This window comes from Chenopodium album, chromosome 5, assembly GCF_948465745.1.
Source record: "Chenopodium album chromosome 5, dcCheAlbu1.1, whole genome shotgun sequence".
NCBI classification, from domain to species: domain Eukaryota; kingdom Viridiplantae; phylum Streptophyta; class Magnoliopsida; order Caryophyllales; family Amaranthaceae; genus Chenopodium; species Chenopodium album.
The window spans coordinates 9,043,484-9,163,189 of NC_137838.1; the positions used below are offsets into that span (position 1 = coordinate 9,043,484).

A 119,706-nucleotide genomic window follows, 5' to 3' on the forward strand; every position below is an offset into this window, starting at 1 on the left:
TTCTCCCGTAGTTGATGCAACTACGTTAAGATTTCTGGTAAGCTTGACAGTCTCAGAAGGACTAAAGATGCGATTAATGGATGTAGTAACCGCATATTTATATGGGTCACTCGATACAGATATTTATATGAAAGTCCCAGATGGATTAAAATTACCAGAAAACCACAAGCCTAGACATTTACTTTCCATAAAATTAAAAAGGTCACTTTATGGATTGAAACAGTCTGGGAGGATGTGGTATAATCGTCTTAGTGAATACCTTATGAAAGAAGGGTTCAAGAATAATCAAATCAGTCCTTGTGTTTTCATTAAGAGATCACAATCCGGGTTTGCAATTGTTGCAGTTTATGTTGATGACTTGAATATCATTGGAACCCCAAATGAACTTGAAAGAACTGCAAAATACTTGATGAAAGAATTTGAGATGAAAGACCTTGGACAAACTAAATTTTGCCTTGGATTGCAAATTGAGCACTTAAATAATGGTATTTTCGTCCATCAGTCTAACTACACCGAAAGAGTGTTAAAACGTTTCTTCATGGACAAAGCGACCCCAACAAACACCCCGATGATTGTTCGGTCTTTGACTATGAAATATGATCCATTTAGACCTCGAGAGGAAAACGAGGATGTCCTTGGTCCTGAAGTACCATATCTAAGTGCAATTGGGGCTCTAATGTATCTAGCTAACAATACTAGACCAGACATAGCTTTTTCTGTGAATTTGTTAGCCAGGTTTAGCAACGCACCAACGAAGAGACACTGGAAAGGAGTAAGACACTTACTACGATATCTACGAGGAACAAAAGATCTTGGTTTGTTTTATCAATCAAGGCAAGATGCCACCCTCATCGGATATGCAGATGCTGGATATCTATCAGACCCACAAAACGCCAAGTCACAAACTGGATATCTGTTCACCTATGGTGGAACTGCAATTTCTTGGAAATCAACAAAGCAAACCTTAACTGCGACATCATCAAATCATGCTGAGTTGATTGCCCTTTATGAAGCAGGACGTGAGTGTGTATGGCTAAGGTCAATGATCGGCAATATCCAAGAAGAATGTGGGATGAAAGAAGTAACTAAAAGTCCAACCATCATTTACGAAGACAATACTGCATGTATCGCACAAGTAACTGAAGGATATATTAAAGGTGATAGGACTAAACATATATCCCCAAAACTGTTCTTTACACACGATTTGCAGAAGGAAGAGAAGATAAATGTCCAACAGATCCAATCATCTGATAATCTTGCAGACTTGTTTACTAAGTCCCTACCTTCGAAGAGTGTTGAGCGGTTGGTCCACAAGATTGGGATGCGTCGTCTTCATAAACTATGTTAAAATCAGGGGGAGCATTATATGCACTGCACTCTTTTTCCCTTCGATCAGGTTTTTATCCCAATGGGTTTTTCCGGACAAGGTTTTTAATGAGGCAGTATACTAAAGCATATAGTAATATATTGTTGTACTCTTTTCCCTTAGCTATGGCTTTTATCCTAAAGGGTTTTACCTAGCAAGGTTTTAACGAGGCAACATATACCCTATTCTGTATGGACATTCAAGGGGGAGTGTTAAGAGTTAATTAATTTAGTCAAGGTGTGAATGTCCACACTCCAATTTCTTCATTACATTTAATGTAGTAGCCAACCCTAATTGCCACCCTCTAAGGTTATAGCCCACAATGTAATAGTGGTTTTTACTACTATAAATAGCCATGTAATTTCACTTGTATGATACACAAAAATATTACCAAGAGTAATACATAAAAGTAGTAATACTTCTCTTATTACCTTCTTCTCTTAATCCTCTAATTTCTATATATTTCATAACAGTTAGATCTTTTTCGTCAAAAAAGAAAAAATTGTTGAACTTTTTAGATTGGCACAAAATGCTACTCTTTCGATTCATGCTCATATCTTATGCATGATGTATTGATATTGTCGGATTTTAATTTTAAACTATTCCTTTAATAACATGATTCTGCTCCGTGGTATAACAAATACTCAAAATTTAATTCGATATCAACAAATTGGAGAAAGGATAACATACAATCATCATACTCCTTTTCGCTCAATTATACCTTTTTTGGTAGGTTTATTATGTTATCAAACATCTAAATTTTGTTAAAAACGTGAATTATAGCCTTTAATTTTAGGAAATTTTTAACTTTTTAAAACTCAAAATGATGCTTTCCACGGATCCTACAAGAACATAGGATACTACTTTATAAACCGGATTCTATCAAAACTCTATAGTTAAGCGTATTTAGCCAAGAGTGGTACTAAGATGGTCGGGACTCGGTGACCTCTTGGAAAGTAGTCCTCGTGTTAACGTTGTACCCCTTTGTTTGCCAAATTTTGAAAATTTTTCCCTTTGTAATTTCTGCAGCCTAAAAGAAAACTTATTGGTATCGGACACAACTTTTGTCATTGACTCAAAATCATCTTAATTGAACTCCTAACCTCAAGGTTGGAAGGTGACAATCTTACCAATAGATCAAGTTTAGCTTGGTTATCTCACAACTTTATGTGACCTACTATTTGGCACATAGGACTATAGTAGGGGTGAGTATATATATTATATATCAAGGTACCTTGTAGTTAAAATTCGTGGAACCGGAACCAAAATTTGTTACAACAGATTCCTTAAAATGAGAATTGGAACCAAAACTTGTTGAACAGGTTTCGGAACCAATTTTGGTTCCTCGTCTTTTAATATATTTATTAATAGCGATTCCTTGTCTTTTAATATATTAAAGAAAATATATTTATTAATAGCTTTTTGCAAAAGTATTTTAAATAAATTTGAATGGTCACTAATTTATAACGTTTACAACTCGTAAACATAATAATAAATTAAGCCAAAAGTAGTTTACTTTTTTAGCAAATTCAATTAAATTTATACATATATTTATATTTGTTATATTTATATTTATTAATATTGGGCTTGAATTGGTGTTTAATTTTTACATAAGTGAATATTTTATCAAGTTAGGGAACTTTACAGTTTTCGGTTCAAAAAACTAAGAGTATGAGCTTAAATGGAAACTTATTGCAATAGGTCTTCAATTTTACAACCTATAACCAGAACCGAAATTAAACCCGTAGTTCCTAACAAGATCTAGTTCCAATTCATGGTACCTTGATTTTTTTATATGATTTTGCAGCCCCAGGCCATACACAGGGTCTCAAATATTAAAAAATGATATGATACTACTCCATCCCTCTGCTTTTGTAAGTGTCTTATTGGGAGTTTTGGCACTATATATAATTCACTAGGCCTACTTTGATCATTGTTTGTGAATTATAGTGTTGTGAGCACTCGTTGGAATCGTTCAATAAATAGATTTTTTTTATCATCCAATTGTTATGATATATAGTATTGATAATTTAAGATATTATAGGTCAAAGTTTTACATTGACATATATACCATGTTGCTATGGATACATAAAATATATAGGGGAAATTATCAATGGTACACCCAAGGTTCAGACTTTTATCAATGGTACACCTACTTAACTTTTGTTTATCAGCGGTACACCCTAGATTTCACACACTCATCTACAGTAACCCTAATGTTAATCAAACGTTAATAATTAAACGTTAATTTTGGTTTTTTCGATTTTTTTAACTTAAAAAACTCCCTTTTTTTTCCCTCTTCACTTTCCCTCTTTTATTTTAACTAACCCACCCACCCCCTCTAATTGTATATATTGTTTCCCTCCCTCATTTTTTTCCCTCTTCACTTTTTTCCTTCTTCAATCGAATTTCCCTCGTTACTTTCTTTTTTCTTTTTTTTTTTTTTTTTTTTTGAATCTGAATGGCTTCTTCTGGCATGGGGTCTTCTAGCAACAGGAATGGTAGGGGTTTGTGGTTCAAATCAGTTAATTGCAATTGTAACCATATTTCAACCATTTAGACAAAAATTCATATACTACCAAAAACCAAACAATTTTAAGTGAAATTCAAAAATTTAAAGGTTCAGATCAACACTTACCTTTAACAATCAAGAATGAAGTGCAAAGTTCCCATGAATTTTGTTCCAAACGCGAGTCAATTTAGGCACCTCACAGAAGCATAAACAGAGGAGAGACTGAGAAGGAAGAAGAAAACGAACGATCTTCTGAATTAGGGTGTTTTTAATTTAGGTAGTTGGAGTTTGGAGGGAGAGATTTCATGTATGTGGGCTAGGGGGCAATTTAGTAATTTATTCCATTTTCATAAAACTAACCTAAATTAATGTTTAATTAACGTTAGGGTTACTATAGATGAGTGTGGGAAACCTTGGGTGTACCAATGATAAACAAAAGTTAAGTAGATGTACCATTGATAAAAGTCCGAACTTTAGGAGTACCACTGATAATTTCCCTAAAAAATAATGGTCGGTGTAAAATCACTAGTTCTAAACAACCGATATCAACAAAAGTGTTATAATTTGATGAAGGATTTCAACACCTTAATTGAACCATGTAATGCCTAGCTAGTGTTGGTGATTGGGACCATCATTTACAAATCTTGACCATCATTTCAATAGATTTTACAAGTACCCATGTCGTAGGATTAACTTGTTTTTCAGACTTTATAACCCTTTTGGTACGCCTAATAATATATATGATTTTAAACCAACTTTTATTATCACAAAAGACATCTTTATAAAAAAATAATATTTGATTTGAAATCGTGGATTATAGCCTTTACTTTTAAATATTTTAGACTCATGTTCGAGACTTTATAAATCTTTTGTGCAGAATACTTTAATTGGGTTCCAAAGAAACTAATTTTATGATTCCAAGACACTCCACACTTCCAATTTAATTTTGATTTTTTTTTTTCCAAAATTAGTCCAAAAACGTGAATTATAGCTTTCAATCTTAAAGAATATTTGCCTTTTTCAAACCCAGAAAAGATAGAAGATGAGGTGCTTCTCATGGATCCCAAGAGACCATGGGAAGCCACCTAAGTGATTGGAATCATCTATTTTACTTTTTAACTATCTATTCAGTTTGTTTTGTACACAATTATCTGAAGAATAATTCAAAAGTTAAAGCATTCGTAAGTCGTAACCCATGAAAACATTTACATGCATACTTAATTAATGGAAATTCCAAAAGATTATTACAAACTAGTGACTGAATTACAAATCACATATGAATATGATACATTATTATAAAATCATGTAAGATGTAAACATGAAGAAGTGAGTCATCAAGAGGGCCACGACCTACGTTACATGCATGCCATGCATGAATACATGCCTATCTTCTCACGTGAAAACTGCATCTTTGTTTCCCTTCTTCCATATCCAGTTTTACTAAAATCTGTTACACCTACCTTTTTAAACGCTAAAAAACAACCAGCATAACAACCATCCTGTAATTCAAAAATTAAATTAATGTTAAAAGAAAATGTTATTAGTAACTAGCAAGGAGAAAATTTAGTATAAATAAGCTAGGATATTACAAACACAAATTGTAAAAACATAGATCTATAAAAAATCTCCTAAAATTATTTGTTGTTTACCTTACAATAAACCCGATCGATCATTCAATCTTTAGATCTACCTTCAACCAGCCAACAAATCCGACACCCAATCGAATCTCGGCCCGTCCGAATTCACGTTTTCTCGATCAACGTTGTGGTTTTGGACCACTTGATTGTTGTTGTAGACCTTGTAGTAGTCACTAATACTAAGCATCCTTAGAGTCTCCAAAAACTCTAATTTTAATTCTTGAGGCCTTCCCGTTGGTGGGGCCCTACTATTAGTACTACTACTAGGAAGTTGAAGTTCCCATAAAGTCGAGGTGGGCGTGGGAGTAGTATTGGACATCCTAGGGCGTCCAATCACGCCCACCTCACGTCCGCCACTAGTGCTGCTATTGTGAGTAGCAGCATTAGTGGCGGACAATGATGGCTCAGCAGGCGGGGCCTGTAAATCAAGTTGTTGAGTACGGAGGGCTAGTCGGACCCACTTAGGGACGTGGGCCATTGGCTCAGCTCGAAGTTGCTTCAACGAGTGGGCGAAAAAGCAGATTGGACGGGTGCAACGGTTACCTGCATTGCAAAATCGGGTTCGGTACTTGGTTGGGTGGAGCCAGTACTCGAACACGCCGTGGGCGTATTCGCAAAGCTCGCCCCTTGGGCAGTTTCCGCTTGAGGCCCGATAATCCGGGCAGGAAACTGCCACGTAGAGCACCTTCTTAAGGTCACGCCTTCTAGCCCGTTCGCCTTGGTGGGCGTACGGGCAGACGGTCCAGTCATGTGCCCTCATCAAAGGGCACCTCTTGACCTTGAAGTTGTACATTCTGAACTCATCCGACTCGAAATTATCGGGTTCAAAGTCTGTATCAGCAAACGGGTTTGGGTATCGGGTTCGGTTATTGTAGGCGTTGGAGTATTCTCTTAACATGTTCTCCACGTCTACTCTATACATGTTTCCCTCTTTAGCTCAAACAAATAATGCAGAATTGTTTTTTTTTTTTTTTTTTTTTTTTTGAAACTTTAGAAGATGATAGAAAAAATGTAGTATAGAATAAATGATGTTACTATGTTAGAAATGATTGAGAAATCGATCCATGACGATGAAGATGAACATACAAGGAATGGAATGAATGATGAAAATGAAATAATGTATACTTAGAATATACAAAAATGTGAACTAACAAGTTTATATGAAATGTGTTAAGTAATTGAGAAAGTAGGGCGAAGGAGTACGTTTATATAGACAAGTAAACATTAATGCTAGTGTAGCATCATCCTCCTAAAATATGTATGTTTTTACAAAAGTATAGAGAAAAAGTTGTCTTTTAATTTGCTTCACAATATCAACTACTTAATCTTTAAATTAAATATCATTATTTCAAATATTGTTTCCTTCTTTTGATTTTTTTGTTTAATAAAAATAAATGTATTAATTGGTGTGGTTATGAATTTTTAAGGTTTATTGATATATAATTAAATAAACATTATTTCATTAGATATTGTAAGGTAGAGTCTAATTAGCTATTTATTAGTTAATTATATCTTGAATAATGAACACCGGGAAACAAAAATTAGCGAATGAATAAGTTTTATACAATTCAGCGTAATTTGGAATCAGTTCATGTTATACAGTTCAGCGTAATTTGGAATCAGTTCATGTTTCGATAAATGCAACATATATGTCTCATATCGACAATCCAAGTTGAAATTTCCGGAACGAACTAAACGATGACTAAACGCAATCTATTACGTCTGTAGTATATATGTTTGTTGACTATTACCTAAACTTTTCCGGATATGAATCGGATATTATTCCAAAAGGAAATAATGAATTTTGAATCTTTTTGTGGTTGATTAAAACTAAAATTAACTACACTAACACGACAATCTTGCAACTATTATTGCACGTATGGAACATTTAGGAACGAAACCAGTGCAAGTTTAGGGTGTGTTCTATTCACCTAATTATATCTTATGTGTGGAAGGATATTCAATGAGATTCACAAAAGGAAATTTAACCCATCTCAAAAGAAACATTAAGAGTAAACTTATGCCATTTTTCATAATGCCTTATTGGCTTACCAATCTTTGTCATTGAAATTTAGTAGTTCTCATAATTATACCATAATGCAAGTTAAGGGAGTGTTCTATTAACCGTATTTTCACTTATCTTATACCTTATCTTATATGCACTAATTTAAACTTACTAAATATTATTAAAACTTATTGTAGTTGTAATTTGTACTTGATTAACCCTTAAACTTATTACACTTGAAAAAAAGTTAAAATAGGGTGAATAAAACAAACTTTAAGGGTGTGTTCTATTCACTTGATTTTCACTTAATTATCTGAACTTAACTGAACGTATCTGATCAAACTTATTTTAATTAGTTATAATTTGAACTTGGTAATCCTTATTAGAAATTATTTAACTTGGACTTATTAGACTTGAAATAAGTGAAAATAAGGACATTTCCTTCAAATTAGGATTTTTTTTTTATTTTTTTATTTTTTATTTGTGTAGATATGGATTACTCAATTTTTTTTTCCATATTTATATAAGAAATTCTATTATCAAAATCCTAAGGTGTTAAATTTTTTTTTTTTTTTATTGCCAATAAAAATAAATTAAAAAAAAAATTTCCTAAAGGTGTTCAACTTCTTAAAATACACTTGAAAATGGCTCAAATTTAGTGGTTAGCCACATAACCACATTCTAGTATTCTACTATTACAAAGCCTATTTTAAGTAGTTGAGTTTCTTTTATGAATCTTGATGTAAAATTAAATTGCATTAAAAGTTCAAATGTTACTCTTTTGTTTTTATTTATTTATTTTTTTTTTTAATTTTTCTGATATATAACTTGTAAGTAAAGGAATATATAAAGCATAGAGTAGCAAAAAGCCATAGAAAACTAAATAATATCGTGTGTGATGTGAATAGTTAAGCTGATCCATACTTTTCTTTTAAAAGATTGAATGTTACAATTAAACTTTAACTTAGGATACCAGTGATTTTTCCAGGTTTTCGAATTGGTTGTTATTTTTGTATTAAAATAAAATTAAAATCTACCAACTTTAATTTGAGGAAGACAAGTTTTTTAAGCTACTATATATGTATTGCATGCATGAACACGTATTTGAGAAGCCATAAAAAAATACAACAAAAACGTGAGTAACACGTGTTAAGGGTTGTTAATCAAGCTTCCAAAATTGCTGACTCGTTATTACCGGCCATGCATGCAATTTACGGAGTACCGGAGAGGAAGCGTAGTCAACTTATCTCAGCTCCCATAAATAGTGCATGCGTTTTTCTCAAAGCCTGGACGGGCCGGTTTTCTTTTAGCGAATACTGTCTTTGTGTCATATTAGTTGCACCATACTTTTTATAAAACAATCTCAAATCAGTTGTAACATTCTATGGAGTATAAAAAAGCAAAAGATTGACCTTTATTTTTTATTTTTTATTTTTACTTTTGCTTATTTTGAACCACTTTACTTAATCTTTGTGTTTGAAAACGGTAAATTTGAAGGATTTTTACTCATATTCCTTAAATGACTATGGTACACTTAACTCTAAACAACACGCAACGTCACAACAAGATTAAAAAATTGTGTTAGTGAAACTAATGTGACAAATCCAATAGGAGTACTTTATAATGAGGCATTTTTTTCCATGACATTAGTTGATGTAGAAATAAATCGTCTGCTTAGTAAAAAGCAACACTCTACATTTAGAAGATAAGAAGATGATATTCAGGTACAATATTTCAAAATTTACTTTCTCTATTCCCCAAAAATTGAGACGACAACTTTGTTTTATACAGACTTTGGGGAAAAAAATTATTTCAAATTACACTTAGACCTATTCTGAATGACTGAACTAAATTCAACTTTGAACTCAACTTATTGGAGTTGAGCTGAATTAAACTAAATTGAATATTTTATGAGAAAAGAAAATTAAGAACTGAACTGAATAGAACTGAAAATAATCTGAAGAGTTAAGGCCCTTAAACTCATCCTTGTTAATCCATTATACCAAACAACTTCTTAGTAGGATGAATGATCGTTAAATCCCATATTGTGACGATATATAATTTTATAAATTTCAAACGATAAAAATAGAGTATACAAATCAAACATCAAGGTTATACTTCAATCCACTTTCGAATTTACAATTCGACTTTCGTATTTGGGTACATACAAACTTGATCATCAATACCTCTATAATCTTTTCAAAAAACGGGAGCATAATACCTCTAGAGAGATACAGGAATAATGTATGAAGCACTGTTGCAGTGATATGTACTGCACTACTGCTAGTACCAAAAATACTGAGTATAAATGCTAGTACAAATGTACCATTATTTTAAAAGGCCATCACTACACAAGTAACTAACTTAGGAGGATTTTTTTCAAGGAGAGGCCAAAATGCCCACTAGTATATAGACAACAAATCTGTTCTCTTCAGCTTAATTTCAATTCAGTTCCTAATTTCCTTCTCTCATAAACAATTCAGTTTAGCCCAGCTCAATAAATCAGAAAATGCCCAACGAACTTCATATCTGTAATAGTCAATAATTTGTAGCAATGGTAAAGAATAAAGTAATTGACAGAGTATGTTGGTTTTACCCCTCCTAGCTTAACATATCCATGTAGTCATAAATTGTTGCAATATATTTCAATTACAATTTTGTAGTTATAACAAAGAGAAATTTGAAACAATAATTACATGGCTGATAGAAAAACAAATTTACAAGTTAATCGTTATCAAAACAGCGTCATGAATTATATTGTCAGCCGGCCAAAAGAGCAAGAGCACTTTCTTTCTGCTCTGTTGTGATTCTCAACCTTTTCAGTTACCACGGAAAGCCAAAATTGATGCACATAATGGTGATATCTTTGGCAGTTTATAAGATCCATGAAAAAGTTGGCAACAAAATTCAAAAAGAGTACACTGGCTCAAAAATGCCACTTCAAATTGCCCAAGCAAGAACCCAAGATACCAAATTTTGATCTAGAAACTTTAGAAGGGCGATCTCGGTGGAGCTTTTAACACAGGAGTTGTCTCCTGCTTTTGGCATTGCTCAAGGATTATGCTACAGTTATTCATGGTGCGCGCATCAAGAAGTCCAAGGTTCCACAATTTGATCATAAATAATCTCCAACACCTGTATATTAAATAAGAAAAACAAATTCTTAATACAAAGTAATAAACCTATGTATTCTACATAAACTCTCAAGGGCAGAAATATTGAAGATCAAAATATCCCCAACCCTGAAAGTAGACAAACAAAAGAGAGCAAGTTTTTGTTAACAGTAGAAGAGCACATCTTGCAACCCTAATGGCTATATCTATTCATAGTCTTGAGGAGAAACGTTATCATTTCATATATATTTAGCAAGAGTTCACACAGATATCAAATTGAAAAATTCTAATAGATTATCACACATCGCTCTATGTACATATTGAAAAAGTAATTTACTTCAACTTTATAGCAAGTCATGCTTGTTGGGAACTTCATGTGTCAATAATTTCTAGTAGTTTGATAGCGGTGCATGCAAGGCTTTTCATGTCACTTAAACATTGCATTTAAAAGCCTTAACCCAATTTAAGCTTTCTTCAGCGCTCAAATCAACGAGCGCATAGTTTCAATATCAGGATTTATAATGAATACAAACCCACACTCTTGTAATTATAATGCACTCCTCTCATTCTCATACTAGTGCCCAGACCTCAAGGAAGTGAATAGACACCACTCATAAACGTAAGCAGCTTAGCCAAATTGTATGATGAGTTGAAATGGGCAGGCATTACAAATTAAAAGTAGCTTAACCCAACACACAGCTCAAAAACTAATGTTCTACAGTAATATTCAGATGCAAACAATGTGATTCTACTCATTTATGGCAAACATACTTCAACACCCATACATGTTTTAGTTGTTAAATTACTAAATCATCATCCTAGGCAAAAGAAATAACAGCGATATTTTCCAATTTTTTAAGAAAAACTACTGATTGTCTAGCATAAACTCATCCCTTGAAAAGAAAAAAGGTTTAACTTGTAAATGGTCAACAAAGATTATAAAATACTAAGTCCCGATTCAAAATAGTAAATAAAAAAAAAAGTAGCATATAAAAAACAGGATTGGAAAAAAAAAATGCACAATGAAAATCTTGTAATATGTTCCAGACTATAAAAAACACCTGCAAGAGCAAAAACAAGAAAAGCTTACCAAATCAGAGCAGGAGCTTGCACAAGATTATTCCCATGCGCACGAGAAAACGCCTCACAAGCCCAAGGGATATGACCGTCGGCAAGTACCCTGTTATAATTCAGAAATAGAACACTTCAGTTATGAGACACCACATCTGATTATCAGAAACAAAGCTTGCAAAGATGGCCTTAAAAGGTGTTTTTATCCATTCCCTCTAAGGCCCATACCCTCAACCAAAAAAAAAGAACAAAAAAAAAATCTTGGACATGAAATACATGGGCCAAATTATACAAGTCTACAAATATCAGGGTAACATACCTTCCAAAATTAAACAGCAATTACAAGAAAGCTACCCTTATATAGGGCACAAAGGAACTCTTAAGTTAGTTCCAACAGAAAATGCCTATTTTAAGCTCATCACCAACTAAGAACAAAACTTTATAGCAATATGACATATTGACCAGATTATACTACCCGAAAAGGTTTTTAGAATGAAACAAAGAAACTTGAAGCGTATATGATAGCACATCTTCACAGTACATAGATCATTTATGAAAGGCAAGTAACTTAAAAATTGGCTCAATACATGAAGTAAATGAATCAAGGACTATCAAAAGGCACATTTTAATTTTTCCTTTCTCTTACCATTATTAGAAAGGAAGTAGGACAAATGAGTGAAGGATTATCAGCAATATTGATGGCTCAAACTGAGTGAGTGAGTGCATGTGCAAGTCTGTGTGTGTAAGAGAGATAGCAGAGCCATGAATAATTTATGCAAGGAAACAACCTAGTTATTCAAATCCATAAAAGGACAGTATTCTGCCTCAAGAAATGGCATAGCATATTCTAACATTGTTCTCACATGAACTCTAAACACTATCCTAAGTTCTGAATATTCTGATGGAGCTGAAAATTCAGAACTTGATTGATTGGGTCACTGTTTGTTCAAACAAAAAAACTTAATTGGGTCAGACAAATAAATAGATGATGAGCCACAAGAGAAGGCACATTGACCAGCATTTAATGGTACATCATAATTTCAACATACTTGAGTTGTGGCTACCAAGAGATGCTCAAGCTTAACATATACTTGAGAGAGTGAATGTGCAGCAGCAACAGAAATATGTCTTGTTATAAGCATACAGAGAATTTGGCATAAACATACCTTTGTTTCCTGGCAAAAGAGTTCCAAAGATGCATGATTTGTTTCTCATCTTTGCTGACATCCACAAAATCATCCAGCATCTGCAATTATTATTTCAAACCCCAACATCAATAATAAGGCATAGAATTACAATCCTTCACATGGCAACTTTGTGTGTGCACTCACACACTCACAAATCAATCAAAAGAAAAGGTATAATACAAAATCATCACCATACTGTATTTTCCACAACTCCCTTTTCCCCCCTCCCAAAAAATTAAAATAATGCACTTTGTAAAACTACAATGGCCACTGACAACTTATAAAATTCAGTATCCCAGCAAAGGCAACATAATATACTACCTCAGTTTCATATTTTTTGCAACTTTTGCCAAAAATGGATGCTACACATTATTTGGAACTAATGTTTTCTTTCCTTTTTAGATTGTCGTTTATCTCTCTCTCTCTCTCTCTCTCTCTCTCTCTCTCTCTCTCTCTCTCTCTCCTCATCACATGCATTCCTATTTTTCTCTCTCATCTTACACTCACAAACAAATTTTGCCTAGGAGTCCGTGCACCCTTCAAAGTTGCAAAAAAATGTGAAACAGAGGTAGTAATAGTGTTAACTGATTACAACATAGATTGCCACTTCTATCAAACATGGCTATGTTATGAAATTTTGCATGCATTTGGTGACTTGGGTCCAAGTGTATAAGCGTCATACTCGTGTGTTGAGTGTTGATTATCCGACAGGGGTACTTGACAGGAAACTTTAGGTTGGAGTGCCATAGCTTGTTAGTATCCTTAAAATCTCATCAAACCCAACAAATATACAACAGCTTGTTTGGATAGGTGGGTTTGTAGGGAAAGGGAGGAACAAGTAAGGAAGGGATACAATTTTCTTTGATTATCAAATTAGGGGGTTGAGAGAAATGAAGGGAAGGGAAATGGAAGGGCTTTATTACCTCATTGTTTAAGAAATACATCTCTACAAAATTGGATAGAAAAGGAATATAGAAACATAGTGTATAAAAATATTGAAAATGCTTTTCTACCCTTAATTTCCATGTTTCTCTACTGCTATTTCTCACTTTTTCATTCCTCCCTATTTTGTTCTTCATTCTATGTTCATCCACAAATGCATTGTTTCTTACTCACTCCTTGTATCTACAATTAATTATGTCAAACTATTTCCCCCAATTCAAAAATAAGATTCTAACAATCTAACTGCATCTAGGATCAAGCAATCATGCTTCTGACATCAACACATCGAAGGTAAATAGATATTCAATGTATTAATACCGATAGGTTTGAGGGAAATGGCCAAAGGGGATTTTGATCAGTACCCCAACATCTAAAACCATTGCCAACAGCAAGGAATTGGAGAGGTAAGAGAAGATTCAAAGGAAATGATAAATTTGGAGTGTTAAATCTGACTAGTTGGTTTTTTTCGAACTGCATATCAATGGATACTTTCTCCATTGATGGTGTACTTGAATTAGTAGGGGCAGACTGGAAAGATAATCTAAAGCAATGTTCCGTTTCCATCCCCTTCCCTCATGCTCTTGTTAGTTAATTAAAGGAATTTGTTATCTTCTTCCTTACCCACACTTTCCTTGCTAAAAAGATATCCAAATAAACTGTAAAAGAGAAATTCAATCTCTAGCAAAAGTGAGAACGAGGGGGTGGACTGTGGAACTCAGGGGAGGATGACTAATACACCGCAACCATAAAGAAAAAAGAGCTCAAGTTCTTCAGCATGCCTAGAAAGAGACAAGCAACAGTTCATGCGAGGTAAAAAGTAAGGTGAGGAAAGAGAAAATGGAGAGAAACTGAGAAAGAACTGAAAAAAATAAAATAAAATTGGGGCTAGGAAAGGAATAGCTCAGGTGTAGGTTAGGGACAATAAATATTAGTTAATTTGTGACAACTACCATACTACCAATACAATGTGTCTTTGCTACACAGAACGCAGCGCTACAATCTTCAGAGAATTTGGCCTACATCAAACTAGATTGCAGAATTAAATTAAATTCCAATTAGAGCTGGAAAAGGCTGAAAGACCAAATAACACAACACAAAATTAGAGCGTTTAACATAAGGCTTCCAGCACATGTAACTTGAGGGTTAGGTTCAAGAAAAAGCTTTGTAACTTGACAATGACCTATGAAACCGTTTATTCATTAGCTACACTGTTGCAAGTTTCCGTTTGTTTATGAAATTTGAAACCGTTTATAATTTACCGTATGCGCAACAATTAAAGTAAAGGGGAGAGAGAGTGTAAAAAGGTGGGTGAGTGTAAGAAAAAAGTGGATAAAGCAGAGTGTGAAAGGTGTAAGTACTAGGGGTAAGAGGGGTAAGGTAGAAAAAAAGGATTGCCAAAAATAAAATACAGTAAATTTGAGAAGGACATTACAAAACGGACAAACAACGGAAAATGTTAAAAACATTATGTAATGAAGGTAGTAGAATAAAGGCCCATATTAGAATCCCAGAACCTAGAACTTATTTACCTTAAACTCTTAGCCATCATCTGTCATTGGCGTCATATATATATATATATATATATATATATATATATATATATATATATATATATATATATATATATATATATATATATATATATATATATGTATATATATATATATATATATATATATATATATATATATATATATGCTCTCTCTCTCTCTCTAAAATCAAATTATACACACCAAAATCACCACCTAAATATCTTTCTCTATGAAGCTTGAAGATATATTCTTCCACTCATAGTACACAATATGATCCACCTATTTCTCCCAATACCTGCAGAGGAAGGGCATTATGGGTAGTCTTTATTCTGTCAGTAGTCATTAGTTTTTAGTATAAACCAGGGAGAGTAGGCATTGAGAAAAAGCATTCAGAATATTTGAGTTGTTATTTTGCTAGCTTTAGGAGAGGGTCAAGCCTTACAAATACTTGACAATTATCTTCAGTTTTCTGAAAACTCAGATTTAATAATCAGAATCACTATTTTCATCTATTTGGAATCACTTGTATTATGCTACAGTCACACCAAAACAAATATTCACCAGAAATAGAATACAAATAAGGCATACCCTTCGATCTTCTAGATCAGCTACATCATCATCAACTTCATCTTCACTATCATGCTCTGAAAATATCTGCTCCAATGCCATTGGCTACAGTCACAAAAAGAAGTCATCTTATCAGCTATTGCCGCTGCTAATAACTTTGTATATTTGATTACAAGACTTTTCAAAAGTTGACAGCAGTAGATCAAGTAAATGTGATGTGGAAAGTCTGGAAACTGCAGACAAACAACAGTAATAAACCAAATTTATTGGGATTCGGTGCCATTTCAAGTTTGAAAATAGGTCGTTAGAGATTACAAAGTCATATCTTTGCATTTTGGTGTGGTTTGCTTTAACATTCAAACCCAAAAATTCTACAATTAGAACTATAAATGTCATTTATGAGCCTGGGAATCAAATACATATAAAATACATTTGAATCTTTAGGCATGGACTGTGTTTGGCAAGCACTTGAACCATCAAGTCTTTCTATATAGACTTCAACTAACTACTTAACCTTGGATGGTAACTAATGATTAGATCCCAGACAATTATTTGCAGTATGTGCTGCTAAGGTTTGGATCAATAAATGGTCAGGAGCAACTTACAAATCATAAATCAGCATTTGCAGATGATTACTAATTGCCAAAAGCCAAAAACCAAAGTATGCTGTATGTGAGATTGTGAGGACCTCTTATAAACTAATCATTATAAGATATCCAAGTACAAATGACCAAATTTGATAAATTACAGAAGCTTTCAGCTCAGCCTATACGTTAAACAGTAAACACATAGACAGAAGAGGAATACTGAAATGTTATATTTGTTACTCAAAAGTCAGAACCCTTCAAAAACAAAGAAGTAGAGCCGTAAAGGTTAATACTAAACTACTACAGACAAGATCATTTAGTATGTGGTATATCAAGATAAGTGGTAATTACAGCAGCTGTAGATCAAGATGCAACAGAAAATGCGACATACAATTTTCAGCAATAAGCTGAAGTTTTCTAGATTAGTCATCGTTGGGATAGTTTATATTTTCTAAACTTTGAGCTATGTATACAAGTCTCTTTAATTTTTTTACACACAAATTTGTTAACCAATCTCTGCTATGGGTGATCAACAGCCTATTGAAAAGTTTTAAATTTGACACGCATCTTTGTCAGCCAATCTTTGGCTTGGATAAAAAAACAGCCTGTTGATATTTTAAAATGTTGTATCTCAATGAAACCGATCCTACACATGTAAATTGTTAAATCATTGGTGGCGATAGAATCGATATAATAATGGATGTCTAATCATGTCCATGTCTTGTAATTAACCCATATCTTCTCAGACTTATTCATTGATTGACCTTCAGTGCAAAATGTCAATAAATATGTAGCAGTAAACAAGTGTTGATGACACAAGGCTAGTCACTAGGCAATAGGAAGAAAAACAATGATGGTGCAATAAAAAGAAATTAAATTAGGCAACATTAAAATAAAAAAAAATTAAAAAAAAAATAAAAAACAAATTTAGATAGACATACTTGTGCTCTGTGAGAGTGAAAGAACTGTCTCTTCTCCATTACAGCACGACTAAAGACAGCCAGAAATAAAAAGTAAGCAAAATTAAGCAGACAGAACATCACATCTAAAATTACAGGATATAGATCTATAAAAACAATCAGGATTTACTATCCAAGAATCAATCTTTTTTTTTTTTTTTTTTTTTTTTTTTTTACCCATTACTCTATAATAAATACATCCAATTGCCCCGATCGAGTCAAGAACTTGCACAAGTGAATCCAGCCAAGGGTAGGGGCAAGGAAATCCTACCCCCAAAGAGCCCTCTAGGGGAATATGATCCTATAACCTCATGATTGTTGGATTTAAATCTTTAATCTTTCGACTAGGCCACGCCTTGCTTGGTAGGATAGCTCACTTGTTACAAAGTGAATTTCAAACTATAGCTAGAGTCATAGATAATATAAATTTTGTTATTGTAATGATAAAAATTATAATATGGTGTTGGATAATAGAGGAAACTATGGTGAGGGATAGGGCAGTGTGGAGGAGGAAAATTCATGTCAACGACGTGTCATGATTATATATATACTTTTGTTTATTTTAACAACCAACAACACTAGGGACAAAGAATAGTAAACAGGAAAGTGATGAACCTTCTAAAATCAGATCGTTCCATCGATAGCTTTCTCGTCTTTGCAAACTGGAGCAGCGCCGGGGGAGCAATACTGCTTCCTGATACAGACTGAATGCAATCTGGATCTGTAGAGTTGTAAGATATATAAATTATAGGATGAAGAAATAAATTAAAAATATTGTATGTTTAGACTTGGGGTAAAACCTGGGACAGCATTTAGGGAATCATTGACACTTGAACTCCGAGCTCTTTCAATTTTACTGGAAAAGGCATCTAAAAAGCATGTGAGCAATTAAATTCCAGAGCGTGCATAGCTAATACAAGAAAGCAGAAAAAACTAAAGAAGAAGATACAAAAAAAAAAAAAAAAAAAAAAAAAAAAAAAAAAAAAAAAAAAAGAAAAGAAAAGAAAGAAGAAAGAAGAAGAAGAAAGCAAGCTACAGCTAGCTACATATCAACTGACAAACATCAATGCTCATTCCTCCATCACCACAAAACAAAGAAGAAACACTCGGTCAAGTTACCGGACTTGTAAATCTGGTACATAATTTTACTCAAAAAAAGAATTTATTTTAATCAGCAAAAAAATGAGTACATAAGACTATAAGAGAGGACATGTTTATCAGAAAAATCTGTGACAAACAAGACAAAAGCATAACCAATAAATCACCAACAAGAAGCAATGATATATGGTCAATACAATTTAAGGTTCGATTGATGTTACCAACTTACCATGTCATATTACTCATCTATTTGCCCTTTGCCTTTAAAATAGACAGAACAGATAAGAGAGAGTATACTAGGAGTCTCGGAGGGACTAGTTTCTATGTCTTATTCTCCAAATTACCCTAAAACTTCTTACAGCTAACGCGTGATTGGTTTAATAAGTAGTGAACTCAGAGTCATTTCCTCAAAATTCCACCTCAAGTCATTTATGGTTACTACAGCATCATTCATAGGTCATAGATATACTGTCATCTATTTATTTAAAAAAGAAACAGTAGAAACAAGATATACATCCTCCAAAAGACAAGGACATTGTCACTGTTTAGTATAAGAGTGTAAAGTATTATGAAAACAATAAACTTAAGCCAAAAATTCCTGATAAAATTCAGGTGGTTTTGATGATTGGATCGAACAACAAATCCATCTTTACAACCTGCAAGCTCAGCTTTATATAATGTTACTATCTGTTCTAATTGACTTGTACTGTTTTAAATTAAATATAAACAGCAGAATTTTCCACCATAGCAGAAATCATTTTGATTGTGAGCTGAACTTGAGCTCACTTTAGGCCCTGTTGGTTCCTTTGATTTACTAGTATAACTTTAAGTCAAGCAACTACAACCACAACTCAATCAAAAAGCTCATGAGAAGGTCACTTTCTTTCACAGTATTTTTCCATGTCTAATATTAATATACTCCGTAACATACCTCTTTTTTTTTCACTTGCAACATTTCAATAGTGTAAAATATACACATATAGGTTCAAATACATTTCATAATTAAGATTTTAAGAAAATCATAATCATATGGGATATAGTTGGGTTCGTAACAATGTCTATTTATTTTAAATCTAATTTTTTAGAAATGCATAATTACAGACAAAAATGGTTATTGGAAAATGTGAGAGCAAGAAATTTCGCAAGTAAAAAAGATGAAGTACATTTTAAGTATTGTTAATGGTTTATTAAACCCGGTATTTGATTGTATTTTTCCAAAAAAAAATGTCATTTTAAAAGTTAAAAAATTCTTTCAACCTCTCCTCCCTCCATCCCCCCCCCCCCCCCCCCAATCTTTATCTCTCTCTTTTAACCTAACAAACCTCCAAATCTTATTTATGTTTCTCTCTCATTCAATAGCTTCACTCAATTCAAATTATAGCAGTAGGTCTGTACATCTCTTAACACTTATCAGATTCCTCTCCCTGCTAAACAAAGTATGATATTTCATTAATAATTTCTCTTCTTTAATAGAGGCATGTCGCCATTGAATCAGATAAGTCAGTGGCTCATACAGATATCCGCTCATGTTCTAGCATTCCCTCATTTTCTCAATCAACTTGCCGCTCGACTCTTATTCTATATTCACTTTACTGTCAGATGAGAAAGTTAAATCATAGAAGTAATATGAGAATTAACAGGTGTAAAGTTTCGCACCTTGATGCTGAGAACAGTTCATTTTTTGTTCCTAACTGCCAAGCTTGGTCCAGCAAGTCAGCAACTTGAGGCAATCCTAGAAAAAATGTATCGCAAGCCCATGTCAAGGTTAACTTTTCAGGCTCACGATCTCAGCAACTTGAGGCAATCCTAGAAAAAATGTATCGCAAGCCCATGTCAAGGTTAACTTTTCAGGCTCACGATCTCAGCAACTTGAGGCAATCCTAGAAAAAATGTATCACAAGCCCAGCATGCTCATTACCAATTGCTACCTCGGAAACCTCAATATGCTCATTAGCAACTCTACCTCGGTAACCTCCTCCCTAAAAGTTCTGTCAAAGTTCAAATCCTATTTCGAAATAAAATTCCTGACAGCACTACAATTGCTACAAATAATTGGGAATCCTATGTTTTTATGGCACTGATTTCTATGTTATTTCTAGCCAAGTCCCAGAGACCAAGCACAATAGCGAAAAAGAATATTCTAAGCAGCTTATACATTTCTGTTGGTTAGTTCTTAAAGAACAAAAAATATCTAACACGCAAAGACAATTCATCAAAACGACAAACAGGAAGTAATATTAAATATAACAATGATAGCAGCATATAGGCTATTCTAGTATATTAAATCCTTCATTATTTGTTAACGGATAATACTTCATACAGAAGATTTATTCATATAAACAAAAATTACAAAATAGAGCATACCATCAGCCTTATTCAGAAGATCACTTGCAGCAACACCCACATCCGATGTTAAAGTCAGCGGTTGTACATGCTTTGTCTTGTCAACTAGCAATTTGGTTGTTCTCCTATTTTGCCTTTTAAAGCTTCAAAGCACAAGTTTACAAGAAAACAATAAAGCTGGTACAATTACTAAAATCACTAGAGTCAACAATAAGTAAGATCACAGACAAAGTAAACTAACCAAAGAAAAAATATAAGCTGTTTAGGATCAACTCCATCTGCAACAATCTAAACAGAAAATATTCAGGATAAGGGCTAAAGGTTTCCCCAGACAATAGAAAATCATACAGAAACATTAATAAGTTTATTGGCTGTTTTCAAGATACATTCATCGAAAGCATCTGGCCATGACAGAATCTAAACAAACAAGGACCATAAACTTGCAAAATCCAGATACTTGGTTTGAGGGATGTAAGTCATGTAAAGTCTGAATCCTATAGATGGATCTAACATCAATGATTTTTTGACCCAAATATGAAAGACATCACTATTTCTTTTTTTTTTTTTTTTTTTGGACGAAAAAAGGACATCACTATTTCATCATAATGCAGATAATTAAAATAAATCCTCAAAATCCTACTATCCTAGCCTTTAATTGATGTGCTCATTGGATTACATACAGCAATGAATATTAACAGGCTAACAGCCATTGTTATCAGTGGAAAGGGAGATCATGATGTACAGAGATCAACTCTTGGTTCTTAAATAGTCACCTTACAAAATACTGAGTATTTATGCTATTAGGTGAGATAAAGCACATTGCTCAAAGACCTACAGTGATTTATGACAACGTATAATATCTGTACTTTTTGACTAACAATGTAGCGGAAATTTAAAGGTAATGTGCAAGCACAAAGGGCTCAACACCTTACTTAAGTGCTACCATAAGATACAAACAGTGTTGTTGAAAGATGCCAGACGTTGAAAAATGCTGACAGCAAAATTACCTGATAGACTCTCAAACAACTCCGAAACATACAACTAAAACAAGGTGCTGGAAACGGTAACTTACTATTTGGTATGATTTTAGGGTAGTTTTGAATCTTGATTTCGTGAAAAAATCGACATCTAAGTTCATTATTTACTCTAATTTTATGCAAATTTTGTGCATCGTATGCTTCACGGGTTTTGCTTTTCTTTTTGATGCATTTTAGTGCTTATTGGCACCCATGAAGTCTATGGAGTGATCGAGGACATAAGGACAAGGAATGAGGCAAGCACGGGTTAATGGAGAATGAAAGAAACATGAAAGAATGTCTTGGAGTGAAATAAGAGCATTTGGGAGTTAAGAAAGGATTTTTGCACACAAGGCTCAATTTCAATGACCAATTAATACTCAACACTTAGAGTGATTCAAATTGGAGATTGAAGTTCACCACAATAATCCCCTAAAAAAAAGGTTCACCTCAAGAGCTTTCCAATGAGTGGTCACATGCCTTTTTTTACGAGTAAAAAGTTATGACTGTTTGACGATTTCATTCAAGTACTGACGTGTCTTTTGGATAGGTCGCGCCTCCCGAACATTCTACCCATCACCTGTTTTAAGGAGGCGCAGCCTCAACTTTTCTACGATTTTTTTTTTTACGGAGATTTCTATGGAATTTAAGGGTGATATAAATAAACCCTTTAGCTTAGTTTTAAAGGGAGGAAATTTTTGTAGTTTTTAGCTTAGTTTAGTAATTTTAGAGAGACAAACTCATTTTCTAGAGAGAAAAAATGGGAGAAACTTGTTGAATTCTTGAATTTTTAAGAATGGAAGGAACTTGAAGATTTAAATACTCCTTGCAATATCAATGAAAATTGCTTACTCTTTCTCTTATTTTTTATACTATAATTACTTATCTGTATAACTCCGCCAGTAGGTCTTCCCGTTGCTAGTTCAAAGCCTTGATAAAGGAGGAGGAGGGTTTCAATAGGCCAATGTAAAACTTTGTCACATCCAATGACATAAGCCAAACTGATATTTTCATGCGGGTGTTCCCTACTCAGGATTAAGTCGGGGTGGCTTACATGGAGAGCGGCTACAGGAGTGTTATGTGACCAAAGCATTCCCTTACTGTTGAAGGGAAAATTCTACGGTACTACCATAAGACCAGTGTTGCTCTATGGTACAGAATGTTGGGCTTCTAAGGAGCACATAAAGAAAATGGAGGTTACGGAAATGCGCATGTTAAGGTGGATGTGCCGAAACACTCTAAGAAATTGAATAAAGAATGAGGTTATTCGCAAGAAAGTAGGTGTGGCAGACATTGCAAACAAAATAATGGCAAATCGCATGCGTTGGTTTACGCATGTAAGACGGAGACCCAAGGGTGCACTAGTTCGAAAAGTGAAAGAGTGGTACCGTGGAGGGGTTAAACGAGGGAGAGTAAGACCGAAAATGACTCGGTTGGAAGGAGTTAGGAAGGATATGAAGTATATGAATTTGCCGAGGATAAAGCATCGGATCGTAACGATGAAGGAGAAAGTTTTATGTGGATGACTACACAGAATAATCAGTTTTGGTTCATGTAGCCGACCCAACTTATGGGATTAAGGCTTTGATTGATTGAATTACTTATTTATATATCTTTTCTAGTTTTATTACTTGTTCATATTAGATTAGGATTTAATTTCATGTTCTTAGTTGCAAATACTTATAGTTTTGCAATCTATCATGATTTGTGACAAGTTGTTTTACTAGTGATGGTTGAAGCCATTGATGAATTCACTAATACTTGTTTACATGTGTTGATTAGCTAATGTGGGGAGCTAATTAGATGAGCCTAAGTTGTTTCATTGTTAGTTCTTGTAAGTGGCCCATGCTTTCTAAGTTTTCCCAACTAAAGACCTAGACATGAACTTAAGTTAGCTCTCTTCTGCTTAACTTAAAATGCCATGAGAATACGATTTCTAGTCAAAGGATGTTCATGTCATCGTGATTATGCTTTAACACTTATTTCTATGCTTTGTAACCACGAGAATAGGTTGTTTTCATGACTCAAAGTAATCCCTCCAGCATCCCTCTAGCTCTAGCTCGAGAAAGTAGGGTGCATTAGATGACTTCCCCTAATTTATCCCTAAAATGTTATATCTTGTATGTTTAATTGTACTTGATAGGTGGATACCTTCCCAAGATCCTTTCTAGTTTCTACAGGTTTTCCCAATAGCTTCAAAACCAAAAGTAAACTATGACTTATCACAAAACAATAATTGTTAGTGCTCCCATTAGTCCTAGTGGGATCAACCCTTACTTGCCTCTTTTACCCATGAGAGACCAAGTTAGGGTTTTTATCTTTGGTAAGCTCGACGAGACGACGACATCCTAACAAATACCTCCCCCGTTTTTAGGATGAAGAAATTTTCATTACAGAGAACACAAAGAATCAGTCTCAAAACATTAAAAAGAAATTTACAGAAAAATCCCTTCGGCATTATTGCATTGATCCAAAGGACTGCGAATGTACTAAAGGTCTACATCTTACATAATAATAATACTTCTACTTCCCGTACAAAGCATCCACAGTATTTCATAAAGGCGCAACACCACAACACTTATCACCACTGGTTTCTCCAAAATTTCCCTAAAATATTTGCAAGTTGGCAATGACTCCAAAAATTGACGGTGAACAGCCAAAAAATCCCTTTCACATCAAAGAGTTTATCCATAAAGAAGAAACCATGTGGCAACGTAAAAACATATCTTTGTTGGGACACCAAAAGTCCCTTAGTTTAAAGCTGAGCAGTACAAAAACATCCAAAAAAAAAAAAACCATAGTAGTAGTACAACAGGGAAGATACATGCAGCTATCACAGAGTAATCATGCAGTCCTAAAGCTCATTATTCTCCAATTACCAAACAGGACAAACAATCTTAATTAAAGTGAAAAACCTTAGTGAACGAGTCATTTGGAAAGTTTACCTCCAATCTCAGTGGATCAATTTTGACTGAAACATTCACAGCTTGATACTCCTGTGTCACCTAAACAAGTTAAGATTAATGAGATGAAGCAATGGAGAGAATGAACATCATAAGGGCATATTCCTGAAGCATACTGACCCAAAATTCAAAGTTGAATAGATCATGACATGAGAGCAAGTGTAACTTCAGGCCCTGCAAAGTTTTTAGTAATACAGATGTATATCAAGCTTGGTTCAACCCAAAAAAAAAAAAATAAGGTGTAGAAGTTACCAACCTGAAAACTTGCACATTTAACCAAGCAGAAAGGGCAGGAGAAATCTTCCGTAACTGCATGTTCAGGCAGGATTTTGGGTCCAAATTTCAACATGTGAAATATATACCTCAAGACTCGAACAAAAAAAACAGCGAGAGAAGATATTCCAAACTAAAATATATGTTCACAATCTTCACACATAGCATAATGAAAATGGCATTTTAAGATAAAAGACGCTAGAAAACTAGCTTCTGAAATCTCTTACAGCCTTTACCTAGCAAAAATAGACATAATAAGGGATGAAAGACCAATAAGGAGACAGATCATAATACTGAATCAGACATTGAGGCCAAGTATTGGATGTGAACCACTTGCAGCAGACTAAAACTAGTGGAAAATGAAAATGTAACATGGGTAGCAAGTCAATTGAAAGATGTGCACAGCACAGCCACATTTTGGAAATCAGAACACTACTTAGAAAAACTAAATGAAGTAAAAACTGATTGAACTCCTCACCAACAATATCAAAAGCTGATTTTTTAATTCCATTAAGTTCAAAAGGATTACCTTCAGTCCTCTGCAACTTGTTGTGGTAGTACCTGTAGTTGAAAACTACATTGCCAGTCCTCAACCTTACCCATAAAAAAATAAATAATTAAAATATCAACTTGGCTTTCGAACAACTATAAAAGACATTGAAATTTTAGCAATATTTATGCAATACTCTACAGCAATCATAAAAAGAAGTTTCCCCCATGGCCCCATAGGTTCTCAAGCTATGTAATCATTACAAAATTGGTTGCCAACACAGTTTCTCACTTGAGATTGAAAAATAGATACAAGAAATATCAGGCATTACCCCAGAGCATGAGAAGATAAATTGGGAACGCTGTTAGATGTACAGGGAGAATAGGGTGATTTTTCTTTTGCCCCTCGCTCTTCTGCAGATATGTTGACCTGTGCATGCTGCAAGGTGCTCTTTTCGAGCAGAAACAGAAAATAAATAAGATTAAATTGTAAATAGCTTAAACCATGTAGAAAAACGCAGAAAATCAGAGACAAATTTGGAAGATCTGGAAGTGGATCAGTGGATGAACAAACCATGTAAGTAGAACTCTTAGGCATCTGAAATGAGATACATTTCTCCTCGCCCAAGACAAAAGACTGCAAACACAGAAATCCCATTAATAGCTTTGAGAGAAAACAGAGCCCAAAGGGCAATAAAAGACAAGTTGAAACAAGGAAGCTTTTTTGGCTAAAATAAATCATAATAATAATAATAATATCACAGAGAAATCAGTGACACAGACCTTCAAGTGGCAAAATCATTCAAGTTTACCTAATATTTTGTTCCCATTTTTTCTATCCTTGGATTGGGAAAGAAATTTTAGCAAAACTAAATAAGTGATAAATAAATTAGAAAAATAAAGTGAATATAAATATATAATCACTGATATAATAAGATTTACCTTTAGTAATAGAGGATACAATGTATATAAGGTAATAGATATATAATTCTTCTCTTTTTTTTTCCTTTTTTTTTTTTTTTTTGTGTCAAGGAAGAAATTAAAGCTTAAGTTTGTTAGTTTGTTAATGACAATGATAAAATTAAATTGAGTTGTGAATGAATAAAATAAAATAAAATAAAAATTGTTACTTCAGATAAAATAAAATAAAAATTCTAGCCATAACTTAATAGGTAAGACAACTCTAATTAGAGTTAAATTCACAGAGATAATTCCTCAAATATATACTATTATGATAACATAATTACATAGTTTTTTTAATAAGAAAAAATGGGATATGACAACCACACACCCAACAAATTAACCAAAACAACCATGTCTCTAGCAGTGCTTTTGCTCCCTCCTAGATTATATATCTCCACTCTCATAAATAAAACAAACTAATTTCCAAAGTGATTCTTCTATACTATATAGCTTCTCTTGCCCAACAGAGGGATGAGATTCCCCTTGTTTTGAGTTGTCCAGCTTTTGTATGTTCATAAAATCACGTCCATACTTGAACTGGACAGCATAGGATTTAGGAGTAGGCCTGTCAAAAACTCATAATCCACAAATGTGGTAAAGATCCTCCTGTGCAGATTAAATTCTTCCACTTTAAACAAACAATCCGCTAATACAGCTTAAAACTAAGTTACTCCTCCAATTCACCTCAAGTGCCCGTTCCATTTCAGGCAAAAGTAGGAAAAATTTACATAAAGTGGCCACGTTTAGCAATATTGGACACATGTCTGACACTTTTGGTCAAGTTTTACATAGCATAGACTACTGCTATGACAGATGCCCTCCTCTAATTTTATTTAAGACATAGACTACTGCAATACAGCAAAATTTAGGGCAAATACTACTGCTATGACAGATGCCCTCCTCTAATTTTATTTAAGACACATACTTCTTATACGGCAAATGATATATTTACAAATTTTGATATAATAGCTAATTTTTTAATATGAATTTCATTTTAATTATTTAATATTAGATTCTTATATCCAATAAACTAACCATGTAAATCAATATTATTAATAAACAACATACCCAATGATAATAATAATAATAAAAAATAAAAAATAAAAAATAAAAAAAAAGTCATGTAAACTTTCATTATTCATCAAAATTACAGCAAAAATTTAATTATTTTCTTTTTCTAACACTACCCTTCAACTGATCACTACTCAGTCAGTTCACCCCTCATACAAAACACAAATCCATTATCTTCCATTCTTCATAATCTTTTGACAGGGTTTTCCAAAGATAGAGAGAATAACATAGACAAAAAAAAATGCCCATGATTACTGACTACTAATGCTAAAATACAAGTTATATACAGTCAAACAGTAATTCTCCCCACCAAAGTAAGATAGCATACCTTCAAAAGACAGGGACGCAAGTCAATTGTAGACAACATTTCAACTCTCTCCCCTCGGCTCAAATTTGGAAACTTTTCCCAAGATAAGAATAGTGACTCCATAGATATTTTCCCCCATAAACAGGACTTCTCAACACTCGCTGCAATAGAGAGAAAAGTTCAAAACCAACTAGCTTTTGCAGTCAACTCATAAGACATGTAAATGTGCAACAGAAACTCATATTCAAGATAAGTACATACAAGAATACGGTCAAAGAAACAAATCAAGATCCAGAGATATTACAACTATGACAGGTATTGTGAAAGAAAAGAAGTTTTTATGAAAACTTTCTTTTTAAAAGTTTAGTTCTCTAAGCATAAAATGAGTAATATATACACATAAACATACACAATCTGTAACTAGTACTACCTACTAGTTAAAAGTATCAATCATAGCTTTTGTACTAAAAAAGAATAATATGGAAAATAAGGTTTAAGAAGATACTTTAAGCCCGTAATTCCCCCGTAAAAATAAATTTTATCTAACTTTTCAAAACTGAAATTACTCGTCCAAAATTCAGACTCAGAAAGAAACTTTCACCAACAGAGTTAGACAGATAACAATGTCTGCTCGGTCTACCAGACTTCCTAAGACATAAGAGAATGGTCTTCTTTGCCTGGGTCAGTTTGGTTATATAAAGTACCATTTAACCAACATCAAATATAGCAATTTAGCAGGAGAATATGCTAACATACTCCACATCCACTAAATGGTGTCCAAATAACTGCCTGTTAAGCAAGTTTTGAATAATCAACAACAGGACAGAACTTCGCTCCTCCAGCCCTCTCCTTCATTCTGTTCCTCTCCAAAATTCTAAAATCTCAATCATATAGTTCATTATACCTCTTCTTTAATACTTTCACTGCATCAATACAATCAATCAAAAAATGTATCTACAACCTAAACAACTTTATTGGTTTACTTTGATCGTCTTAGTCTTCCCAGCCACCAAATTTCAAATTCCACTTACAAGTCCCAAGGAGAAACATCTTACTTGAAAGGGATATGTTATCCACTCTAGATGAATCAAATCCATATGAAGTATACACCCCAGCTGCAATTGGAACAAGAGAATAAGAGATCAAGATATCCATACAGCATGCATTAAGAATAAGAAGAGAAATATGATGCCATGTCAATACATCTGAATAGCATGGCTAAAATATTGAACTGAACAACATACCATAGCTAACAAATAAGATGAAAAGGGATCCAGATTTGGCTTCCCTCACAAGCTTATTCATCTCAGGTAGAATGAATTTGACTTGTGCTACATTGCCTCCTTCAGTCCTTGGAGATGTGAGCAGTCGAGCTTTAGTGTAGCGATAAACTGCAGAGTGCTATTGACAACAGCATTACAAAAACGAATTGCTAAAAGTTTAATCACACACTGATATTAGGTACTTAAATATCATGCAATGTACGAAATTCAACCACAGACTACGACAAGACAATGATTACGTAAAGCAGCTTAAGACCAGGAGTACTTATGGCTGTCACAAATACAGCATAAGAATTATGTATTCTAAAATTCTACCTCCACGTCAGATGTATCAGATAGAGCCTTAGCCAATATGATATGCATGGGACACAAACTGCGCATTTGTAATCCATCATCCAATGCCCCTGACAGAGAAACTGTCATTTGTATCCTACACATCATCAAAAATAATGTTTTGTTATACCAAGGAATGTTTCTGAACAAAAACAGGAATGTGAAATGCAGAATGATAGGCAAGTCCAGTAACAGCAACAGCAATGGCAGCAAGTTGATGATAATAACAGTATCAATCATCAAAACATCAACTATATACCTTCTGTGGTGCCTTGTCTGTACTTTGTAATGTAAGGACCGTTGAAGAAATAATGGCTGCAACAAATTGTAAATTGTCAGGAACAATCAGTAAAGAAAGGCTGCTTGTCAATACGGCTATAAGACATAAAAAGATCCAACAATGCACGTCCAAAATTGTCTTCCTTTTTAGATAAATTCATCATGTATTTTTTGTTATGGTAAGGGGTTAAGGCTTTGTTGTTGGTGGTGAAGTTGTTATTGTTGTTAAAAAAACAAAAAAACTTGAAAAAGTAAATAAGGATACTTCAAAGATAGCCAGCTTCATATTAAAATAAAGTCTCCCACAGTTTAACCTATTTCAAAATTTTTTGCACATATATAAAAAAAGATATATAATAAACTGGAAAGAGGGGGGGAAAAGAAAAAAAAAAAAAAAAAAAAAAAAAAAGGAAAGCTAATAGTGCAAGATCTATTTTAAAAACCTAATATGCAATACACCATTATACCATAATTGTCCCAGCACATCGAAGGAGAAATTTATCATTTTAGAGGTTTATATGAATAATTTAACCTAAAAAAAACAAAAAAAAACCAGTTTTTGAAAGATATGACCACTCCGGACCAGAGACTGGAAAATAATAATTTCTGTCTTAGAGACCAAACCAGTTCACTGCAATCCTGTTCAGTCCATATTTTTGCAATACACCTAACTATTACAAAAGTAAAGCACACAACTCAAGAAATGAGATACCTTTTTGAATTTATTATTCTGAAGTAAAAGGAGGGCATGCTAAAATTGTTATTTCAGCTTAGACTCAGAATTTAAGCTAACTATCTAGCAAAATGATAATGTTGCCTGGTTTTCTAAAAAGTTCTTACTGTGGCAATTTCATCAAACTCAAATTTCTCCCAAAAGATAAATAATGTTAATACTAGTATGCTACTGGTTCTTAGATTTGTTAATCTACAAACAAGTGCAGGAAATGGGAAGAAAGGATCAAAAGCATTTGATGGACTATAGGCTCCATTCCAGCCAGGCAATAACCTTCTCTTCAAACTGTTTTCTTCCCGTTTGTGTTTTTCTTGTCCATGTGCATATAATAATCCAACAACTATAACACCACGACATAAGAATGCCAAATTGAGAGAGTTCCAGACTTCCAACAAACAAGGGTACAGAAATTGCCAGTCCATGTCCATTTAATAATCCAACAACTATAACAAAATGAGATAAGGATGATTAAGAAAAAATGAGAAAGATATCCAACAAACAAGGGTACAGAAATTACATTTCTTCTAGCACGGCGTTGAAGAATGTTATAAAGCTCTACAGGTTTGCAGTATGCAGATAAACTCTCCTCAGCAGCAATTTCCTCCTCAGCAGATAAATGTACCCGAGAATCTTGACGGCACAACTGATCTCCATTTCTAGACTGGCTGCTATTAACAAAAAAATAAAAATACTACCTTAAAAACAAGATCAATTACCAATGATATAAAAATAATATACAAACCGACACTCTCCCCAACAATATTAGTCAGCTCCAACTGCCTAAACAACGAAAATGATCATATTATATGTGCTTTACATCACCAACAAATTGCTTGAATGAAGTAAAACCATAGCTGCTAAAATTTAAAGAGGCGACACAATAAATGCAAATGCTTTAAAGCCGTACATTGTTTCTCGAGCCACAAGAGGTATGCCAGGCATTTTCAAATAGCTGCTACCACAAGCTCACAAAACGTACAAAGTATGGAACAGCCTGCAACCAACACCATTTGACCAGTCACCAAAAAATGCAGAATCCATATGATAATATGAGATAAACTTACGCATAAATTAAAATAAAAGAATTAAATTTTAACAAATGGCACGCTTAATTTAGGCCACATTATGCCGCAATATGTGAGCTAAGAAACTTAGCAAACCTCGGTGTAAACCAAGGAGAGACACAGATGAGATAAATCACAAATGCGCTATTTGTAACATGCATTTCGGCCTTACAGGGCAGATTAACGATCAGAATTAGGTGTTACAAACGTACAATGAATCGTCTAATATCCGATCATTTTTGCTAATGGTTTGGTATGGGAGTAGGATTTAGGCAAGCTCGGTTCGGCTCCATTAGCCACAAAATTTATCGAATTGGTTCATCGGTTCGATTAAGCTCAAATATTCATCACATAAACAACCAAATGTGACTCAATTATGAAATTAGGCTCGAAAAATCACAAAACAAAACGAAAAAAAAAAAAAAAAAAATTAAAATTAAAACTCTTCTCGCTTGAAATTTTCAACGCAAATTGCACATAGCAAAATTAACAACAAATTCGCGCGTTATAATTTTTCAAAAGTTGAATATTTTGCCTTAAAAGAACCCTAAATTGAGTATACTGACAATCGAATTGACGATAACGTAAAATTAAACCCTAAATTGTGAAACTGAAATTCGATGATCCAAAAAAACATCTTACCTGAGAAGCTGCTTCAATGGAGGAGAGAAAGATCAGAAGCCGCTTGAAGGGAGAGTTCAGGAGAGAGACAGAGAGAGGGGGATTCCAGGATAAAAGTGAAAACTCCAAAGAGGACTAATACTAGTACAGTAGTACTGTATTAAAAGTTAGTAATAATCCTCTGATCCTCTCTGATTATTAATATTACCTTATACGGAGCATTTGACACGTTTTGACATTAATACTGTTCACACTTTTTTTTCCGTATTTTGTGATTATAGGTAATGAAAAATGTATTTCGGTAGAAACTTTTTAATTCATCGTCATACAGTAGTATATTTTCAAAATATCAACTTATTACGGATTATGATTTTTACGATTTTAATGGTTAAATTTGTGTATTGGCAATCGTTACAACTAAAATGAAACAGAAAAAGAAGTTAACATTATCTCTATTTCAAATCGACATTTAATATAATGAACTAGTGTATAGCCCGAGCGATGCACCGAATTTTACTAAGAATATCAATAAATATTAGGATTTTTTGTGAAAAACTACCTTTTATATACAACTTTTTGTGAAAAACTACCTTTTAAAAAAATTGTTGTAAATGACTACCTCTTTTTTAAAAAATGTTGTAAATAACTACCACTTGCCGGAATCTCGCCGTTGACTCACTTTTCCGGCGTTGACTAGACCACTTGGCGGCTTTTTCCCGTTTTCGACCACCCCCACCCCCTCCTCCTCCTCCCTTTTCCAGTTTTCGACCACCCCCACCCCCTCGTCGTCACCTCCCCCTCCCTTTGTCCAGTTTCAGACTACCCCTACCCATACGGGCCATACCCCTGCCGGAAAATTGCGCTTGTTGCCCCTCCGCCTCCCTTCCCGATTTCCGACCATCCCCACCCCCTGCAAGCCCTCCTTTTCCCTATCCATCCTTACCCCTTCTTGCAAACCTCCTTTAATCTAGTCGTCCCTACCCCTTCTTCCCCGCAACCACCATTAAAACCATACTTCACTGTCTTTGAAACCTAAAATAAAAAAAAATAAATAAAAAATAAATAAATAAAAAAACCCCAAAATCCAGAAATTGAAAAGGGTAAGGTTTTCGAGGGGGGCGAAGGAGGGTGGGCGGGAATTCGAGGGTGAGATATGTGTGGGTGAGATGAAATTTGGCCAGAAATTGATAATTTGTTTGAGGGCTTTTGAAGTATCGGGGCCGAAAATCAGAAATTGATAATTTGTTTGAGGGGGTGGCCGGAAATTGTTGCCGGAAATTGGGAGGGGAGTGGCCGGAAGTTGATAATATGTTTGAGGGCTGCAAGAAGGGGTAAGGGATGACTAAAAGGATGGGTGCAGGGGGTGGGGGTGGTCGGAAATTGGAAAAGGGAGGCGGAGGGGGTGGGGGTGGTCTAGTCAACGCCGGAATTAAAAGTCAACGGCGAGATTCCGGCAAGTGGTAGTTATTTACAACATTTTTAAAAAAAGAGGTAGTCATTTACAACAATTTTTTTAAAAGGTAGTTTTTCACAAAAAGTTGTTTATAAAAGGTAGTTTTTCACAAAAAATCCTAAATATTAATTGAGCTATAAAATATAAACTTTGTAATTAAAATAAAAGTGAATAATAATAATAATAATAATAACTATGAAATTAAATAAGTGATCTCAAATTGTTATGCAATACAAAGTATTTGGTACTATTATAATGGAAAATGATACAAAATAAAAGATAACAAATATGGTAAGGACATAAATTCATTTCTTAGTGGTATTGCGTTCAAACCTTGTAATAGTTATTTTTATTGCCATTTTACATGATTAAAACATGTTTAGAGTATAATGGATATGATGATAATGGCGTACAATACATGTGAAAAGGTGATGTGGCATTGATCTAATACATGTAAGGGATGCCATAGCACGCATTTTGTATAGAAACCCTTTTTTTATTATTCGAATGAGGTACAAGACCATAAGAGAAATAAACAAAAAAAAAAAAAAAAAAAAAAAAAAAAAAAAAAAACTAGCAGCTACTAAACAAACACCTAACTACGGAGGGACAAAGAGTAGCAACGACACTCCCCTTGTATCCTCCTCTAAAATACGATTAAGTTCTACTAGAATGTTATTAAGTTCTACTAGAATGACTCCGCGGTTGGCCGACCAATCCACCGCTCTATTCCCTTCGCGATACACATGTGCCACCTTTTAGAAAGGCTTTTGTAATACTCCGTACTATTTTTATTTGCAGAAATATTTTCTTCCCTTTTTTTTAACTTGTCATTTCCTTTGATCACTCTCCTCATCACATACAACTTTATTGTTCTCCCTCTATTTACCGGTCACAAAAAAAATTTACTTAAATATTTTGATGAATGTCACATCATTGCAAATAATTTGAAACGAGAGTAGTAACTTAAATTTATAAATAGTTTTGGTTGGAGGTAATCACGAAAGGGAATGGGAATCAACTGACCTGATTCCCTTTGTTGATGTTTGTTTAGCACTTTTATTCATTCCTTTTACCCTCCTCATTACCCCAAACCATTCCAACTCCATTCCCCACCCCCCTAGACTTTCCTATTCTCTTTCCCTACCCACCTTCACACCTACCAACACCACTAGAAAACCAGCCCAGACCACCGCCGCCCCTACCCTAACCACCGCTACACCTCCCCCGACCACCGCTGCACCTTTACCGCCTTCCCTCCCCTCGTAATTCTTCGCCCAGCCCCCCAAAAAACCCTAAAAACTCCCCTCCCTCTTCGTAAAACCACTAGACGAGCCTCCCACCACCCTCGAAACCCTAGGCACTAAGGTTTTAAGGGTGGTGGGAGGGTAGTCTAGCGGTTTTACGGGGAGGGAGGGGAGTTTTTAGGGTTTTTTCTTGCTTAATTAAGGTAGGTTTTTCGAGGGAGGATATGCTGTGGTGGGGCCAGCGAGGGGTGGGGGAGGGATGTCAAACGGCGGCGAGGGGCGGTGGAGGGCTGGCGAAGTGCGGTGATCGGTTTCTTAACTGGAAAATATACAAAATTGAAATATGTGGTGGTGGTGGTGTGGTGGTGGGAATGTGGGATTGATTCCCTTTGTTTTTAAAACAAACAACAAAGCAAAAATGAGGTATTTGGATTCCATTCTCTTTGTTCATTCCATTCCTATTACCCCGTGCGAACCAAACGGCCCCTTAATCTTTAAAGATATCACATGATCGTGTTTTATCATACTCCATTAGACCATCAAGGTAGTTTGTGAAAACTAAAAATATTTTCCGAAGTTGATATTGTCATATATAGTGTCTTCTTTTGTTTTTCAAAAATACTGTTCTATATTTCATTTACACTCCTCTCACATTGGAAAGAAGTAAAATTGTTTGGAGACCTGAGTTTTTTCAATTATCATAAAAGGGGTAAGACTTGTAGGGGTTACGACAATAAGTATTAGACAGTAGGGGTTAGGGCCGCCATGGGATGCAAGACACTAGTTCAGCTCCCATCGATGGCGCCAGGGCCACCATACAAGTAACAACATATATGTCACATAATTAGCTTAAGAAAGGGGATCAAACAGCTCATTATCCAGAAAGTGATGGTAAAAACATTTATCTCCAATCTTCGACGAGATTATCAGCAAGCTTTTGCTATTAATAATTACTGTACAAACTAAACAGAAAAGCAGAATATCATGTTCCAGAACTCTGAAATGAATAATGAACACCCGAAAGAAGTCATTCCAGTTTACTAGTAGCACATAAAATCTCTGATAGACTACATAAAACTGTACAAAAAGTAATACCCAACAATAGCAAACTTAGATTAAAGAGCATTATTATAGCACTGATGTAGTAATGTACAGAAGAGCAGGGGTTTCCCCAACCTCACCCCCGCTATATTTCTACGGATGGATGAGAACGGAATTTACTGGTGAAACACAGATTTCTTTGATCTTGTAACCTTCAGTAGCTTTTTTAATAAAAGTAAAAAATTAATGCTAGACTCCAGTAACCTGAAACAGAGGAGTAAACACATTTAGCAAAACCAGTCCAAAATAGCAAAGTTTTAGTAATATTGGCCAAAAACATAGACAGGCAATGACAAAGGCCATCTAAATAATGTATCATTTTCAGCATATTAAATCAGCTCTAATTGATTCAGCTCAACATAATGACCATGAATCAAAATATCTAGTACGTATTTATTGTGACCTCTAGCTAAGCAAAATGTGCCTTGTCAGCTTCAAAAGTGTATAATTCTAACAAAATACAGCAACATCAAATGACTCTGATTACAGTTCATTTGTTCTTGCTTATAGCTTCTAATTTATCTCAATGTACATAGAAGGTGCCTCCCTGACAAGATATATAAATTAAATTTTCTCTTGCATCTAGATAAAAGTCAAATTTTGAATGTTGAAAAGATTTCCATAACAGTGATAGATAATGCAGGTGAATCATTAGTTTATTCACCTGTGATCAACTGCTGCTTCCCATGTCGAAATCCATTGTGTAATCATATTCAATAGTAGGAATTACTGATGCCATAAATTTTAAGAATAAGAAGAGGTACCTACACAAATCAGAAGAGGCCATTAAAATTTTTAGATAACTCAAATACATTGCAGAAAACATGAACACATGACACCAAGTAAAACGCCTGGGAAGGGGAAAAGATGAGAGGAGCATGCAAAAACCATATTAGAAATATATAAATCAATTCAAATAATAGTGTATAAGAATTCTAGTAACCAGCAAGTTAGCATATCATTAAAAGCCCTTATTATTACATTGGGAGCATTTATGATAAGATAAACATTTAGCTGACTAATCATCAACAGTTTTTCAGAATCATATTGTGCTAAGATAAGAAAGAAAAAAATTAGCTGCAATTGCAAGATAAAAACAAATATAAAACAAGCACATAAATGGTCAAGCCTATCAATTCGTCAAACTCAGCCAGAAAGAAATCAGGTCAGAACATGTGTTGCTTTAAACAGCTAAAGAGCAAGAAATTTTATACAAGAAAAGGGAACTACTTGTCAACTTCTGGCTCAACCCCACGTGACATCAAAACATCAATAATTTTCTTCATCACTGCACCATGTTTGCATGGATGCACAGAAGCATGCTTTCCAGGTAAATGAGGATGATCTTCTATAGTCACCTGTAGTCAAAAATGAAACTGTAAGACCAGTGCAGAGTATAATCAAATGACCGTATCAGAATATTGGGTGCACCTCAACTCATTTGATACATATATCAACGGAAAAGTTAAAACCTTCAAAGAATATTCAGAATAATAAACAATAATCTCTAGCAAATAGCAATAGAGTTTAGGCGCCTCAAAAAGAAAAAAGAAAAAAAGGGGTTTCGACCTTTGTTTCTGCATTCCAAAGCTAGCACTAAAAAACGGTTATAAATAGCTAAAAAAAAAAAAAACTGCATTAATCCTACAACCCTCTGCCCTGCTCAAATCTATACATGAAGCATTATTCTTTGTTTTACTTCTTTGCTAGAATAAATTCAATAAATTCTACATTGAATGGAAAGAAGGGTCAGTGTCCCATGAACCACAATAAGATATTTTTGCATTGAAAGCATTCGAAGTCACTGAAGAACTTATTTTTAAAATAAGAGCTTTTTAATTCAAAAGGTAATTACCCCCCAAATTTTCTGTTGGCTCATAAATTCATAATTAGTATCAGGCTTCAAGTTGTACTGGTAGGCTAATTTAATCTTTGATCAATTGCTATTATATTACTTATTTTGAGCCTTTATCTGATTAATAGAACTAATCCCACATCATGTAAGCAACACTATGGTTAGTGTACTAATCTTACATGGAGCTACCGCGCTAGAGAGAGAGAGAGATGCTATCAGCCAAGCACAATCCAAGGAGCACAAATAATACATGGCATATAATGATTAAAAATTTCAGATGATTGTCATCAGAATGCAGAAACATAAGGCTTAAATATCAATTAAGCACTGAAAAGAAAGGCTAAAAGAGAAAGCTGATTGCCATCATTGAAAAAATCATTATCTAACCGTTTTGCGAGCATGGTCTTGACTAACATCTTCAAGCACAAGCTCTGGTTGCAAAAGCATCCTTGACTGTATCAAAATGCAAAAATGCATCTGAGTGAGTAAAGCATGCACTAGAAAGAGTGTAGACCATCTTTATCAGAATACAAAAATAACACGATGGAACTCAATCTCCTCCCGTGATACGCTTCAAAGATTAAATTCACTCAAAGTCATACGTTCTATTCACAGACATATAATTTGAACTCATTTGATATGTGGCTTGTCTTCCTACAAGTAATTAGGCAACAGGCAGGCATATTGTGAAGCCTTATATATGTGATAGCAGGATATTTACCAACAGTATACAAAAGATAACAAGACAGTTGACTGACCTCATCATATCCAGTTAGCCATACACGAGGAGTTTGATAATACTTGTCATACCTGAGGAATCATACAAAATCCTTGAGAATTGCGGGAGAAAAAAATGGCAAGAATTACAGCAAGAAATGAAACAAAAAAAGTTCATCTTTACATGAACTTACATCACATTGCAATTCTACATGTAAAATAAGCAATATCACATATGTACACAAAAAGAACACTGCCCACATTTTCTCATTAACAAACAACATGCATATGCAATATTGAGAGTTCCAAGGTCATACATAAGAAAGCAGGAAGCCTATAGATAAGCCTACATATGCCCAACAGTTACCTACGTTCCAATTCTTTATTTTAGGATCTTTTCTATATTGAAAACATTCAGACAGAAAGGTCCACTACCAACAAAAATTCACCATTTTCCCGGAATCCAGGCTAATGCATTGGAGAAAATCAATCTGCCATTGGTAAACCGTAAATGACCCCAAATCTAAAATATAAAGCTGATTATTTCCCATGAGTTTTAGAACGCATACTAACTCAAGACTGATAAATTTTTTGCACACAAAACTAAGCAATTTTCTAATGATCATACTTTATGCTGGTTTCATATGTATCAGTCACAGACTCACAAGCCCACATGCATCAAAGCAATTTCCCCAGAGTCAATTTTTTAACGGTGTGGACTATGAGTCACACGATTTACAAACCAAAAGATGACACAACCTTCAAATCATTAAAACTAGGATTTCTGCTTGCTTCTCTCACAAGAAACCAAAATCAGGCCGGTAGCACTGCAAAACCCTTCTACCCAACTTTCCCTTTCTTTGTGTAAAAGTTGGTGATCATTATTTAACAACATAAATGAATCATCAAGCAAACTTTACTTATGCTTTCAAAATGTTGCAGATAACTAATCATAAAATATAAATGAACAGCTACTAGTAAAGATTGCATCTTACGTAATGCTGACATCGTATGTACGAGTTCGTAGTATATTTTCTTCATCAGGTTCTTCAGCAACTAGATATGTGGTCTGAAGAGTAGCCTGAAATAAAAATTAAAAAAAATTAAGAAATTCTTCAACAACTTTGATTTCATTGGCCCAGAGAGTTGCAATCAGCAGTAATTATTGAAATCAAACCCAATCAAATATTGTTGTGTCAGAAAGGGAATTGGAGGAATCCATCAAAATATTAAAATAGCAAGAAGAAAGCTCTACTATGCTGAGCTAGAGGAGTCACTTATCTAGCTCCGTGATATTCAATTTGTGTGAAATCAAAGCATATCAAATTGCAGGTTTGAGTAAAACAGAACATCTAAACCACTGTGTGAGTGTGTTCTACACCAAATTTAGCTGATTACAGGTACATGGCATAGGCAGGACCCACATTCTCTTACTTGAAGCTCCCACACTCTCCTCACAAAGGTATTTTCCTTATAGAAATATGGAATTAAAAAATAACTACCTTGTGCCAAAGATCAGCCTGTAAAGTATACATCACTATAAACTATCCCAAACCAAACTTATAAATTACAATATCTTTATTACTATGCATTAGTGCAGTACAGTAGTATAAACTTACTGGATCTGCTTCAATGACATTATCTTGTCCTTCATACTCTGTCATCTCAGGAATATCATCGTCCTCTTCACCTCCAAAGTATGAAGATATAGACTGTATAGGTTTGTTTTCTGTGATTTCTAATGACTCCATTGAGGGCAAGTTTTCCTCCTCATCGGGCTTAGGTTCTGCAGAAGGTACAGCATACATTACATACATTGAGTTCAAAATAAACATTACAACAACTTAAATGTATCCAGATTGATAACAAACCTTTTGGTCTTCCATGAGTAGCTAACCAACCATCATTATCTTCATCATCAAGCAGAATTTCTCCCCCAGCAGCTTCATATTCTTCCTCCACAGATGCAGCCCGACGAAGACAAGGAACTGTTAAGAAATACATAAAATTTATGGTCCCATCTTAATTGAAGTAAACAAGATAATGTAACAAACTACAGATAAAGCTAGAATTCAATAGTCCCCAGCCATACTCTAGTTAAAAACAGGTGCCGTTTCAAAGAAAGTAACAAAAAGATATTCAAAGGCAGGCTCAGCAGAAAAGATTACAAAATGTCTATTAACAAAACTTTCAAAGCATATTGTATACATTGACAAATCTAAAGCATGCAGAGTAATGAGAAGGGATAAAAAGAGCAGGCCTCACCATTTCGCGTTATTAAAAATTGTTTTTCAGGTGGCAAGAAATGCTTCCTCTTGCTGGGTTCACCTGATTCCCTGTCCAAATCATTGCAGAAATTACAACAGTTTCTAAGTAAGTATTCAGATTGAAAGCTAGCAGTTATCCCAGGAAAAGGTTACAACAGTAATCACTCATAATTTGTTTAAATAGCAAGATAAAGACTATGTTTGGATAACAAAAAATGGAAGGAAAGGAAGGGAAGGGAAAGGGAGGGAGACAAACTTCCTTGTTTGGATAATATGTTGGGGGAGGGAAGGGGAGGGGGAGGAAGGGATCCATTTTCCCTTCAAAATTGGAGAGATTTGGAGGGAAAATGGAGCTCATCATTTCCTCCACTTTCCCTTCCTTCCCCTTCCTCCTATTTCCCTCCCTTCCATTTCCCTTCTAATTTGTTATCCAAACATAGCAAAAAGGGAATGGAAGTGGAGGGAAAAGAAAAGGAGAGGGGATGGAACTCTCCCCTCCCCTCCCTACCCCTTCCCTCGATTTCCTAACAGTGTGTTTGGGTTTAAGGAGTTGGGGATAAAAAAAAAGAAGGGAGAAATTTTCCATGGTTTAGATAGTACAATAAGAGGGTGAGGGAAAAAGAAGGGAAGGGGATGAAAGGAAATTGTGTTCTTTGATATTTAAGAAAGTAATCACTCCAATGTTGGAAAGATTTGGAAAGAAAATGATAACATCATAAAATTCTGCATCTACTCTTTCATTACTTTCTCTCACCTCCCTTCCCATGCTTCTTTATCCACCCCTTTACGGTTTCCCTCCCGTCTTCCCCACTAATCCTATCTCCTGTTACTCCAACACGTATGGTCTGTTCTTAGATTTCCCTCCCTCTTCTCCATCAGCCAAACAATGAAATTAAATTTCTTCCGCATTCCCTTCCCCTTCTCGCCCTTTCCTTTCTAATTCTAATCCAAACACACTGTTAGGAAATCGAGGGAGGGCCCTCTCTTTTCCCTCCCTAGACCCTTGCCTGAACAAGGGATCCCATCTCTCTCCCCATTCCCTCTTATCCAAACAAAGTGTCAATGCCAATTGTATCTCTAAACAAAAGTCATTTACCCATAATCAGCGCGCTACAAAAATCTTTATTTCCAACGTTTCCCCAAAAATATAAAACATCCTTACTCTTGAATTCCTCCAAATGAATAAATTTCAAAACACATACTTTGTAAAAGAGTTAAAACTATAAACATCATCCATCACCAATGGATCAATCTAAATATACTCAATCAACAAACATATCCTCCAATTTCCAAAAATTATATTCGTGCTTAGGAATTAAACCCAGAAATTATCGTAAATTAAAATATATTTGTAATACAAAATTGAAGTCAACAAAGTGAAATTAAAATGAAACAATTGAAATTTAATTAAAATAAAATAAAATACCAAGACCAAGTAGGGCATTTGGAGACGAGATTATCGCCGGCACGGATGAATTCGAAGACACTGAGAACGCCTTTCTCCTTGAAAGCGGAAACAGTGCGGGGCCCAGTAATACGCTCGACTGTACCTTTGAATGCTTCGTGAATCTTCTGTGATAATACCATCTTCTTCTTCTTCTTCTTCTTCTTCTTCTTATTCTTGATTGTAGCAGCTAATGGAAGGAGAGAGAAAAATTGAATTGATTGATTTGCAGAAACAGAAACTGTGTTTGAATCAAGCAACCTTTCCGTCTTCCTTTTTCATTTTTATTTTTCTTTTTTTTTTTTTTTTTTTTTATTTCAACGTATATCCCTTGTATGAGTTGTATCATGAATTTATGACTTGTACCTTAACCCAACCCAAAGTGCCAACCTTCCTATTAAATCGTGAGTTTGATTATGTACACAAACAAGCTCTATATCGCGAACCCTAAAAAAAAATTTCTAAAGAGTACATTCGAGGTTCAATCCCCACTAATGATAAGTTAAAGATGACATTCCATTACTTTCTACTCTTTTAGCCTACAAAATTGGGCTAGGTTGTAACCCGTGAGAGATTTTGGCCCAATAGACCCTTTCATCTTACTCATGTGCGCGCAAAAAAAAAACATATTTTAATGTATAATATTACTCATATAAAATAAAATACAATTATAATAGTATTATGATGTACAGTAATAATCTATACCTTTTGTCTATTCATAGTAAGGGTTGAGCAAAACTACCCAAAAATCCGATCTGTAGCCGTTCCAAAAATTAGGGTACCTGATCCTATAATCATAATGGTTCGGGTTACCCATTTCGATAATTTGTTATTGAGTATGGTTATTACTTATTAGGTATCATTTTAAAATTAACGGTTACCCGATCCGATAAACATTTTTTTGTTTTTTTTTTTCCTACTTTAATCTATTTGGTTTAAATCTATACTCTTACTTTACTTCCTAATCACTTTATAATATCAATGATTAGTAATATTATTAATAAGTTGGTCAAGATCATATAGTATTGTTGTTAATTAGTGGTTAATGATATCTTAATAACTACTATTAAGTTTAATTATGTATCATTATTGGATATATTATTGGTTAGTCGATAACTGATCCAAAAATCTAAGTACCTGAAGTCTTGGTACCCGAACTTATCGGTTCGGGATATGGATATCACTTTTAGTGATTTTGGTTATCGGGTACCCGAACCATTAGAACTAATGGTACGAGTACCCGTCCCATGCTCACCCCTAATTCATACTATAGTTATAGAGTTGCATGTTGATGTGCAAAGAGCAAGGACTTAGGGTCTGTTCTAATTTACAAAACTGAGCTGATTGGAGTTGAACTAAATTGGTTGGAGTTAAACTGAACTGAACATTACAATTTATGAGATAATGAAATTAGGAACTGAAGTGAAGTGAACTGAATTGATTGAAGCTGAGCTGAACTAAAATTGAGTTGAAGAGAAGAGACCCTTACAAGTTTAATTATGTACCAATATCAAATAGGGAAATATGGACCAAAAGCAATAAAATTATTCTGTATAAATATGCACATATTGAAGGATGGGTTACAAACATAGTTAATAAATTGTAATCTTCAAAAACAAGTTAAAATTTAAGTCTATCACTTGGTGTCATGTAAAACGTGACGGCATTTTTGTTGTGCACTATCTCGCTAAGCTAGTGCCTTTTGATTGTGAACAAATACGGGAAAACCATTGCCTAATGAAGTTTCCCCGTATGAACTATGGATACTTTGTTGATTATAATTAATACGGAGGCTAGGCTTCATCTCTAAAAAAAAAAAAAAAAAAAAAAAGGGTATTGGCATCATCCTTTGGTCATAGTTGCGTTATAAGCTAAAGTAAAAAGCAGAGAGCCCTTATAGCAATACTATTGGATTTGATCCACAACAGGAAAATGATCTGAAAATCGTGGGCCATACAAATGGGCTTTAATCGAATCAAAACGAACATAATAGGTGAAGATTGGTCATTGGATCTGGCCCACATTGAAAAAGTTTGGCCCACATGTTTTTTTTTCCTCTATAGAAGTCCGAGCCAAAGAAAGAGGCAAGTAGAAGAGGATTTATGTTATGAAAATGATGACGGTCAATGGTTAGGAGTTAAAAAGAGAAGAGAGGTGATCTTCTCCCAATCATGAAAAGTGGAAAGCTTATTAATGCTTTGAATATTCTTTGCTACTTCACACAAGCAAACCCCAATTGCAACTAATTCAACCTTACAAAGCAATTTAATAATTACCCCTTAATATATATATATATATATATATATATATATATATATATATATATATATATATATATATATATATATATATATATATATATATATATATATATATATTTATTTATTTATTTATAAAATAGAACACGAGTGATTATAGAATTAGCTTACCATAGTATATTAGTACTTAGTAGCCCTTCCTTGTGGCGGATCTTGAGCCAAAAGTTAGGGGTGGGGGTAGAGAGGAAGACAAGGTTTGATCCACTAAGCTTTTAATCAAAAAATAACAATATTTAACCAATATTGAATAACTTGTAATCAACAACTCAAAAATACTTAGGGAGGCCGAGCCCTTGCCCGTCCGAACAAAGATACCCCGCTATACCAAATAGCTCTTATTATGTTTGATTTTGGCAACTTTCATAGTGAGTTACAAGATATTGTAATTTACCTTGTCATATTATATTTCCACGGTAACACATTTTTACAACTATTTAAAATAATAAATAAATAATTAACCCACATAAAACGCTTTGTAGTTTGCATGAGTTATTTTGTTATTTTCCCCGTCCTTGCAGCTTTGTTGATTGAGCTACATATGCTTGCGAACAGATTGATTATATTTTTCCCTCTAATGGTAAGCTTGCAGTTATATCAAATTATCAGCTATTTTACCTCCGGATCGTATTATATGCAACTTTAGAATTTTTAAAATAATACTCCAAAGTTACATATGATACGATCTGGAGGTAGTACATGCAAGTTAATACATACTTTGACTCACTATATATATATATACAAATTACATTGCGAGTCTTGTGACATCCTGACATACTAGCTCTGAAGTTTAATACACTTCTCCTTCAATTGATCTTCATTTAATAAAAATAAAATAAATAATAATAATGATAAAATTGTACTGTAATATCAAAGTAATTAACCCCATTAAAACTCATTTAGAATTTACTTTAAGTAATTGTCGAAATATATGCAAATAATTAAATAACAAGTAGTAGGTTGCTTATAAAGAGATCGAAGGGCCAATATATCTTCTGATCATCATCACATCAAACATGCTTTAGCTTGAGATAAAAATCTTAGCTTAGAAGATTACTAAGTCGTTTTTGAAAGATTAATGATCTTCTACCTCTATGAGAACTACAAGCACTAATTAAACACAAAATTTTATTTACAACTACCTTAATATAATTAACGTAACTATTAATAATCACTAAAGGAGAAAATTAAATTAACATCGATATTGTACATTCATTTCACCATATGTAATAAATCTGATCAATTATTCAACCATAATACTCAAATTCACAAGATGAAGAAAATGTAGGAATTGAAGTAGTAAGAAAATTACAAGACGTACCATTCATTAAAAAGTTGATGATATGATCAATCAATGACATACACGCGAATATGGTAGTGAATTGTGATATGTTGTTGGGGGGAATGAAGCCTGGTCCGAGGTCCTTCATGTACAAATGAATGGTCTCGAACCAGACAGCATTCCCCTCAACTAACTAAGTGTTAAATTTCGAGGGATCGAAGAGGAGCTGAGATAGCTAGGTAGAAGGTTAGAATGACGAAGAAGAAGAAAGGGTTAGAAGTTATTCTGGCTTGGCCATGCAATATAATAAGTGTGATGATATTAAATTCATGGGTTCGTTGGTTCTCTTTTATACGTGTGAACAAACTCAATGTTTTTCTCATGATGTGGGTCTAGAGCAAGACCATGGAAAACCAACTTTCTAATTAATAAAAAAATTTGGCCATTTTCCACTTTTCTTGCCTTTTTTATTCTACCATGTTGGAGTATATACAAGACAAGCAAAAGTCTCTATCTCAATCTCCCATGTTGGAGTATATCCATGCTACATTATACCAAGTACAAGTACGTATTTTGTTTAGTTTTTTTTTTTTATTTTTTATTTTTTATTTTTTATACATGTAATCTTGTCTGTATATAACTTTTTGTTCTGGCCGGTACGAATATATATACTTATACTTCAGCGTAAATAGGGAGAGTCTACAGTACATGACGTGTAATGTTATGTACTGTAAATGCTATGTATCGTTATGTATCAGTAAAAAAAAAATTATCCCTTTTAGATTCTTGTAGATATATATTCCTTGTTTTTAGGCTTTTAGCTGGATGTTTCTTTTTATTAGGATCATGAAAAATATTAAAATAATATTAAAAGTTGATACAGAATTACTAATATGTAAAAGAAAATTTACTTTATTTTCTTTTTTCCCCTCCTTATCCTTAGCGTGAGCATCTATTTTTTTTTTTTTTTCTTCTTTTTTATATCATAATGTTTACTTTGGGGGGATATCTTGACAGTTTACATTATTCATGGAGTTTTCAACAAATTTCTAGGTATAAGTCGTTTTTGTAGTAGTATGTAAGATATGATATTATAATTTCTTTTTCTTCCAAAACAAAAATATGTTGTAGAAAAGATATTGGATGGAAAAGATTTTATTGATCTCTAATTATTGACAAGTTGAGAATTTTTTTTTTTTTTTTTTTGAAAAGGCAAGGCTCAACAAGCCTAATTAGAATTAAATAAGAAAATCGATCTCCGCCAAGGCAATCAGGCCTTGCGGAACAGCATCAACAAAGGTTTGTTCAAAACCATTACAAGGATTAATTCTAGCAGCTAGATGAGCCACACAATTGCCCCCCCTCCGAACATGACAAGTTGAGAATAATACAATTACAATGTATATATATATACGAGTAAATTTGACTGAATTGGTATTAATATATAGAGCCGTAAAGTTTAAACCACACAGGATGATTCGAATTACATTAAGAAAATACATACAAATATTAGATTTTAAAAAAGTTAAATAAATTTAGAAAATTTTTATTTGAAAAACTTTAATTAGTTGTACAGTGTAAAAAATATCTTGTTTTATTTAAATTAATATTGATGATATGAAATAAATATTAGCTTTTAAAATATATATATAAAATAATTTTCAAATGTTTTGATTAGTTGTACGGTGTAAATAAAATTGATGATATGAAAATATTTTTAATAAATTTAATTAAAAAAAATTGATGTAAAATATTTCAATTAAAAATATAAGAAAGAAAATATAAAAATATTAGTGGTACATAGCAGTACGCTGCTTTAGTAGTACATAGTAGTACATGACGTTTATTGTAGAATTTTCGGCGTAAATAATTAAGTTTGTTAGCAGTTCTTGAGTCATTAATGCTAAAGTATAATAAGCGGATGCCAATTATCTTAATTAATTCGTTAAAGCTTAAGGATGATATATTATACATTATTTGAAAAAATAGCTAAAATTTATATTTATTTATACTTTAGTATTTAAAAACACAAACCACAAATCTATACTAAGCCACATGTCACCTCTCTTAATCCTTATTTTCATTTGAATATATATATAAATATATATATATATATATATATATATATATATATATATATATATATATATATATATATATATATATAATGTTTGAGTTTTTTAATCTTTATGCATTCTAAAACTTACAAATTTAAATAAGAAGTGTTTCATATTCAATATGATAAATTAAAGTTAAACTAATTTGTGTTCATTACATTAACAATAAAATATTCTTTTCATCTCCTAAACTTAAATATAACTTAAACTAATGTGTCATTTCATGTCCTACAATATCTATGTTACTATGTATATATATCTAACAAAAGTTTCACAACACTAACACTTTTCAAGAAAAATAACTTAAGTAACAACCCGTGCATTGAACGGGTCAAAAGGCTAGTTTGGCATTAATATAACACATCATCTACATTAATGGGGAGAGAGAGAGAGAGAGAGACGGAGAGAGTCAGAGAGAGAGAGAGAGAGAGAGAGAGAGAGATGCATGTATATGTATCAATTTTGATACAATACTTAATTTGAGACATTTCTTGTAGGACTTGTTCTCTTCAATTCAGTTTAGTTCCTAATTTCCTTCTCTCGTAAACAATTCAGTTCAACTCATTTCATTTCAGCTCAATTTAGTAAATCAGAACAAACCCTAAGTATAGGATAATTTTCGTAAAGATGAAGTATGATGATATAGTTGAAAGCAAGTGTTGAGGCCTTGAGGAGTTGAGGGTGTATCTCGTTTATGTACATAATAATACAGAGTACTAGTTTGCTCCCTTTTAAGGCAGGATTAGAGTGTTTCCGAGACAGTAATAATTTGGTGGTTCATCTGATGATATTTCTATGTTAGGACCGGAGCTAAGGGGTTGTGAATTGTGATGGCCGGCAGTGGCGGATCTAGCGGGGGTTCAGGGGGTTCAACTGAACCCCGTTAGATCCGGGGAAAAAATGAAAATATTATTTCTTAAAAAAAAAATCCGAAAAACTATATAAATATCATTCAGAACAAAAATATTAGATGAGATGAGGCGCAGCGCAGTTGGAAAGGGTATTAATTTTCGGACAGAAGGTCCCAGGTTCAAGGGTCATCAAGCGCATATTTTGAGATTTTTTTTTCTTTTTAATCTTCTCCTTTTCCCTACTCCTCACTTCCTCAGTTAATCAGTTTCTCTGCATCCTGCCTGCCAGGATAGCTTCTCTTCTCTTTTTTTTTTTTCTTCAATTTCTTTAATGTTTTATACTTGTTTAAATTGCAGATTACTAGATTGTTAATCTTTTTTTCTTTTGAGTGTTAATTTGTTAATTGTTGTACTGTCATATGTTTAACTCTGTTTTAAAATTTTTAAAACTCTTTTTTTTTTTTTGGTGTTTAGAGAGCCACAAGGACGGGTGATGAGAATCGATCCCAAAATCTCTTGTAAAAAAAAAAATAGAATTTTAGTGGCTCCGATACCATGTCAGGAATTGAATTTCCTTAGTTTGTATTACTGTAGAGAAGCGTATATATACAAGTAAATCGGGCTTATAAACACATATGGCCCACAGAGCTAACTATACAATACACTACTAAAATACATGGCATAACATCTTGGAACCGGGAGGGGAGCTCTAACCACTTGAGCTATCCCTCACTCTCTCTAAATCTATTTATTAATTGTTACTTGTTTAAATTGTTAATTTTGTTACTTGTTTAGTTGATTGATTAATGAACTGAATTATTGTCAATTGTATATTGTTAATCTAATAATGAATAATCTATTTTGAGTTTTTCAATTTCTTAATTGTTAATAGGTTGATTGTTTTGTTGTATTGTTAACTATTAAATGGGCAGTAGAGTACTGTGAGTCATTTTTATTTTGCATTTTATTGGAATTTAGACTTATTTTGTTGTGTACTTGTGTATTGTTATTCATTTGAACACTCTATTTTATACTTGAATTTCCGATTTATATCCGTGCATTCGGACATCGGGTTTTTAATGAAGTTCGAACCCCCTGGGTGCAATTTCTGGATCCGCCACTGATGGCCGGGATCAACAAAAATTTGCCGACTATCAAAATCAGAGTCCAAAATTTTACAACTTGGAAACATGACTAGATATGAATATAAATCTAACCCACATCATAGAGGAACCAATAATCTATATATACAGTATATGTAGATTGAAGATGAGGCAACCTTACAGAAAAATTACGAGGTACATTTAGTTTTAAAGAGCCTTTTAAAGCTGGTATATTGAGAACAATCTAATGCTGCTATATTTTAGCTTTAAAAGATCAGATGAGAATTTTGCGGAAATAAACGTTGTAATTTCCAACATAATGCTTTATGCTTTAAGCCATCTTTTCCTTTACACCTTTTTCATTATTGGAGTTTACTACAATCAAGGCAGACAAAGCTAAAATAACATTCAAGAAATGGTCATTTCATAACAATTGATCATATATTTACAACTTTTACAAAAAGATGGGTGACAATTAATTTTTCTGATGACTGGTAAAATCAGTGTTAAGAGAGTGTTATTACCAAAGACGATACATTTTTCATCAAACAGGCGTAAAAAGACTAACAGGATCTCCACAGCGCCAAGCACTCGAGGTTGAAAGCTGACTTTTCATCTATGGCTCAGATCTCCACAGTATGCTCCACACATAGCCGACTCTATCTCATTCGTATTTCTCAATTCTCATTGTTTTCCAATGTCTCCTGTAAGAACCTATAATTAATTGAGTGTTTGAGTCCCAAACTCAATCTTTGACATGCTAGGACTTGTTTTTAAGAATGTCAAAATTATAGAGATTTTTCTTACCAGAGATCTTTCCCTAGGCTTCTTAAAATATTTGGCAAAGCCTTACTGCAGCTCTTCCATCTCCGAAGCTGGAGTTAATTTGGATGAGTTGGAGATGCCTGCAACCAACATATAAGTCTTAGAGAGGAAAAAAAAAAAAAAAATCGCACAAAAAGGAGATCCATTATTTTGGATTCAGGTATATACATATTTGACTTGACCAAAATTTGTAATATTCAAAATCTACTTTGAGGATGATATATAACCAGAATCTAATTTGAGGATGCTTTTAACACCAACCTTTATCGCAGTAGCTTTAAATTTGCTTCTACCACCTCCTAAGGTTAGCATAAAATTTGATAACATATTTGACAAATTTACAATTTTAGAATAAACAAATAAGATAAGAAGCAGAGGAAGTGACCACCAATTCACAAACAATAGAATCTTGTAACCCTAGCAAGATGTTAGAAAGACCTTTGTCCTAGCTTTACCTTGAAGTTTCTCTGCTTCCTGCAACTGATGTTTCCCTCTACAACGCTGAAAACGGAAAATAGCTATAGTTATCCCAGAAGTTATTTTCTATGAATCTATCTAAAGTAACATGTACGATTATATGATGTTTTTTCAAGAAATTTCAAGAGCAAGCTGACATTATAAATGGAAAATGAGACACTTTGAAAGGAAATGAAGATAACAGTCTCCAGTCTTTCCCTTCCCCCTCTTTCAACTCCATAAATCCATTTGTTCGTATAATTATATATGCAGCAAAGAAACACACGTTTACCTTGACTATTGGCTCCATTGATTTTGCTTTTGAGAAACCATCCCATTTAACTTGGAACATTGCCGCCAGTATCTGAAATTAAGCCCAGCTTAATGCATGTTAAAGTTATGAAGGTCTAAATAAGACCGAGCTTCATTTAAGTCCATATTTGATCTTCAGCTTCTTCGAGCTTGTTTGTGATGTTGCTCCAGTTAATGCCTCTGGTCAACTCAGGGTTTAAACACCGTTTCTTGATATTTCACCGATATCATTCCAGTTTTCGAGAACTTGAAAACATGCAGAATCCCTTATACAGTAACAATAGTACTGTTCATCTTTGACTATTTGTTTAAACTCATTCATCCCTAAGCACATAAAGTTCAAATAGCCTTTTACTAGATGGCACGGCGTTGGTAACCAAAATTACTAAAGAAGTAACATCAACAGCCAAAATTCAAGTTGCTAAAATCCCCTGCATTTGGTTATTACAGGAGACATTATTGACGTCTAGCCAGTAATACAACATTGTATTCCATGTTGAATAATCAGGTCTAATACCTTTGCCAATCATTTGATGCAGAATCTTTAATGCTTTCTGCAAATCACCTTTACAGCAGTAAGCAAGTATCAAAGGGTTGTAAGTTTCCTCATCAAGCAAGCAGCCTCTCTCCTCCATCTCCTCCATAAGCTTTAGAGCACTTGCAGTTTTTCCTTGACTGCAGAATCCACTGACAACAACATTATAGGTTGATGTAACAGGAAGGTAGCCATGACCAAACATCTCATTCATCAGCTGAAATGCTTCTCGGACATGATTATGTTTGCAGAAGCACTGGATTAAGCTAGAGTAAACAAGAGCATTTGGAATTCCACCTTCATGAAGCATTTGGTGATAAACTTCTTTCGCACTTCCTATGTTATCCTCTTCACATAAACCTATAATCCTCAAGGTCCTGTCAACTGCCCTTGGAAACAATTTTTCCATCTTGTTTATAAATTCAAGGGCTTCGTTCCAGCAATTTTCACGGTATAAACCATAAATGACACTGTTGTAAGGACTAATGCGACCCCCACTACCATTTTTTGACTCTTCCATGAGCTCCAAAACCTTAAATCCACTTTCTAGGTGTCCTTCAGAACATAACCCTCTAATCAAGGTGTCAAATGTTACAAAATTAGAACCTATTGCAGCCACTTTCATCTCATTGAACAAATCAAGGGCTACAGAAGACAAATTAATTTCACAGAAGCCAGAAATTAAAATGTTGTACGTGTCAACATTTGGGAGAAAACCTTTAATCTCCATGTCTTTCTTAAAATGCAATCCAACTTTTGCCTTTCCTAGACTACAAAATCCTTTAATTAAAGTATTATAAGCCACAACATCAACAATACCCTCATTCCTTTCGACTCTTTCCAAGACCTCAGCAGCTTCATTGGCACGGCCAACATTGCATAGTAATTCCATCACCTTGGTTGCCGTCACAACATCAGGAGCATGTCCTAATGCAAAGTTCTTCTCCAAAAGCACCAGTGCTTGAACAAGATTTTCTTCTTTACAATATGCTGATATCAATAGATTATAGGTGACATGATTAGGTTCTACTATCTCACTCAACAAACTCCTAGCTCTACCAACTTTCCCATTCTTGCAGAGGGCGTGAAGCAATGTGTTATAGATCACCGTGTTTGGGGTCAAACCTCTAGTCTTCATAACCTGTAAGAGTTTGAACCCGTCTCCTATACGATTAGTCAAGCATAGTCCTTTCATCAAAGTCCCAAAAGTAAAATCATCCCCCTGAACACCACACTCCATCATCTTCTTCCTAAAGAAACCCCTGGCAATATCAATATCTTCCTTAACCAATACATCAAGTATCGAATTATAAATTTTCAGAGATGGAGCCACACCAAACTTATGCACCAAATCAAGTACTTTGATAACTTCTCGTATCCTTTTGGCCCGTCCCAGACCCCGAACAAGCGTGACAAAGATATCTTCATCAGGCGGTGAGCCAAGTGAGGTTGGAATTTCATGAAGCAGCTGGGGTATTCCATCAAAACGACGAAAAGCACATAGCTTGTGAACCAAAGCTCGATAAGTAGATTGGTTATGGGTAAAATTGGGAAGTTGAGAAGCCCATCTAAAGGTTTCGAGGGCTTCCGAAAGCGATTTTTGTTCAAGAATAAGATGAGCAATGTGTTGATGAGTAGGTGGAGGTAATCGGGTTGGGGACGATAATGAGCACATGAAATTCAGGGTTCCAATCATAATCTTTGAATCAACATTACAAGTAATGGCAGGATGGCAATGCCAATTAGACGGTATAATTGGATTCCGAAAAACCCTAATTGCAAACATATTCATACAATCATACAACAACAACTACTACATTTCCCAGATCAAAATCTATGATATTCTCAGTATTTCTGAGTCAAACAAATTATTCCAATTACTTGGTATTCTACTAATAATTATACAATTTATGAAAAAGAATCAACAATATGAGAAATGGGTACCCTTCCATAACACCAGAAACATAATCAGTCATCAAATCAAGCAAACCCTAGTTCAAAAATGGGAACGTTGCAGGAGACGAGAGAGAGATAGAGCGGTACCTAAGAGTGAGTGATTCTGAGTTTGATTTCAGGGAAATCCGATGAATTGTTTGTCGTCTCGTCGGAAAAGTTTGATTTCAGGGAAATCCGGCGAATTTCTTGTCGTCTCGTCGGAAAAGTTTGATTTTGCCGAGTTGTTTGTCTGATGAAGAGAACTGTTAATCAGGGTGTAGAAAATGTGGACAAAGCTACAAACTTTAACTACTATGAAGGTTGATAGCCTTACTAGCCCTTTTTCGTTAAAGGAATTTGGATGAAAAAGAAAAGCCTTGCTTGAATAAATGACATAAAAATCTAAAGGGAAGGAAGGGAAGTGGGAGGAAAGTCTCTTAACAAAATTTTGGCTTTCCTTTCCTCTCAAAATCGGAGGAATTTGACTAGAAAGAGAAAAATTAAAGTAATTTCCTTTCTCTTCCCTTCATTTCCTATTCCATCAACCAAATATTGGAAAATAAAATCACCTTCCTTTCCCTTCTTTTCCTTTCTTTTCCCTTCCCATCCTTTCTCTTCTTTTCCTTTACTAATTTTGAACCAAACAAAGCCAATGCGGAACTTTGATCAATACTGTACTACTTTGGAACTTTTAAGTTCATAAAACTTTGTGAGCAATCGGAGACTTGGAGAGTGGGGTGGCTGAAATTGTTTCTGAAATCCCCCTAGAGACTAGTACTCGTAGTTTTAGTTGTTGTAAGTTGTAAACATCTTGTTGGCATTAATCATTTGCTTGGTTGCACGAGGATGAGGGTAATTGTAGACGTTGTAGTTGTAAAGAGCCTTTGTACTTGCATATTGACAAAAAATTCATGGTGCAAATTGCTAGTTAGCTAAAAAAAGACGACAATTTTGTGAAATAAAACCTCGTAGTTTCCATCAAGCTAGCTATATTTTCTTTTACTATTGGAGTTACTATAAACCTATAATAAACGCAAAAAGTGAATATCCAAGATTCGAAGTCAATACTTCAAAACCAGGAACATAGAGTAATCATTTGAAGGATCTCTTTTTTATTTAAAGTAAGAGAGTGATGATTGATGAGTGGTGTAATAAAGGTCAAGAGATGAAGAGAACACTGAATTAGAGCATAATGCAATCTCTCATTATAAATTATAAAATAAGTTAACAAAGATATACAAATTTCATCACACAAAACACTCGAACGAGTCCTCACATGTAGATGCAGTTGATTGAGTAGGTACATTTTCCCCGGCAAGTCAAAAGATAGAGCGATAGAGGACAAAGGGCAAAAAGAGTAAACATAAGAAAAAAGGAGCGTCAACTGGAAGTGAAATTCAACACTTTGACCCCCTAGCCTTCTGAATTAGTGGCTCATGATCTGCATATTATGCTCACCGTTCATAGAGCATGATATCGCTGCATTCATGACTGACTCATGTTCTTGTTCGATTTGCTCATTGTCTTCACATGTATCATCACTTATCTTTGGCATGCCAAGACTAAGGCGATTTCCCTTGTCAGAGTTCTTCTTAGCCTTGGCTCCTTGAGGTATGCCAACGGCATCACTGCAACTCTTACGTCTTCCAAGCTTGGGTGATTTTGGACGAGTTGGAGGTGCCTGAAACTAGCGTAAATAATCATCAATCATTTTTCTTCTTTTTTCAAGTTCCAAGGGGTGTCCAATACAGACTTCAACAATTTTTAGGATTCTTAGGAGTATACAATTTTTTTATGAAATACCTTCTTCAGGTCAAGCTTAGGAGGTGGTCCATCGTGGTAGAAGCTTGGCATAGGGGTGGCCTTGAACTTTAAATTCTTCCGCAATTGCTTTATAGTTGCTTCTATCTCTTCCTAAGATTAACAAGAGTAGAAAAATAACCATGCTCGTGTAAGCAGCTTTGATAAAATCTCAGGACACAGTAAGACATTAGAAAGATGCTGTACCTTTGTCCTTGCTTCACTTTGAAGTTTCTCTGCCTCCAGCGCTTGATGTTTTTCCTCTAATTTGGAATAATACTGAACATGAAAATTTGGTATAAGTTACTCTAGTTTCTTCTGATGGTACAGATTTCAGCAGATCTTAAAAATCAAATGCCATCGTAATGTGTATAGTGTGTATAGATATAAGATGTTGCAATATGAAAATGGACAGATATCTGTCATAACAAAATGGAATATGAGAGACAAAGTTTGAAAGGAAGTTGGAGAAACACAAACCCCCCTCACCCCATATGTATATATTTCTATCTAAATTCTGAAAAACCTAATCAATAATTATTTTAAAGCAAGAAAAGTGAAAGGAAGTACCTCACCCCATATGTATATATTTCTCTCTAAATTCTGAAAAACCTAAGCAATAACTATTTAAAAGCAAGAAAAGTGAAAAGGAAGTACCTCCCTTCGCTTCTCTGCACGTTCAGATGACCTAAACACGGGAGCTGATGCAACAGTTGTCTTAGCTCTATAAGCGCTCGCAGATGGTGCAGCACTGTTCATGGTTAAGGTAAATCTAGACATCTAGTTCTTCACAACTTCAATAAATAAGCATAAATTTTTCAGCAAACTAAAAGAAGCACACTAAACTACAAATACTAATATAATGGGCTGCTTGGAATCTTAGGATACTCAGAAACACCAGAATTTGAATCTTCCTCGTCAGGATGCCTTTTGTTGTCTGGTTGCAGCTGCTTCTTTGATATGGGGATTGAAACATGCTGCAAAGGAAAGAAGTAATATTAGAAAAGTAACAGCAGAATGAACTGTATCTGATTTACATGAAAACTGATAACTGTGATAAGCAATCTGTTTCATTAAAAAAAAAAAGGCTATAATGCTATATACCAAATAGCAAATGGGCATGAGTTGCAACTAAGATGTCACAAGATGGCTGGTAAAGTAGTGGTTCATGTAAAAAGACATCAAAATTGAAAAATGTGCTATTTACAATTAAAATTGTTTTATGAGAAACTAAAGCAAGCTCTTGTTTTCTAGGTACATAAAAAAAGGCATCAAGAAAAGTCGGGGGAAACAAGGGAACAAGAGAAGAAGATGGTGGAAAGATGTATGCTTCAAGAGGGATAAAAAAAAAAAACCTGATTTTTCTTGCCACTGCTGGGTGGATGTGTAGTCTTTGATTTTGATGACACTTTATTTGCATCAGTTTCAGCTTCTAGAGGGCGAGTTGATGCTCGCTTTTCAGTAGCCAAAGCAAATGGCTGCGGAATTGTGCAGTTAGCTCGACCATTCGTGTTACAAGTTTTTGGTGCAATCTTCGGCGAAACTTTAGCCCTTATTTCACCCTTTGTTTTCAAGCTTTGAGCTTTAACCTTTTCCTGCAAATGGCCATTGTGATCTGTCATACTAGGACAGTCCTGATCTTCACATTTTTCAGCCTGACAATCTTCAGAAATCTCAACTGTATTATCTGTGGTACATTCCTTTACATCATAATCTTCAACCATGGAAAAGGATTCAGGGACCACATTGTCATGCTCAACTGATTTTAAGTCATTATGATGAGTTTCTGCATCCTCATGACTTGAAACAGGTGAAGCACTACTGGTATATTTTATGACACCATCAGGTTCTTTGTCAGTACATGCTTCTCTAACTTCCATCCCCATAGTACTGCAAAGCCGATATAAAAAATCAACTGCAGAAAAATGATTTGCAACACAAAAATTTTCTAATTACACTAATACAAAAGAAACTATGCCTAGCTTTCATCTACAACAAAGCAAGATGAAACTGATCAACTGTAATTCCTTAGCATGCAAGGATTTCTCATATGAATAGTCTCAAACACAGTATGCATATAATACATCCATAGGCCAAAAAATAAAACAGACAACTATAATCCAAAAAAAACAGACAGCTATTGATTACATATACAAAAAAAAAGTAATTAAATATGGGGAAGTACAGCATTATAAAAAAGTCAAATGCTTAAAGTATCTGCATGTAAGAGCAAAACTATTATGGATAACACTTCACCATATTAGCAAATACAAGAGACCGCTTCAAATATCAAAAATCATGCTACGGCTTCAAGATGTAAGGTACATCCATACATGAAACCTAAATCATACATAATAGGAAAACCTTTTTTTGTGCTGGTAGGTTATTAGACAATAAGAATAATACACCTTCCTCAAAATGGTACTCTCACATCCCAATCGAAATCTCAAAAACAATACCTGTCTTCTTAAACACAATAGTGACATACTACTCTACTTGCTCATGACACAATTCTTGTAAGGCATTTCTCTAATACAGGTGACCAGTAGATGTGACAGAATCACTTTGGCAGGTAAAACATGAATTTCTGTACCTACCACATCCAACACAATATTGCATCATCCTAAAAAAACTAAGCAATGCAAAATTGATTTTTTTTTTATAAATAATTGACAACTAACTTTCATGCAAAGATGAACAAGGGAAAAAAAAAATTATGGGTTCTTGTCAAGTCTCTTAGCTCAATATGCTTCCAAATTCAAAATTATTCAAAATTATACATTTTCCTAGAGCATACATTTTGTTTAGGTTTGCCGGTTAAGGCATGGTCAAATTAGGTTTGGGTTGAGTTTGTTTAAACTCACAAAGCTATGAACCCAATATGGGCATGTTAGGATGCAAGAAGTGGCCTTTCATAAAAGTAGCTTGTTCTTGGCATGAAATGAGTGATCATATGTGCACACTCCACACCATTATCCAAGTTTGAAATTCAATGTAAACTCACAAAGTCGAATATTTTCGCTGACAGACTATAAATGACAAAGGGGTAAATACCAAAACCTGTGACTGCAATATTGCTCACTAGAGCATCCAATGCAATGCCTTAAACATAAATAACTAAACCAGTAAAGATCATAATATCCACCTGACTACCTCAACAGCCTACAACTTCTTCTAAGAAAGGCTAATTCAATTTAATGGTAGTGATAAAGGCAGTCACCACAAACGCGTGTCGACGAAAACAAACAAACAAAGATAGTTATTACTTATTACACCTCCAAAAGTGAACAGAAGCAGTTTTTTCAAAGTAACAACACCAACCAACCAATATGAATTTTAACATTGGAGGCAGATGTCGGCAGCCTATCTCTTACTAATTCATTCATACAAGCATAATGTATTCCATTCCAATTACAAAGGTCTAATTTAACATATTTGTAGATAAACTGAAAGTACATTCATAATTTGAAAACACCCAGATTATAATTAATCATCTTGACCTTAAATAATCCCAAAATAGAATTAGGAAGAAAAAAAAATCAAAACTTTAACAGATGTAGCAGATATGAAACTATGACAGCATTGTAAAAACAGACCAACCCAAATTAAGAAAGTTAATCAATAACCAAGAAAACCTCATTACCCTAAATGAAAACCCCAGCAAAATCTTTTCTTTCTTGCAATAAAAAGGAAAAAAAAAAAAAAAAAAAATTGAAGGTACTATAAAAAAGAAACAAAAAAAATGGGAAAAATGGCTTACATATAATGAAATCAGATCTAAAAGAAAGAAGAAGCGGCGGTTTGGCGGTGAAGAAGAGGAAGAAGATTTAGCAGAGGAGAGAGAAAATGGAGTTTGATTGATGAAAATGAAGGTAATAATAATGTAAGAAATCTTACATTACATTTGAGTTTTGTTTGTTGGTCTGTTCAAGAGTAATGTCCTCCAAAATATGTAACGACAGGACAGTTTTTATATATAACCCTATGTTTTTTATAAGCGCCGTTAATTGACGGTGTAACGTTTCTGTTTTTTCAAATTTTTTAGAGCTCACCTCCCCTCTCCTACTTCACCTTCTTTTGGTCCTACACCGTCTACTTTTTACTACCTTGTGAGTTTTGCCGGTTAAGGCATGGTCAAATTAGGTTTGGGTCGAGTTCGTTTAAATAACATAAATAAAAAGTAATTTGAACTTAATTTACTGTTGAAGTACGTTTTGGTAAAATCTGGTAAATAGAATAATCTTATTTGAACTAATTTCACTAGTTAATATCAGGTGGATAGAACAATGTTTAAGGCTAATTAAAATAAAGTAGAGTTTTAGAGCCTGTTCACTTCAGATTATTTTCAGTTCAGTTCAGTTCAGTTCAACTTCAATAAGCTCAGTTTAGCACCAATAAGTTCAGTTCAGTTTTTAATTTTCTTCTCTCGTAAAATATTCATTTCAGTTCAGCTCCAATAAATTTAATTCATTTCATTTCATCTCACTTTAGTCAATCAGAATATATTCTTATACTTATGCTTATGTATGATTTTCATACCTTATAATTTGATGTAAGGTGATAAAAGGAAGACCTCTCCATGTACAAAATGTTTGTATAGGGATTGTGGAAGATCAATTACTCTTTTCGTCCATTTTTTTCCCCATTGAGATCAGGTAACTTTTTTAATTTTTGGTTGGAAAGAGTTGATACTTGATAATGAGAGAGAAAAGCAATGGAGCCAAAGTAAATATAGTTTATGACTTGATGTGAATAAAATTGTAGTTCTAAATAATCATTTATGGTATGAGACAAACTTAAAGGAACATACTAAAAAGGAAATTTGGACAAACATTTAAGGATAGCGCAGATAATATAAGTTAAAAGTGTTATTGATGGTATTCAATTTAATTTGAAAATTTTAAGTTACCCTTGTATCATTGTGCGTGATACATTGATACTTGGTGAACCCAATACTGTTTTGTTTAGTGGATGATTTGCTCAAAGCAAATCAAATTTAACGGTAACTTCTTGTTCATATGATTTGGTATAACTAAAAATAGAGGTTAATAATCAAAGAACGACCATGAGTTGGTATATCTAATACACAATATGGTGATAATCTTTACCTTGTTTAATCAATCTATATCATGCATTAATGAAAGACTTAACTCAATAGCAGGAAAAAAAAATAGTGAAATATTAAAAGCTTGATAATATAATATATTCAAAGATGTACCTAACAAAAATTATGGGACATAGTGTCAAAGTGATAAGGGCTCAAAGCTTGAGCCATTCTCATTGATCTCAAATCATATATGTAGAGTACATAGCTTCCTAAGATAATATCACAAGATATGCTAACAATTATCTTGAGTGAAATAAGGCTATAATTAAGGAAACCAATTTATATGATAATAATGAATAATATTCTCCTAATCTTTCCTAACACCCCCCCTCAAGTTGGAGCGGGTGGAGTGAAAACGCCCAACTTGGGAAGGAGATGTTCAAATTGCGATTTGCCCAATGCTTTGGTGAAGATATCGGCCAATTGAACATGAGTAGGAACATAGGAGGGATCAATGAGACCATCTATGATAGCATCTCGAACAAAGTGACAGTCAACTTCAATATGCTTTGTTCGTTCGTGAAACACCGGATTTTTTGCAATGTGCAATGCTGACTGACTATCGCAGAACAATTTAATAGCTTTGGGATGATGTACACCCAAGCTCGAAAGAAGACCCTTCAACCACTTTAATTCACAAGTGATGGCATACATGGAACGATACTCCGCATCTGCCGAACTAGTAGCAACAGTAGGTTGCTTTTTGGTCTTCCAAGAGATAGGCGAGAGGCCTAGAAACACCAGCCATCCTGTCAAAGATCTGCGTGTTAAGGGACATGCAGCCCAGTCTGAATCACACCAACCCTGCAGAGTGAGGTCACTGTCAGATCGTAACAGGATTCCTTGGCCCGGAGTACCCTTTAGATACCTAACAACTCGCAGAGCTGCTTCCCAGTGTTCTTTCCTTGGTTCCTGCATGAACTGAGATAGAATATGGACCGAATAGGCTAAATCCGGCCTAGTGACTGCAAGGTAGATCAGCCTGCCGACAAGTCTGCGATAAGATTCAGGATCAGAAAGTACGGGACCACTTGCTAGACCAAGCTTGTGGTTTTGTACCATAGGAAAATCGGCGGGCTTTGAACCTAATAATCCTGCCTCTGAAATAATGTCAAGAGTATATTTTCTCTGACACAAAAACAAACCAGAAGAACTACGGGCAACCTCTATGCCCAAAAAATATTTCAGAGTGCCAAGATCTTTCATATGAAAACAGTCACTGAGATATGCCTTGAATGCCCTTAGAGCAGCAGAATTATTCCCAGAGATAATTAGATCATCAACATACACAAGCACATTAATTTGTGTGCGACAATTAGTGTAAGTAAACAAAGAATAATCTGAGTATGACTGGAAGAAACCATATGCCTTCAAAGCAGAAGTAAGTTTGGCAAACCAGCATCGAGGAGCCTGTTTCAGGCCATATAGGGATTTTCTAAGGCGACATACCTTATTAGGGTGCGATGACTCAAATCCCGGGGGGAGTTTCATGTAGACTTCTTCTTCAAGATCACCATGGAGAAAAGCATTGTGGACGTCCATCTGATGAAGCTCCCAATTTTTAGAAGCTGCAACAGCAAGAAAAGCCCGAACAGTGACCATTTTAGCCACAGGAGCAAATGTTTCGGTGTAGTCAATGCCCTCTTTTTGATGATTGCCAAAGACGACCAATCTGGATTTTAAACGTTCAATACTCCCATCCGAATTATATTTGATCTTGTACACCCATTGACTTCCTAAAGGACGCTTGCCAGGTGGAAGATCTTCCATTGTCCATGTGCCATTTTTTTCAAGAGCCTCAATTTCATTTTGCATTGATTTTCTCCAACCTGCATCCTTCATAGCCTCCTTAAAAGATCGTGGCTCTTTGCCAGAAGTAATAGCTGCAATAAAATTTCGGTAATATGGAGAAAAACTGTCACAATTAATATAATGCGCTATAGGATAAGGAGTACCTGAGGGATGCTTTGGAGACGGAGTGTTAGGAGATGAAGATGATGGACTATTAGTGAGGACCGTGTGAGTCACATAATCCCGGTGCCGAACATTGGGAAATTTCTCACGCATACCCCGACCCAACTGTTCTTCTTGAGCTGCTGTTTGGGGCTGAATTAATGGAGTTGGGATGCTTGTGTGCTGTTCCGAAGCTGCTGAAGAGTGGACAGAAGGCTCACGGAGGAGCTGTTGAACTGCGGGCTGCTGCGTGGGAGGAGCAGTAAGCTCCGCGGCCTCCCTGCGGTGAGCATCAGTTTGCCGCGGGAAGCCCGTGGAGTAATCTGATGTGTTTTGTGCTTGTGGTGAAAGCACGTCAAACTCATCTCCATTAAATAATGTAGCATGATTGTCTTCTCCATTAAATAATGTAGCCTTATTCTCCACTTGCACCTCATTACCCAAATTATTTTCAGCTTGAATATCCAAAGTCACATCAACAAAATCAAAATCTACAGGAATATTCATGGGCACAATTTTTTCTGGTACAATGTTGGATGAGGTCGGATCAAGAAATGGGAAAATATCCTCGAAAAATTTGACATCTCGTGATACAAAAAATTCTTTCGATTCAAGATCAAATAAATTCCAACCTTTCTTCCCAAAAGGGTAACCCACAAACACACATTTACGACTCCTACTGGCAAATTTGTCTCCCTTAGTTTTCTGATTATGGGCAAAACAAAGACACCCAAAGGTACGAATAGTAGTATAAGAAGGAGGAGTGCCAAACAAAATTTCGTAGGGGGTTTTATTTTGCAAAAGAGGAGAGGGAGTACGATTAATTAAATGGGCAGCAGCTAAAACACTCTCCCCCCAAAAATAAATCGGCAAATTAGCCTGAAAACGCAAAGCCCTCCCTACATTGAGAATGTGTTTATGTTTCCTCTCTACTCTACCATTTTGTTGCGGGGTTCCTACACACGAGGTTTGAAATAATATGCCAGTTGCATTGAAAAACTCACGCAAACAATTAAATTCCGTGCCGTTATCACTTTGTACAATTTTAATTGTTTGAGAGAACTGTCTATCAACCATTGCCACAAAAGACATAAACATACGAAACACCTCAGTTTTATCAATAAGCAAATATATCCAAACAGCACGGGAAAAATCATCCACTATTGTCAAAAAATAACGAGCACCACAAGACGATGCATGCCTATAAGAACCCCACAAATCACAATGTATTTTTTCAAAAATTCTAGTAGTTTTATTCTCACTAATAGAAAAACTATCTCTAGGGTGTTTAGCACGAAAACAAACTTCACATGCTTTATTTAAACTACCCTTACAATTTTGAACGGGAGAGAGAAGCTTAACAACTTTTTCCGAAGGATGACCCAAACGTTTGTGCCACAGTTCTAACATATCAGACGACTCAGAAGTAGCCACATGTTGTACAGAAACCCTTCCTTCGAAGTAGAATAGTCCATCTCGCCTAACACTCGTTCCAATCAGCTCCCTCGACTGGTCCTGTATAGCACACATATTTGAGTTAAATTGGACAGTATAATTTGTATCATCAATTAATTGTGATACCGAAATTAAATTGCAACGTAAATCAGGAACAAATAACACATGAGTAAGAATGATTTTCGAAGATAATCGAACCGAGCCTTCCTTTATGGCATAAACGGTTTTGCCATTCGGAAGACCAACCGGGCAATTAGAGATGGGTTGAGTATCGAAAAGCCACTTGTCACAACAAGTAACATGTCTAGAAGCCCCGGTATCCATGATCCATAATGCATTATCAAACTCACCATTCAAACGATCATCGGCAATTTTTGTGTTACCAATAAACCCGGCAATCGCCTTCCATTGATCCGCGGTGAACGTGTGTGAAGCACTGCCAATACCCTCGGCATTGGTTGATGCAGACCCGGCAGTGGTAGCATTTGCTCGAGCCTGCCCACGCCCCCTAGCACCTGCCTTGCCACGCTTGGAGGGGTTAGGCCACCACTCCGGAAATCCCTTTAATTCGAAACAACCAGAGACAAGATGACCCGTTTTCTTGCAATGGGAGCAAATCAAACCAGACTTATCAGGTTTGTCCTCGGAGGCAATTTGCTTCGGTTTTCCCTGGCTTGTTCGGAGAGCGAACCCCACCACATCTGGTGGCTGCTCCTCTGGAACGTGAGTAGAGAGACGAATTCGTTCGTCTTGTGTGACTAATTGATATGCCCTGTCAAGAGAAGGCAATGGATCCTGAGAAAGTATATTTGTGCGAGTCTGAGCATAAAAATCAGAACACAACCCCATTAAGAACTCATGTAAACGAGCCACATCTCGACGCTTCTCATGTGCAGGACCTGCTGTGCATTTATCACAACAAGAACAGGTGATTATAGGTTCATGGTTGTTCAATTCTTCCCAGAGGCTTGTTAATTTGCCAAAGTACGAAGCAACAGACATAGTCTTGGACTGCTCACAACGAGCAATTGAGGATTTTAATTGCTGAATTCGTGGACCGTTAACAACAGCGAAACGCATCTTTAGAGTATCCCATAAACGTTTTGCATCTTTGTATTTCGAAAGAGTGGTCTTCACTTCCGGGTCAATGGTGTTCATGAGCCATGAGATTAACATGGCGTGAATTGTATTCCAATCCGTTTGAGTACACGGAGAAGAAGGAGTAGTAATGGTTCCATCAAGGAAAACAAACTTTCGACGCGCCTCCAATGCGGTTTGTATATCTCCAGCCCATTCATCATAGTTTTCGCCACGAAGACGGGTCGGAGTAATGAAGTCACCAGGTCTGTCATGCGGACCTAGATAATACGGGGAAGTAATGTCAATTCGCGGTGGTGGAGGCGGTGGTGTATCATCACCAGCCATGGTGCTCTGTTTTTGTGTCTCTGCTTTGTGTTTAATTTTTTTTTTTTTTTTTTTTTTTTTTTTTTTTATCGATTAAAATTCCTTAGCGACTGATACCATGTCAAAGTGATAAGGGCTCAAAGCTTGAGCCATTCTCATTGATCTCAAATCATATATGTAGAGTACATAGCTTCCTAAGATAATATCACAAGATATGCTAACAATTATCTTGAGTGAAATAAGGCTATAATTAAGGAAACCAATTTGTATGATAATAATGAATAATATTCTCCTAATCTTTCCTAACACATAGACTACTCTAACTAAAGAACAAGGTTAATGGGCCTCAAAATAACGATCAATTGGATAAAAAAGAGTACGTGACTTTATATAATAATCTCTATTAAACCATAAAATTATGAATAATTAATATAGGTTTATCAAGTGGTTTTGGCACCTTACTACACTCACCTACTACAGTCTACAGGACTCCAACACCCACTTAGCTTAATTAATTATCCTTGACGGTGTTAACATCACTAATACACTATTTATATGTGGTAGGACGACAATGTCGTTGCCATGGCGCCCATTAAAAATGCTATATATGAGAAAAAGATTTATAACAATGAAGATTAACGTTATGAACAATAAAGATTAACGTTATGAAAATTGAAAAGGGATTTATTTTAATATGTATGATTGGTTACAGGTTTAAATAATCTCTCTGTCTTTGTTTGTAAATTGTATTTTGTGACTCATTCGGACAGTACAATAAGAATTAAGTTAACGTTATACTCCATTATACTTCGTATGTTAATTTTTTAGATAAAAAAAAAATGAATAGGAGGAGAAGATGTTCTTTTCAATATTTATTAGGTTTATCATTGATTATTCCTGCTACCCTTTTTGATAAAGCCTTAACACCCTTTAATTATTTTAATTAACCCATTATGTATAGTCTCTTATCACAATCAACGAACCCAATTGCTGTACGTCAATATTAATTAATTGTGTCCCTTTGAAGTAACACAAACTCCTACATGTTATGCTAAAATTTATATAATGCTAATGTTTTGCCAGGTTTTCTTTACAAAGTTTGTGGATGCATGACTTATTTAGATTAAATTATACTTCGTATATGTTATAGTTGGTGTTAAGCTAATAAACAAATAAATGCATGACATAATTTTGATTTGAAAAAATTCGTAATTTCTAGCTTTCTAGCATCATAATTGGATAATATTGTGATCAGATCAGATCACTTGAATGGTAGAAGTTTCTTTATTATCTCATGTAAGTAATTGAATCTATATTTTCCTTAAAATTTGGTTATCTGACTAATTAAATTTCATACTTAATTATGATCAACAAATGAACACTCTCAATCTGATTGAAAGCTTCAAAGCTAAAGGTTAATTAGCTTAGGGTTGTAAAGAAAAGAAGGAGAAGTTCGAGTGGCATAAATAACTAACAGGAGAGCATGTTCTGTACGCCGGGGTTATTTACACATTAATTTTTGCTCATTTTACAAATGAGCAAAAAAAAAATTTGCTCATTTATTAAATGCGCAAAAATTAATGAGCAAATTACCTGGGTGTACGGTACACCCGGATGTATTTAACAAATTCTAAATTAATATGAGTAGGTAATTACATAATAACAATGTAATTAGATCGAAAACTTAATTAACAATAGTTGTAATTAACTTAAGAGCAAGATTAGTTGTTTATTATAGAATAAAAAACTTACCAACTTTTTCATCAAAATTAAATCCTCTAAGAAAAAGTACCTTTAATTTAAGGAGAGGGTAAAAAAGAAAAACTAATTTAGGTAAGTTATAGAAATGAGCTGTAACTTTAGTAGTTCAAGTGAGTGGAGTACAAGAAAGGGATGCATGATAACATATCAACCCACGCACTAATATTATATGTGATATCCTTGGATTACGGTTTCAAAATCAAATTGCAATTTCCCTTTATTTGGAGGGTAACTTGTCAATTTCTTTATTATTAAGAGACTCATTCGTGGGTCCTTTAATTACTTGCACAAATCACAATTAATACTAATTGTGTACCCTGGATATTGACATCAAATCCTGGGTTTTTGACATTAATGGAATTCCAACCCTTTTTTATTTTTATTTTTGTTTTTTGGTAAATGGATATATGATCAAGTTGGTAGTTTGTACATTTATACCCATGATTTAGGAAATTATTCACTTGCTTGTTGTTATTCTAAAGGATACTTTAGGAATAAATTTTCTACATCTGTCAATGTCACTTTGCAATAAAATATATGCATACGAGAAGATTGCAAGTTTGCAACACATTCGTAATAGAACATGGTAATAGCAGACATTTCGAAACCCTCTTACGATAGACAGTGTCATGATGATTAACTTAACCTGTTTAATTTGTGAGATATTTGAACTCCAATCAATCAAAATTTGACTTAAATTACGACTCAAAATCTTGATGAACTAAATAAGCAAAGATTACCTTTACTTGATATATAAAGTAAAGTGACAAGTTAATTATTATAAAACAACATAATCAAAGACTTTTCCAAAAGAATGGACTCGATTGCATATATAAATAAATAAATAAATAATACTCATACTTCGTACTACCTATATTCTATTATAGACGTGTGATCATCCACAAGTATCTGTTTCATCTTCCTCCATTCACTTCTATATACTAGTAATTATCTTGCACTACATTTTATTTACAATTAGTGGTCTACTATTTTCTTCATACATGTAATTTAATTAACTCTTCTCGTTTATATTATGTGTGATAATTAACTTATCATAGATAATAGAAAGCAGAAAAGGGAGTATGCTTAATCATTTGCACAATTGCACTTACTACTTTAGGCATCAAATTAATTTTCCACTACTTTTGCAATTTATAGTTTTATACTACCTATTATTCCGTACTACTTTACTTTTATTTGAGCACTATTCAAATCAATTACCAACCACCGGTCCACCAACATTTGGTCTATTTTCTTATTCCTAATAGAAATTAAAGTTATTAAACCAATCATTAAATTTAAGTAATTACAACTCATTAGTTTGAATAAAGAGAGACCAATCACTAATTTGAATATTTTTAAATGGCAAAACTTCAAGTATTTATATTGAAAATATGGTGAAGGCCAATGATTGAGCTGATTAATTTACGATCAAGTATTAATTACATAATATTTTATTATTACTTGTTAACTTGACGAGCATTAGCATTATAAAATTCTTCGACTCCCTATTTTTTTTTACATGTTTACTAAATGTACTTGTTTGGCCATTAATATCTTTTGTAGTGTTTAATTATAAAAATTATAACGATTGAATATTAATAAAGTAATCATTTAAATGAATCAAACATGATTGCACATGACAATATATAATGCGGAGTATGTCTTATATATTGAGAAGAAAAATAGAAAATTGTCTTAGTGCTAACTATCAAAACGTAACTAATACGAATACAAAATACTCCGTAATAAGAAACAAAGGGAGTAGCTACCAACTTAAAACCTTGAACAATAAGTTGTCTTTATTTGTGATACAATTAAGATGCAATTAGAGTTAAATATATTAATGGAGATTAATATCTCCACCTTTGGACGAGTGACAAATAAATTGAAGGCCGAAAGTGAATGTAATAATTGAGAAGATAAGCTTATCTTTATTAATTGGCTCAAATTATGAGGCAAAAGAATGGGAATTGCGTAGTTAGGTAGGATGCTTAATTGCTAATTAAGCTACCTTCTAATCCAATGCTTAATGTCGGGGGTTACAGAGTGTTTATATTAAAACAAAACTCAACAATATAAAGCATGAGGTTCTCTAACTACTAACCTTAAAAACAATAACAAATCTCAATGTATCTATTCATGCAAATTCAATGAATACTCCCAAAAATTAATACTGTACCAAGTTATTTCTATAAGAAACTATTTCTAATAATATATTTGAGGGTGCAATTTTTATTCATTGATTGCCATATTACTTCACTAACTTTTGTCATACCTTGTAATGCATCATGTATTCATGTCACTTCAGTAACTTTTTTTTTCATACAAGTAATATATCATGTCAGTATCAACTTTGTATTATATTAATAACTAAAGAATTACGGAGTACAACTTATGCTAAACCTTAAACGACAGTATTATTCGATACTTGGCAGTGTTATGATTCAAAGGTTGACATTTTATTGTTTAAGAAAGGGATTTTTGAAGCGGACGCAAAGCAGGAGGAATGGTTCAAAAAAAAAAAAAAAAACCCGATCGAGAATAATCAAAGACTGGGAAATAATACATAAGCAGAGTTAATTTTGCTTCAATGAGAGGAGGAAATGAGCAAAAGATAGGCCTTTACTAATTAAATTGACAAATTTTGACCTGCTAGGCCTTTTTACAAAAGTGTTAAATCCGCAATTCTGCACAACAGCGCGGCTGCGCCTACATCACATCTTTATCACAAGCCTTGAATACAGCCCTTTCGCTTGACTACATGGAGACTTCTTATACATTCCTATACCCTCAATCGTAACTACAACAACAGCTGCTATAAAATACATTTACAAAAGCTAATTAGCCTTTTTCTGAGTAGAAAGCCTAGTAACAGACCAAAAACTACTATCCTAACTAGCCATTTCCTGAGTGGAAAATCCTAGTAATAGGCGAAAACTCCTAGGTGGAAAATATCTTCTTTCTCCAAAGCACAACCGTGTTAATCCAATTTCGATGCCAATTGCTGTCATTATCCAGAAAGCCATTCCTCTATAAGAAAACTACAACTTCTGAAGATGTCTTCTCTACTGAAATGAACACAGGCCTTAAATTAGGCACCAAAATCTGTATATGAAAAACCAATGTATTATGTATGAGAAAGTGTGCAGAAAAAAGAACATTCATCGATGCAGCACAAAGCAGCTTAAGAGCAAGAGCAAGAAATCAAAACCATCATTGATAACACTTACAAATAGGAGGACCCATATCATTAACCATAACCTAAAAGTCTAAAACATTTGACTGAACTAGTTTTTTTTGTCATAATGTCCATATCAAATTATCAATCAAACCTACTTGCAAATCATCCACCCAACACGTGTTTAACACAAACTTATTACAATAAATTAAAAGGAAAACTTTCGAGAGTTGGGCCATAACTCCAAGTAACAAGAATGAATTAATGGGAGCGGAAAAATCATACAGGGGTGGCTTATCAGAATGTATCAAAACTTGTCTTGGACTTACCTGAACATGTTTTTTCTGAAATTATTTTTAAAAGGTGAATAAAACATAGCCAAAGACTGCAATTTTATATAAAGTGAAATACAATAATAAAACAAAAGGCTTACTGCTTTACAAACATGACAAATTACAGCAAAAAACAATAAAACATGACCCAAGGTAACAAGCACTTAAGGCACATACCTTCTACATCATGCACCATCAACCCGTAAAGTGATTAAGGTTCAGGAAAATCCCACATTATGACTTGGAACTATTATCTTTGCCGCTCAAGTGTGTCTGCAATAACATTCCGAGCTTGATTGCACAATACTTGCGCGTCATTTCCCATCAAACATGGGTGAATTACAACTTTGACAGACCCTGGATTTAGCAATGTCTCCTTGCCAGCAGGCATGATACTGCCAGTTCCAATTATTGTCATGGGCACAACTGGCACTTGAGTTTTTGCTGCAACACTGAATGCGCCTTTCTACACATATAACAATGGATACATTGTTTAAAACCAAAGTGGAAGCTTATGCATTGCTAGTGGATTCTCTTATAAGTCTTCAATTGCAAGGACATAAACATCCATGATAATTAAACTTTGTAAGCACCTCAGTAGAAAACTAGAGAGACACAATACCACAATTTGAGACTCTTAAGGTAGCTGACGAATCACCGATGCTTTTCTATTAGACCAGCAACAATGTCCAGCAGCTAATACTTTAGGTAATTTAAACTGTGTTTATGGACTAATGACCATTTAGCTACAATCTCCCAAATCAGGACAGAATTCTCATAAAGATCTCACCTTGAAAGCACCCAACTTTCCATCTTTACTTCGTGTTCCTTCCGGAAAAAAGAACACAGATGCACCTCCCCGGATAAGATCCATACACCGCTTAAGACATTCCTACAATCAAATAATAGTAATCTATTAATTACTACAACCAATGATTAACATATTTCTCACTAAAACCAAAATGAAAATGTTGTGTGAGTAGAGAACTCAAAGGTATAAACTACGAGTATAAAGCAATATGATCCCTAGAAGGATACATAGTCACCAGCTACCAGTGTATACTGCCTAAATAAACAAGCTACAAGTTAGAAGCTTGCATTCTTCACTCTCATCAAAACTAAGGTACTCGCGCAAATCAACAGCTCTGCAGTAAACAAATCAGTGAAGCTCTCTGAGTAGAGAGTAGATTATCTAAACTTCTGTGGTTGCCTTGAAATATCCTAAATTTCTCTATTGCAAAAAGCATACATAAAGTATGCCAACCATATCATTTTATGCGTTATGATTCCTCTGCATGCAACCTATTCAAAAGATACCTCTTCTTATTTTTACTCTTATTCATCAAGTTCCGTACCATCAATACAACAAATCGGATAGAGTAATGCAAGAAAGAGCATAAAAGAGACTGTTTACTAAACAAAAATATGCCTACCATTTGACTTCGACTATCCATGCGCTTTAGTGGTATAACTCCCATTAGATACATAGCCCATCCAATGATAGGGTATAAGAAAATCGAAGTTTTGCTTATAAACTTAAAGCTTCGTCCAAGAGTAAGCAAAGCATAGATGTCAAGGAAGCTCTGGTGGTTAGAAACATAAATCGCAGGTGTATCTGGCTGCGGAAGATGTTCCAATCCCTCAACTTCCACATTAAAGAATGGAGTAATAGATAAAGTAGCCCACATTTTAGCAACAAAATGATGTGCTCTTCTTCTATATCGATCAAATAAAAGAACGAAAGGGTGAGATACAACCATCAGAACAAAGAGAACGATGGCAACTACAGCATTGACAGCATAAAAGCATACTCCCCTAGCCTTGGGCCCAAAAGAAGCTTCTGCAAAATGAAGCAACGATCATTAAACCAAATTCAAACATGTAAGCATAAAAGAAGTTGATAAACAGGCTCTGAACCTGAAAAGGGTAAGGCTGCTTCAGGAGTTCCATTTCTAACAATATCTGATCTTGCTGCTATATGTCTCCGTGACCTATCGAGAAAGCCTAATTCCCTGCCAATATGAAACCTTTCATTCCTTTTAGCGGGGTCAATACAGTAGCAAAAGGCACCTACACTCTGGAAGCATAAGGCCCCATCTGCAATAACCAAAGCAAGCAAGTATGAGATTCTGTCTGCAAAATCCTTCAACATCACTATAAACACCGTCCTGTTCACCAAAAATTAAAGGGCCAACGAAGAAAAAGATGCAAACATCAGTCATAATTACACTTCATCGACATATACTTTAATGAAGCAACGATCATTAAACCAAACATATACTTTAATTACAACTGAAGCCTGGTTCAAAATGTAAAGGGGAAAATTTCCTTACATTTCATTGACCTCTTCAACCGCAAACAATGTCCTTCACAAGCCCCAAACTGAAAAATGTGGAATAGATAAAATGTAACTAATTACATTCATCAAACAAGGAAATCCATCAATTTCATTAGCAAAATCATAAATGGTCTTCTGGATGTTTGTCTGTCCAAATGCATGTCTTGTAAACAACTAAACATAATGCATGACTAATGTAAATTGACAACAAAATCTTCATATATTATGACATCAAAATCGGCAATTCTCTCAAAATAAAAATCATAAAATGTTGGCATATAAAGTAAGCTTAGTATCATCTTCCACTAACCTTTAGAAAACTATCTGAATTGAGAGAATTCCTTTTGAAAAAGCATGACCCCAATAAAGCTGTTGTCACAATTAAACATTCAAATTAATTTTGGAATAGAATTAATACAAACACATAAAATTGCCATCTTTGTTGATTGAAACAAGTAAAATTACAAAGAAATGAATGCCAAAAAATCAGAAAAAGTGGCAAAATAATGAAATCAATAAAAGGGTTCTCATTTAACGATTAAAGGTGAGAAATGAAAACCCAAAATCTGTAAAATGAGAATTAAATGCAAACCTTGACGACCTCCAAAGGGGGAAATTGCGAGAGGAAGATGAGCAATAATAGCAGGAGAGGGTGCCATCATCATATTCATCAACAAATCTAACACAGAAAATCCCAATTAATTAAGTTGTACAATTGAATTGAAACCTAAAATTGAACAATAATCAATGAAAATCCCCAAAATTAGTGACGGAAAATTGAGAAAGTCGCCGGTGTTTGGGCGGTTGGTGGTGGCAATAATTTCAGGTGGACGGTAATTTAAGGATATTGTGGGCTTTATTATATCTGAATTTGGGCTTTTATTACTTCTGTTTTTTCGGATTGCTTCTCTCTTTCTATTGTTTCTGCCGCTTTTATTGGGACTTATCCTATTTAGGAATTAGGAACATTTTTCTCTCATTTTTCTCGTTCTTTTGACCATCCGTCTCATTTTGATTGCTTAATTAAATTGCTCTCAGGAAATATAGTCTTTTGGATAAATATAATGTTTTGATTGTTGTACTCCGTAATTTGGTTTTATGTTAAGCATTTAAAATCTTACCTAAAGTGGTATTAAATTGGGAAAGTATGATAAAATCACACGTTGATCGGTGTAATTAATGTTTTTAACTAACTTATCCAATGCCTTCGGGGCGTTCGTTAGCATTTTCCTTATGTTTATATGTGTTCGAATTTTTTAACCCTTATACTCAAAATATTTGGTAAAAGATTGGAATATAAGATAGTAATATGTTGGATTATACCAAGACACAAGCGACACAAAAAACAATTGAACTAATCTAGCACAATCACAAATCAAGATGCATAGGCACATAGCACACAATAACTTTGTGCATGTTATGTCACACTTGGCATTATTGGGTGGTATACTGGTATCTACGATTTTGGAATGAATGTTTACAAAATCTTACCCCTAAATGGATTGGTTCAAGCGACACTATCCAATGATATATAAAGAAAAAACGATGTTAATTTGAATTTATAATTTGTAAAAAACCTCATAAATATCAGTAAAATATACTTTAAAAAACATAAACCGTAAAAAGTACTTCGTAATAAGTTTGTTTAGAATTTTCATGTTTACCATCACAAATCCGCAAACAAGCATAGAAATTTAGGATTAGCATTATAGTATAATTACATTATTGTATATGCGAGTTAATCAATGGTTTGTTTGGTAGATTATGGTGTATTGTGTGATTGGATAAATTTGAAGGAAAAGCAAAATAGAGAACTCAAGATTCAAGAATCAAGATCTTACAAAAATCAAGAATTCAAGAAAAAGGGTAGAAAAGGAAACGCAGACGGTTATGACATATAACGGTTTTTGGGAAGGGAGGCGGGAAGCAAATAACAACCCATAATAGCAACAGAATCTTTCTATTGACATCCAATAAGAAACCACCACGTGTCAAGTCAATTTTAGGCCAAATAATTTCTCCTATTTCAGGACTTCTATAAAAAGGGGAAGCTCGTATCAATTTCAACATCACTGAATTCATTTCCATCTTCCCAGAATTTGCTCACAACCTGAGAAATAGAGAGATAAACAACAAACTTAGGAGAGAGAAACAAGAGAGAGAAACGAAGCTCGACAACAATGGCGCAAGCAGTATTGGTTATGGTTGCAGCTGAACCAGCACCATTGAAGATCAAACAAGAGGTTCACAAGAAGAATCGCATTCAAGTTTCTAACACCAAGAAACCTCTCTTCTTCTACCTTAACCTAGCTAAGGTTATTTTTCCTTCTTTTTTGATTATGCTTCGAATTTCTGATTGATTTCTCTCTGCTTTTGATTTTAATTTTTGGTTTGAATTTACGATTTCTATTCATGAATTATGATTTTGGATGATTTTTTTACTTCTGCGTTGCTGAATTTGGTTGTGTTTTGCTTTTGAGAATCTGTTGGATTGTTGTTCTTTAATTGTTATTGATAATCTACATTTTATTATGGTTCGAATTTCTGATTGATTTTTCTCTGTTTTTTATTTTAATTTTTGGTTTAAATTTACGATTTCTATCCATGAATTATGATTTTGGATTATTTTTTACTTTTGTTTTGCTGAATTTGGTAGTTTAGGTCTTGAAAATCTGTTGGATTGTTGTTATTTGATTGTTATTGATAATCTACATTTTATTAGGGTTCGAATTTGTGATTTATCTTGAGAAATGATGATTGTTAAAAGTTATTTAGAGTCAATATTTTATTCCGAAATTATACGTATGCAAAATCATTGTTTCTTGAAAATTGGATTTCATGTTTCTTTTCATTGTAACATTCAAGAATTTCTTTGAGATCAATGTCCTAATTATTGCTGATCAATGTATAACATCTGAATTGAATTGCAGTGCTGATACTTTTCTGATTTTTGTTGTTGCAGAGGTACATCAAGCAGTACAATGATGTCGAGCTCTCCGCTCTTGGAATGGGTATATTTACATACTCTTTGCACCTTTATTTGATGTGTTTGCTTTTTCTGAAACAAGATTGATCACATTTCTTACAGTTTTGTTTCTGATTTCTTCTTAAATTTATCAATGAGGTGCTAAACATGATGATTCTCAAACAAAAAATTGGGGATGATTGAGCATGATAGTGTTCTGATATTGTTTCATTGCGGACTAATATTTTTCTGATTGTTCTCAGCTATTCCTACTCTTGTTACTATTGCCGGGATTCTAAAGGCAAATGGTGTTGCAGTGGAGAAGAGTAAGCTTACTTCTACCACCATCTCAGCACGTTATTCGCATCTCGGTTTATGAATTATCTTTTGAGTTCCTGTATATCAAATATTTTATATCTAATAATAACCTGAATATGCACCTTGTAACAGAAGTTCTGACATCAACTGTTGGCTCGAAAGATGAGAGCAAGGGCCGTCTTGTTCAGAAGGCAAAGGTAATATCAATTTCTCTTCTGGTATGTTATGTGTATTTCCCTGAATGACTAGTCATTCTATGTTCTGAACATTATTGGTTATTTTGCAGCTTGAGATTGTTCTGGAAAGGAAGGATAAATCTCCTACCTCTGCTGATGCGATTGCAAAGCCTGTACCTAAGACTGAAACCAAGGCAGCAGATGAATCAAAGAAGAGCGACTCAAAGACCGAGGCTGATATTGCTGTGAAGAAGGAAGGATGATCATGTCTTTGATGCAACAATCTACTGCATCTGTGATCTTATACTCGACAACAAGTATTCTGCAAGTTTTACACTGATAGGGTAGTAGATAGCATGCATAGTTTCAAGCAACACTGTAGGTAGATGATTGTAAGTAGGTCTGTGGTAAAATCCCTGGCGCTGCCACAAGATGTAGATTTTAGGAAGTAGATGATAAGCCTCAATTGATTCTTTCACTTTCTTTTCTGTTCAGTTTTTTTTCATAATGTTGTCGAGAACTTTACGATTCTTAAGGGAGCAAATCACTTGTTGTACAAGTTGTACATCAGTACATGTACTCAGTTTCTTTTGAAAAGAGTAAAATACAATAAACTGAATTGAGATTGGCTTATACTTTTATTGATCATAAATCACAAAGGAACACTGACAAGTATTTCAATCATTATTAATATACAAGACATAACTGCTAAATTATTTGTAGTATAGTTCCTTCAACAATAAGGATCAATAAAAGAAGAAACATAGATTCGATGCAGATCTAACTTCTAACGAAGACCTAATGATCAGGCAAGGGACAGCTTTGCTAGGGTTAGTGCCAACACCTTGACCCCATTAGTCTACTCTTCAGGTTTATGACTATATCCTGCAGATAAACACCGCAATAGCAGTAAATCATCAGATACCTATTTAACGAGTAAGATGTGATGTTTACAAACCCAATTTCTATTTGCAATTTCTTAAGGCGTGTGTTTAATTGGGATAGATAGGAGGTAGAAGTTGTACCTTTATAGCATGGAATGAAAATCATTCCCATTGGGGATACCCTGGAACAAAGAGTGGGCTCATACAGTCAATAAAATATAAAATCAAAGTGTTGCTCATACATGATTGATGAAAAGGACAAACATACAACATATGTAGAATTTTCTGAAACCAATTTAGTTCAGAAATCAGAAGCAAAATGACCAACTCACCTAGCCATAAATAGGGAATCATGGTAGGCTCTGCTAACCATCAGTTTGTAGTCCAAATTCAGCTCACGTGATGAAGCTTCCATTGCTTCAATTATTTTTTTATCAGCAAGGGCTGGAGGATCTTGATTCACAATTTCAAACCCTGATAGCTTGACCTTGCGTTTATTGGCTATATCAATAGCAGACTGATGGATTTTCTCAACCACGATGTTTCTTCTCGTTTCATTAATGTCACGCGTGTCTGTAAGACAGCAAATAGATAGTTTGTTAATTGCAATTTGGTTTTGTCTTGTGAAAAGCTTGAGGTTATACCTCTCCTGTGGTCCAACCAGAAGAACAGGACAAAAAGGATAGAGGTTGGGGGAGTAAATTTTAGATCTTCATGCTGAACAATAAAAATCTGAACATACCTATCTCCACATGTGCTTTGCTAGGGATGCTGTTGACAGCCCTAGGATGTAGGTCAAGAATACCTAGCAGAAACAGTAGGAAACGATCATTAAAATAACTAAAGAGAAGATAATTCGCTCAGCTTCTTTAGATTACATGAAGTATTACTGAAATCATTCATGTCTTACCAACAGTGCCAACAGTGTCAATAGTCCCAGATTCTAAAACATGCTTTTCAACAGCCAATGCTAACTCTGCAGCAGCTAATCCTGCATCATTTCTGCAGAAGAAAAATAATACTGACAGTAACTAACAAGTTCTTTTTATAAAAATGGACAATCTAGAAGGAAATGACATAAGGGAATTATTTTACAGCTTTGATTGGAGAAATTAATTAATGAAACAACATATGATGGACTTCAATCAGGAAAAAAGGCTAAAATATATTCAATACTGCTGACAGTCAGCGTACATCTAAGATGTTGATGTTGATGTTGGATAGACGGTTGTTCGCTAATTGTGGGTTAATCTACAGCATGCATACCAAAATCATTAAGCAACCTGCTTGGCATCAGGGCAGCACCTGCATGACCTCCATCCCCTTCAAAGTCCACTTTGATGCTAGCAGGAGCAGCAATTGCAGTAACAACACCAATTGGAATTCCTATAATATATAAATTTACTGGTTTTAAGAAAAGCAGGAACAATGCATTTCCAGTTCTGTGAGGGCATTAAAGTTATGCAAAAAATGTGCAACCTTCAGCTTCCAAGATAGGCCCTTGTTCTATGTGCAACTCCACAAATCCAGAGTATGTTCCATAATTCATATGCACGCTAGACAGGTCATCTTTATCTCTGGCATATCCAGCAGATTTTGCAGCATCTAGAAAAGATACATTTTGACTATCAAATGTATTCTTCAGAGCCTTTTGAAGGGTTTCACTTCCTGCCATCAAACGGCTGCATATTTAAAACAGTACTCAAAGTTAGAACCTCACAAGGATCTTCTTCCCACAAATGAAACAAAGAACGCCATGATAAAAAAGTAGTGACGGGAAATTTAGCTATACCTTCCTAAGCAGCTGATCCCAAACCTGGTAGGCTCCTCTGATGTGAACATTATTACCTCCAATGACCGTTTTGGCTTAAATCCAGCCCTGTAAATTAATGCTTAGAATGCCCTGAACAGATGCTGGCTGCTAATGTATGATAACTTGAAATGAAGATGGTATGGCAAAAGCAAAAGGGGAATCCAGAATTCTAGATGTATATTCACAGAGAGAAACAGGAGGGAAACTTAATGAAGTAGCCAATTGTGATTAGCCAACTGATTGTCAGCACTGTTAAAGAATAACAAAATGCCTAGCAGTGATGTGATATAACATTGACCTTGATTTAGCATGAGTAAAGCATACTTAAAATAAATTTCCAAGCTATGTGAAACTCATGCTTTATGATCCTATGATTCTGTGTATTTACCAAAACTGGTTTTACTTACACCTTAGTCAATATCTGAGAAGCAAAACTTACTTTTTCAGCACATTAATGGCTTCTATAGCACCTAGGACACCAATAACTCCATCATACTTTCCAGAATATGGAATTGCATCTATGTGAGAACCAGTTCCAACAGCAGCAAGTTCTGGTTCATAACCATCCCTGTTAAAGAAGAATGTTAGGAGCTTTTAGATCAAAAGAAGACACAGAGAAAAGATTATACAAAGTACATCCAATATTCTTTTATTTAAGGGAAGCTTAATCGGCAGTATGCTAGGGATGGCTAAATGCATGTTGTAGTAGCTTCTACAAGAATCGGTATATATGGCCATGAAATATTGGCCATAGACAATTAGACAGCAATTCACAGGCTCCGCATTGAGTCACAGCAGACCATAGAGCATAGGAATAATGTTATCTAGAAGGAAGAAAACATAATTCTTCATTAACCCCCACGCCTACTACCATCAAAAGAGGGGTAGAGGGATGTCCCCTACCAAAAATTGAGTCAAGGTGCTAGTCACAGACCATAAAATTAGAGAAAGATTCAACAACTTACCATCGACCAAATATGTTACCGATGGTATCCTCCCTAACTGAAAGGCCAGCAAGTCCCATCAAGTTCTTGATATACCTGGAGATAGAATACACTATATTACTATTTATATTAACTGGATGCTCAAGGGAATATTGTGTCTTCTATCATATATTTTGCAGATAATATATGTATTTTAATCAAGAGAAAAAATTAGGTAATATAAATATCAGTCGGTGATGGTAAGAAGGCAAGGATTACAAGATTTTCAATAAGCAAAGTCAGCTGCACCTTCACCAATTACACGGAGGAAGTAATTTGAGCATGTGGCTAAGTAACAGGCTACAACTCTAAGGAATGTATAATGCAACAGTTGCATATATCAATTCCAACATAATCTCTGGATGAAGTATCATTCAAACAAAATAGTACTTCAATTTAGGAGCATTATAAATAAAAGCCTCAGTGATATCCAATTGTCATTGAAAAAACAAAAAGGCGGTAAAAAAGGGTTTTTTTTTTTCATAATATTATTCAACAGAGACCTGCAATACCAAGTAACAGATAGCCACAACCCACAAGTCGACCCAAAATTACTTTTTATACATGAAATACTAACAGCATTCCTCACAAGACGAATCAAACGCACATTGTTTGATAGCCCACATTAACAAATTACCTTCTCTAGACCATCATATTAGCAAGAAGCAACTGGTTAGATGATAAATTCACTCAACAAATAACAATGAACAAAGGGTGATGATAGAGTATAAAAAACATATTCCTGGACTTCAAACATCAGCTTAAGCTTTTGGTTGAGTTGGTCCGTTCACGGGGGACATACCTCCGGGCAGCAACGTCCTTATCGGTATAGAGAACCCTAGTAACCGACGGGGCAGGGGAATCAGAGAAAGTCGCCAACTCATCAATCTGAAGAGAAAGTAATTACATATCAGATCAATTCATAAAACAGATACACGCACAATACGCAGCAATTAGGCTACTTTAGTCCGATAATCACACAAACAAAGTTCCCACATTCCTGGAGCAATCAATGCTTCAACTTCACATAATCACATATCCTTCCAATTAATCTATACTGAAAAATGACAATCAATAATAGTCTGTTTGTCAAAACATGTCGTATTATTCAGCAGATATATGATAGAATTTTATTCTTAAAATCATAAACTTTCTAAAACCCTTAAAGCGCCAACAAAATCAGCATACAGCAATCAAGCATAATCAGAAGTGTAGTATAAATACTCGATGAAAGAAGAAAAGATTAAAGACCCAAATCGTAAAAAAGTGGATAGAATGAAGGGTAAAAACCTGATTTTGCAAAGATTGAGTATCAACGGAGAGTGAGGAGAGAGGATGGTGGTGAGGTTCAGAAGAAGGGTACCCAGAAAACTGGTGCATAGTTTTGATTGTTGGATCATCATCAACATCAGTAGCAGAGATTATAGTGAGAGAAAAACAGGAAATTAGCAGAAATGGTAAGAGAAATTGGGAGTGAATTCGTGACATTTTTGACGAACAAGTAAATGCAGTTTGATCTTTGATGTTTGGCTAATTAGCTTGTTTTGTTGTTTACAAACTCTTTATATTGCGTGTTTGTTCTGTAATATGGGTGCTTTTTTTGTTTTTGTTTTTGGGGGTTAAAATATGGGAATTGTTTGTATTGTTGTGAAATTGTGGGAATTGGGTTTTGGAGGGACGTGGTTATTGGGAATCTTCCTATTTTTTTAATCTAAATAAAATAAGGAATTTAAAAATAAAATAAAATAAAATACAGTAAAAAAATAAGCACCCAAACTCCCAAAGTTCCTAATTTTTCTGAAGAAAATGTTTCTATTTATGAAAATATTTTAGTGTTGATGATTGAAGCATTAGAGAGGTTAGAGCATGTACAACTGTTCAAGTATGGTAATAAGTCATACAGTCTATATATGGTTCTTTAAAAGTTAAAACTCTATCTTTTTTTCCTTTTTATCATTTCTAGTTTCAAAAATTCTAAAATTTTTGACAAAGACAAAGCTAAACTTGATTATGTTTGTTAGGTTGATAAGTTGCATTTTTTTTGTTCTAGTCATTTGGAATTCCGAGTTTATATTCTTTTAGCTAACATTTTGGGTGGCTAAAAAGATCCTTATTGAAGATCAAATAGCCAAAAAGATCTTTTTAAGAAGAGGAATGGTATATTCCACGTTCTGAAGAGGAAACAAATCCTTAGCAATCAACCCTTGTGCCAAAGCATTGATTATGAATAATTAAGTAGGGTGTGTGTTAAAAAAAAAGGAGAAAAAAGAGAGAGAATGAGAAACGATATACTCCTCCTCACTATTCATGCTCGATTACAACATTAGAGATTAGAGCTTGTAAAAGTTTGTGTTGCTCTCTCTCTCTCTCTCTCTCTCTCACACACACACACACACATTAGAGGCTAGGTCATGTTTATTTATGGTATTAATACTAGATTGATGGATCGTTGGCAGTTGAAGTACACTGACTGTCTATAAGATGTCCTTGGCCTATGGCCATTAAATCAACATGATATGACCTAACCTAAACAAATTGCTTTCATGCGATAACATGTTGATTAAGAACTACTCCCAAATTTATATGACTTGCACCATTATATTAATGCTCGTAAAGAAATTTTCGTATATAATTGGGAGACTCAAAATATTAAGCAAATTATAGGTGATACTCCATAATATATAATCGCAACACTCTAACTTTTGCATTATTCATATGTTTATTGTAACTATATTTTGTTTTTATCAATATATATAAAAAAAACATATATTGCCGGGTAACAGTATTTTTGGAGCAGTCTTTACTACGTATATTTTCATTATATTATTATTATTTTACTTCTTTATAATATATAACTACAACTATTAATGGCCAAAGTTGAGCATTGACATGTGTGTCAGTCAAATTGTTGTGATTATCATAAAACGTAGGGAGAAACCGACCTGATCCAACTCGAAACCAATCCCATCAGATTTTAATTTGTATAGACAATTACTCTTACAAGAATGATTCAAATTTAAAACTGTTCCAACCCAATCCGATCCAACCTAACCAAACAGGACTTGAGCATCCAAATTATTACATAGGTATTTTTTTTTTTTTTTTTCGGTTAAAAACATCCAAATTGACACCCTAATTAATCAGTTTCCTTCATGACAAGTTCGGTGGTGATCTTAGATATGGAAAAGGGCGGGAAATAGTCTACTCTTCCGAATCGTATTCGCCAAGACTCAATTCTCAGCATTACACATTTACACAAAACCTTCCTCCTAAATTTGATTTCTCCGAAGAACCCTAATTTCCGAAAATGGAACCCGAATCAGAAGCAAGACATTCATGCTTGAAGCTTGAATTAACACAAGACACCTCTGAATCTGATTCTTCACCCAAACAAACCATTTTCGTAATGGGAACTTGGTTTCCTTCTCGATTTTCTCTCTCCATTACCGACGGCCTTGATTCTTGGCTCTGCAATGGTATGCTCTCTTCTCTTTCTCTCTCCTCTTTTTAATTTGATTATTAAATTATTGGGTAATTGGTGTTTAATTCTGGGAATTTGAATTTGAATAGCATCGGAAGAAGATGTGAGAGAAAGAGCTAGTCAATGGGATCAATCTGTTTCGGAATACATTGATTTTGCTGAAAAGTATTTAGGGTTTCAACAGCCTCATTCTGTTTATCGTTTTTCTGATGCTGGAAATGGGTTTAGAAGGGTTTGTTTTCACTCTGAACTTTATCAAATGTGATTTTTTATGATTTGGGTGATGTTATAGTATATGATTGTGGAAATGTTGTTCAGCTTTCATGGGCATTTGAGAAGGAAGGGATTACCCTGGAATGGAGATGGAGATGTAAGCCGTCGCCGGATAATAGGAAGACAACAGCAACTATATTGGACTTTCTAATGGATGCTAACATAAGATTAAGTGTGAGTTTCTTATAATAATGTCACTGCACCAATGTCTTAAGAATTTCACAATTTATAGATGTTTTAGCTTCATTAGAGAACAAGTTTAAGTGGAACCACTATAACTCTATTAGAGCGCAATTGTATCATGGAGAATTTTGAGCAGATTCAGCAGAATAAGGCTCGTAACATCGTGAAGTGATTGTATGTTTACTTTGTTCAACAAGGGTATTATGCCGTATTTGCAAGCTTAGTTTCATTATGTGTATGACAGTCCAACTCCGGTGTGGACTATTCTTCTTGTTGTGCTAGGTTGAAGGGGGAATAGGACTCTAAGACAATGTTTAAATATAGTTTGATTTTGGTCTATTTGATATGCATCAATGAAAGTTCCTTTCTAATGTTAATTGCTTATTTTTATCTATTGAAATATTGATTTCTCCCATTGCTGTGAAAAAGTTTGCTTAGGGAGTTAGGGTATTAGACCTACCTTGTGTTAGTAGGGGAAAAAACGCTTCACAAGTGCCAACTCTTAATCACATAAGTAGGGATGTGGAAGGCTTGGAATGCTTTGTTCAGGGTTTGAAAGAAATCCAAATCATCTAGCCATTTCTGATAGCTGTGGTCAATCTGGTCATTGATAGTAAATTAATGATTAATTTGCATGTGTTTCACCGGCTCTGGTTATCTTGTTTTTTCTCACATCATGTAAAATATTGTAAATTGGTATAATTGAGAACTGTGGAGTGACTTGGCAGTTTAGATCTGAGGTTTAAGAACAGTTGAGAATATAGATAACTGTAGTTCCTTTCAAAGAATCTTAATGCATAAACTTACACAGCTAAACCTATCAAGTCCTTGAATGTGACCAGTATTGGCACTAGCTATTGCCTTCATGTAATCTACACACTAAATACTTGTTTATGTGACATAATTTTTTATTTGTTTGAATGTTACAGGAAGAAGTTGTCAGAAAGACTGAGTCATTTGACCGGCTGAAAGAAGAAGCTCAGAAATGTTTGGTACAAAGTGAAAAGTTGAGCGCTGAGAAAGATGAGTTTGAAACAGAAGTATATGCAAAGGTACTTTGTAGTTTATATTTTAGTTGTCTAGACTTAGTACACTTAATTGGAGAAGAAGTTTGAGGATATATTGTCATCTTTTATCAGCATTTTGAATGAGAAACTCTACCGTTTTACTGGCTGGGAGCCTGGAATGGGAATGATACCTCCTGTAGGAAAAAAAATGAGAGGATATATTTCATTTCAAGCATGTCTAGGATCAGATGCCTTTAGTCCTCCATCTATGTTGTACCGCAGTGTTCTCTTTCTGATTCATTAGATTTTTTGCGGTACTTCTATGATGATGACATTATGTATCTACTCTCATTAGTGATTTATATGGAGTAAGTTTTATTTGAAGAGTGATCCCCCTCTATTTTTTTATTTGGAGGTGGTGGTGGTGTGTGTGTTGGGGGGGGGGGGGGGGGGGGGGAGCAACTTTGATCATGTAAATGTATGGCACCTGGATGCTCAAGTGAACTCCTGAATTGCAAAGAAAATGCCTCGTTCAGGAAACAATTAGTCATCTTCAGAGTTTGATAAGAAATTCTAGTCTATTTGATGAAATTGCCATTGCATATTTGAGAGTTTTCGAGTATTCCTGAGCATGATTTCAACTGTCTGTTTAAGCAGACAAAGCCCTGGTCAAGAGGTTGTTTGTTTGGTATTTATACGTTTTGCCTATGCTTTCAGTTTGTGAGTGTGCTAAACTCAAAGAAGGCAAAATTGAGAGAGCTTCGTGATCGACTTTCAAAACAAGAAGCAAAAGGGAAGATGCCACAGGAAGAGGATGCCTCTACTGATGGAACTGAACCATATCGAACTGAGTCTGATGATGATGTGCGTAGTGAAGAATAATATGAGGAAGATGCTTTACCGAGTAAACTTTGTTCTAGAAATACAAGTAGATGCACCTAGGTATGCAATTTGGCTCTGTTAATTCCAGGGGATGCTGTTTGGCTGCATTACACTTTAGGCTGGTTTCTTAATCTGATGTTTATTCATAACAAAAATCGCTGCCCAAATGGTTACGCTTATGCTAAGATGCTTTACAAGTTAATAGGTAGTGGAGATTATTAGGGTGACTAGCTCACCTAAAATGTTTGAATCGGTTGTAAATTTGTAATCTTACTACTAATCTAGTCATCGGATGTAACTTGTGTATGGGTATTTTACTATTTTGTGATTTGGTTTCCTGTTTTGATTTTAAAGTTTCTATCTATGTCTCCACTCTCTAGTATGTTCTTTGTACAATATGGGTGTATAATGTCAAAATATTATTTCACCTTAACATTTTGATCTAGTAAAATAATTGTCAAGAGTTGAGTGCATTTGAGAAAATAAGCTCATATTTAAAAATTATAGTTTTCATTATTAAAATTTTATGATTATTATTTAAATTTCTAAGCATTATATTTCAAAAATAAAAATAATTTCAATACAGTGAAATTAGTATAATTACTATTTATTTATTTTGACGAGGTGATAAATAATTTTATGAATATAGAGTTTTTTCATCAAATAAAATGATGTACTCCGTATGTATTATGAAACAGAGAAAGCGTATTTTATTAATCTCTATATTTAAAAAAGAAAAAAAAACCGAAGTCGGCATCAAACTATGAAAGTGAGTTCTCCGTATGTGACAGGGAAGAAGGCAAGAAGAACACGGGGGTCCGGGATGAAGCTAAACATAATCTAATCAGTAATCCAGTTTTTCAGATGTGAGAGGCATTGGAATAGGAGGTGGGTCCGAGTTTCAATGTTGAAACTACATCTGCTATTCTATTTTGCCACTCTCTACACTTCTTCACTCTCTCTCTCCCAAATTCCACCTCTATTTTCGGGCTTACTATTCTATTATTACATTCATCGGACTTCCAACACCTTTCATTGTACTCCAATCTCACCCTTTCTTTCTCATTTTCTCTTTTAATTCAGGGGCCTGCTGAATCAATCATTCATTCCACATTCTATGTAAGTGCCACTCCTCTTCTTCTTCTTCCTAATTTCAAGTTTAATTTTGCAAGTTTTTATCTTTATTGTTGTTTACTGCTTTGTTTATGCTTAATTTCATAATTCCAACCTTCATTTTTGGTCATGCTTTGATTTGGGTTCTGGGATCTTTCATCATTTCTTTTTGGGAACCAAGAAATCTGGCTTAAGTTTGGGTAAAATTCAGAATTCCTTCTTGTTCTAGATAAGCAATATTTGATGCACACCATATATTAATTGAGGGGTTGGTTAATCTCTTTGATATGCAAGGATTATCACATTGTATTTGTCTGTATATTTGAGTGATTGCTATATATCATTGAAACAACTGTAATTTTTGCAAACAAATCTTATCATAGATATTGTGTATGACTGACTGCTGTAAAGCTAATGTTGCATTTGTTACAACAGCCTTAGTTGATAAAATGGTAGCTGCAGTGGCAGCCTCGGCAGTAATTCAGTCTTCACCGAGACTTTTCCGGTCATCGCCTTCGTCTGTTTCTCATTATTCATCATCTAGATCACCACATTTTTCATCTATCTCCTCCACCCTTCACTTTAACAGTCATGACTGCAGTTCCTCACTGTTTCTGATCAGCAAAAACCGTAGTTGTAGTAGTAGTAACCCATTTAAAGTTCATCCTCGTGCGCTATTCAAGCCAGTTGCAGCCCTTGGCTCTGATCTTCCTCATCCTATTCAACCGGTACTTTGCTAATATATTATTTTTTCACTTTATCTTCTTTTTCAAACAAGTTATTTAACAATTAATGTGCTTAAATATATTTTGTTTCTTGTTTTTGCTGCACTAAATTGAAATCAAAGGGAGAGGAAGGAGCGAAAATTGGTAAAAATGATGAGACAATGGAGCAATGGGATGGGTTGACAGCCAAGTTTGCTGCTGCTGCCAATATTCCGTTTCTCATTCTTCAGCTGCCTCAGATATTGCTTAATGCTCGGAATCTTATGGCTGGCAACAATTCCGCTCTTTTGGCTGTTAATTGGCTGGTAATCCTAATTACCACTCCATCCTCACAGTTTTTAGTTATAATATCCTTTTCTTTAGCTTCAGAACATCTGAGTCCAAATCATCAGTGAAGAGTTTTGCAGGGCTCCCTAACTGGTTTGCTGGCGAATCTTTCGCTGCTTTCATATTTTGCAAAGAAAAAGGAGACAGAAGCAATGATAGTACAATGCCTGGGAGTTGTTACCACTTATGTAATGATTTCACAGCTAGCAATGGCTGAAGCAATGCCTTCTCTTTATTTCATTCTAACCTCTGTAGTGGTTGGCACTGGTGTTGTCTCCAATTTTCTCAATTACTTTGGCATTCTTCCGTCTGTCATCTGGGGTTTGTGGGAAGATTTTCTCACTGTTGGTGGGCTTTCTGTCCTTCCTCAGGTACTGCTTCTGATTTCTTTCGTCCTCCGTGAAACTCAGCATCACAATCCTTGATTCTTTTCTTCTTTCTGCCAAATACTAACTTGGGTGCTGCATGATGAATACAGGTTATGTGGTCCACATTTGTTCCATATATTCCAAACAGCATTCTTCCTGGGGCTATATCTTTCGTTATAGCCATGGTAGCAGCTGTTATGGTAAGTTGAAGCTCCTACCTTAGAATTTATGTGTAACAAACATATGAGGAGGCATAAGTACTAATAAATGTTTAGGATCTCTTTAGGATCTTATTGCTCTCTAGCTTTTGAAGGAGCAAAGTGTTAAGGAGATCACTACTGTGCTTGCTTATTATTTGAGGTCCATTTGAATTGGGCGTGATCACTATTTTCTTCATTCTGTTTTGTCCAAGCCTGATATGTCCTTAAGAAAGCTGCCAATGGAGTAAATAGTAATAAACAAAAACTACTTGTATTGCATATTTACATTAGCCTGTTTGCTACATATACACTGTCATGTACATTTATTTCGCCTATTTTTTATAAGTGGAAAAGAAAGCAAGGCAGATATGGAAATTAAGTTCTTTAGGTTATGACTGATTCAAATTGACATTCTTTGTAAATGGTAGTACCTTAAAGCATGTGTAATTTATACTTATCTTACTCAAACTAGCTACTTAGTTATCTCTACATTTATGGCCGTGCTAGACTCTTAGCCATTGAATAAGTAGCCTTCAGATTTTTACTGTGAATGAACCTGGTGGTGATCTTTGTTACAAACTTATGCTAGTCTTCTTGATTATTGGATAGGTTACCTTTTAAAAAATATGTTATTGTGAATGGCATGAGCTAATCTCTATATTCAGTATGCTTGTCTTTCCTCTATTGGATCCTCTATTGGATGATTAACCTTTTGATTTTGTAAATGCATTGGTATCTTGCGTCATTTAAATGGGTGCTAACCTTTCACAGGTTAGAGCGGGTAAACTCTCTGAGAAAGCTGTCAAATTTTATGGAGCTATATCAGGGTGGACTGCTACCCTTCTCTTTATGTGGATGCCAATTCCACAATTGGTATTTGTTTAATTTGGTTATGTTAGATATTTAGCACTAACAGATTCCTGTCCAGGTGAGCCTTTTTTATGACTTGGTTTAAATTCTTTCAGTGGACAAACTTCCTGAATCCTGATAACATAAAAGGCTTGTCGGCTTTAACAATGTTGCTGGCAATGGCTGGAAATGGATTAATGATTCCACGTGCACTTTTCACCCGTGATTTTATGTGGTATTTTTTTATCCATCTCAGCATTTGGTGTTTCATATACCTCATACATACACAGTTAGAGAATGGGGGCAGATATTAACTCCAGATAAAAATTTTGAAAGCTGGTTCTTAATTATCTTGTCAGTTGTCACTCATAATCTATCTCTCTATGATTGCATATATGTATGTAAATCCAGCTTACCATGGGGATCAAATGAACAGTGATCCAACTGTTTTTTTTTAATGTTAATTGTTTAAATATGATTCAGGTTTCTTGGTTCGTCTTGGGCATCTTTTCTTTATGGCTGGGGGAATCTCGTCTGCATGTACTTGTGAGTTGCCAGTCAACATCATTTGCTTGAACAAATTATACTCAATGCAGGAGTAACAGATTCTTAACTACTAAAGATATTTCTGCTGACAATGCAGGTTTAACAGTATCAGTCGGGAGTTTTTCTTTGCAACCACAGCAGCCTTTCTTCTGTGGATAGGTTATTATTCGATCCATAATCCTGTCGTAGTTGCATTTGTTAAATCTTCTAGTATACTGGATAAAATAGTATATAGAGCTTGCTACCTTTTTATGTGATTTTTACTACTCCTTGTACATTCATGTGTTTAAATGATCCTTTCACCTTTTTTGGCTTCACAGGACTTACGTTTTGGAAGGACAGTCAGGCATATGGACATTCATCTCCCCTGAGGTCTTTGAAGGAACTGCTATTTGGGTCATAATATTGAACAATTTCCGCTTCAGCTTAAGAATTTAGAAAAGCAGAAATGATTCTTGGACAATAGACTAGATTCCTCATGCATGCATAATTGCATTTTCTTTGTCACTTGACTCAAATAATAAGATGTATAACATGATTGTGAGTTTTAGCACTTACAATCCTGGTCTGTATGACAGTCTACGATTCATTTATATTATAGACGACACATTTATGTAATGTAAATAATATCAATTTTTGGAATAAATAGGTTGAGCTTTAAGTTTTCTTTCCTCTATATATATACATCATGATAAGAAAATATGTAGATGGTTTCGGATTTGATGGAGTTCATTCAATTAATTTCTGTACAGTTAACATCATAATAATATTGTTATGTTACAGTAGATAGTTCGTTTACCAAGCTCACTAATATAAGCTACTCCCACCAATCCTAATAACATCAGAATTCCTTAGAAAAGAGCAAAATATAGAAGGCGGTACGTGTTTTAGAGGGTTAGTGGTTGTTGGAACACTGAAAAAACGTTTGTAATGTTGTCCAACTTACCAGTCCAAAATCATAATCAAAGGCATGAATCTTTAATCAAGTGTATAGATTCTACTGGGTTCCTTCTTTTTCTGTTATCAAAGGAATTCTAGGAAAGGATCAAGGATTGTAGAGACTAGAGAGAACTTTCTAGCATAACAACTTCTTCTAAATACTGTTTATGGAAGTCTGCATTCCACAACATTAATAGGATTAAGTAAAATAAGAAATATTAAGCATCTAACAATCCTGGGGTTGTAGCTCATATGGTAGAGCGCTCGCTTCGCATGCGAGAGGCACGGGGTTCGATTCCCCGCAGCGAGTGCATTGTTTTTTGGGGGTGTGATGAAATTGGACTCTTTTTTCAAAAGTTCAAGGTTCAACCACTTTGATAGTTTGATAGAAGTCAATTTGCAAGAAATCTCATGTTTGATATTTTTCTTCAAAACTAAAAGATGGCAGATATAATAATACGTTACTCGTATAATTGTTGCACTAAAATACAACACAAATTTTCATGTTATGGGCCACACGATGTGACTACGAGCCCTCGATCATGAGTTACTCAACTGATCAAAAGTTACTTGGTGAGTGTTTTGGTGTGTCGGGTGGTGGTATGGTGTTGTTGGACACTAAAAAACCTCTAAAGATAGTAACATCTAATTACTTCCTCCATTTTAATAGTTGCGTTACTTTTCAAAAAGGAAGTTTTAAACTAGTTGCATCGCTTTCCTTTTTAAGTACTCCTAATAAATTCTCTCTATTTCTTTCATGTCGCAAGGGCCACCCTTCATTCTTTCTACCAATTACCTCTTTCTACTCTAAAAATTGTCTAAGAGTTCATGAAAACAAAAGTGACGTAACTAAAGATAGAAATATCTAATTACTACATCCGTTAAGATTTATTTACAACTTTGGAATATTTTATATCTCTCAAATAATACCCTAAAGTTGCAAGTAAATATTAACAGAGGTAGTATTTATTTTTAATGATTATGAAACGATGATTGCGCAGTTAAAACGACAGGAGTGCATGAAGAAGTGGGCGGAGTAATAAGCAGACTTTTCTTCAAAAGTAAAAAAGGGATAGATGTTTCCATGAAATAACATTCACATACATAAATGCTTAGTTAGTGACTCACTCCTTCCTAATCACCTTCTTGCGCGCATTGATGTAAATGATGATGTTCCAAAATTGCTTACGTGCCCAAATAAAGTTAAAAGAATCATCATCCTACCAAAACTAGCAAGATAATTATCTTAATTAATACAATTCAAAGATTATAATATAATGGAACTTTTTATTTATATCATGATGTTTCGAAGATCCAAAGTATGACATATATTTATCGATCAATCGCTTTTGATCCCACTAACTTCTACTCATCACCACTTGCCAAATCAAAGGGGCCCATTTTAACCAACCCGATTAAAACTTATACTTATCTAAACCAGCCTGGTTTTTTTGTCACAACCAAAGTGCAAGTGTGCAATCGTTAATGTCACCTTAAAATAATATTAAAAATAATATTAAGTAAATTTCAGTTCAGTAAAAATAAGTTCAGTTCAGTAAAAATAATTTCAGTTCAGTAAAAATAAGTTCAATTTTCTAAAAGAAGAATTATAATTAAAAAATCAGCAAAAATAATTTCATTTTAGTAAAATTAATTTAAGTTCTTAACTTCAGGAAAAAAAAAAAAAAAAAAAAAAGGTAGTTCAGTAAAAATAATTTCAATTCAGCAAAATAAGGTGAAGAGAACGAGGCCTAAGTCACCTTATTTTAGCTAATTATTCATTATTTTAGGTCAATGATAAAAATTAATCTTATAATTACTTGACTTTAAATGTATATATACATATAAAAACTTGCACTAGTTTGAATGCTAACTAAAAAAAATATGACGGTGTATTGTCATATTATTTACTTGATTTATTTGATTTATGTTCAGATTATAAAAAAAACTTGTCCTATATATACATCATGTACTAAATATAATGTTCTTGAAGTTAAATATTAGAAAGACTTGTTTCTCCGACCATAAAAAAAAGTCGCATTATTGTAACACCTCATATATAAGAAAACAACATAATTCTTTGTTTAAAACCCCTTTGAAATTAATGGTTGAGCTATTCTTTGGCACTACCAATTTTCAGATAGTACTCAGTATGATTGATTTTATATGCGACTAACATTATTATGAAATGCAATGTGTGGTTCCTACAGGCGTTGGTACCTTGCATCGTACAGTCGTTTTGCGAAAAGAACATATTACACACATGTAAAGAACATACTGTTGTAATGAAAAGAACATACTATTAAAAAGTAATGAACACATATCTAAAGTAAAAAGAACATATTTATATTAAAAAAGAGTGAAAAGAACATATATTCATGTTCTTTAATTGTCAGTGTAATGTACTTTTATTTGTGATATAATGTTAATTACTTATTGTGAAATGTTCTTTGATTTTTTTTAAAAAAAATTATGGTGAATATACATAAATCATGTTCATTACATAATATTTTTATGTTCCTTATAAATATTAGGGATGTTCTTTAGATGTATAAAAAAAATAAAATTGGATGTTCTTTACAAAACAGTTATATGTTCTTTACAAAACAACTTTATGTTCTTTAAAAACTGCTACATGTTCTTTTCGCGTTTTTTGCCTGTACCTTGCTAGGTATAGGCGACTGTACCTTAAAATTTTCATATGAAATGGGGGAAGTAATAAAAAAAAGTCACTATATTAATATAAAGGTTAAATTAGTGTGACATTAAAAGCTACAATAGGTTAATTTTTTTAATGAAATTTTTAATATAATGGTCACCAGTATGTTAAAATTAGGTCACAATTCAATATAATGCCGTACTTTAAGTTCATAATGACATTAAAGGTCACATAACTTTTAAAAAAGGTTACTATGTAAAGAAATAAGGTTACTATATTAAAATTAGGAGCCATTTTGTTGAATATAATGTCAGTTACGTGTGTATAAACATTAGGTCTACGCAAGATTTTCTTATTGATTAAATTTTAAAGACATTATACATGATTGCTTATGAATTATGATACTCCATAGTATTTTTCAATAAATAAAATATTAAAAAAAAAAGTACCATTGTTTTTTTTTTTAATAAGTTGGACAATACTGAGTAATCATTTAAGTGAAATAATAGAAGAAATAATGTGTGTGTGTGAGTGTTTCATCACTAATATGAAATTCAAACGATATAATATTTGTTTGTGAACAAAACTTAATATTGCTAAAGTGGGAGGAGTGTTGATTTTATTAATTTGTCTCCTTTATGAAAATGATGAATTATTGTACTTATATCCATTAAGTAAATACAAAGTAACCAAAATACTATCATTATTAAATTGCATAGTACAAGTATACAACTATAAAATAAAAATAATAAATTTCCCATAATAACATGAATTACATTGGTTGCCGCCTCTTGTGTCGTTATCTCATTGTCACAGTCACTCCACTAGTGAGAAGCTGTGTAGAAATTGAGGTTCCATTACATGAACCTGGCTATTATTAATCTTCTCTTTAAATAAACGTCACAACCAAATTTTAGTAGGACCGCCCTAGTGAATCCTCCTTGGACAATTAACACTTTAATTTGGACAATTAACACATTAATCAGCTAGTAATTAAGCACCAAGGATTTGAAGTGGAACTGTGGAAGTAATATTGAGATAGGTCAATAGTAATATTGTTGTAATTTGTAGTGGAATTGTTAGATTTATTTGTTAAAACTTATAAGCGGTAACAACTAACACAAGAAAGTTATCGTACGTTGTGTAATAATTACGATAATGTTTAGGTAGTTTATGTCAAATAATAGTTTATCCTATCAACTTGTATAGCTACAATAATCTTTGGTATATCAACCTAAATAAAAATAATAATAATATTTTTTTTTTGAAGCAACTAAATTAAACATCTGCTCGTATATGGTATATCGATTAATAAATCACTCTAGGCAACTCTTAATTAAACATCTACTCGTATATGTATGTATATCGGTTAATAGATCACTCTAGGCAACTCTTAATTAAACATCAACTCGTATATGGTATATCGGTTAATAGATCACTTTAGGCAACTCTTAATTAAAGATCTACTCGTATGTATATTGTATATCAGTTAATTGATTAATTAATACATTATTTTTCTGAAATCGGGAGAGAAGCTCTAACCATTTGAGCTATTCTCCACTCTCTCAACCCTTCATATATGTAATCTATACTTAGTATTTAAAAAACCAAACCAAAAAAAACATATGTCATCATTCTATTACACTTCACTATCATCTTTTTCAACTCAATGTGCCACATGTCATTTTATATTTTATATTTTTAATTATACAATTCTTCTTAACTCTTTCATTAAACACTTTATCTTCATCTCCCCTCTTTAATTCAACCTTTTTATTTTCTCTCTTTGATTTTAGTCCCTCCATCTTCTTTCTATTAAGTCTTATTTTTAATTAAAGTCCCAAAATTTTATTTCTTTAATTATGTTTTCAGTTACATATTACACTCATAATTATTGGTATTTCCTCACTCATCTCTCAATGCAATTTTCTATGAAAAAGCCGTGCATTGCACGGGCCGAAAGGCTAGTTATAGATAAATAAATAATATACAAAAAAATTTGAAACTCTAAAAATATAAAATTAAGACGAAACTAACAACAATATCCCACATGAATATACACCCAATAAATAAAGTGTAATCCCTTTAATTTATGATATTTTAGGTGTATGTGTTAATTTATTAACCTATCATCTTGTGTAACTTAAATAATCTTGAGCTATATATTATTTATTTAAGATTGGAGTAAGGGCTCGTTCTCATTGACTGAACTTAGCTGAACTGAACTGAACTGAACTGAACTGAGCTGAACTGAACTAAGCTGAACTGAACTGAAATGAATATTTTATAAGAGAAGGAAATCAGGAGTTGAGCTGAACTGAACTGAAGTGAACTGAATTTCAACGGAAGAGAACAGGCCCTAAGTCTTGTTACCCAAGACGATTCTTAATTAAAGGTTGATTAATTAATAAAATATAGGTGCTACCAACATTATAGTTATACACTTGTACATGATTGATCATATCCTTCCAAAATCCCTATCAAATCCAAACTCTATTTCCTTCCTACTTCTCCTTTAAATCCAAAATGTATTAAATTAAATGCACGTGCTTTGATTAAATTATCCCAAATGTTATTAATTTTATTTTACTATATATAACCCCTCTTTTATTTCTCATCAACACTTCCTCTTCCTTCTAAAAAAAAATGGCATTAGTTAGAGAGCGTAGACAACTCAACCTCCGTCTCCCTCTCCCTGAAAACTCCCAACGCCGCCCATCTTTCCCTTTACCACTCCCACCACCTTCTCACTCCACCACCACCGCCGCAACAACCACCGCAACAACCGTCTCAACAAACTCTTCCGTTCAATCAATTTCACTCTCTGATTTCACCAAACTATCTGTTCTTGGTAGTGGAAACGGCGGAACTGTCTACAAAGTAGCCCACAAGCAAAACGGTACCGTTTATGCTCTTAAACTAGTCTCCTCTGATCCAAACCCAACTCACCTCCGTCAGCTCAGCCGCGAGAAGGAAATCCTCCGACGTATGATCTCGTCGGATTCTCCCTACATCGTTCGATGCCATCGAGTTTTTGAAAAATTAGATGGAGACTTGGCAATACTAATGGAGTACATGGATGGTGGTACACTTGATCATACTCTTAAAAACCAAGGCACTTTTTCTGAACCATTGCTTGCCAACGTGGCAACACAAATATTGAATGGTTTAAAGTACCTTCACTCACATAAGATAGTTCACAGAGATATTAAACCCTCGAATCTTCTAGTAAATTCTAATTGGGAAGTCAAGATTTCTGACTTTGGTGTGGGGAGGATCATGGGTAGGACGCTGGATCCGTGTAACTCATACGTCGGCACGTGTGCTTATATGAGTCCCGAGAGGTTTGATCCCGATACCTACGGTGGGAATTATAATGGATACGCGGGTGATATTTGGAGTTTGGGCCTAACTTTAATGGAATTGTATTTGGGTTATTTTCCATTTTTGTTACCCGGTGAAAGACCCGATTGGGCTACTTTAATGTGTGCGATTTGTTTCGGGGACCCGCCCAGCTTACCCGAGGGTCGTGGGTCGGAGGAGTTTAGGAGCTTTGTTAGTTGTTGCCTACAAAAAGAAGCCGCTAAACGGTGGTCCGCGGCTCAATTATTATCTCATCCATTTATTTGTAAAACTAGATAATATTCGTATTTTTAATAATTATTAATTATAGTTTAATCAATCAATTAAGTTATGGTTTATTTTTAAATGAATTGGCCCGACCCGAATTAATTAAGGTCAATTTTAGAGAGTAGTTGAATGATAGTGTTGGGATGTAAATAAAGTAGAATAGATGGAATATACAAGTAAATTAGTTAGCCTACTTGTTTCTTCTTCGAGGCCACTTGTTTCTTCTTCGAGGCCACTTGTTTCATTAATATTATTTGGATCTAAAGTTGGTTCTCCTTTCTTTGTCAAAATGTTAACTACTCCATTATTTTGTTTTCTTTAGATTTTTGTTTTCTATCATAATCGTAGCTTTTTCATTTTTTAAAATTGCTTAGTTTACGTGCATGAATTTTTATATTACACCTATGTCACCACTCACCAACAACGAGGGATTGGAGTATAATTGGTCGGTTATACAAACCTTATAGTTTGGCTAATTTGCTTGCAAATACAAATTTAACTATTGATACTTATATATATATATAATTTAGAGTAAGCAAATATGACAAGTAGATGTTGAAGATATTTACTATCTTCGTTATTACTTATTAGTTTATTATTAACATTCTTTCAAAAAAAAAAGTTTATTATTAACATCTTATCTAATATTTATTACGTAAGGAAAGTGATATAATAAAGAAAAGAGATTAAGGCTATGTTCAATTCATTAAGTCGGCCCTTCGTAATCTTTAAACTTGTCAAATATATGTTTTGAAATGGATTGGTATGAAATCTCATATTACAAAGATATGGTATATTAATCACATCGCATACTAATTTAAAGTTGTTTGGTTTATATGCTTGAATGACTTTTATACAGGGTCGGCTAAGGGCTTGTGAAAATAGACCCTTAGCACAGAGCCCGTAATATTGAGGGCCCAATATTTTTGGAGCCCAAATGTTAAAAAAAATATAAAATTCTATTTCCTCTAACTTATTGTATACACGCGAATCAGAGCTAAATAAACACAATTTTACCAGATTTCTAGAACTTAATTACCCCATCAATGTATTGCAATTCCCGTAAAGTTCCAGCACAAATGTAAAATGTTTTCATTTTAAAAAAATTTTAATTGAATGATTGGATTGCCAAATTAATATGTTTCTTGACAGAGTAATTAAAAAATAAAAAGCTAAAAAAAATGAGTTTATTTTTTCATTATTATAATTGTAGAAATATTATTTTTTAAATAAAGGCCTTATATTTAAGATTAGAACAGGGATCTGAAAGTGTTTAAGACGGCCCTACTTTTATATTTCATTTGTGGTATAGAATGTGAACCTTAAGGGGAGGTGGTACATAATTCTAGTATGAAGATGGGGTAAAGTTGGAACTTTCTTGTATATACGGAATGTCATATTAGAATAGTATGAATTCTAAATCTCATGCTAGTTTGAAGATGTTTGGTTAATATGCTGAAATGGTTTATGACTTCTTGTATTTTATTAATGGAATAGTTCATAAATCTTAGGGGGTGAGGTAGGTAGGGAATTCTAGGAAGATGAGATCAATAGAGTTGGATTTTTCTTGGTATGAGGTTACATACATACAAAACTTTACCAAACTTAACCAAAATTTATGGAATGTATTTTAACTTCATTATTCCAACCCATTCGAATTGAAAAGGTTTAACCAAACAACCCCTAATCCACCCTCCAAATAGAAGTAATAATGTTGAACCAAGTGGCCTCCAATCTACAAGTGGGCTAAATAGAAGTATGTAAGTAGATTAGTAGATAATGTAGTAGAAAACAATCAAGTACCCTTAGAAAGTGACCCCCCTTGTTGGACTTGTACATTTCTAACTTTCTCATAAATGATACTTACTATATTTCTCAAATTCACATGTCTATCCTTGAGTGGACCATTATAGTCACTTTAATCATTGACAATGCGATCTATTCCTATACAAAAATTATGTAAGCTTATGATGTAGCACTCCTTTAAAGCTCTATTCATTAAAATATGTGTCTTATGGCCAATTCCATAGCTTGCAAGTTGATGAGCCGACAATCACATATTCTTAGTTGCACACTCATGCACCTAGAAATAGGTGTAACAACAGCACAATATGAACATTAGCTTTTCAGAAAGTGAACATTAGGTTTCTTCTCCTTTATTTTTCTCCTTCATTTTTTATTTTCTCTCTCCTCTGTTTTTTTAATTTCCCCCCTTTTTACACTATTTTTTATTGAATTTGTTTCTTACAACATGAAAGTAGTTATTAAGTATGAATTTTTGTGTGAATTTCGATTTTGTGCTGGCCTTAATTTCGATTGATTAAGGTATATATGAATCTTTGAATTCACAAATTATACTCTATTTTTTCTCCTTCCTTCTTTAATTCCTTTTTCCTCTTTTTTTTTTTTTTCTTATTTTTCTCGTTTTTTCGATTTAACGATTGAATATGTTACTTACAATATGGAATTGGTTGTTTATTTGATTTTTTGAATTCATATAATTTTTTTTTTTTTTTTTTTTTTTTTTTTTTTTTTTTTTGCTTCGATCAACTTCATTTGTGTATGAATTTCATTTGATTTTCTGCATTTTTTTATCAATGAACATAATCATGCAAAATATGAACATATGCATAGGTTCCCTTAAATGTGAACATTAGCTTTTCAAAAAGTGAACATAAGCATAAAACATGTGAACATATGCATTTCAGAAAGTAAACATAACAATTCAAAATATGAACGTAAGCATTGGTTTCCTTAAAGTGAATATAACCATTTAAAAGGTGAACATATGCGTAAAAAATATGATCATATGCATTTAAGAGAGAGAAGATATGCATAAACCGACTTAATGAGAACAACAAATATTTACTATGAATATTTACATTATGAACATATAAAATATTATTATGAATATAAGGCATTTTATTATGAACATAAAAAATTGAAGAAATAAAAATAATATGATTATGAAACATATGCATCATAATTCATAAGTATTAAAAATATGAACATATGAATACAAAATATGAACATATGCATTGGTTCATTTTTGAATGAGTATGAACATAATTAAGCATTTCAGAAGGTGAACATATACATAAAAAAATATGAACATGTGAATTTAGAAAGTGAATATAAGCATTTCAGAAAGTTTACAAACGGATTCAAAATATGAACATAAGAATTCAAAATATAAACATATGCATTTCGAAATGTGAACATAAAATATCCGTTTGATTTCACTAATTTTTTTGACAATTCCAATAATAAATTTCGAACAATATTCAAACAAAATTAAGTGATAATCATATAAATTCAAACAAAATTAAGTGAAATTTACATAAAATTGCCTTTTTGGGGAGGATCCTTTTGATTTTGCATCTCTTTCCTAATGTCCATTGAAGTTTTTGCAGTTTTTTAGTGAAAGAATGAAAAAGAGGAGAGAGAAAGTGAAAAAGAGGAGAGAGAAAATCATATAGAAGAAGAAGATTTTTGAGTTTGGAAATGACGTTACATTTATTGGGTGTGGGTGGGTGTATTGCAGTTTCTGTGTTTTTTAGTTTTAGGGTTTTTTTTAATTGGGTTGTGTGTAATTAGGTTTTTGGGCTACGTTGTTACACCTATTTAAGGTGCACAAGGGTGCACCTTAGACTAATTGAGCCAACAATAGCATTGCACGTTCTTCTCCACCCCAACGACCCAACTCAAACTCTCCTAATCTAATTAGAGGCAACCTCTTTCCCTTACCCATGCAAAAATAAATTTAGGGCCTGTTCTCGTTTTATTTTAATTCCTAATTTCCTTCTTTTATAAACAATTCATTTTAACTCTATTCAATTCAACTCAGATCACCTCTAATCAATTCAATTCAATTTAGTAAATCAGAACAGGTCCTTAACCTGTTAAATAATGAATCAGGATGTATGATACGTTTTCATCTAAAAAAACAATCATTTCTCAATTTCCAAATATGCCAAAAGGCAACATTATATTGAAAATTACCTTCCAATGCGAATCCTAGGAGAAGGTTATAACCAATCAATTCATCAATCCCAACTTCTATCAAAGTTTAAGTCCATAGCTTAGGAATGTGGATAGATTAGAAAAGAAAATGTAGTTGTACAAGATAGAAGAAGAGAAGCAGTCACAAAACACTCACAATAGATACCACAGGGTCCACAGCTAACACAGATTACTGAAATAAGAGTCTTGCAAATAGATAATTTTTTTATTTTTTATTGTTTAAATTTTTTTTTTCAAAAGGGAAAATACAATGAACAGCATTCTATAACGAAATTTTTTATAAGGAACCTTATTAGAATGGTTTAATGCTTTAGGGCTTGTTTTCATTGAGTGAAATGAGCTGAACTGAACCTATTAGAGCTGAACTGAAAATAATCGTATTAGAACAGATCCTTAATCTAATACTATGTCCTGCTAAGTGCTAACCCAACGGTGATACCATAATAATACGAAATATAATGAAGTTGATGATCTTTTTCCTATCCCAACTACACCACCAGTCCACCACACATTCACACCAGCAAGCAGATTTTAATTTTAGGATATTTCGATTACCATAAAAGTCAGACCATTTATTGAATTATTTTTAGGAGAGTTGTGATCCTCCATGCCTCCTCCAGCTAAGACTTGCTGAATATTCTGTCCTATCCTCTTTTCTCTACAGATATTTAACAACTCCACCGGATAAAATGTTTGGCTGTAGTTCTATAGACACTTTAGACGGTGCACGGAAAGATGGAAGATTTGATTTCAATCCAAACAATATAATCTTCGACAACTTTTATAAACTCCATAATACAATCTATTAAAAAGCGTTACTAAAAACGTTTTTGTGCCACGTCACCTACTCCATTTCTCATTATTCAAAAGGTATAATTAAAGAAACCGGTGCACACCCGAACAAATTAGACTGAGTTATTTCATGAGAAAGACTATGAGAAAGACTGATACTGGGTGCTCCGTGCTTAGTGATCATATGGCTGCAATTAAGGATGAATTGTCTGATGGAACAATATGCTTAAGGGACTTTATTTGTCACAACTAAATTGGAAAAACCCTTTAACACTTTTTAACCCTTATTAAATTAATTTTCATCTTGAAGATATGTGAAAATATACCTCCCAAAGAATGCTTCTTAATTAATTCGATAAATATGTCCAAGTATCTAATGGAATACTGGAATTGGATCAAAAATTAAAATTAAGGGTTTCAGAAAAAGAAATACTCCGTAATCAGAGAAGCATAGCATCCAGAAATTAAAATTGAGACTAACAATTATGCAACTGATAATTAATTTCAATTTTAATTCAAAATGGGCCATTACAGTATATTTGGACGAATCAGATTAAATACTAACATATTAACAATCTCAACCAAAATTAGTCTAAATTTTTCTAAATTTTTTTTATTTGAGGGATATGTGGAATTAGATCCAGAGTCCATCAGATTAGGCAGAGAAACACGGTTAAGAAAGAGAGACAGAATTCCTAAGAAACTCAACCGTGGTTTCTATGTCTAAACAAATGAATTTGGATCGATCTTTGTTTGGTTTTTACTCCAAATTGAAATGACTGCGACAGAATGAGGTATTTATAGATCATTATTTTAGGGTTTTACAATATTGCTTGGCGGCTACTGCTTTCAACCCTATGAAGTATGATTCATTGATCCTATCCTTTTTCCATTCTCTTTCTAACCTTATTTATACTCATTCTCATATTATGGGCCAATGAAGCCCCCAATATTATGGGCTGCTTCCACCTTTTCACTTTCATTATGCTTTTTGGATCAACCTTATTTCTTCTCTTTTCTAGTGTTAAGCACCGCGTAGATCTGTTACTTCGGATCAACGGGTCGGATTCAGGTCGTTTGATTAAAGTGGTGTCAATAATTACAAAATATGGTAATTGGGTTGAATAGGGTCAATTTTGAGTCATTTGGGTCGGGTTTGAGTTCTCTCTCATTAATTTGGTTTGGAATAGGGTCAACCAAGTCACAAATTGACATGTAGTCTTATTTGTTTTTGGAAGTAAATACGAAGATTTGATTAGGAACGTCTTTTCGCAAGACTGTGCCCTAATCTTTCAACAAATAGAAAATAAGAAAATTTGCTATTCATAAAAGGATTAATATCTTGGTGCCTCGGAGTTGAATACCCTAGAGAGGCGAAATAATATGTTGTTTCCTTACAATAGATATGTTGGGACTTGAAGGCTGAGGAAACTCCAAAATGTTCTTAACATCATCCATCAGCAGTTGTAGCTTCCACGGACAATTATAATTACCATGCAAAATATTAATAACTGTCAAATTACTCCGTATCCCCTTCAATAAAAATATGAGTGATATTATGTTGTTTATAATAAAATCTTACAAGATAAATACATATCTGGGCAAGATTACGAAAAAATACATACATCTCATTACTCCGTATCACTTACCAAACACTTAAACGGATACACTGTTATGGTAGTAAACCCTAGACAAACACAATCTATTTTGCTGAGTAAATGCATTAATCGTATAACAAAACCAAGAGTAGGAGTCTTCACTTAATCTATGACTTGACTAAGCCATATGGTTATCAGTTTGCTCCCAAAACTTAAGATGTGTACGCTCAAGCCTGCATGTAACGACCTTAGAAGTTTGCAAAGTGCCTTTCGACGACTTTGCTTCAATTGTCAAAGCTAAGGACGCAATATTCTACTCACCAACACAACATTTTATTCCCTTCGTTCATTACTAAACTATTTTATTATTATTTTGCACATAATTAGTCATCATCAACATTATATATACTTCCTTTTCAAATAAGTCATGCAAAATTTGAGGGAACCAATTTTTATACCAAGTACCACCATATGTCTTTTATTTTTTGCCCCATTAGACTTTTACAGTCTCTAAGACACGTGTTCAAATGTAATTATCTCAATTTCTATACACACATAGAAATTAAAAATAGATATTACTAAAATATGCAATGAAACGATTCAAACAATATCCCACATTAATATATTATCACTCATAAATTAGTGAGACTTCATGGTCAAAGCTTTATAAGTTTGACCCATATATTAATAATGAGGCAAAAAATAAGGAACGAAGGGAGTATATTACAATTATTATTCGTCAATAATCATGACATTCTTTAATTTATTCAAAATATATCCTAACAATCACATGTCATTAATATTTTTTTTAAACACATCGATCGCTAATGTTATGATCCTAATACTTTTATTGCTATTAACAATATTTGTTTTTTTTTTTGAGAAAATATTAACAATATTGATTTAGCAACATAAAAGTCCATTTCAACACCTCTAATTCTATTTACATTAGGTACTCGTCAAAATAATTTATTTCAATCATATCTAAAGTGCTGAAATAAGTTGCCTAGCAAAGCTGTCAATTTGTCATACGATTCATCTCAATCAAAGAATGACATTAGGCCACTTTATAATCATACCTTTTATACGTTGATACTTGATATGTCAATGTCAAATAATAAAAAAAAAAATGGAAAAGGAAAACGATACTTAATATTTGTAGAATGAATTGACTTTCTTGTATTTTAGACTTGCAGGATTTATTTATTTATTTATTTATTTTTAAATTTTATTAGGGAATGCTGACTTATTTAAAGGTGATGAAATATCAATTAGAACTACCAAAAATTCAGCTCGCTGCTTTTATGTAATGTTAAACAACCTTAATTAATTCGATGCATAATCTTTTCTCAAAACTATACCCTAACTTATCAGAATAAATTTACCTACATAAGTGCGTGGCTTGGCAGTATATATATACTTTTTTATCAAAACATAAAAAAGAAATAATAATTGACCATTTATGTATATAATAAATAGTTAATCCGTATTTGGTTTTTCTATATAATTAACTAAAATTATTGCCGTTTTACTAGTAGTTTTAGGCTAAGTTCTTTAATTTTCACTTTATTTTAAACTGAAATTATTTTTAGTGATTATATATTTTCTATTGTATTTGTTCTTTGAAGTTTACTAAATTTTACTGATTAAAAATTAAATTTGTATTTGAACAATGTTTGTTTATGGAGAGGGATTTTCATTAGTAAAAGATTTAATTTGATTATTAATTGGAGATGAAGTAGTAACCAGTTCAAAGTGATTGACCAATAACTGAGTCAAACAAAGAATCCTTCTTGCCCAAGTCCTTTGAAATATAACGTTGAATAATACACACAACTAAAACAGCGTTAAATTCGTTCATTGATCACGTTAACTAAAACGAACTAACACCTATATATATACAATCATACCACATTCATATCATCATATCATTTCTAAGTAGCCTATCAAACAGCAAACAACCATAAAAGCTTTAACGAAGTAATTAAGCTCTTACCAAAAAGCTTTATTTACGTTTATTAACAACTCTTTAAATTAGTAACACGTCTCATACTCTTTTATATTATATATCGATCATGGGTTTGAAATTAAGCATGAGATCATTGTTCGTTATAAGTTGCATTTTATGTGTTCTTGTGGCAAATATTCATGGTGTGGTTGCCATTAGACACTTTCGCGGTGAGGAATGGTTGGCGAAGAGTGATGTTATGTCGTCGTTGTTCTTCCAGTTGCTGCCTAAAGGGGCGTCGCCACACTCAGGAAGCTCTTCATGCTCGTACATCCCTGGTGGCAAGGGCCCCCATTGCTAGCTAGTTTTAAGTGCTCTTGTATCATTTGCATGCCATTGCATGCACCCATTATTTCATGTAATTACAAAAACATACAGTTAGCTAGCTAACACAACATACACATAAACTAGGATATGATAAATGTGCATTAATGTATAGAGTGCAACATTTTGTAGTTTAAATTATTTATTTTTTAATTTCTTGATGACAATTTATTTATACGTACCTTTGTGATACGTAATAATTTTATTAGCAATAAAATGACGGCCTCTTAAATAAGAGGGACCTTGTAATTTTATTTTATTTTTAAAAAGTGTAGAAATAAAATTTCAGCTTTCTTAAGTAGTCTTAAGCTAGTGCATGTGTTTCATCAAGACATCAAACATTGTCCGATTGAGAAGAAGATTAGCATTTACTAATTAACGCGGTTAGGGATTGGATTAATAATCTATACATATACTATATTCCTAAAACTATAGCGAACAAATTAATGCCTTCTCCATATAGATCTATCATATATCTACTTAAATTAACGTTAAGTCGTTAACATGACATGTATGTATGTGACACTTTAAACGTTCATCGACTTCCTCCCCTCAAAATAAAATAGGGTCAAGTCAAGACTCGAACAGTTGAACCTACAAGGTTATGAATTCTAATTGGAAAGTAAATGAACATAAGTATAGTTTTATTGTTCCTTTGAATAACAAACCAACCTACAATATTGTGTATCTACAATAAAAGAACATATAAAAATTTAAAGATTGTTTTTCATTTTAATTTACTTTGCCTATCATCAACTAACTTTAATTTTGGTTATAGAAATTAAAAAATTATTTTTCTTATATTTAATTATTTATCCAACAACTAGGGTAGGCTGCTTATGCATCTATTTTCTCTCTTTAACCAAAATTTAAAAAAATGTGTAATAATTAGTCATGTCCAGAAATCTCTTTCAGCTTGGTATTTTAAAGTGTATATAATTGATTGTCTAAACACTAATTATAAGAGTTATATCAAACTGTTTAAAAGATAAAGAAAAGCCAAAAAACTACACCAGTAAAAAATATATAAATTAAAAATACCATACATATGATTTACATACATAAATGAGGGTATATAAATAAATAGACATTTTTAGGAATATAATTGGTATAAGACTGTTCATAAGCATTTAGTTAAACTTTTAAAAAGATAGAGATTGTGGTTTGATCATTTTTATTTGTAGATGCTACTTATCCTATACAATAACATGAGCGGTAACTAATTTGTCAAACATGCATTTTTTAATTTCAAGGTCACAACTTATATTAAGAGTACTCCGTATATCTTAGCTAAGAAAAATCAATTTTTCCAAAAACCATAATTCTAACAAGTAGATCCTACTTATGTCAATAAAAGTGTGCAATAATTGTCCTAACTAACACTCACTACTAGCTATTACTGAGTACGGTCTAAAACTAGTACACAATTTTTGAAATGACCTAATACAATTTATAAGTATGTAAAAGTATGACCTCAAGTGGATCATATTATGTCAAATAGCTTTGGTCATTATTACTCATTATATATGTCAATGTTAAAGTGCATGAAGTCTGAAATTCAATTTAATTGATTCATTCCAACACCAAAAGCAAGTTAGGTTGTTTCTGACTGCCATTAGCAGGTCAATTGAGCAGCTGACCATTAATTCCAGGATGCTCAAATAGCTCTTTTATGTAACAAAATCATGTATTTGACTATTTGATGCCAAACCAAAGCTCTATAGATTACGAGCTTCGTAGTATTACAAAGATTATTACTCCCTCCGTGTTTTAATAAGTGTTACGGTTTGATTTTTTTCACTATTCACACAATGATTTTGACTTGATTAATTTAGTAATATATAATAAACAAATAATGTTATTGTATAATATATTGTTGGATTCATTATAATACATAATTTCAATTCATAATATCAATTTTCATATAATTTTACTAACATTATATGACTAAGATAAATTTATGGTCAAAATTGTGTCTTGACATGCGTGTTTGGTAAAAATGTAAGACTTTAATTATTTAAACATAGAGGGAGTAGTAACTAACATTTGATCCATAATTGAATTGGCCTAATATTGATTACGTCATTTTATTTATGCACAATGATCGACGGCCTCTATACTGAAGTACTTCCAAGTTCCTACTTCATGTTATTACTTTATTATCCATTTATCTTAGAGAAGTTCAATCCATTTTCAATCCATTTTTTACAATGGCTACATATTTCATCTCAGAGAAGTTCAATCCATTTTCAATTAATTTAATGAAATCTTGCGATTGAAATTAAATTGTAATAGAACTCATTACTCCATATGTTTACTTGATTTTTTGATGTCCTACGTTGTCTTTACTGTATCTTTAGCCTTTCATGCAAGTACGGAATATTGTACTATGTTTCCTATTTTGTCATGTGGAGTACAATATAGGAGCTAAAAATAACACAAAGTATTAGGTGCGACAAATTGCACCCAATGTTTCATCAATCGAGAAGGTATCATCATCATCTTCTTGCGATGAAGAATAAGTTTCCACCTGATGACAAGTTGGTGGTGGTTATGGCAAGGAGAGGAGCGAGGTCATCTATGGCGGAAGAGAGAGAAAGTTTAATTGCTTAAAATTATCCGATTTTTCGAAAAATTGAATTGGGGCTTTATTATTTGATGTATATTTGTTGAAATTGATGGTCTCATATGATTGTATGTTGAATTGTAAGCATGCATTTTGATAACATATGCATGTATTTTGGTTGATATGAGAAATGAGCAAGTTATGTTATATCCATGACCTTAAGTATGGTTCGGCGGGACAAACATGACCTCGCGATTGTGGTGCCTTGCGTCGAAAGTCCTCCTGATATTGTGGCTCAGTCGGTGTGTCCCGTGGTGATAGCGGCGGTGCAAGATAATTTCGCTAGAGGGGAGGCCATGAGTTATGTGGTCCTTGGTCTGATGAGGGGATGTTTGTTGGGGTGTTCATCTCAGTCCCACATGGAAAGATTAAGGAAATGAAGAGCTCCTCATAAGTGGAAGCACACTCCAATAGTATAAGGCCATTTGGAAAGGTGCCCAAAAACAAATCCGTGCGAACTACGTCAAAGTGGACAATATCATACTAATGTGGAGTGGAGTGTTTCAAAATTTATATTTATATTGTAGACATTATAATATTAATCGTGGGCATTTTTTAACGTGAAAAAATGAACTGTTCATATTATATATCATGAAATAATAAGGTAGTAAGTTTTCAATTAATGAGTGTACTAAAATTATCAATTTAATTTGATGTGCATGTATATATTATATTATTATTGACCCTGTTGCTAATTTAATTCCAATTGTTCCTAATTCTAACTAGGCAATAGTTATAACTTATAGGCATGCACGCTCACTTGTGTATAAATTGTTTTCAAAATTTTAACATATATTATATTGAACTAGTTTTTAGGCCCGTACAATGTACGGGCTTGTTAGAGCAACTACAATGGTTGGCTAATTTATTGAATAGCTTGACATTCCACATCATCTTCTTAAGCTACAACAATTCAAGCTATTTGTTGCTCCAATGGTTAAGCTAGTTGAAAATTAATTTATTTTTAAATAAATAATATTTTTTTATCTAATAAATATTTGCCAAGCTAATTAGCTCTACAAAGCTAATTTGCTTGCCAAAGCTAATCAACAATATGTGAAACAATGGTTTAGCTACTAGCTTAAGATTTTTAATATTTGCAAGCTAGTCCCTTTTCCCAACCATTGGAGTTGCTCTTATTAGTTGTTTTTTTTTTTTGGGTATGGATTTTATAATTATTATGAAAGTAATTCATTCTTGAGCATGAACATGTCAAACAATTTTGACAAACCCCTTGGTTTATTAGCGGAGAAAAGATGAGTGCATCATCTAATTTAGGCAAAATTTGTCCATGATTACATTTTTTTTTTTTTTTGACAACTAATACAAAGGGTAACACTATACCCCAGAAGCAGAAGTACCTACAGATAAACAATGAAAGTTAGGTAATAGAGAAATGATTTTGTGAAGGGTCACTCTGTCTTCTAGGCAACCTGAGAATTGACCTTGCATCCATTTAGTAACCTTCTTCTCCTGGCAACAAATATGAAGGTGCCATAACTTGTTCTTCAAAGCGGTCAAAAGACCACTGTGCATGGCTGCAGGCAGACTGCTAAAGCCATAGTCCTGAGAAGAGTCACTATCCTGGCATCTGCTATCCGACTTCAAAATCCAGTACCAATCTTTTTGCTTCCCTTTCCGACTTCTTTTGTGCACTTCCAGGTTGACTGTCTCGCAATAACATGTCCCAGTAATCAGAATGACACTATGCTTTTGCTCACCTTGTGAATTTTGCTGAGCGTTCCTGTGCAAAGGGGTAAAGCCCGGGGGTCCTTCAATATATTGAGAGAGTGAGGATACATTGCCATTTCCACTGGTATCAAGCTTATTGTGGGGCATGACTATTCTATTCTCCATTTTCTTGATGACAGACCATGGATTTGGCTTCGTGCTCTTGAAAATGCTCTGGTTTCTTGCTGCCCAAATACTCTCCAAACCTGCTAAGAAAAGAAGATAACTTCGTTCCAAGTTTTCATTCTTCCTACCAAGGATTCTTTGCCAATTCTGAATCCATTCAGCAATCGAAATATTCTGCTGGAAGGCTACATTAATCCCTAGGTGGCAACCTTTCCAAACATGACTAGCAAAGGAACAATCCCTGAACAAATGCTTAAGCGTTTCGGTCTGCAAAGAACTCTGATCTTCACTATCGTAGCACAACAAACAGTGATGCTTATCACCCAAACCTCTATTTTTCCTTTCACTTCTCACAGGAAGGCATTTTTTAAAATTTTCCACATGAAAGTTTTTTGTTTTAGAGTGCTCATGTGCCTCCAGAATTGTTTCCAATTTAGATTGCTTGAAGTTCCTGAGTGCTGACTCAGAAATTGATTGTGTTTTGAGTCATAGAGCATCTTATAACCACTCTTGACTGAATAGTTGCCACTCTTGTTACCTTTCCAAACGATTATATCTTCACAACCAGTATCCATTAAAGAGAGGTTTTGAATATATTCCACTGTCTCATCAGAGAAAAGCAGGGTACACTTTGCTAAATCCCAACCTCCTGACCCTTCCTTGAGGCTGCTAACTCTATCAGTTGAGGGAATTACTTGATTCTTCCATATTGGAGGTAGCCCATTTATCCAGGGATGGTGAATTTTAGCATGGCACCCATCACCTATAGACCACCCACACCCATGTTTCAGAATCTGCAATCCCCACTTCACTCCATTCCAGCCCCAAGACCCAAATTTCCTATTTTCCCAGGCACCATCAAAGAGTGTGGTCTTGTTGATACCATATTTCGGGCTAAAGACCTTGCTGATTAGAGAGTTATCTTCATGGATGATGCGCCACCCTTGTTTAGCAAGGAGGGCTTGGTTAAAAAACTGAGCATCAAAAATGCCTAAGCCCCCTTTTTCTCTAATTTGAGTCAAATGAGCCCATTTCTTCCAGTAAACTCCTTTACCCGATTTATTCCCCAACCACCAGAACTTGGCAACTATACTATTGATTTTTTTGAGGATACTAACAGGACACTTGAAAACAGAAAACACATAAGTACCCAAACTAGAAAGAACCGATTTAATTAGAGTGAGCCTACCAGCATGGGAGAGGAAGAGAGAATTACAGGCATTTAATCTCTCCTTCACTCTATCTACTAGGCTACCAAAAATTTGTTGCTTGTTGACCCCAAAATCTGCTGGGATGCCAAGGTAAGTTCCAAAATTATTACTCTTTTTAATTCCAAGGATATCACTATAACTATCTGACTCAAATTCATTCATGTTGGGGCTAGAAATAAGCACAGACTTGTCCTGATTAATAACCTGCCCTGAGGCCCTGCAGTAGCTATCAAGCACTTCTCCTAGAGCCTTAACACATTTATCCTTACCTTGCAAGAAGAAAACTGAATCATCTGCAAAGAAAAGGTGACTAATCTTTGGAGTTTTATGGGCCACATTTATCCCCACAATGTTTAAAACTCTTTTTAGTCTGTTGGTAATGCATTTTGAGATAATTTTATAAGTGACGTTACAGAGCCCAATCGATCTCAATTTATCCATAGTCTCGGGGCTTTCACACTTAGGAATCAAGGCTATATTAGTGTGATTAAATTCCTTCAAAATGTTACCTGAATGAAGAGCTGATTGGATTGCTTCAATTATGTCATCCTCCATCCAATTCCAGTTCTTTTGATAGAAACCAGCCGGAATGCCATCCGGACCCGGAGCTTTCCATGGTTTCATGGAGAAAAGAGCATTCTTTATTTCCCTTCTCGTGTATGGTTGTGAGAGAAGGTCACGCTGATCTTCAGAGACTCTTTTGTTGATGCCTATAATACCTTTGCCAATTTCCTTTTTTCTAGCAGCTTGAGAGTTCACCGCATCCCCTCCATAAATTCCCTTGAAATATGTTGTTGCAATATCTGCTATATCTTTTTCATCAAAAACCCAATTGCCAAGATCGTCCTTTATTGCATCCAATTTATTTCTTGTTGTTCTTCCTTTTACAAAATTGAAAAAAAACCTAGAGCAGGTATCTCCAGAATAGTTCCAGTTAATTTTCGCCCTCTGCCGCCAATAAATTGAGATGTTCCTTGAATATTCTTCCAGACGATTTTTGATTTTTTTTTGAACTCCCCATCGTCCCCGTCATTCTCTAAAAGCAGTTGAGCTTCCAATAAATCCTTTTCAAATTTATCCCAATTCCCATTCCACTCCTCTCTTTTGTCAAGTGTCCATTTCTTAATTTCTAATTTTGCTTTTTGAGCTTTTCTTGCCAATCTAAACATGGGGGAACCTCTCTGAGCAGAGCACCAACCAATTTGCGCGACCTTAAGGCAGTCACTGTACTCAAGGCTCCATTGCTCCAGCTTGTAATTCCTATTTTTTCTCTTTTTTGCAGGTTTAGTTTGGAAGATAATTGGGGCATGGTCAGAAATTTGTATAGGTTTGTTAATGATATGTGCGTGAGGGAACTTTGTTAACCAATTTGGGTTTGCGTAACCTTTGTCTAAACGCTCTAAGACTAGGGCGTCACCTTCCCTACCATTTGACCAAGTGAATTTTGGTCCCTCATAAAATAAATCGTGCAAATTATTTAGACTCTTCCATTCATTGAAAAAATTTGTGCCCCGTATGGGGGTGGATTTGTTTCCTAATTTGTCTAGTTGGGAATCGATTTGATTAAAGTCCCCTACTAGGGTAATTGGTAAGTTAAGCTCCGGATTTGTCCATTGGTTGAGACAATTCCAAACTTCTTCCCTATGAGAAGTACTAGGCTCACCATACACCAAAATCAACCTCCATTTACCATTAATACGATCGTTGATATCAACTACAAGGAAATTGACACAAATGAAAATAACATCAAATAAAAGCTTATCCTTCCAACCTAACCATAAACCCCCACTTCTACCACTAGGATTTACGCCTTTAAAGAAATTAAAACCTAAGCTTCTTAAACGATTAAAAACCAAATCCGAATTACTTTTTGTTTCTGAGAGAAAGATAAAATCCGGATCAAAAGACCCAACAAGTCTTTTAAGAATAGGGATTATCGGGGTTGTTGGGCTTTTAATTCCCCGACAATTCCAAATTAAACCAATCACTGCGTTAGAGGTGGTTGATTTGGGTCAACCACCGCAAGCCCATCACCATCGTAAGTTAATATCAGGCTGGATTGAAAGGCAAAAGAGTAACACGGCCCAGGCCCAGGTTTGTGAGAAGATGAAGGCCCTTCTGCTGCAGAGTTACTTCCAGAGCACACGCTTTTTCCTTTTTTCTTTTTCCTCACTAGGTGTGAATCAGCATCATCCTCTATATCTTCTATAAATTGGAGTGAGGCAAGGTCTAAATCTGAGATAACTTTCCTTTTTAAGGGGCAATTTTCTTGCTTGTAACGCCTCTTGCTCTTACCCTTCTTGAAACGTCTACGGCGCTCCAGCCTTCCCCTTCGATCTTTCTCCCCCCACCTGGTAAATATTAAGGCACTATCAGACATAGTCTCTGATTGTTGAACTTTTTCCACCTCCCTTGATGTTACAATTTGGAAGGTTAATTTTTCGATTTGAGGCTGCACTTGAGCTTGCTGATTTGCCAATTCTTCAACACTGTTTTCCTCCGGTAATTCTTCTTCAGCGACTTCCACTTGTTGTTCCCCCAGCCATGGACTCATCGGATCCTCAGGGATCTGACCAATTGGAAAAGCTTCGTTTTCCTCGTTTCCTTGATAGTCCATCGGGTCAGAAATCGGAGAATCGGGTTCTCTAATTTCCACCGCCCTAGGTTGATTTTGTGAGTCAAATTCAATGAAAAAACGCTGGTTGAAGCCCGCGTTATCTATTCTTCGTCCAGCAATTGCATCGTTTAGTTCTACTCGAGATTGAATGGCAGAGCTCATAAGCAGATCAAAGCGGAGGCTTTCTATATCTGGCCCATATCTGGGGATCACACCGTGGGATTCCCTGCTCCCAGAGGCATCTGCATTGTGGTTTCCCGTCGGAATTGATGCTGCCCCGGCCGCAGCGGTGTATGGATCTTCATCACCATCTCTGATTTGAACCACCTCAGTCATTCCAACGTGCCTTGGCTTTGTGCCTTGGTCCTCTGTTTCCATCCCTTCTTCTGCATTTTGCTGATTTTGCTGGTGAGGTTCATACATTTGACTCACAATCGGACCTCTGAATGGCACTCCCCTGTTACTAAACCGAGTCCCCGGAGCAACAGTTCTTCCCCCATTTTGAATTCCCAAGTCAAAATCCACCATAATATCCGAGGCTCTGAAATTTGGAAAAGGGGGTTGATTTTCACCATCTCCAAAAAATTCCCTTGGAGTTATAGTACGCTCAGAGGCAGGAGTAGCACGTAAGTCTAAATTAAACATAGAAAATTCATCCTCGGTTTCGAGGGTGGGAATTCCCCTTGAATGGTATTGCGTCATCAAATGATTAATATCCTGTTGTATTAAATCCTCGTGTCTTCTACATCTATTAAATTTATGACCAATCCTACCACATCTTACACAATATTTAAAGAGATTTTCGTACCTTAGTTGAATCCAGATGACAGCATCATCGTCTAACTTTAGGAAAAAACCTGGAATAAGAGGATCTCCAAGGTTTATCAGAACTTCAATTCTTAGGTAGTCATTCCTAGGAACAAATTGTGGCTCAAGATCAATTTGGAACGGCATTCCAAGTAATTCTCCCACTGTCTCTGCCATGTGAGAGTTGAGGTATTCACAGGGGAGGCCACATATTCTCGTCTAGAACTTAGCTTTCCTGAATCGGACCGTGTGCGACACTTGGTTTGGCCACCATGGTGCAAAGACCATAAGTGCTCCATCAAAACAAGCCTTTGTTTTATCAAGCAGATCTCTTTTGTCTTCGTCATTGGTGCACTTGAAGACGTAGAGATCATTCATTTTGAATACATCAATATAGCCTCTGGTTCTCCATCTTGTGTTGATGAAGTCACGAATGGAAGCAGGGCTCAATGTGCGGTAGTCCATGAGGTACCCGTACACACATTTTTTCCAAAAAGCCCTGCTTCCTTCCACTCTATAAGGTTCCAGTTCAGCAAGAGTTGTTGATCTGTTAATATTTCGAACATAATTATTATGATCTGCCATTTTGAGAGCTTAAACAACGAAAAAAAGGCGGAGGAATGAGGAGAAAATGAGGAAGAGGGAGCTGAGTAGGGGTGGGAACGTTGTGATTAAAGGAGTGTTATAAATAACAACCACCATGACAAGGAGGCGTTTCGTATTTTGCCTCGTTGCTGGTGTAGGAGACATGCAGATTAGCTTTGGATAAAGAGAATTACTGCCGTAATTAATTGGAGGTTTAGAAAAGTAAAAGATTTTTTAACAGACCAAATCTGATAAAGGAAACGCCGTTAAGAGGAAAGGGAGAACTGGGGGAAGAAAGTGAAAAAAAACAAGTAAGAGAGAAGTAACCGAAGAGATGAAGCCTAGCATTCCGTTAGAAAAGGAATGATTGCTTGATCAAAAGTAATTGGCCTTTATTAGAGGCACCATATAGTAATGCCAGATGGGATAAGGCACATAGCGGCTAAAACCTCAAGCACAATTAACCCAAAGAAACAAGTAATGATGATTATGGGGAGGGGACCTAGGAAAGGAGGGAAATGAACAAACCACCGAGACAAACACCCTCAAAGGGTAGCTCTATTTCTAGAGTGAGAGGCTCTCTATTTCTAGAGAGGGAAACTAGAGCATTGTCCATGATTACATATGTGAACACAATTGTAGGACAATTTTTTTTCAAATTTGTTGTACACCCAATGTTATTAATTAACAATTAAACGTTTTTGATTTAAAATTTATTTTATTCATTTTAAATTAGGTAATCTAAATAGATTTAAATTAATTCTAGTGTAAGCTAATCTAACTGTAATTGGAAAATAAAATTGACACTCTGTATTACATCAAATTGTAGATCAAATTAATATATGTTTGAAGTGACTATGGTTACATAGGATAGATGAGAATGAGATGGCATTCTTTGTCGTGTAGCATCGCATCTCTGTTTTCTTTTTGCTATTTTTGCTGTTGACTCTCTTCTATTTCTGGGCTGCTGTCGTCTTTCCTGTGAATTAGTAATATTGATATGAGTAAGGGGCTTTTTTTAACCAAGAAACTTTTTGTTCATCATGGTTGTTTACCTTTCCGGTTTTTGTTTTTTGGTTGTTGAACTTGTTGTGGTGGTATCGGGCTTGACTTCTTCTTTTTTTCTTTTGGTGTTGTTGTTTCCATCGGCTTCAATGTGATTCACCTTTCGTTCCACATGATAAACTTTTATTTCCTTTCCTACTATGACTCATTATCAATCAAAGTATTAACTATGACTCACTATCAATCAAATTATGCCGAAACCAACATCTATTGGGAAATCAAATTATGCCAAAACTGACATCAATTGGGAATATAGATTATGAAAGTAACATACAGAGAAGGAAAAACAAACCAAATTCAGATAAGCTAAGGCAACAACACAATATTGATTCCCCAAAAATATTGAAGTTTATACCAAATAGTAGATTAAAATAGCCAAAGAGATTTACCTCTTGCAACAACCTTCAATTTGCATCTAGCTCTCTACAAAATCAAACAACAATTTATAAATCTTGTTAATTGCGGGTTGTCATATAAATTCAACAAATCAACAAAATTAGAATAATAAGAATAATTATTTATAAAAGAAAAACCACAAGATGATAGAAACTCACCAAATGTGAAGGTCTGCATATAGATTTGAATAATGGAGGTACTATGTTGTAGAGAGTTAATATTGCATTGAGAGATGAGTGAATAGATACCCAAAAATCATCATTATCATTATTATAATTGTGGGCAAAATTTGTAACCGAAAACATGATTTAAGAACTTTAATTTGTGGGAATTGAAGAGGGGAGATGAAGAGGAAGAGTTATGGGTACAATTTGCCGATGAACATTGATCAACGGCTAGGGGATTATGAAGAGGAAGAGTTGTGGGTTTGCAGATACATATTAGAAATCATTAATGTGTAATAAAAAGGTAATAAAGGTAGAAGATGATTATGTCTCTCAAACCAAAATAAAGAAAAAAAAATTAAAAGAAAAGGAAAATGATTCTAACTTGAACAGGTGGAAGCCTGGAAGGTCATATTATTTTTGCTTGTAATATGGAAGGTGCTTTAGTGCGACAATATGAATATTTTTATGTATTGTTATTATTTTTTTTTTTTCTGAAACAATGTATTGTTATTATTATTATTATTGGTTTTTAAAAAATGTAGTATCAAAAAATAATAATATTAATATTATTATGTATTGTTATTATTATTGGTTTTTAAAAAAATGTAGTATTATTGGTTTTAAAAAAAATGTAGTATTAATATTATTTATTTTAAATATTTAATTCTTAATCCTTTTAATACTAATATGAATATATATGAATATATAAATAAATATATGAATTGAAAAGAGAATATTAAACATGTGGCACATTTGGTTGGAATAGTAAACATGTGGCACATTGAATTAGAGTAGTGAACACTTGGCACATTGGATTGGAGAAGTGAACATAAGATGAAGACATGTGTGTATCATGGTTAGAATTTTTAAATACTAAGTATAGATTGGTCAAATACATACAGTATTTGATTAAATGTTTTCAAAGATATGTAAAGATTATTCTTGGATGCGTATTTTTAATGGTGTCCGTTGACGGTCTTAACTCCGTATTGTATTAATTTTTATTTACTTTACTTTTTTTTTTTTTTTGAAAGGGTACTTTACTTATAATTTTATATAATTGTAATTATGAAACAATAGTATTTTGGATCAACATATCAAGTCAAATCTAACAAAAAACTACTCCGTATTTGTTCAGAAAAATAAATAAAATAATAATACTGTAATAATACCATGACTAATGTTTTTAATAGATTGATAATTTCATTTGGGTTGTCCTAATTTAACATACATTCGAATAATAATCCTCCAAAGTCCAAACAAAGGTCAATTAATAAAAAATTTTAAAAAATTGTTCAAAAAAAAAAAACCGAAATAATTGAATTGACAAAAAAAATACAGATGCATTATAATCTTTATTGTTCCCTCCGTATCTTAATAATTCTATATTTAAACTTAGCACACATGTCAATGCACGGTTGATTTACATGTTGATTATAGTAGGTAAATAAGCTAATTTATCAAAATAATTTTAACACCAAGAATAGAGAACTAAGAGAAGGGATACGTTAGCTACACTATATATAAATATTTTAATTAGTAAGTGACTTTATACATTACCTAATCTCTTCGTGCATGCAATGAAGGTTGTTGTAAATAAAGAAAGTGGAGGAGGTGCCTAAAGCCCTTTTATTTTTCACAACTTTTGAGCTCTTTTTTTTATTAAAACTTTTGGAGGTGTCAAAAAAATATGTTTTTTAGCAATTAACAAGCATATTAAATAAATAAATATAATAAAATAAAATCTGGCAAGAAACTACTCCACCTTTTAAGTGAAATTTTTTGCAAGAAAATACCAGTCGCCGGATTTTCATCATTAACTAAAATTGTAATTGTAAGCGTTGACTAG

General features: G+C 34.0%; 11 protein-coding genes across 18 annotated transcripts; 4 read left to right on the forward strand and 7 right to left on the reverse strand.

Annotated features, from left to right (window-relative positions):
- Positions 1–10,030: 10,030 nt before the first annotated feature.
- Positions 10,031–32,474, reverse strand: LOC145631815 (polycomb group protein EMBRYONIC FLOWER 2-like). Of its 4 annotated transcripts, none has more exons than XM_081683996.1 (24): positions 32,336–32,474; positions 31,537–31,623; positions 31,147–31,294; positions 29,877–29,932; positions 29,600–29,714; positions 29,246–29,402; positions 29,057–29,116; positions 28,023–28,162; positions 26,235–26,297; positions 25,993–26,111; positions 25,701–25,765; positions 25,155–25,207; positions 25,019–25,072; positions 24,881–24,940; positions 21,161–21,207; positions 20,941–21,062; positions 20,233–20,308; positions 18,279–18,334; positions 18,094–18,199; positions 17,461–17,509; positions 15,954–16,037; positions 12,871–12,950; positions 11,724–11,813; positions 10,031–10,655 (listed from the first exon to the last, which is right to left on the reverse strand). In XM_081683996.1, exons 2-24 carry the CDS (start codon positions 31,569–31,571, stop codon positions 10,511–10,513), a joined length of 1,980 nt encoding a protein of 659 aa, XP_081540122.1. In that variant the 5' UTR covers positions 31,572–31,623; positions 32,336–32,474; the 3' UTR covers positions 10,031–10,510. The 4 variants fall into 4 exon arrangements, with proteins under 4 accessions (XP_081540122.1, XP_081540123.1, XP_081540121.1 ...); XM_081683997.1 differs by having other exon boundaries at positions 24,881–24,931; positions 31,147–31,297; XM_081683995.1 differs by having other exon boundaries at positions 31,147–31,297.
- A 3,440-nt stretch (positions 32,475–35,914) lies between these two features.
- Positions 35,915–42,741, reverse strand: LOC145631816 (autophagy-related protein 3-like). The gene is made up of 10 exons (XM_081684000.1): positions 42,381–42,741; positions 40,953–41,023; positions 40,559–40,675; positions 40,307–40,473; positions 39,683–39,768; positions 38,729–38,780; positions 38,358–38,423; positions 37,346–37,473; positions 36,780–36,879; positions 35,915–36,319 (listed from the first exon to the last, which is right to left on the reverse strand). Exons 1-9 carry the CDS (start codon positions 42,539–42,541, stop codon positions 36,786–36,788), a joined length of 942 nt encoding a protein of 313 aa, XP_081540126.1. The 5' UTR covers positions 42,542–42,741; the 3' UTR covers positions 35,915–36,319; positions 36,780–36,785.
- Positions 42,742–50,442: 7,701 nt separating this feature from the next.
- LOC145630344 (pentatricopeptide repeat-containing protein At2g17525, mitochondrial-like) lies at positions 50,443–54,498 on the reverse strand. Of its 2 annotated transcripts, none has more exons than XM_081682603.1 (4): positions 51,640–54,498; positions 51,347–51,392; positions 50,874–50,971; positions 50,443–50,770 (listed from the first exon to the last, which is right to left on the reverse strand). In XM_081682603.1, exon 1 carries the CDS (start codon positions 53,984–53,986, stop codon positions 52,073–52,075), a length of 1,914 nt encoding a protein of 637 aa, XP_081538729.1. In that variant the 5' UTR covers positions 53,987–54,498; the 3' UTR covers positions 50,443–50,770; positions 50,874–50,971; positions 51,347–51,392; positions 51,640–52,072. The 2 variants fall into 2 exon arrangements, with proteins under 2 accessions (XP_081538729.1, XP_081538728.1); XM_081682602.1 differs by having other exon boundaries at positions 50,443–50,780.
- An 813-nt stretch (positions 54,499–55,311) lies between these two features.
- Positions 55,312–59,879, reverse strand: LOC145630345 (protein WVD2-like 3). Of its 2 annotated transcripts, none has more exons than XM_081682605.1 (7): positions 59,690–59,879; positions 57,285–57,819; positions 56,818–56,906; positions 56,587–56,680; positions 56,137–56,208; positions 55,933–56,043; positions 55,312–55,810 (listed from the first exon to the last, which is right to left on the reverse strand). In XM_081682605.1, exons 2-7 carry the CDS (start codon positions 57,813–57,815, stop codon positions 55,556–55,558), a joined length of 1,152 nt encoding a protein of 383 aa, XP_081538731.1. In that variant the 5' UTR covers positions 57,816–57,819; positions 59,690–59,879; the 3' UTR covers positions 55,312–55,555. The 2 variants fall into 2 exon arrangements, with proteins under 2 accessions (XP_081538731.1, XP_081538730.1); XM_081682604.1 differs by having other exon boundaries at positions 55,312–55,816.
- Positions 59,880–63,893: 4,014 nt separating this feature from the next.
- Positions 63,894–65,869, reverse strand: LOC145632544 (uncharacterized). Its single transcript, XM_081684911.1, has 2 exons — positions 64,795–65,869; positions 63,894–64,504 (listed from the first exon to the last, which is right to left on the reverse strand). Exons 1-2 carry the CDS (start codon positions 65,867–65,869, stop codon positions 64,470–64,472), a joined length of 1,110 nt encoding a protein of 369 aa, XP_081541037.1. The 3' UTR covers positions 63,894–64,469.
- Positions 65,870–70,216: 4,347 nt separating this feature from the next.
- On the reverse strand, positions 70,217–74,430 carry LOC145630346 (1-acyl-sn-glycerol-3-phosphate acyltransferase BAT2, chloroplastic-like). Of its 3 annotated transcripts, none has more exons than XM_081682608.1 (8): positions 74,053–74,430; positions 73,771–73,829; positions 73,456–73,504; positions 73,040–73,219; positions 72,556–72,962; positions 71,913–72,014; positions 71,300–71,588; positions 70,217–70,677 (listed from the first exon to the last, which is right to left on the reverse strand). In XM_081682608.1, exons 1-7 carry the CDS (start codon positions 74,129–74,131, stop codon positions 71,373–71,375), a joined length of 1,092 nt encoding a protein of 363 aa, XP_081538734.1. In that variant the 5' UTR covers positions 74,132–74,430; the 3' UTR covers positions 70,217–70,677; positions 71,300–71,372. The 3 variants fall into 3 exon arrangements, with proteins under 3 accessions (XP_081538734.1, XP_081538733.1, XP_081538732.1); XM_081682607.1 differs by having other exon boundaries at positions 70,217–70,680; XM_081682606.1 differs by having other exon boundaries at positions 70,217–70,717.
- A 1,116-nt stretch (positions 74,431–75,546) lies between these two features.
- On the forward strand, positions 75,547–77,417 carry LOC145630348 (uncharacterized protein At2g34160-like). The gene is made up of 5 exons (XM_081682610.1): positions 75,547–75,775; positions 76,423–76,471; positions 76,689–76,751; positions 76,876–76,940; positions 77,030–77,417. Exons 1-5 carry the CDS (start codon positions 75,641–75,643, stop codon positions 77,180–77,182), a joined length of 465 nt encoding a protein of 154 aa, XP_081538736.1. The 5' UTR covers positions 75,547–75,640; the 3' UTR covers positions 77,183–77,417.
- Positions 77,418–77,545: 128 nt separating this feature from the next.
- LOC145630347 (ureidoglycolate hydrolase-like) lies at positions 77,546–82,095 on the reverse strand. The gene is made up of 12 exons (XM_081682609.1): positions 81,890–82,095; positions 81,402–81,487; positions 80,582–80,656; positions 80,056–80,184; positions 79,596–79,682; positions 79,283–79,485; positions 79,087–79,189; positions 78,714–78,805; positions 78,546–78,608; positions 78,136–78,376; positions 77,945–77,985; positions 77,546–77,804 (listed from the first exon to the last, which is right to left on the reverse strand). The coding sequence occupies exons 1-12, from the start codon at positions 82,085–82,087 to the stop codon at positions 77,779–77,781; spliced, it is 1,344 nt and encodes a 447-aa protein (XP_081538735.1). The 5' UTR covers positions 82,088–82,095; the 3' UTR covers positions 77,546–77,778.
- Positions 82,096–83,777: 1,682 nt separating this feature from the next.
- On the forward strand, positions 83,778–86,785 carry LOC145630351 (DNA repair protein XRCC4-like). The gene is made up of 5 exons (XM_081682611.1): positions 83,778–84,075; positions 84,170–84,312; positions 84,399–84,527; positions 85,466–85,588; positions 86,261–86,785. The coding sequence occupies exons 1-5, from the start codon at positions 83,907–83,909 to the stop codon at positions 86,423–86,425; spliced, it is 729 nt and encodes a 242-aa protein (XP_081538737.1). The 5' UTR covers positions 83,778–83,906; the 3' UTR covers positions 86,426–86,785.
- A 380-nt stretch (positions 86,786–87,165) lies between these two features.
- LOC145630352 (maltose excess protein 1-like, chloroplastic) lies at positions 87,166–91,222 on the forward strand. The gene is made up of 11 exons (XM_081682612.1): positions 87,166–87,313; positions 87,509–87,544; positions 87,974–88,266; positions 88,386–88,568; positions 88,671–88,961; positions 89,069–89,158; positions 89,930–90,031; positions 90,124–90,242; positions 90,491–90,553; positions 90,651–90,712; positions 90,874–91,222. The coding sequence occupies exons 3-11, from the start codon at positions 87,988–87,990 to the stop codon at positions 90,954–90,956; spliced, it is 1,272 nt and encodes a 423-aa protein (XP_081538738.1). The 5' UTR covers positions 87,166–87,313; positions 87,509–87,544; positions 87,974–87,987; the 3' UTR covers positions 90,957–91,222.
- A 5,561-nt stretch (positions 91,223–96,783) lies between these two features.
- On the forward strand, positions 96,784–98,056 carry LOC145631817 (mitogen-activated protein kinase kinase 9-like). The gene has a single exon (XM_081684001.1). It carries the CDS (start codon positions 96,798–96,800, stop codon positions 97,791–97,793), a length of 996 nt encoding a protein of 331 aa, XP_081540127.1. The 5' UTR covers positions 96,784–96,797; the 3' UTR covers positions 97,794–98,056.
- Positions 98,057–119,706: the final 21,650 nt, after the last annotated feature.

Coding starts and splice junctions, on each gene's coding strand:
- LOC145631815 (XM_081683995.1), bottom strand. CDS start 31,571: ATGCCTGGCATACCTCTTGTGGCTCGAGAAACAAT. Junction 17,510..18,093: donor GAACGATCTGATTTTAGAAG/GTTCATCACTTT, acceptor GGCTGTCTTTAG/TCGTGCTGTAATGGAGAAGA. Junction 16,038..17,460: donor TTCACTCTCACAGAGCACAA/GTATGTCTATCT, acceptor TTGTGACTGTAG/CCAATGGCATTGGAGCAGAT.
- LOC145631816 (XM_081684000.1), bottom strand. CDS start 42,541: ATGGTATTATCACAGAAGATTCACGAAGCATTCAAAGGTACAGTCGAG. Junction 40,474..40,558: donor TACTCATGGAAGACCAAAAG/GTTTGTTATCAA, acceptor TACCTTCTGCAG/AACCTAAGCCCGATGAGGAG. Junction 37,474..38,357: donor AAGACCATGCTCGCAAAACG/GTTAGATAATGA, acceptor TTTTGACTACAG/GTGACTATAGAAGATCATCC.
- LOC145630344 (XM_081682603.1), bottom strand. CDS start 53,986: ATGAATATGTTTGCAATTAGGGTTTTTCGGAATCCAATTATACCGTCT.
- LOC145630345 (XM_081682604.1), bottom strand. CDS start 57,815: ATGGGGATGGAAGTTAGAGAAGCATGTACTGACAAAGAACCTGATGGT. Junction 56,907..57,284: donor GCAGTGGCAAGAAAAATCAG/GTTTTTTTTTTT, acceptor TTTCCTTTGCAG/CATGTTTCAATCCCCATATC. Junction 56,209..56,586: donor GTGCAGAGAAGCGAAGGGAG/GTACTTCCTTTT, acceptor TTTCATGTTCAG/TATTATTCCAAATTAGAGGA.
- LOC145632544 (XM_081684911.1), bottom strand. CDS start 65,869: ATGGCTGGTGATGATACACCACCGCCTCCACCACCGCGAATTGACATT. Junction 64,505..64,794: donor TGCCGATGATCGTTTGAATG/GTGAGTTTGATA, acceptor TGTGCTATACAG/GACCAGTCGAGGGAGCTGAT.
- LOC145630346 (XM_081682608.1), bottom strand. CDS start 74,131: ATGAATATGATGATGGCACCCTCTCCTGCTATTATTGCTCATCTTCCT. Junction 73,830..74,052: donor CCCCTTTGGAGGTCGTCAAG/GTTTGCATTTAA, acceptor TTGTGACAACAG/CTTTATTGGGGTCATGCTTT. Junction 72,963..73,039: donor AGCAGCCTTACCCTTTTCAG/GTTCAGAGCCTG, acceptor TTCATTTTGCAG/AAGCTTCTTTTGGGCCCAAG.
- LOC145630348 (XM_081682610.1), top strand. CDS start 75,641: ATGGCGCAAGCAGTATTGGTTATGGTTGCAGCTGAACCAGCACCATTG. Junction 75,776..76,422: donor TCTACCTTAACCTAGCTAAG/GTTATTTTTCCT, acceptor TTGTTGTTGCAG/AGGTACATCAAGCAGTACAA. Junction 76,941..77,029: donor GTCTTGTTCAGAAGGCAAAG/GTAATATCAATT, acceptor GTTATTTTGCAG/CTTGAGATTGTTCTGGAAAG.
- LOC145630347 (XM_081682609.1), bottom strand. CDS start 82,087: ATGTCACGAATTCACTCCCAATTTCTCTTACCATTTCTGCTAATTTCC. Junction 79,683..80,055: donor GCCATTAATGTGCTGAAAAA/GTAAGTTTTGCT, acceptor ATTAATTTACAG/GGCTGGATTTAAGCCAAAAC. Junction 78,377..78,545: donor CAAAGCACATGTGGAGATAG/GTATGTTCAGAT, acceptor GCTGTCTTACAG/ACACGCGTGACATTAATGAA.
- LOC145630351 (XM_081682611.1), top strand. CDS start 83,907: ATGGAACCCGAATCAGAAGCAAGACATTCATGCTTGAAGCTTGAATTA. Junction 84,076..84,169: donor TGATTCTTGGCTCTGCAATG/GTATGCTCTCTT, acceptor GAATTTGAATAG/CATCGGAAGAAGATGTGAGA. Junction 84,313..84,398: donor CTGGAAATGGGTTTAGAAGG/GTTTGTTTTCAC, acceptor AATGTTGTTCAG/CTTTCATGGGCATTTGAGAA.
- LOC145630352 (XM_081682612.1), top strand. CDS start 87,988: ATGGTAGCTGCAGTGGCAGCCTCGGCAGTAATTCAGTCTTCACCGAGA. Junction 90,554..90,650: donor AATCTCGTCTGCATGTACTT/GTGAGTTGCCAG, acceptor CTGACAATGCAG/GTTTAACAGTATCAGTCGGG. Junction 90,713..90,873: donor AGCCTTTCTTCTGTGGATAG/GTTATTATTCGA, acceptor TTGGCTTCACAG/GACTTACGTTTTGGAAGGAC.
- LOC145631817 (XM_081684001.1), top strand. CDS start 96,798: ATGGCATTAGTTAGAGAGCGTAGACAACTCAACCTCCGTCTCCCTCTC.